This window comes from Ictidomys tridecemlineatus, chromosome 1, assembly GCF_052094955.1.
Source record: "Ictidomys tridecemlineatus isolate mIctTri1 chromosome 1, mIctTri1.hap1, whole genome shotgun sequence".
NCBI classification, from domain to species: Eukaryota; Metazoa; Chordata; class Mammalia; order Rodentia; family Sciuridae; genus Ictidomys; species Ictidomys tridecemlineatus.
This window is the reverse complement of record NC_135477.1, coordinates 130,891,915-131,036,093: the sequence shown is the minus strand read 5'-3', so window position 1 is coordinate 131,036,093 and position 144,179 is coordinate 130,891,915.

Below are 144,179 nucleotides of genomic sequence, written 5' to 3'. Positions count from 1 at the left end.
CAATATATATTTTTCTCTTATTTCTTTTCTTATATTTATGACTGAGTTTCATCCAAATTTATCCACATAGCAGTACCCCATTCATTTTCATTTCTGTGTATGATTATACCACATTTGATTCATTTGTTCCAGGGCAAATATACTTTTATTAAAAAAATTCTGGTATATATCTTCTGATCCACACATGAACTCCTTTATTAAGTATTTATATTATAGTGATATTTTTAAAACATAGATTATGTTATATACTCAACTTTGAGAGATTCTGTCAGTTTTCCAAACTACGTGTACTAATTTATACCATCCAAAGGAGTGTAAGAATATTTTACTTGCCTGAAATTTTTACTGACATTTTGGTTAGTATGTGAAAATTTTAGTTATCATAGTGGGGGTAAAGTTATATTTGACTTGAATACTGTTATCATTCCTGGTAGTTATCAAGATTGAGTGTGCTTTCATATGTTTATTGGCCATTGTGTTATGTTTTTGTAAAGTGTGCATTTAAATATTCTCCTGTTTATGTTGGGTTGTCTAATTATTTTTTCGTATTGATCTGTAAGAGATTTTATGTAGTTTAGAAAAATTATTTTGAGCTGCGTGTTTTGTAAGTATCTTCTCGCATGATGCAATCTGATTGTCTCAAAGGTGGCTCATTATGAGCAGTTCTCTCTGATTGTAATGTGGTTTAGTTTGTCAGTCATGATTGCTGTGTTTTTATGTTTCATGTGCACTGTTTAAGCAATCTTTTGGTATCTCCAAATGAAGAAGACATTTGAGTATGTTGTCTTCTAGGTACATTCATATTTGTTTTTATATTTATACCTAATTCTCCTACAGTTTGATTTTGCATATAGTATGAGGAATGACTAATGTTTATTTCTACTTGGATATCCAAGCAACCCAAGTTTTTATTTTTCAAAATTTCCTTGTTCTACTGCTTTGTAGTACCACCTTTATCATAAATCAAGTGCTCATAAATGTGTTAGGTTATCAAAATCTATTCTGTTCCCTTAGAAAATTTGATCATCCTTATAGAAATTCCAAAATAGTCTTATGTAATAAGACTTTACAGTAAGACTTGCTATTGAGTAACATACATATCTCTAATATTACTCTCCTTTAAAAACATCTTCATAGTGCTCAGCTCTTTGTATTTGTACACAAAGCTCTTTGTAATTCTGTATAGATTGCTTGCTAGTTTCCACAGAAAATATGCTAAAATTTTGAATGGAATTGTATTACATATGTAGATTAATTGTCAGAGATTTTACCATATTAAGTCAATCATTCCATTAACACAGTGGTCTGTCAAGTAGAGCCCAAAAATGTCACTTTGGCTAATTTTCTGGGTGATCACTCTCCTTTACACTGTGTACTAGAACTTGTCTCATCAGAGGCATTTGTCCTCATAGTTGGGACGGCAAATATTGAATGCTGAAAAGGAGCATCGTCTGCCTCCTCTGTGCAATATAATTTCATTCTTAAGCAAACTTTACAAGGGCAAACATTGACTTACAAAATCTGTCATTTCAATGGGTTAAAGGCTGGAGAATTTCAGACTTTCAAGAGCACAGTAATTTCCCCTGTATTAATTTCAAATGTTAGAGTTATTTGTATAGTTCAAAATGGTTAGCTATAAAAAGCAAATGACACGATTAGGTAATCTGTTGTTTGAATATGTAAGTTTTTGCTCAAGAATTATGGACTCTTTAAAAAAAAACTATTGTAAGCAGTATTATGGCATTGTGCCTCCTATCAATTTTGTCATGCATTAAGTGATAAACTAAACAAAGCCACTTGAACAAAGCACCTTTGAGTCAAGTGCAGCATTTTCCTTAGTTCCTGACCTTGAAATGTTATTTCATTCATACAACAAATTATTTAGTGAGTACTGATACCAATCCTAGCAATATGTCACATAATGAAAGCACGGTTGCTCTTGTATATATGACATAAATTTTCTACGCTTTAAAACCATCACAAATTATTGTTGTGTATAAGTTGGTTTCTGCTTTTATTTTTAGAAAGACTTACCCATTGCCACTGGAGTATACTACAATTGTACACAATGCTTCTCTTTTCTATTCCTAGAAGCTACATAATAAATGCCAGAATGAATTCATTGTATTTGCCCTTGGACTTGCCCACATCGTATAATCTCCATGTTGGTGCATAAGAACATACTTCAAATAATTCTGCAAACCAGATTTGAGTGTGACTATGAACTCTTATTGTAATACTACTGTACTAATGAAGCAAATCTTCATTATTGCTTTTATTTACTACCAAATATGTTCATATGTACAGAAAGAAACAAGACAACTTGAGAAAGCCATGTCACCATTTATTTAGCTTCTGATCCTGATTCCATCTAGCAACCCAGATTCATTTTCAGAAGGATACATCCCTATATCTTCAACATAAGCTAGATAAGATTGATTTCTCTTATTTTAAATAATCCAACCAATCCTATGTTCCAAATATAATGAATTAAAATATTTCTCTATGATTTGAATTATAGTACCTACAAAAGAACTGCATTTTCTTCTTCTATATTTCTCTATCCCTAGTAAAATTCTAAGGTCCTTGCAGATAGGGATTAAGTCTTACTGATTTGGGGGATTCCAAGCACCTGCCACAGGGTTCAGAAATGTTTGTTTAATTAATAAAAAAGCATACAAATGCATAGATGAGTCATTCAATTTATAACTTTTTCTGGAATTTTCTTAACTTTCCACAACTTCTTGTCTTTAATATTTGAACAAATAATATACATTATTATTTTTCTTCATCAAATAACATCTTGTATCTTTTGCTTTATTTATATTGCCTTACCTTTTTGCACTAGAATCACAAAATATAAATCAAAACATATTTCAATCTTTCACAGTGATTCAAACAACATTATACACTGAGGAATTATGCAACATTTATCAAATAATTCTTAGATTACAATATAATAATAATAACAGAACTAAATTCTTATTCATTTTGTAAACATTGATAATGGATTCCAGAATGTTGCAACATTAGTCCAAAGAAATAGAGCTAGTTCATAGAGCTGAGCCAAGATTGATAATCATTCCAATTCAAGATTGAGAATCAAGAGCTAGTGCTGTAGCTCAGTGGCAGAGCACTTGCCTCACATATGTGAGGTAATGGGTTCCATTCTTAGCACCACATAAAAATAAACAAATAAACTAAAAGTGTGTTGTCCGTCTCCAACTACAAAAAGAAAAATACTGATAATCAGCTGAAAGAAATTCAAATACATACTTCTTTATCATGTCATTTTAAATTTTATTAGTTATGCTTCACACCTTAATGTGTGAATCATGTAAATTATCCTTAACATTTAACAAATGGCTTGATAGGAGACATGAAGTTAAGGTGCTCATATTCAGGGAGAAGGAGTGAGCTGGTGAATATCCAATAATTATTTTCTTAACTAAAAAGAAACTAGAAGACAGAAGGAAAGTAGAGTTTATGAAAGCAGGAAACCAGAAAGTAAAAATATGTAGAAAAGTAACAAATTAAAATCAAGGAAAAAATTCTCCCTTAAATGAATTAAAAACTCTAGGTAGGTGCTTATAAGTAGTCCACGAGATTGGTAGCTGTTTCACCAATTACTGAGTCTAGTTCTTGATAGAAGGAATTTAAAAGGCCCTGAGTTTCTGCTTACAATAAATTGAAATGAATTGCCAATAAATTCTTCACTATTCATAAATTAGCATAGTCCTGCAGGTTCAAAACAAGAAAAGATTAGGTTAGGCATGAGAGAAATCAAATTGCAGGCATGAACAGTTTTCAATAATTGAAATTACAACTCAAAAAGTATAACAATCCTTTGGGCTACTGATGTTTGCTGCCAAATTATCTGTCATTTTCATAGAACTGATTTCTTTTACCAATTGGAAGAGCTTCTATATTTAAAAAAATAGTATAAGGTAGATGTGTGGGCAAAGTTTAATTTTTTAAACTGCATTGGAAAGTGATAACCACTTAAAGAATAAGCTGTCCAATGTGTCATATGATCTTACTGATATTTCAAAATGTACCTTTGGAAAACCATAGCCAAGTGTTAAGAATAAACCTGTTCAAAGGATTCTGACAATGAAATTTCCTTTGAAGAGTCTTACGTTTTCCTTTGCTCTCAGTTCTCAGAATATGTCTGCTATTTATGGCTATAAAATCTGTGGGTTATTATCAATGTTTGCCGTTTGATCCTTTCTCTAGTTACCATATGGTCAGCAAATCATATCACTTGCTACTTCAAACTGGATGCACTCAGAATATGATATAAAAAAAGAAGTTTTCTCTCACTTCTCACTCCATTGCCCATTTCTTTTAGTATCTGCTGTGCTAATGTGATCAGTGAATGTGTTTCTTCCACATTTCTTATTCAACCTCCTTACAATTGCACAACCTTGCTCATCATATTTCCCTAGGGCTCAACTCTGGATTTCAAACAGAGTGAGTGAAAATTAAAAATACTATGAATTATCCAATCAAGGTGATAAACTCAGTGCATATTTTTTCCTATTCCCCCAGCACAGATTCCTTTGGGATATAAGAAAAGAGAAGATATAAAAGAAGACACAAAAAGTCTGTAGCATTAATAGAAAAAAAAATGCTATCAGAGAAACAGAAAATTTGAGGATTACAGACTGGAAGATAGAAAATTGATCAAACACTTTCAGTTCTTGAACCATGACTGACTAAGCTAATGCATGATTTCTTGTCATAAAAACCACATAAAAATGATAGTTAAAATATTTCTGAAACATTTTATATGATGATAGTTCAACTCAATAAAAGAAAATTACCTTGTGCTAGAATAAAAAAAGAAAGTGTTAGCAAGGAAGAGTTGGTGTTCTTTCACCAGATCACCAAATCAATGTACAGTTAAATTAAGAAAATGTGAAACCATTTACATATAGTGATTAAAATTTTCTACTAATGTGGTTGATATAAATGCTGTTGACATTTTATGGAATATTCCACTTGACATTATTTCTCCTTCCATTTGGTAGCATTTCTGTTCATTTACACATGCATAAGAATTATGCTTTGGGTTGGGGTGTTCCTTGTTGTTAGGGTGCTTGCCTAGCATGTGCAAAACTCTAGGTTTAATGCTTAGCATCAAAAAGTGTACACTTTATAAATTTTCTAACGCCATAAATGTAGAGTTCAAAAACAGACAAGTCTAGCTTATAAGAGAAATTAATTCCCCAAATAGATCACATAATATATATTTCTTTGTCTCTTAATCTTTTCACACAATGATTATATTTCTTGCCACATATCTCCCTTCAGAACTGCACTATTATTTTAACATTTATTTAATAAATATATAGAAGATTATGGATCAACATATTTTCTTTTGATTTAAAATACATGTTGAATTTTATTTGCTATGCTTTCATTATGTAAATTAGAGTTAATATTCTGAAAATTATTCAGTGAAATTTTTGTATGTTTACTTTTCAGTTATCTCTTGTGACTTTCTGAACCAGTTAATTCTTGGAAGGTATAGATAAAACCAGAAATTCTACATAATTTTGATTTCTTTTTGTAAGTAAACATTTTATCCATGTAAAACATACATGCAAAAGAGTACATAAATCACAAATGTTCAGTAAGTAAATTTTTACACAAGGAACTCAATCATGAAAGCCACCTTCCTACAAAAAAAGAGAATATTACCAGCACCCTACCCAATCACCAGAAAGTTAACTATAAAGTGAAAACTCTAATTCAGTCATATCTACAGTTACATTTAATTTGAACAGCTGAGAACAGAAAAGAAAAGGAAGCTTCTGGGTGCCATTTATTTTGATAAGCATGCATTTATTTAATGATTGTCCAGAAAAAATTATTCTCAAAGCTCTCTATAAAGTAGGAGAATTACAATAGCCACATGTAAAGAGATGCCAAACTCATGTGATAAAACATTTTGAAATACAAATAGGCATGTAGTCTAATGATGTTAAAAATTATTTTAGTTGATATACTATTCTTCAAAAAAATACATGAGTGGACTAGATGGGGCATCCAAATTCAAGATGGTACAAGAAACATATATCTGACTCTCATTTCTTCTGAAATTATCTTAAACACACAATAAAAGTTATGAAAAGCCACCATTTCAAAGTCTCCTTTGTCTTTACACTGAGATAATTGTACCAGCTAGTCTCTAATGACCTTCTTTGCTTCCATATTGAATTTTATTCCTTTCTTAAACACCATATGTCTTATATATAAAATAACTAGGAATTATCCATCTTCTGTTAGTAGGCAGAAGTGATGACAACAGAACAGGGTAAGCAAATGTTGTGTCGAATCATTAAACGTACATGGCCAATATATATATATATATATATATATATATATATATATATATAAATAACCTTAAAGACTCCACCAAAAAATGTTAGAACTAACAAATCAATCAAAGTTTCAGGGTTAAAAAATAAACCTGCAAAACTCAGTATCATTTGTTTACACTTGTAACAAATTAGCCCCCCAAAAATGAAGAAAATAATCCTATTTATAATAGCAGGAAAAGAAAAAGATCTATTTAATAATAAATTTAAATTTTTAAAAAAGCCTGATACACTGAAGACTACAAAACACTGATGAAAAAATCAACAAAAGCACAAAAATAAACAAAAGTTAACCTGTGTTCATAAACTGGAAGAATTAATATCACCAACAGGCTCAGACTAACCAAAGCAATATACAGGTTCGATGTAATCCCTAACACAAATTCAAAGGCATTTTTTTTACAAAAATAGTAAAAAATAACTGTCAAATCCATGTGGAATCACGAAAAAGCCCAAATAGCAATACCAATTTTGAAAAAAAATTTGAAAACTGAAGTCATCATATTACGTGTTTTCAAAATATACTATAGAGCCCTATGCATGTTTATATATGAGGTATCCTTCAACAACTCCTATTAATGTAGGAATGTTCAGAGGTGAAATGGTTACATTATTCAAGCTATTACCTGATCAGTGATAAGTATTACTATATCGGTGGTAACTATATGCAGTTGTGGCATGGGTGGAGGAAGTAGGTACCTAGGGGCATGATTTTAGTTTATATGTTGTTCATAGCTCCTTAGCTCTCTCTCTCTCTTATGCACCTTCTTTCATCCCCCCACCCTCTAGTTCCTGACTTCCATGCAGAGAATAGCCTCTCTCTGCAATGTCTTTCTGCCTTGACGGTCTGCCATCAACTTAGGTTCAGAGACTTCTGAAACCAATAATGTTTTCCTTCTCTAAGTTATTCTTGGCAACTACTTTGGTCATAGTGACAAAAAGCTGATTACCACACCATACTAAAAAACAACATGGTGCTGGCATTAAAACAAAAGCATGGTGGGATGGGGTTATGGCTCAGTGGTAGAGCACTTGCCTAGCATGCATGGGGCACTGGGTTCAGTCCCCTTCACCACACAAAAATAAACAAATAAAGTAAAGGTATTGCATCCAACTTAAAAAAAAAAAAAACAGAAGCATGGACCAATGGAAGAGAATCTAGAACCTAGAAATAAACCTATGCGTTTTCAGTTAACTGATTTTCAACATAGGTGGCAAGAATACAGCAGGGAAACGATGATTTCAATCAGTGCTACTGGGAAAACTGGACATCCCCATGAAGAAAAGTGAAATTAGCCTTTAATTCCTGTCATATACAAAAATAACCTTGAAATGAACTTAAGACTTAAATTTAAGACCTGAAACTGTTAAGGTCTGTAGACAAGTCAAAATAACACGTGGTATTTTGCCAGAGAAATGTTAGAGTTCGTAAACAAGTTTGGATGGTGCCTGGCAAAATGCCAGAGGGAGTGGTTTGAGAAGTAACAAAAGTGAGCCATTAAGTGTGGAGAATCCTTATTGGTTGACTGATGTATCTAGTTTATGCTAATTAAGATAAGCTGTGCAAAATGTATAAATAGCTCTGTTGTTCTACAATAAACGGCTTCCATTCCTGCTGTATCAACGTACACAAGTTATTCGTCACCCCCTGGCTATTCTGCTGCAGCCAGACTGCGGCATGAAACTATGAAGCTACTAAAAGAAAATATTGGACAAAAAGTCTATGACATAAATCTGGGAGGTGATTTTTCTTTATCTAAACCCAAAAGCATGAGTAACAAGTAAAAATAGATAAATAGGACTGTTCTGTTTCCAACTAAAAAGCTTATGCACAGCAAAGAAATAATTAACAGAGTGAAATGACAACCTACAAAATCAGAGAAAATATTTGCAAACTGTTTGTCTGACAGGGGTTAATATCCAGAATATATAAATAACTCAAACAACTCATTAGCAAGAAAACAAATAACCCAGTCAAAAATTGAGAAAAAATCTGAATAAACATTTATGAAAAGAAGACACATAAATGACCAACATATTTATTTATAAAAGCACCCAGTCTCACCAGCCATCAGGGAAATGCAAATTTAAATCACAATGAGACATCATCTCACATCTGCTAGAATGACTATGATCAAAAAGACAACAGGTAACAAGTGTTGGTGAGGATTCTGGGGAAAGGGAACCCTTGCACACTGCACACTGTGGGAGGGAATTTAAATCAGTAAACCCTCAATTAAAAACAATATGGATGTTCCTCAAAAAGTTAAAAACAGAACAACCATATGATCCAGCAATTCTACTATTCATGTATGTCCAAAGGAAATGAAATCAGTATGTCAAAAGGTACTGCACTCCAACATTCATTGGAGGATTATTCACAAAAGTGAAAAAATTAAATTAATCTAAGTCCATCAACAGATGAATTGATAAAGATAACGTGAATATCTATACAAAATAGCATAATATCTACCCTTTAAAAAGAAGGAAACACTGTCATTTGGGATATATAGATGAACTTATTGAATATTACACTAAGTGAAATAAGCTAGGAACAGGAGGATGAATGCTGCAAAATTCGACTTACATGTGGAATCTAAAAATATTGAACTCATAGGAAATGAGTATAATGTCAGTTATAGAGGCTGAGAGATGGAGAGGAGTTGGGAGGTGATGGTCAAAGGGTAGAACATTTTAGTTAAATATGATAAATAAATCAACTAAGCTTTAATATAATGGGAATAGGTAAATAAAGAAATAGAGCTTTAGAAGATCAAATATTCTGAGATCATAAAGATAAATGGCAGAGCCAAGGATGAAATCTGAGGCTGCTCTCCTCTGCAGGTCACATTGTTAGTTGCTTTGACAATACTATCTCTTGTTTTCCCCTTTAACAGTCCACTTCCAGTGATGACTGAGGAGGGATAAAGTGAGAATAACTTACATATACTAGAAAAGGATATGAAATGTCACTTGAGTGATGATAATTACTTTTAATCTAAAGGTACTATATTCCCTAAACATTCATTTTACTCACACAAAAATGAAGATTTATTCAGAATGAGAAGTCACAACACACCATGCATCTCAAAAAGTTGACAACACAGAAATCACAAAGCCCAGAAAAAATAATAAAGTGTTTTATAAATTATTACTTTTTGATGACCTTTTAAAAATTGTTCTCCCTTATATATAACATCAGGATTCACTTTGACATAATTATAAAAGCATGAAATATAATTTGTTCTAATTCAGTCTCAAATCATTCCCCTCTCCCTCCCCTTTTTCATCCTCCAATTTCCTTCCCTCTACTCTACTGATCTTTATGTTATTTACTTATAGTTATTTTTTTTTAAATCAGTGTCTTGTGAGTATCCATGATGGTGAGATTCACTGTGGCATATTGGGGTATATAGGAAAGTTAGGTCAGATTCATTCCACTCTTTCCCTATCCCATCCCCCCACTTCCCTTCCTTCCCCTTCATAGATAATCTTTCTTCTATTTTTTTCTATCCCTTCCCTTATTAGCTTTCTCATGTCAGATAGAAAATTGTTATTACTTGTCACCAGCTTCCACTTATCTATGATATATTTGTTAAGAATTTTTGAGAGAAGTTTTAGGTTTATAGCAAAATAAGAGGAAAGGTACAAGGATATCCCATTTAACCTCTTCTCCCACACATAGACAGCCTCCCCCATCATTAATACCCCACACTAGAGTGAATTATTTGTTATAATGGATGAACCTATGTTCACACATTATTAACACCTGGAGTCCCTAGTTTAAATGAGGGTCTACCTTGGCATTGTACATTACATGAGTTTGGACAAATGAAGATTATCTATTCACCATAAGAGTAACATATATAATATTTTAAGTGCTTCAGAAATCCTCTGTGTTCCAACTGCTCATCACCCTTTCTCCCAACTCTTGACAACCAGGGATCTTACTACTATCTTCATAGTTTGGCCTTTCTAAAATTTCACATATTTGAATCATATAATACCTTCCGAAGGTTTACTTTTTTCATTTAGCAATATGAATTTTCATTTCCTCTATGATTTTTCATGGCTTGATAGCTCATTTGTTTTCAACCTAAATAATATTTCATGGTCTTAATATATCAAAGTTGATTTATCCTCTCACTCAAGGACATTTTGGTCATTCCCAATTTTTGAGAATTAGGAATAAAGGTGTTTTAAATACCTGTGCGCAGGTTTTTGTGCAGATAAGTTTTTTCAAGCAGTCTGAGTAAATACCAAAGGTCACATAGTAAGAGTGTGTCTAGTGTTATAAGAGACTCTACACTGTCTTCAAAGTGACTAGACCATATGGCACTTGTATCAGCAAGGAATAAGAGTTTCTGGTGCTTTACATCATTACCAGCATTTGGTGGTGTCAGTGTTATGAATTCAGGTCATTTTAGTAGGCATGTAGTGGTACCTCATTTTGGGGGGAGTTGCACCAGAGTGCCCAAGTAAAACTGTACTTCAATATTTATTCAAAACAAAGATATTTCTGATAAGACAAAACATCAGAACTAATGTGACATATGACGTATAGTACCACTTTAGTGCAGAATCTTTACCTAAATGTAATTTATTTGAATGATTATAGGAATATAAAATGGTATGACCAGTTTGGACAATAGTATAGATATTTTTCTGGAGAATTGAAAACATAAAAAGACTTGTATGCAAATTATCATAGAGGTTATATTTGTAATAATTGAAACTGGAAGAAATATAAATTTCCATCAATATGTGAATCAATAAATAATTTGTGGGATATTCATATATGTTGCTCAGCAATTAAAATGGATAAACTATTAATACTGACTATGATTTGGCTGAATTTCAAAATAATTATGCTCAAAGAAGACTAACAGGGTTCACCTCCCTTCCCAAATACCATATGCTGTGTGATTTCATTTATATAAATTCTAGGGGATGCAATTTAATGAATAGTGAGAGAAAAATATCAGTGGTTGCCTGGAGTTGAGAGTAGGAGTTAGAGACAAACTTTTTCTTTAGATGACAAAACATATGAGCAGCCTTTTAGGGATGAAGAATGTGTTTCTACCTTGATTGTGGTGGTTGTGTTACAAATCTAGGTATATGTCACAATGTTTCAAACTGTACTCTTTCAATATGTGCACCTTCCTCTAAATTAGATAAAATAATAATGCTAATGATAAATCTTCAAAATCATTTTTTATAAAGCTCTCCCAAAGTGGTATTATTTAAAGACATTTGTATTTCTGGAACAAAATATGAGTATCTGGAATAAATGCCCTTCCCCCTCCTTTTAAAATTATTCTAAACTGATGAAATGTACATATCACAAGAAATAAATATTGCTTTGTTTAAAGTATAATAACACTTTAATATGTCAACAATTATTTTAATCTTTTTTTTTATTTATAGGCCAGTCCTAAGCTAGACTCTGGCCTATTATCAACATGATTCATAGGCCAGATGGACTGAACAAGAATCCATGTTCTGTAGATATTTAACCCATTCTGATGACTATCTAGGGAAGAAATGAGCCTTTAGGTCCCATCATCCAATAGGCTCTGAACTCTCACATGCCTGCCTTTACAACAAACTAATTGGCCTTCCCAGCACCTCACTAATTGAGTAACCTCGCCATCCCCCTTTTCTCTCTGACCTAATGTTGAGCACAGCTAAAGAGGAAGCTCCATAAAACTTCACTGGTCTGGTTTGCATTCAGTGAAGGTACAAAGAGATTATATCTTTCTTTAAAGTTTTATTCTCTTTGCTAAAACACTAGGAATGCCTAATGCTGTATCTGGTAAACGTATCATGCATCTGTTCTTGATTTCTTACATTATAACTTGTTTCCCTCCTGCACAGGTAGATATGTAACAAATTCATAAGTAATTTTATTCTATATAATTTTTCTTTTCAAGGACATATATACTTCTGTGGCCTCTACTGTCACTGCTGTGCAATTGAATTAAAGTGTAATGTCCCAACAGTCTGGAATTGAACTTGTATTTTTTATTTTCCCAGGTTTTCCCTTAGATGTCTTAGAGCTGTTCAAGTGTAAAATTTCAGACATACTTTTTCATCTAAGTTATCATTCTTTACTATTTCAGTTCATAAAACATAACTGACAATTACCTTCATATAGTACCTCAGCAGTAAGCCTTGTGTTAGGCCCAAAGAAGAGCCTCAATAAATATCTATTGATTCTGTGAACTCCTCCCCTGTCTTCAGAGCCTTGGAATGGTTGAAAGCACCACTTTCAATGTTAGTAAAATGCTATTCAGGGTTACTTAAGAATGAAAGTCAAGATTTCCCATGTCCAAATGGAATGATTAGGAGAAAGCCTGTTATCAGTGAATGGAGATCTGAGAATCGTGTCTGTCCAGACATTTCACAGAACTCTGGGTACAGTTACACAATGTTATAATCCCAAGTAAAGTCCACTCAGTACAAGTGAATATTAAGAAGGGCACCTCCTCATTGTCAAATCCCTGCAGGGATCAAAGAGGAAATGAACACTCCACAGAGCTTGAGAGCAAAGCTGAGAGTTGGAGAGAAGTTGTCAGCTGCAGCAATGGGGAAAGGACTGAAGAGGGGAGGAAAACTTTCCCAAATACCAAAGGTGCTGGATTCCAGTTGAGAACTCTACTAATCTGGCAGGCTACATAAATTTTGTTACTCCAGATGATTTTTTAAAGGCTATTTATAAAGCTGGCTTTAATATACCTTAATAGGAATTCATTAAGGAAATGGCTTGTTACCATTCATGTGTTTAATGATTATGGCATATTTCCTTAACTAGACAAGCAATAGATTGCTTTAAATATCCAACTCTGCAAGGCTATTTCTGTACTTTGCTGCATAAAATAAGCTTACTTAATAGAAATGTTTCTACTTGCTAGGAAGAGATAATAAGGAAACACCCATAGCTTATAAAATAATAGGTCAAACATTAAACATCAATTATTTTTCATTAATATCATGATTTTTTCAGTTACATATTTTATTATGGTTACTCAAGTGATATATGTGCAAGGGTTCATAGGAGATTATTATTTTTTTAACAGTAGCAGGGATTGTATCTGGGACCAGCAAGGAGGTCGGGGTGGAGGTCTCTATCTCTGACTATATCCCCATCCCTTTTTTAAATTTTATTTTGAGACACAGTCTCTAAATTCGGTAGGCCTCTCATTTGGAATCCTACTTCTGCTTTTGAGTCATCTGGGATTACAGGCATGTGACACTGTCTAATTTATAAGAGATTACATGAATTATATACCCAGGAAAGTTCTGGATATTTTTCAAGGCTAATATATATTTTATGTTGTTCTTACCTCCTTCTTGCCTTTATTTGCTTGACTATCTTGGTTTAATTATGCCATATTGCACTTTGGAAAGGGGATTTTGTGATGGATTTATTCCTAGTGATGCCTTCAATGAGCCTGCCATGAGCAGTAGACATATATCCTTTAACATCCCTGATAAGTTACCTGGAACTATCTTTTATAGTCCATATTTACTTACTTATTTGACAAAAAGCAAAGACTTAGAGAGTATTTTGAAGTGAGAGAAACCAAGTCTGGAGTCAAAGGTATTGATTATAATTCTTCTTCTGGTAAGCTTGAGAGATCATTGAAAATTATTAAGCCTATGGTTCTCCACCCGTAATGCAAAAACTCTTTCAACTGTCTCACAAAGTTTCTGTAAGGTACATTAATTTCCACAAATATTTATTCTTCTATCCCTGCCATTAGGTCTACCATACCTGCATAGGATATATATAATGTCAATCAAGAGATGTACTACAGCATCATGTTAGGCGACTATTTTCTCTAGGCTTAAGGTATATTATCTAGAGATCTTAATTCTTTTTGTCTAGTACAGGACATTCAGATTTACAAATATAAAGTTTCCATGTAGGAAAAAGGAAGGTTGAAAGTTAAAATATGGAAAAATACCAGACTAAGGTAAACAAAACAAAAACTGACATGAAAATCAGGAGAGGTTATTTTAAATTTTTAATTTTAGTAATGTTTAAAATTATATATATTTAAGGTATACAATGTGATGTTTCCTTATACATAGTGAAATGACCACGAGAGCCAAACTGATTAATATATTAATCACCTTATGCTTTTGCTCTTTGGTGTGTGTTATGAGAACCTAAAATCTATTCTTTTGTCAAAATTTATTATACAAGATGATATTATTAACTGTACTCCTCAATCTGAACATTAAGTCTCTAGACCTATTTGTTCCACCTAATGCACATTTGTACCCTTTGATTTGGTTCTCTCTCTAGTTCCTCTTTGCCCTTGATAACCACTGTTCTAGTCTTTATTTCACTTACTTGACTTTCAAAATATTCTGCATATAATTGAGATCATATTTAATATCATAAGTGTATATTTTTCTGTGTCTTATTTTATTTAGCAGAAAGTCCTCCAGGTTTATCCATATTGTTGCAAATTATATGATTTCCGTCTTTCCCAAAGCCAAATAGTATTTTTTTAGTCTTTCACTTCTTATTGGTGCATAATAACTATGCAGGATAGTGAATTTCATTGTGGCATGTTAATACATGCACATAACATAATTTGATCAACTTAATCATCAGATTTATTTTGTATATCTAGACTGCATTTTCTTTACTCATTCATGACTTTAAGGTGTTTTAATATCTTGGCAATTGTGAATAATGCTGGTCATAAAGCAAATATAAATAGAAATTAAATATTACCAAAAATTGCTAAAGGTACAATTCAACAGAAGATCTGATAATGTGCAATTCAGCAATACATACAAAACAAAGCATTGACACAACTGTAGAGGAAGTGGATAAATCCAGCATTTGATATTTGCTGGGAAATTCTAAACACATTTCTCATGGTAATTGATAAATGAAGCAAACAAAATTATCAGGAAGTATATAAATTTGAAAAAGTTTTCCTGAGTAGATAGAACTGTGAACTCAATAATTGGAAAATAAAGATTATTTTCAAGTATGTAGCGATCATATGGACTGATGTGATTCTACAACATGTACAATCAGAAAAATGATAACTTATATCCCATCTATCTATGACATATCTGAGGGCATAAATACATTGTACTGTCATGTATAACTAATTAAAACAAGTTAAACAATTATTAAAAATCAAATATATATGTAATAACTTGATCCGAAGACGTTAGAAAGCTTACTCTCAAAAACAGTTTACAAAGTTAATGTTAGTGACTACCACACACTAGTAGTAGTCTTATTGATGAACTTTCTTCTGTGTCTTTACTGGTCTTTCTAGTCATTGGTCTACAAGATCTTATATAGAGAGAGTACAGCTATATGTAATTTCAATAAAAACTATTATAGAAGCAAAAGAAAAGGTTGATAACAAAAATGATACCTATCCTCCACATATTTTGAAAGATAAAAGCGCCAAAGAAGTCCTATGTCAAAGAAAAATCATGAAAGAAATCTAAAGGATAAGTGAAAAAAATCAATATTACATATATAAGCACCTATTATGTGTCAAGCAATGTTATAGGACAAGCAGTATTACAGATGAACAAAATTTAGTTCCTGCTCTCATAAAATTTTACATTTTTGATATTAGAGAGTGATAGGTATTAAGGAGAAAAATAGAGCATAGAAGGTAGAGGGAGGATTCTGTGGGAGAGAGAAGAAAGAAAAGGGTTGGGTTATTAATAGAGTGGTTAGAGAAAGATCACTGAGAAGGGTTCACCTAGAGCAAAGATTTCAAGGAGATGAAGGAGCAAGACATGCTGAAGTGTGAGGGAACAACAGTGTTTGATACACCTGTGTGTACATACACACGGGCACATGTTTTATTGATTAAATTAAGTTTTCCTAAAAGTAGGATAAAACTGCAATGAAGAAAATTAATTTCTACAACATGTCATCTCTATTTAATTTGAAAATATCTGAGTTATTAATAGTGAACTGCTTTTATTTTAGTGTTCTATAGATTGTATAGATTATTAAATTGGAAACTTTTATGCATTTTGTATGATGCCATTATATCATTTCACTATTTCTAAAATAGAATGTGCCTTTGACTTTATATTTCTACTAATATTGACTAGGAATATAAAGCAGCAATGGTCTGGCCGGCTGCCAAGGTAAAATCATATTTAGGAAAGGAATTCAACGGTGCACTTGACATTAAAGGATGTAAGACTTTTTTTATTAGTACTGTTATCATCTTCCTAATGTACATTATAAGGAAAGTGAGCTATCTCTTTAGCATATCATAAATGTTGAGTCTATGCAATTTCTCATGTTTCAAGTAATTCTGTCCATGAAAAAAATTTACAGGTACAATGATATGATTCATCTAAAGGAGATACTTTGTTCCTGAATCTACTAAATTTTTAGTACGTAAGATAGAGTTTCAATCTTTAATAATACCTACTTAAATACTGCAGTGAAATTCAACTTTTTAAATGAAATGTAAACAATCATGGTAGCTTAAGATAAAATCATATGGAAAATTTGTCCATGTGTATGTTAAAAGCAACTTTGTAGTCTAGAAGATTTGTCAATGTGGGATTATTACTATTTGGAAAAAGACTTAGATTTTGGCACCAGAAATTTGGATCTAGAAGGTACCAGCATTCACAATTACCTTAGACAAGCTGGTTATTTAAACTTCTCATAGAGTTGGTGCTCTCCTCTATAAAATTGGCTTTAACAATAACTACTATCATAAATAATTATAAGAATTAAATATGAAAATATATCTTAAAATACTTAACACATTACATTGTTAGAATTAAATAATTATTAGTGTAATTATGTTGTTGTTGTTGATGATGATAGACTGGGTGTTAAGAAGTAAAAATAGAAAAGATATCCATATTATTCAGGAGTCACCAGAGAAACAAAATCAAAAGGTTTGTGTATATATATTGACTCACACCGTTATGGAGGCTGAGTCCCGACCAAGGGAATAGATGATACAGTTCCAGTTCCAGTCATAAGGCCTGAGATGCAAGAGAGACAATGGTATGAGTCCAATGTTAATCATTACTAGCAATTAGAGAAATGCAAATCAAAACCACTCTAATATTTCACCTCACTCCAGTCAGAATGTCAGCTATTATTTATACAAACAACAATAAGTGTTGGCAAGGATGTGGGGGAAAAGTCACACTCATACACTGCTGGTGGGACTGCAAATTGGTACAGCCAATATGAAAAGCACTATGGAGATTTCTTGGAAAATGGGGAATGGAACCACCATTTGACCCAGCTATCCCTTTCCTCAGTCTGTACCCAAAGGACTTAAAAACAGCATACTACAGGAACACAGCCACATCAAAGTTTATAGCAGCACAATTCACAATAGCTAAACTGTGGAACCAACCTAGATGCCCTTCAATAGATGAATAGATTAAAAAAATGTGGCATATATACACAATGAAATATTACTCAGTAATAAAAGTTAATAAAATCATGGCATTTGCAGGTAAACAGATGGAATTAGAGAAGATCATGCTAAGTGAAGTTAGTCTATCCCAGAGAACCAAATGCCAAATATTTTCTTTGATGTAAGAAGGCTGATTCATAGTGGGATACGGAGTGGAAGCATGGGAAGAATAGAGGACTTCAGATAGGGCAGAGGGGTTGGAGGGGAAGGGAGTGGGCATGGAGTTATTAATGATGGTGGAATGTGATGATCATTATTATTCAAAGTACAGGTATAAAGACACAAATTGGTGTGAATATACTATGTGTATAACCAGAGAAATGAAAAATTGTGCTCTATATGTGTAATAAGAATTATAATGCATTCCGCTGTCATACATAAATTAAAAATGAAAATACTGATTATCTCAGCTTGAAGAGAGTCTGACAGGGAGAGAACAAATTCTCCCTTTACTCAGCTTTTTTTATTTTATTCATCCTATCAGATTGAATTGGGGGGGGCAGTATGCATTGCTGTCTACCTGATCCATATGTTGATCCCATCTAGAAGTACACTCAGACATACCCATAATAATCTTCAACCAAATATCTGGACACCTCAGTGGTCATTACACCTGACCTCAGGTTGGAAGTGGGGATTAGAGATGAAGGATAGTGTCTTAATTCGGTATCTATTGCTCTAATGAAATACCAAAGAACTGGGTTAATTTTTTATAGAATAGATGTTTAGTTAGCTCACAGTTTTGAAGTCTGGGAAGTTCAGTACCAAAATATCAGTTCAGGTGAGATTCTTCTTGTATTATAACACAATATGGTGAGAGAAATTGAGCTATTGGGCTCAAATTCCTCTTCCTATTCTTATAAATTATACTGCCATCATGGGAACTCCCATTCTCCTGATCCCACCTGATAATCCTAATTAACTCACAAAAGTTCCACCTCCAAATGTCATGAACATATAAATTTGGGCCTTAGGCTTCCAACACATGTCTTCCACTGTGTGGGATCCAACTCTCAAATCATAGCGAGTAACATGATTTTATTTTATTTGCCTCAGCTTATGGTTCTCTTTGCTTTTGAGTGTCCTCTGTTTTGGCAAGCTTCCAAGAAATCATAATGGAAAATACTGATACACTTAAACGCATTAAAAACTAAAATATACACCTTCCAAAATAGCATAGCTTTTACTTGAAAGGGAAATGACAATGTAAATAAAAATATTCTATCATAATTCAGGAAATAATTAAAGAACTTTTTTAAAAAAACAAAGAATCATTTTTAAAAATGAACAAAGAACCATGAGTCATTCACACATAAAGAAAAACATAGGACAATCCAATGAATAGCCCAGTTGTTAAGAAAAAGAGAGTAACTTATTGGCTAAAAGAATATTGACTAGTTACTTGTATTGCCCACATTTTACGCTAACATTACTTGTAAAAATTGAAATAATTTTATATTAATTTTGTAAAGTAGTACTCAGCACATAACTGATATATAGTAACTGTGAACTAAGTAGTAGTTATTACTGTATACAAATGTTAAATGCCCCAAATAAATATAATTAATATTTTTTCAATTAATACCTTGGAAAAATAAAAATATACATAATATATAAAATATAATATGTTGGAAGTTGTACTCCATGTTATTATACTATGTCAAAATACATTCTACTCTCATGTATAATAAAAAGAACAAGTGAAAAAAAGACAAAGAAAAATATACTAATATGCACATTTGATGACAATATTTTGAATTAGGAATTTTATTCACTGTTGGTTATAGAGCAAATTCTTGTAAACTTTGTGGTCAGCACCTTGACAATAATAAAAAGTTTTAAAACACCCATGCATTATTTATACTTATGCATGTGCAAGAAAATGAACCAGACCGACTGGGATGATGGGAATTGAATTGAAGGAATAATGGAGGCACCATTTCTTGAATATGGATTTGAATTTTTCTGACTCTTAGGACCATGGTAACAATTCACAAACCTTTCAATCCATCAACTCAACCAGATGCATATATGTTGTTTGGGAGTAGTGGATAAAAATGAAATACATAGAGTAACAAGTGAATCTAACTCTGTTACAGACAAATGATACACATACAATGAAGAAGGTAGGGAAGAAAAGAGCTAACCTACTTTGGAAAAATATCACTTTGACAGAAACGCTACCACTTAGACAAAACCATAAAATTTCTTTTGATTAAAAAATGCTGCACATAAATACTGTATGCTAGTCCTTAAATTTGTTTCTTGAATAGTCATGGAATAGTAATTAAATTAAAATCAATTTTATGTGTATTATAGGATTAAGAAAACAAATACATTGTGGAAATGAGGCAGGTTTCTCACTGTCAGAGAAAGAAATATAAAATAAGAAAAATAAATTCTGTGCCATTATACTACAGTTGGAGCTTCTGCTGTGAACTCATAGTGCTTAACATATACATACACAGGTAGATATGTGATTATAGATTGTGTGTGTGTGTGTGTGTGTGTGTGTGTGTGTTGTATGTGTGTATACTCATGTATAAATTTTTATTGACTTTTTCTGGTGCAAGAACCTGAAAGGAATAACCCAGTAGCAACAGGTAGGTACATCCTGCACACAGGTATTGGGTATATTATTGTACACACCTATTATAGTCAGGGTATTGTGGACTCCAAAATTCATAAGTTGAAACTTATCCAGAAAATAATATTAAAAGGTTGAGACTCTGAGAAATAATTAGAATATGAGACTAGGGCCCTCATGGAATGAATTTGTGCTCTTACAAAAGAGACTTGAAGACGCTTGTTCACCACTTCCAGCAGGTGAGGACATAGCAAAAAGGTACCATTAATAGAAGTGGACTCCCTTCCAAGACACCACTGATGCCTTTATCTTGGACTTTCCAGTCTTTAGAACTGTGAGAACTAAATTTCTATTATTTACAATCAACTCAGTCTGTGGTATTTTGTTAAAGTAGTATGAATGAACTAAGAAACACCATTCTCCAGTAAAAGGAGACAGGCTTTGTGTTCAGGACTGGGGTAGAGAAAGTATAAAAATGAAACAAAAATATCTAGGGCCAGACAGTGAAGGAATATTCAAAACATGACAGGCATATGTCGTAAGGTGATAGAAGCCAGTTTGAAGATTTGCCCAATGACCAAATAAGACAAAATAATTGTAGTGATGAATTATATCTCATCATGATTTAATACTTTATATACATAAATCATGTAATATATATAAACAAATGGGGAAGAAAGGACAAATCTTCCTTACAATGAAATTTTAATAAATATATGTAAAAATAATGAAGAAAAGAGAAAAACATCATTAAGGATACACAACATTAATTTAAACTTTGAGTGTTAATGTTTGGCAAAAGATAACGTAAAATGCAAATACTGGGAAGACCTATGTGGAGAGTATACAGGAATTCTATGTATTATTTTTGTAAATCTGAAGTTATTTCTGAATATGCAACGAAAAAGGGTTTTGTTTTTTTGTTTTTAAATAAGAAAATAAGATAGCGAAGGGTCGAGCTGAGATTTGAAGACTGAGTAGGAGTTAGTTTTAGATATAGGTTTGGGACAATTGTTCACAAAAGTGAAAAAGAGTAGTGTTAAAACAGTTTCACATGAAATGTAAGAGGACAGTAGAAGACAGAGGATTAGAAAACATCTACTTAAAAATGAATGCAAGAAGCAGCATGAAAGAGAAGCCTAGAGAATATAGACCAAGGAAAAAAAAACAGAAAAAAAAAAAAAAGACCTAGGAGACAAATAGAGGTGGTGGTGGAAACCAGAGAGCTTCCTGGGGAAAGTTATTTGCTTGCCCAGTGTTAAGTGAAGGAGGATGGAGGAATCCAGCAGGGCGTAGAGCGAGGACAAAGAGAATGCATGCTTCAGATATACTGTGAATTGCAAGAACAAGAAAGAAATTTTACCAGCATAGAGACAGAAAGTACTTCTAAAAATATCCATTTAAGCTACAGAATTTGCATCACTACAATGGAAGCTAAGATACTGGATAATTATCTACAGACTGAGAGTGAAGGATTGTGTTTTAAAAACACTATATCCAGCTAAGATATAGTTCATCTGTCAAGTAAGACAGAAACATTTTGGGCATGAAAAGATTCAGCACATCTACCATAGAAATTATTTGTCTGAGAGAATGTTCAAGAAAACATACTAACCACTAGAAATTAAATTAAAACACAGACCTCTTAATTGGTAAACTGATACAAAATATGTGAAGTAGTGGAGTTTTTAAAAAATTATTTTTAAATAAATCATAAAGTCAAGGGGATTGCGTAAAAATGTCAATTATGGGTGAATTTGAAAATAAGCAAATAGTATAGAACAAAAAATTCTTTATATTTCAAAAATGCACACAATTTGAATAAGGATGGGAGGAATGGGACATAAATCTTTCAGTGTGAAGGAAAGGGGCTGTCAGGGAGGAACAAACATTATTTTGCAATCATTGTTATTTTTATATATGTAGTTATTATTTTATAAGATAAAAATAATTTTAAGTTTGAATACAAAAACATTATTTAGTCATCACTGTTATTTCATATATATAGTTATATATTATTTTTATAAGATGAAAATAATTTTAAGTTTGAATACCAGAGATGGAGAAACAAAGACTATTTCTTTTTTTTTTCTTGTAATGGCAAAAAGAGAAAAAGGAAAAAAAAAAAGTGAGAGACTTATTTTACATTACTTAGTTCATTTTAGAATAAAACTAAAAATATTGCCATAGATGACTCTTCCCTCAAATAGCAAAGAAAGAATTTTGAAGAGCAGGGTGATTTTTTGAAACATTAAAACATTTATCCTGCTTGGCCTGTCTTTGATTCCCTAGATATAGAAATATTCCTACATTCCTTTCCCCCATGTGCTTTGCCATTTCAAGAAACTATTATTTCAAATTCCAAGGAAAGAAACAATATTTCCTATATTTCAAAAAAAAATCAAAATTTATAATTTTGTGAATCTCAATTACAAGATGAATTAGGATTGATCTCTTCCTGTTGGAAAATTGGAGACTTGTTTCTACTGGATAATGTTGCTTTGATTTTCTCCCAGGACGACTTCCCTGGAGGTGGACCATCCCTTGTGGACTCCATAGGAACAGTGTTTGTAGCTTATTAACAGTTACCAGGCTGTGGAGAACCTATTCAGAGGTGGGAACCTGAAAGAAGTTTGAGATCTTTGTGATTCTGTTTATGATTCTGTTTATAATGGAGTTCTTCATTACAATGGCAAAATGCACATTGGAATACACAATGTATTTACCAAATATAAACAAATAAGAGCAATGTAAAATAAGATTCAGAGGCATGAATACATCTAAAACTAGTTATAGTAAGCCTTACTCCCCCTTATATTCAACTGCTAACTGTAGTACTCATGTAAATTTGCCTAATTTCTGCCAAGAGAAAAATTTGACTTCTCCCATGGAATTTGAATATCCAAGTTTCTTTATAATCTCAGTATGCTGTTCTCATTTCACTCTTCAGAGCAGCTATTTCCACTTTCAGAGCTAGAAGGAACTTTGGCAATGAGTTATTTCAACCAACCTTTATTCTTCAGCCGGTATTAGCTGCTTTGCTCCAAATTCAGCTCTAACAAAAACCCTAATTGGGCATTTGAGCCTATTATTCCTCATCCCAGGAAATCTCTCAAAAAAATTTAAGGGCTATGCAAAAGGAGGTATTATAACATGCTTCACTTATGCTTCCACATTTTATACAATGCTTGGCAAAGAGAAAGAGGTCAACAAATGTTAATTGAATGATTGAGCAAATGAATAAATGAAGCAGTCAAATAATAGACCTGCAATCTCAGTAGTTTCTCATAGCTCTTCTCTGCTCTTTATTTCAAAGTTTAGAAATGAAAAAGAAACAAGACTCTATTTTTAAAACAAAGTCCTTAGTTATTTTTTTTCCACTGTAAAGAGAGGAGGAAAAAAACCACATTTTTTTAACAGTGAGTCTATGTAATCCAATCAACATTCTAAGTTTCTTTATCCATTAATATTGTATCCATGCACCTACTAGCCTCTGAAATATGACATAAAATAAATGTATTTGTGCATGGGGGGAGGTCAGTCTTTTCCACTCTGAACAGTAGGAAACACAATTTATAAACAATAAGCTTTAAAAAATGTTATAAAATTGAGTTAATTAAAATGTTTATGGTTGAGTCTCTTATTTTACAAATAAATATATACTAGCATTGTATAAGTTTTCTTTTGCTACCACAACAAATTACTATAGACTCAGTCATTTAAAACAGCACAAATTTATTGCCATACAGCTCTGCAGATGAGAAGCCTAGCACAGGTCTCTGAACTTGGAGCAGCAAGTTGTTGCTTTGTACCCCTGGCTTATCCAGATTCGCCTCACCTGCTCAAGATTCCTCACTTTAATCACATCTGCGAAGCCCCTTTGTCATGTCATTTAGTGTGTTCATAGGCTCTTGGATGTCAATATTTTTGGGGGGCTTTACTCTGCCTACAGAAATATTTATTAAAAATTTTTAAAGAAATATTGATAGAGAGGAGGCACAAAGATTCCAGATCTCATACCCAGGAAACTTTGGGAGCTGATTTCAGGATATAGTCTTTGCCTCTTTATACTATGCCCTGAGCACTTCTATTTATGATTGTGCTATCTTGAATCTTCTGTCCTATGCTGAATCTCGTGAGATTCAACTCTATCCTCCCATGTGTGGCTCTGCCTTCCAATGCTGTATCTACACATCCTAGTCCATAAATGCAGGATATGGGGAAAAATAATAGTGGTGTCCATTTTATTGTTCCCAGATTTATTTTTAACTCTTGCTTTTTTTCTTTTACAATATACAATTATACATAGACCCGAAGATATAATGGATGAGAAAGAATTTTAGATAACATAAATCATTGAAGCAATGAAATATTATTCTTATGCCTAACTCAATAGAAAATTAAATCTACACTTCAGATGGGATGTAAAGAGGCAATTTTGTAGTATATCCTGAAGGGCGTTTTCTCAATGATTGTACAGGACATAGTTTCTCTAATTGCCACTGAAACAAGTCATAAGGAAATCACTACATACCTCATAGAAAAATTATTGAAATGTTCCTTTGTACACATTAGATTTTATATGTGTACAAAGGAACATTTCAATAATTTTTCATCAGCATCAAATGCTTCATGGATATCTTATCATCCAATTAGCAAATGCTTTTTAATATTTTGAAAGGATGTGAATGCAGAATCTGCTATATTTCTTCTCTTGCCAGAGTACTTTGGCTGCTGTCTTGCCTTGAGTTAGGAATACCCCAAATCAGGGGTTTCAGGCTAGGAGAAAATGCACAATAATGTGCAGTAGAAAACAAGGTACAATTTTTTAACATCATTGTAGAAATTAACAAATCCATACTTCTGATAGTTATTATGTTAGAGATCTATTACAGATCAAATTTCCTTGTGTGACATTGATGGGGGCTTCTCATTTGTTGTTTCCAATCAGACAGCAGTAGGAATGCAAGAAAAAGGGCAACTATTTATAAAACAATTTTCTCACCATCCTGGAACCAGTAGTACTCTTGGTTGACACTTTCAGTCGATTTTTCTTTTTATGCTTTTGGTTGAGCTCAGAACTTCAACTGCAGCCTTGAAGGCTAATGTTAAACCTAAATGTAACACCATAGAATTGATAGCAGAAACAGGAAAAAAAAAGAGAGAGAGAGAAGCCAATTTATTAGATTGTTTCATATTTACCTACTTTACTTCCTAAAATACTACCTTATATTTCTGGACAGAAATCATGTCTGTTTATTTTGTTTTACCATATTATCTGTGTGTGTGTGTCTCTCACTGTATTTTTCCTTCAGGAATGATAGAGTGATGCTATATTGAAGAGAAATTGCCCCGTGTACCCAATTAATTATTTCAGTAAAATTTCTTCATGAACAGCATCACTCATTCTGACTGCTTATGAAGCCATTAAGTTCTGGCTCTGAGTCACTTTTGGACGTTGTACAGGAGTGTCATATCAATCTTCTCTTTTCATTGGCCTTGAAACAGTCCTCAGAGAACCACATAAACTCCGCTGTAGTTTTCAAAGATTTACTTGGACCTTATTAACGAAGAGCATAGACTTGAGTAACATTACTTGGTATTGAAAAAAAAAAAAACACATTTATTTTAAAGAGCAAGATTCAAAGCTGAGGTGCCTCAGAATGAGTATCAGCAAGTTACTAATTGAACAAAAAAACTTCAGGGATTCCCTCTCACCTCCTTTTTTACTGGGTCAAAATATTGAAATCTGCAGAGGGGATATTCGGGAGAGTAGAGATCTGAGGATTTGAGCTGGTTCATTATGTTTGGCAGTGATTGGTGAAAAAGGAGAAGCTCCATGTCATCAGCCCAGTGTTGCCCCTTTCACCTGAATACACATTTCTTAGGGATTTCTTTTTTTGTTATTAACCCAGTCAGGAAACAATGTTGCTTGGTTTCCTCTTGTAAAAATCCCTACTTGTATTCTGTAGCTCTGACATAAGTGAGCCTTCTTTTCACAACAGAATGAACACAGGAGAAGCCTAACTGGAGGAGACCTACACTCTGCCATTTCCATAGACACTTCCTGGTATACATAGGACCCACAAATAGCACTCAAAAGGCCATCTGAAGGACTTGGGATGTCCTGGGATGAAGTTAGTATCGTCCTATAACACATTGCTAACCTTCAGAGCCTGCCAGGAAAATAAAATAAACTCCACATTATGTTATAAAAGTTAACAGACACTTAGTGTGTATTAATTCTCAGAAGAGCAAATTGCTTACTCAGAAGTTTAAGTACTAAATTTCTCTCAGCTTCCAGAAGTTGGCTAGAATGTCAACAAATAATCTTGCCAAGTGTTTAGCTTTCAAGACATGACCAGGAAATATAATCCTGAAAGAGCTGTTTTCCAAACTGTCCTAGCATTTAAGAATAGCAGGATTGTACACAAAAGGTAAACATGTTCAAATAGTATAGTGAATTCAGTAATAGGAAATGGCACAGAAATAGAAAATGGTGTGAGAATGTAATGAGGGATAAGTAGCACTTAATTAAATGTAAAATTCAGTAGCAATGAAATATGCTGTTTCTATTTTTTTTAAATATGTTTTTAGTTGTAGATGGACAAAATATCTTTATTATATTTTTATGTGGTGCACAGGATGGAACCCATTACTTTCCATATGCAAGGCAAGTACTTTTTTTTTTTTTTAAAGAGAGAATGAGAGAGAAGGGGACAGAGAGAGAGAGAGAATTTTAACATTTATTTATTTTTTCTTAGTTCTTGGCGGACACAACATCTTCGTTTTTTTTGTACGTGGTGCTGAGGATCGAAAGCAGACAAACTTGGAGTGGAGGCCACACATTCTGTTACAAGCACATGGAAATATAGATAAAATACATTTTACAAGAAGAAGAAATGGAGACTCCAAACCATTAGTACTCACGAGTGTGCAATCATGCAGGTTTAAGCATCAAATAGAGAGATATAGCCATAAACTTTCCCAGGACCTTCAAAGGAAGAAGTGTCAATCTACAGCAAACTCTCCTGGTGTGCCATGGCTCTTAACTGTCTCCTTGCCACTGTTCGCTGTGCTTCACATGACCTGGCCTCTAGCTACTTTGAACAGCTCAATAGCTGTTGCCCCAAACAAGTCACATATCCTCTTTCTTTAAGATCTTTGCTTTTGCTCTTCTTTCTGCCAGCAAGACACCTCCAGCAATATTTTCAATTTGTTTCATTTCATCCAGCTTCTGCTTAAATATCACCTCCTCAAAGATGGTCTCATCACCATAAATGATCCTCCCTGTCCTATACACTTTGCATGATTTATATTTTCTTCAAATTACTTTTAAACTGACATTTTATAACTATCTTTTCTCATTTTTTTGTGTGTGCCTTGTAAGTTTCCCCCATGAGAGTGTAAGCTCCGTGAGGTCACAGACTGTCTGTCTTGCTCACAGCCATGTTCAGCACCTTAAACAATCTCACATAAAATAAATGCTCAACAAACACTGATTTAATTTTTGAATTGCTTATTGTTGTATGACTGTTACTCAATGTTTGAACTCTTCCATTATGAAAAAAAAATAGAAAGCATCTTAGTAAAATTAGTTTTGCCTAGAACTGGGGTTATGGCTCAGACGTAGAGCACTCGCCTAGCACATGGGAGGCCCTGGGTTTGATCCTCAGTACCACATAAAAATAAATAAAATAAAGGTATTGTGTCCAACTACAACTAAAAAAATAAGTATAAAAAATTAGTTTTGCCTATTTTATTTTTTACTGTAAAATTACTTCCTATAATCATTTATTGCACATATTCGTCTGTAGTACGGTAAAATATTATTATAATCTTAATTCACCTATCTCAGCATTCTATGGTAGAAAAAAGGAGAAAACATATTGGAAAGGGCAGATAATAATAATTTTTCTAGGAAATATTGAGCAACATTCACTTTTCCAACTGTCAAGTTATAATTCAATATGGTAAACCTGGAAGATATATCAAATATTATCTCTTTTAATATTTAGTTTAAAAGGAAACTTTTATAGAAAAAGAATAAATTTTAGTTATCAGTCAACTAGAAAATGATTTTTTAACTTAATGTTTGGTTTAAGGAGCCAACTGGACATAACTTATTGGAAGTAATTATTTAGTCAAAGGACAAATATAATCTCACTATTTGGAGTTTTAATTGGTGGAAATAAGGGGAAGACCAGAAAATAACAGTAGTGAATGTGAATGGTGACTCTCTGGCTTATTCTCAGACACTGATACTTGAGCAGCTCCTTCTCTTATGAATCTAGAAGCCAGAAACCAGAAGGCTGGAGGGGCATTGCTGAGTGGGGTGGGTGTGAAAAGAACCAATCAAAATGATGCCATCTTCCAAGGCAAAACACCCATCAGGAACTACAGAAAAAAGGGAAGTTATTTCCTACAACTGTTAGTGTAGGTTGGGGGTTCTGAAGGAGAAAAGTGGGCATAGAGTTTTCAGAATTTTAACAAATCCTCCTTCCTCTGAGGAAGGAACATGATTAATTTCTTGCTTCCTCTATTAAGTAATAGTGTCATAATTACAAAGAGATGCCTGCATGGAAGCATATCTTTGCTTATGAGTTTTGAAGTCCAGTTACTCTGTTTCTTGCAGAGAAGGTAAAAATGGACTGCAGGGAGGATTCTTGGAGTTGGAAATAGTGGTATTTGTCACAAATTACCACATACAAGTGCTAGTTCTATTCTCAAACAATAGCCTACTTTAGGAACATAACCAAAAAATTATTGTAGCTTTCCTTTAGAAAGCTTGAGAGTTACCCTAGAATACTAATACTGTTTTCAAAGTAGCCAGATTGCAACCTTATTATATCTCATTAATCTTAAAGGTATCTCTTTAAACACATGCTCCATGATTTTCCCAAAAGAATTTATGTTAAAAGAAAGTCATATTTGTGCATAGCTCAATTATTTTTCTATTTAATTGAAAAATAAAAATTTTATACATTTATCATGTACCACATTGTTTTGAAATATATGAATATATAAATATATTAATTTTTAGTTTAGTTGATCTTTTCTATTGTTTCTTCTAGCCCTTACTTCATTTAATTCTAATTTGATCTTTATTATTTTCTTCATTCAGCTAACTTAGTTTATCCTATTAAAAAGAGACTGCAGTGAGGATTCTTGGAGTTGGAAATAGTGGTATTTGTCACAAATTATATATATATATATATATATATATATATATATATATATATATATATAGAGAGAGAGAGAGAGAGAGAGAGAGAGAGAGAGGGAGAGAGAGAGAGAGAGAGAGAGAAGGAAATCTAATAGATATTTATTTAAAATCTTTGTGTAGCTCAGTTCTTGAATTTATCCATACCCTTACTTGTAGAATAAATACCAACATTTTTGAACATACACATTATTAGCAATAGTCATTCTTCCTAATTAGTCTTGGATGTTGAATTTTTCTTCTCAAGTCATTCTGACTCAGAAAAAAAGTCTAAATATTTTGCTAAAAATATTCTGATATTTTTCAGTGTATTTATGCAGAATTCAAAATTTCAGGTGAAGCAATACATCTATTTTTGTTCATCATTTTTGATTAACAAAATAAGAAATGTGTGTTCAATCAGTCAGAATCAACTAAATTCAAGTCCTTGGGAGTATGAGTGTTTCCATTATTTCACTGAAACATTCATAATTAACTGACCAATTTAATATGAGGGGATTTGGTTAATTCCCCACAAGGGCTGAACAGATACTCTTACACTGTAGTTAACTCTAGAGTTCTGCTACTGAAGCACAGAAGAACATTGACAATGTCACTTGACTACCTAGCATTTTTAATCATGCAAGGTTGAAAATCAAATGAAAAGGATATTTTTATTGAAAAATATTTTTATCTTTTCTCAATTTTCTATAAATGAATGTCTTAAAATACAAACAAGCAAAAAGTCTCCATCCATATTTGAAGAGGAAATTACTTGGAATAATCTAAACAACTTATTTAATTCTCACAAAAACATTACAAAGGGGGTTAATTATTATTTTCATTTTATAAGTAAAAGAATTGGTGCATTGAGTTTTCGTGGCTTCCCTGGGATCACGTGGGTAATAGATGGTAGAAGCACAATTCAAACCCAGATTTACTTAGGTTGCAGTGCCCAGCAGTTAGTTAGCCACTATACCAGGAAGGCAGTTCAACACAAGAGCTCTGGAGTCTCACTTCTTGAATCAAAATTCAGTTTCACGACTTGTGTAGTCTTTAACAATTCTTTTGTTTTTCTAGTTCTGGAGATCATTCAAATGCAAAATCAAGAATACGATAATAGGAAACATCTCATTGTATGAAAAACATCCAAAGTGCTCAATAAATCATCTATCCTTTGGGCACAGAAATAGACATTATTATAAGAAGGAGGATTTCTTGGATCCCTCTTAGGATATGCTGTTTTATATCATAAAGGAAAATATGAATGGAAATCTCCATTGAGAATTTAGTCAACATAAATTATAATCAATAATACAACATATTTATGGTGAGTTTAATATTTTTCAACTAACTTTGAGGACCCGAGGATATAAAATAAAAGACAATGCATCTTTGTTTAATAAAACCTGGTTGAAATAGAGGCAAAGAGGAAATAGAAAATTCTAAATAAATGAAATAAAAGCTACTAATAAGTAAATGAAATAAAACTTATTAATAAAAGAATTCACAAGTTCCTAAAAGAGCCTCAGAGTGGCACTTAGAAGATCACACAGGACTTTTAAGGTATTTTTGTAATCCACTTTTCTTTGTAATTTCATAGCTACTACCTTAGTGTCAGTTCTTATTAGGGCATACCTGTTGTCTGATGTATCTGAGAAGGAATCCTAAGGAGAGAGAATAGAGAAGTAACAAAAAACCTAACTAAGGGTTATATAATAAAGAATGGTCAGTAGCAGCTTGAAGAGTTTCTATTTTGTCCTCTAAATGACAAGAATTCAGTGGGATATTTTAAGCATGAGATGGACACAGTTCACATGTACCCTTAGGAAGTCCTGCCAAGAATGGAGATGGGATTTAAAATTCATTGTATCAGTTAAATTAAGTTTGGCTGCACTTAACAGAAATCACAAAATAGCAGTGGCTAAGTGGTAGGCAGATGAGAGATAGCATGGTGTCTCCACCCTCAAGTCATCAGGGACCTAACATCTTTCTTGTCCCTTGGGTGCGTGGCCAAAATCCTCAAATTCACCTCCAGATGACTGCTGAGGTTGTACTGACCACTCCCAACATGGAAAAAAAAAAAACTGTTATGCACTGCTCTACTTAATAGTACAGGGTCTCAGTTACTATAAAAAGGAGAGGAAGAAATATTAGGTAGTTCACCAGTTGTATGCATGGGTAACTCCCCTAAATGTTGATCAAGAAGAGTTCTAATGAGAACTATCACTAATGTAATAGGCGTGAAAGTGCAAAGAAGAGTAAATTCTAGAGATACAAAAAAAAAAAAAAATGTTAGTAGAGCCTTAATTTTTTCACCCAACAGTAATGATTTGGTAAATATTTTAGTCAGCTTTTCTGTTGGCAAGACCAAAAGACCTGACAAGAACAATTACAGGAGAAAAAGTTTATTTGGGGGCTCACAGTTTCAGATGTCTCAGTCCGTAATGTTGATCTCCACTGCTCTAGGCTGAAGAGAAGGCAGAACATCATGGTGGAAGGGTATGGTGGAGGAAAGCAGCTGGCACTATGAGGCAAAGAGAAGACAGCTCTCCATGACAAAATATAAACCCCAAAGGTGCAGCTCCTCCAGCCATGCCTACAGTTACAACCTATCAGGGGACTAATATACTGATTAGGTTAATGTTCTTATAACCCAATCGCTTTACCTCTAAACTTCCTTGCATTGTCTCACACATGAGTTTTGGGGGACACCACACATCTAAACCATAACATTAAGTATAAATTTTGGGTTTTTTCTCTTTTTTAAATTATTAGTTGTTCAAACATTACATAGTTCTTGACATATCATATTTCATACATTTGATTCAAGCAGATTATGAACTCCCATTTTTACCCTGTATACATATTGCAGATTCACATCTGTTCCACATCCACTTTTTTACATATTGCCATACTAGTGTCTCTTGTATTCTGTTGCCCTTCCTATCCTCTACTGTCCCCCCTCCCCTCTCCTCCCCTCTCCTCCCATCTTCTCTCTCTACCCATCTACTGTAATTCATTTCTCTTGTTTTTTTTCCTCTTTCCCCTCACTTCCTCTTATATGTAATTTTGTATAACAATGTGGGTCTCCTTCCTTTACCATGCAATTTTCCTTCTCTCTCTCTTTCCCTCCCCCCTCTCGACCCTGTTTAATGGTGATCTTCTTCTCATGCTCTTCTTCCCTATTCTGTTCTTAGTTGCTCTCCTTATATCAAAGATGACATTTGGCATTTGTTTTTTAGGGATTGGCTAGCTTCACTTAGCATAATCTGCTCTAATGCCATCCATTTCCCTGCAAATTCCATGATTTTGTCATTTTTAGTACTGCATAATACTCCGTTGTGTATAAATGCCACATTTTTTAATCCATTCATCTGTTGAAGGGCATCTAGGTTGGTTCCACAGTCTAGCTATTGTGAATTGTGCTGCTATGAACATTGATGTAGCAGTATCCCTATAGTACACTCTTTTAAGGTCTTCAGGGAATAGTCCGAGAAGGGCAATAGCTGGGTCAAATGGTGGTTTCATTTCCCGCTTTCCCAGGAATCTCCATACTGCTTTCCAAATTGGCTGCACCAGTTTGCAGTCCCACCAGCAATGTACAAGGACCTGAACAGACACTTCTCAGAGGAGGACATACAATCAATCAACAAGTACATGAAAAAATGCTCACCATCTCTAACAGTCAGAGAAATGCAAATCAAAACCACCCTAAGATACCATCTCACTCCAGTGAGATTGGCAGCCATTATGAAGTCAAACAACAACAAGTGCTGGTGAGGATGTGGGGAAAAGGATACAAATGAATTTTGTTTTTGTTAAGGCAGAATATCAAAAGTGTGAAAGAGAAGGAAAAATTTTTCTATTGTGCACAATGAATTTCAGATGTCTATAGGAGCATTTTAATATATAATTTATATCTCTTAAATTTTTTAGCCTAATGGAAAAGAATAAAATGGATGACAGCATGTACACATACGTAGAATAAGGGAGATGTATAGATGCATTAGCAGAGTAAGTGTGGTTCAGAGTGCACACCTTACAAGCAGGCACGTTGCGTGCATGGGAGACCCTGCCTTTTGGTTTTATTTCCCCCATCAGGTTTCTCCCAGCTGAAGTCAAGTTTCTGTCTCTCCAGAAAAAACATCATGTAATCTCTTACCCCTCCCCGTCCTCTCCAAAGGGTGCCAAGCCAAAGGGCGCCAAAGTCAAAAGTTTTCTTGACCAATCCCAGCGGGACACAGTGTCCGCTTGCCAGTTCCTGAGTCACCCTGTCAATCAACACCGGCCACGCTGCCAAAGCAACCCTTCTTAAACTGAAGCTTGCAGGCTCACGCTGCTGCTCACTTCCTCTCGGGCAGCCCCCCAATAAAATCTCTTGGTTGAATTTCCATCTCAGGGGAGTCACTCGCCTTTCAAGGGAGCATAGTATTAAAAAATCAGCATAAGACAACTGTTTTCTTTGTATTGAATATAACAAAACTGAAAAGGTGTGAATAATATCATAAAGGAGGGGTGAAAGACTTAAAGATAATTGCCATTGCTATATGTATGTCCCACTTAGGGAGGAATTTGCACTTCTTGTATATAAACTCTGTGCCACTTTCATTGGTAATTTGCATAAATTTTCATAAAAGGTCAATAATAACTGAAACTGTCAGTAGATGCCATCAAAGAACTTTACTTGATTCACTTTATTCTGCACACTGATGTTATGAGATAGATATCATTATCTTTAACTTCCAGCTGAGAATAGTGAAGTATAGAACAATTAAGAAAACTGACTTGGTTTATATATTTGCAGGGAGAAATAACAGCAATTCAAACCTACATAGTCTGCCTTTAGAGCCTGCAGTTCCAACCAATGCAGTACACATTGGTACCACAGTTATGACAGGTATTTTATCATGAGGCAAATTTTACAGATGAGAAAACTGTAGTTTATAGATGTTTATACATTACTAATTATGATTCCACCTGCAAAGCAAATTGCCAGATAGAACACTTCAGATATTTTTATTGTATTTAGGAGACAGAATTGGCCCTGAAACAGCATGACAAATGAACAATTTGAGTTTGGATCTGAATTCTTTATAACAAATAGCCAAATAATATCCATTTAATTTTGTTTAGGTTTGAAGATTTTAGGTCAATATGTATGTGAACCAAGCATTTTCAACTTGCATTTATATTTTCCAATTCAATGTGATGGCGTACATAGGAACACGATCTAATGTCTGAAATGATACTTTCCCCAAACAGAAAGAATGTTTTGAAAGATTTTGTGAGGTCAAACTGTGACCCTTTCCCAGAGAGCTTCATGACCTACTTGCATAGAATAACAGCTTTTATTGCTTATGTCCTGTGTTTTAACACTGCCTACTGGAAATATCAAGTTTTCCTGTGTGATCCAACACCAATAATGTTTACTGAACAATTAAATGTATGAACCTATTGGACTTCAAATGAGAACAGGAGATCAGAGAAAATAGCTACTGTAAAAGAAAAAGCCGGAAACACAGGGATTGAGCCTTCACCTGGTAAACAGTCCTCATTTTTACCTTGTCAGGTCAAAGTAAAAGAAAATCTAAAAAAAATCAGACAAAAATGTCATTCTGAATCCTGTTTTTCCATTGTATCATGTAATGTTTTGTGGTGCCTCTACTTAGAATCACCAATATGCTACAGAGACAAATGGGAACACAATAATTTTTACAAGTAAAATAAAAATGCAGATTCATGTATATAGAATTGGTTATATATTTCAATATTGATTTAAAAGATGCTTGTGCAGTTCCCGTTTAAGATCATTTCTTCTCCAGTGGGTCTGTCTTCATCTCTAAAAAATGTTAATAAACTGTATTTGGTATTTTCAAATTGTAAAATACCACAAACTTGTTATACTAAGTGTAATACGAAAATGACTTATTAACAAAGCTCTAATCACCTGAACACCTATTTTTCTCTTTGTCATTGTGAAGTTAGTATCTTAGAATAAATAATATCATTCATGTATTTACAAACAATATAATTATTTATACACATTTTCAGAGGCTTTGTGTCTGCATGTATTTTTAGAATTATTTCTGTATACTTATATAGACATAAAATTATACCATAAATATTATGTTACAACCTTTAAAAATCATTGACTATTTTCCATGATATTCAGTTAATTCTATTTTAATTGATATTACATGGCTGGTTACAAAAAAGCCTTGTTAACAATCTCTCTTTTATCTGGTGTGAATGCATTCTTTTCTATACGTGCACAAGAATGGTAGTGCAAATCTTTATAATTTTGCCATTTCCTTTTAGTTCCCTTTAATTCAATTATTTTATATCTCCATTGGTTATTTAAAATTTGCCAACTGGAAAACATTTTATAATCTTTGCTAATTGTTCTATTGGATTAGTTTTCTGTTTTGCTTCAATTTGTAAGAATCTTTTGATGATAATAGACACCAAATATTTCTCTGTTAATACATGCTTGTGTGATATCTGTATAAACATACACACAAATCTATGATTATCTATTGCATTCTGTTATGGTTTAGATATGTGGTATTCCATAAAAGCTCATGTGTGAGACAATGAAAGATGGTTTAGAGTTGAAGTGACTGAGTTATGGAAACCTTAACCCAATTAATGAATTGATCCCCTGATAGGGATTAACTAGGTAGTAAATGAAAGCCGATAAGGTGTGGCTGGAGGAGGTGAGTCTTTGGTGGCAAGCCTTTGGGGTTTATATTTTCTCATGGTGCGGTGGGCTTTGGTGGGCTTATCTCTGTCTCCTTCCTGGTCACATGTGCCCAGTTGCTTTCTTCACCAACATAATTCTACCATGATGTTCTACATTATCTCAGCCCCCAGGAATGGAGTTAGCCATCTCTGAACTGAGACCTCTGAAACTGTGAGCCTCCCAAATAAACTTTCCCTCCTCTTAAATTGTTCTTGGCAGGTCTTTTGGTCACAGTAGCAAAAAAAAAGCTGACTAAAATACTTTCTTTTGGGGGTATTTTGGCTATAAAACTTTCTGAAACTATATATTTCTCTCAATTATTACTTTGGCTTTTGATTTCCCATTCCTAATTGAACTTGCCTCTCCACACAACAATCTGGTGCCATAAACTTTCTTTATAAATTGTTATAGTTTTATTTTTTTCATTGATACCTTTAGTTTCAGAATTTTTACATTTGTATTTTTTCCTTTATTTGATCTTTTTAATTCTATTTTTGATGAAATAAAAAAAAATCCAATGTCATTTTCATTCACATGGATACCACAACTTACTAACTAAATTGCAATAATACTTGTGACTTGTTAATTCACATGAAATAATGGACCAAGGAAGAGAAAGAAGTCATGAAGATTAAATGCAGCAGTTCTCCTGGGTTGGATTCTGAAACAGAAAAAGAATGTTACTGTGAAAACTAATGAAGAATAGTCTGGAGTTTAGTTAAAGGGTAATGAACCATATCAATCTCTTATCTTTTGACAGATGTACCATAATTACATAATCTGTGAAAATTAGAGGAAAGTAGGATAAAACATATACAAGAACTTTCTATACTGTCTTCATAACTTTTTTCTAAGTCTAAAATTATTCCAAAATAAAAGTCTATTAAAACAAAATTTGCATGGCTATCTCTTACAGCATTTTCTTACAACAGTCTCTGTTTGATCTCATTTATTCCTAGTCCATATCAAATTGACATTTTTATATTGGCTTTAAAATACATTCTTCTATGTATTAATAAAACAATGCTGACAAGAAAACAAGCTATTTTCCCTCTATGCCCTTTGACTATTAAAAACCAACTATTTTTTCATATGAACTTAAAACTATTTATCCAATCCTGTTTACCCCAAAATATTCTATAGGAGTTTGATTATAGATTGCATATATTTCTCTCCTAAAATCATGAAAGAATAGTATTTTTGTGATGTTATATCTTCTTATGGGAGAACATGACTATATATGTCACTGTTTTATTTTTTTTAATTTTATCATTTTCTTCCAAAAGGTTTGATGGTTTACATTTCATACTTTAAGAACATTTAATAATGTTTTCCTAATTCTGTTATATTTTAAATTATACTTATGAAATAATAATTCTCATTACTAAGTCTAGCAGAACATTAATATTAAAAATATTAACTTTTTTTTACATTTCCCTGAATGTAGTCACATTATTAAAATATATTATAAAAACTAGAAGGGGACTGTTAGTCACTTAGTTTTTCTAGATATACATCACAATGAAAAGAATATTTGGGCTCTTCTTTTCCTACATTCATACTTATATTTTTTTTTTGTCATACTGCATTTATTTGAACTTGCAATTCACTGTTAAAATGTAGGGTGTGTCTTTATTTTTTTAATTTAAATATTATGGTATTTTATTTGTTGAAGTGTATATTGGTTTTTAATTTTAAAAATGATGAATATTACTTAAAATTTTATGAAACTTTTCGGTTTATTAATTATAAATAACTCTTGCATGCTTTTGAATTCCTCAAAGTATCTGGGTGTTCTAATAATTTCTCAATTTGTTAAGAAAGTTCATTATTATGACATATATCCTGATACTTTTTCTTCAATTCAATAACAGATTATTCTTATTCTTGCATGTTACTAAAATCTATTTACTTATATTTCTAATGTGTTTCAAATACAATATTTGGCCTATAACTTTTTTACTATATTGTTACAGATTGGTTTTAAATTATTCTAAACTTATAAAAAATAATTGGATAATTTTCTATTATCATCTAGGGCCTAGATTAGTTTTAATGGCACTGGAATTATCTATTCCTCATGGTTTAAACTTGAAATCAGTTAAACCATAAGATATTCATGCCTTTTCCTATAGTAAATTTTACTGACCTTTCAACAACATCTCAGATAATTGAGTCAAATCAAGCAAGGAGTAATTTTAGTAACCACTGGACTTTAAGGAATATGTAGGCTTGATCAAGAAAAGACCAGGACTAAGACTTCTTAAATGTTCTTCTTTGCAAAGATGTTTCGGATTTTTGCACACCCTTGGGCAGGCACATGGGCTGAAGTTCTAAAGATGTCCGAGATTATTATCTGCCTGGGCAGAATGAGATGAGATTAAGGCAGACTGAAATAGCAAAAATAACTATGATGTTTCACAGACTAAGACTTATCTACTTGCTTTCAGTATTAACACTATTTAAATTAGATAACTCAAGAAAATCACAGAGCTCAACTCCATCCTGTCTGCTTAGCCAGGAATTTTGCCATTGTTGATCAAACATGCCTACTACCAGACAAATGTGTGCACGAAGGCATGCATATACATACCTTGTCACTAATTCCATGTTAGAATAAAGTTCTAGTATTAGACTCTGAATATTCATCAGTCTAATGTCCCATAATCCTTAAAATGGATGTTCAGATTACATTTCATAATTATTTTTTAAATAAGAAAAATGGGCATATATACACACATATATATGTTATATATATATATACATAGATATTATGTGAATATAGATATTATATATAATCTTCATATCATTTATTTCCTGCTGTTCACATCGATTGTCATAAGATCTGTATGCATGGACCAAAATAAATAAAGGATGAGGTGACAGAGGTCTTGACTGTGCACATAACTAATTTGCTGAAGTCTTTATCAATTGACAAGGTTTGACTGGGACAGCAAATCAACCCAGGAAAATTGATTATTCAGTCACAGTGATGAGGCTTTCTATAAAGCATCAACCCCTAACAAATAAACTACCGGAAAATGAAAGTAATGTCACTCCTCATCTCAGAGCTCTACCTTTCCTGGAAATTAGGACTATATTTTGAAACCATGTCATTTATGAAACCTTAATGAAATTTGTGGAATTTGAGACAGTGGATATTATGATCCCTCATAGACAGCAGAAGCCAAGTTTTCCAAACCTAAGTCCTCTGACATAAATATTAATACTATTTTTTTCTTAAGAAACATGAAAAATTTTTAAGTCTTTTATATTTATTAACCTACTTGGCCTTCATGGGATCCCTATGAAGCATTTACATACATATATATTACTATTAAAACTATTCTTCTTATTATCATTTTATTCACATTTTATAGGTGAGGAATTTATAAACTGATTATTTAACAAGTAATTTAAATGAGGAGTCTGGAGTGTGCCTTTCATCACTGTATTATACCACCTAACATAGACAATAGGAACTAAAATATTTATCAACATTTAAAAGTTTCTGAAAACTTCCTTTGCATTAACTTTTAATGAGTGTAATAAAATCAAATCATTTAATAAGGATAATAACAAAAAAGTAGCAGCAATCAAAACTCACATCAGAAATACTTATTCATTTCAAAGGAAAAGGAGAAAAGGAAAAGACTTATGTGCCTAGACTTCAGGATAATCTGTTGTAGCGTGATTTTTCAGGCCACATTAAGCAAGATGTGAATTATGAAATTGTCTCCATTGGTACAGACATTCTAAGCTGTGTTTACTGGCACCCCAGATACATCACATTAACATACCTGTGCTTTGCATCACAAATTATATCACTTGGTACATTATCAATTTTCTGGTGTTGACTTTGAAATAAGAATTTTGAAAATTCATAGAGTAAAGAATGAAACTTCAATGGTTATAAAGAAAAAGAAAAGTTATTTGTCCTTCGTTCATTTTCTCATTCATTGAATTAATGGGTATTGAATACCAACTCTTTCTGGTCTTACTCTAGGTGTGGTCAGTAAATTGAATCAAATGTATGATATGTCAAGATCATTGTATTGTCATGAGCAACTAATAAAAATAAATACATAATGAGAATAAGGGCCCTGTTGTCATGCAGTTCATATTCTAGTGAGAGGGACAGATAGCAAAGGAGTAAATAGGAAATATAGTATCACATAGTGATTAAAAAATAAAGCAGGAAAAAGAGAAAGTGAAGGAATAACTGTAGGGAAGGCTCTGAGGAAATTAAAAATCCCAAATGATGAGGGGTAAGATCCATAAAGATCTGGGCAGAAGCACAAGTGTAAATGATAGCTCTGGACTCGTGAATATATCCAGAAGAACTTGGAGGCAGCTCAGCTGGAGGCAATGAGAAAGCAAAGCAGTGGAGGGTGATGAGGTCAGAGAGATGGGCAGGGATCAGATGGGTAGGGGCTTGTGAGATGTGGTATAGCTATGTCAAATCCTAAGTATAGTGCAGGACCACAGCGCACTTATTTTTGAATATGGCTGCAGGGCAAAGAATAAAACTTCAGGGGCAGTGAGAGTGGGGAGAGCAGCAAGGAGTCCCTGGGGCATCCAAGCTGAAGATGATCTGTGCACCAGGTTGTTAGTAGTGGGGCTGGAAAGAAGTGATTCGGAATGTAAAGTAGAGAAAACAGAATTTGCTGATGGGTTGAATATGTAGTGGGAAGGAAGACAAAATCCAAAGAGGATCCATCTGCTTCTTTCAGCCTAAAATCAGAATTCCAATTATTTCCCAATTGAGAATGTAAGTAATTTGTATGCATCATATTGTTTCCATCTCCCATAAGGTCTTTATTTCCAAACATGTATTCAATAAGATTTCCATTGATTTCTTTCTCTTTCTACTAATTAAAGTCAATATGTTCTGCTTCTATAGAAGAAACTTCTGGACAATTGAATTTGATTATTAATTTTTCACTAGTCCATCTGGCTTCTCTTCCTTACTTCAAACTAATTTTAAAACATTTGCTAAATTGAACAATCTAAACAACCTTAATGCATTTCACTGATTTTTTCTTTCCTGTATGAATTTCTTAATCAAATTTTAAAAAGAATATTGGACTTGACTTGTTGAAACTCAACATTTTGAATTATTCTGGCTTATAGATCTTCATCCTCAAAATAATGCTCAAGTGGAGAAAAATGCATTGTTTCTAATTATTCAGAATATTGCAATCCTCAAAAGGAAAAACTAGGAAATGTGATTGTCTGAAGTCCTGATCTTGACAGTAAATTTATGATTCACCTGTAAAGGAAAGGTTATAATATATAGAATATGAGACAGATGAATGGAAAGCATGTTGCACTAACAACAAGAGGCTGTTCCCAGACTTATTTCTATTTATTCTATGCCAGAGACTTGGAGCTTGACATTTTCAATCAAAGAGCTCAGTTGGACTAAATAGAGAGCGACTACAAATCATTTTGGTTTAAACATGGGGCTTTTAGAATAATTTCAGCAAACATCTCAAAATTGATGTTAATGTAATCATGTTTTCAGAATGTGACCAACAGTCTACAAATTAAAGGGTTTTTTCCTGCTCAAATCAATTGGGAAACTGACAGGTTCCTATTATTCAAATAAGGAATTCACTTTTAAGTTTCCTGAAACTTTTTCTCTCTACAGGTGAATGCACTACATTTGATTTTTGTTAGAAAGTAATATAGATTTCTCTAAGTGGCCCAACCCTATAGCAACATAGGCTGCTATAACTTCACATGATGCCTCAATATTATTTTCAGCTGGTGGAAAATGCATTCCAACACCAGAGGAAGACTATTTGCCTTAGACCCCCACTGTTTGGTCTGGAGTTTGGCCAATCTAACCCTCAGCAGCAGTGTCTCAAGCTCCCTGACCTCATAGTAAGCCTCAAGTCTTGTGAGTGTTTGTTTTACCTGCCATATTTTGTAATGTCAGCCTGCTTTGGTAACAAAATTTTATATTTATTAGGTAAGAGTAAGAATTCCAAGCATGAATTTTGCCCCCCAAAAAGTGTCTTAATGAACACTTTCTTGATGAAAGGAGAAAACTAGAGTTCTATGGGTTTGGATTATTCAGAGACTATGTACAATTGGGATGGAATTAGAAGGAATAAGCAAAGGAAAATGTAAAGAAAAGTGGGGGGAAAAAGGAAGAAAAATAAGCACAAAAGGACAGTTTTGAGTGGAGGAAAAGCATCTTTGGACTGGGTGTGAACATGTGTGTGGCATGTGTGTTCAGGGAAAGCAACACTAATCTCACACCAACATTTTCTTAGTATTCTATATTCCTGGTGTGCATTTCAATGGAAATAATTGATAATGTTTTATTTTATTAAAACTATTGTGTGAGTGGGTGTGTGGGTGTGTGCACACGTGCACCATGTTGCTGTCTTTCAATTCAGTTATAAAGGTGCATGGCATCACCTGTTTATTTGGTCCATTTATATCATCATCATCTTCATTTAATTATTTTAAATTAAATTAAATATCATTTTTCTTATTATCTAACCTTAGGAAAAACTCTCAATAAAAAATTGACCTTATGTATTCGAGAGGGGAAAAGTTTGTTGATTTAAAAAATAATTCAATACACAATTTTAAAAAATTTGGATGAGAAGTAAGAATCCTCAACTTGTAATATAATTTCTCATAATTAAAATGTTCTTCAAGGATATTTTTGATCATTTCCTCCTCTCTGAGCTCAGTGTAAGCAATGTCCTGAGGTTTTATGGCATTAACTTACTTTGTAATGGGTAAGTTAAATTTTCTCTCCAAGCCCTGAGCTCTACACATAAACCTAGAACTGCACCCTTACTCCTACCTAAAATCAATGTTGTGGGTTTCTGCAATATTCTTCTACAAGACAATCCTAGAGCATCATCCTTCTATTTAAAAAATTAAACTCTTAATGAGTTTCCTTCCTCTATCACCATTAATGTAGATTATATTCCTCACAATCGGATGTGGTCATTTTTCATAAACATCTTGTAATTTCTCTATGCCTGATTGCTTTTACTCCCTAGGGCAACCATAGACATGTGCCATTTAGATCTTTTTATGAAAATGTGTTACAGGGAGTAGAGCTAACTGATAGCCCATTGCAGCCAGCAGCCCGGTGAATGCTGACACCATATGTTCCCTGGGCTACTCCCAGCTAGTGACTGAGCACAGTGAAGTTATAAGTAGTGGCTCACTCCTGCTTTATGTGATGTATCTTCTCAAATATGCAACTTTGGTTTGGAGAGCCCCATCAGTCTGCCTAAGACTTTCCCAAAGCTGTGGCTATAGTCTGAAACAACTCCTACCCATTTCTTCCTTCCCTCTTTCTCTTTATATTCTGAGGCTTGCTTCCTGTCTACTCCTGGGTAAGCATGGAACCAATTTAAATAAGATAATCATTCCTTCATATTTTATATTCTCTTGTATATTATATACTGGTATGATTACCTAAAAAGTATCTTTAATCTAGTAGTAGGGGAAATTGACATTTCAGGAGTTAGTAACAAATAAATCTTTTGAATATCCAATTTCTTTGCATATGTCAATGTCCTTCTGGAAGTCTAGGTCTTCTACCTGGAGGTGGATAATATAGAATGACAACCTTTTTTGGCACCAATATTCATATAAGAATTTTTATTCTTTATCTCCATATCTTCTCATCTCTTCCTTCCCTACTGCAGCCTATTACTCTTTCTTTGTCTACACACACACACACACACACAAACACACACACACATATATATACATAATAGGTGATTATCATATATATCCATATATATGATTCTGTGATTGAATATGTACATGAACATATAAATAGTCTAGTCATAAAGGAAGTTATTAACACTAAATGAAATATTTAGCACATTTAGAAAAATCTGTCTTCGAGACATTCTCAAATTATTGCCAAATGTTCACTTGGATATTATCTAAACTTAGACATTAGTTCATAAATCCAAGATAACTGCTAAGTCATATGAACAGTAGATCATCTTCACAGCAGTGATTGTAAGAATATAACAGTAATGAGATGTGAGTCAAGTTGGGAAATTGTTATGGATCAAAATCAGCAAAGGAGGCTGGTAACCCACACGAGAGGGTTTGTTCGCCATCAGGTCTGTCTCTGACCTCTACATGTAACTATTTGCAAGGAAATTTGAAGGACTTCTTTATAGTGCTGCTGAAATCTGAGGCAAAAACTGTCTGAACTATTCTAAGGAATACTTAAAGAAACCTCCTAAGTCCTGCTGTCCCAGCACACTTTCTTGGGCCACTCACATGATCAAAATCACTGTGCAGGCTGGGCACAGTGGTGCACGCCTATAATCCCAGCAGATGGGGAGGTTGAGACAGGAGGATCATGAATTCAAAGCCAACCTCAGCAAAAACAAGGTGAGAAACAACTCAGTGAGACCTTGTCTCTAAACAAAATACAAATAGGGCTGGGGATGTGGCTCAGTGGTTGAGTGCCCCTGAGTTCAATACCCACTAAAAATTTTTAAAAATCACTCTGCATTTTAGAACACTGGTCTCTGGGTGGGGCTGTGACTTCCAGCTTGAGTTGTAGCACCTCTTCATTAATGTGGGAGCTGCCATGTAGCGCCATGTTGGTGTCAGTGGTAACTACCATTCGTTTAACTTTTCACTCAAAAAGTATCCACCAGTTTCCTTGCTAAGTAGGAGCTGAGTAAACATTTTTGTTTGAGCTTCAAATAACTCTTTGAAATATCTATTATTATTCCCATTTTATTGGTAGTAAAACTATGGTTCAAAAATGCTGAATGACTGCCAGTTATCACAGAGCTAAAAAGAGATAGGGGAGCCAATAAAAACACAGGTTGACCAAATTCAAAGTTCTTTCTTTCAGAGCATTCCAGAATGTTGTCAATCCAAATAATTATTCATTATTATCATAATGTGATGGTCTTGTAGATGAAATATGTAAACATCAAACTTCAGAAGTGAAAAATATCCAGATATAGTAAGGCACAAATGCCTGAGTTACATCTTCCCACTTGAGATCTGAAGCATAATTAATTTAACAATCCTTCCTATACTACTAATGTGCCTCCATTATTATTCCCAAACACCAACGCTCAACACACCCATACATTTCAATGAGTACATGCTTTAAAGTTTGCAAAATTTTTAAAGGCAACTTTATTCAAAGACCTTGTAGCTCATTCCAATATGTAGGGAAACTTTTAGGAAAGCATATGGAAATTTTACTGAACTGCTTTAACATTCCCTGCCTTCCACAAAGTAAAGAAAAATAGTACTTTGCTTTTAAAAAGCATGATGACAGATTAATGCTTTACAGATGACAGGAAGGTAAATACTATTTCAAAACTGTTTTAAGGCTAAGAAGAGAGACTATTATTTAGAAACTCAAAAGTCTAGTACAAAGGTAATGTGCATATTTGCAAAGTAAAACTGAAAGCTTTATTTTCCAAGAATGGCATTTTAACTTAAGAGAACATCAAGATGTCACAAGTACAGCCCTTAGTTTTGGATAATTAAGAATGTAGAAATCAACAGCAAAGTGACTGTTAGTGATAAATAAATGATTTCATTGGCATCAAAGTTAAAATACTATGAACTTGTACTATCTATTGAGATAGTCACACGCGCTGTTTTGTTTCCCAGTGACGGTAATTGCTTACTTAATAAAACTTATTGAATTGTTATTTACTGAGTGCTTATCACATGTCAAGCATTGTACTGACTCAGCCCTTTGGGTAAAGCAGTGAACATGAGAGAATAATCGCTGCCATCTTGTAGCTGAAGTTCTAGCAATAAGGCAGAAAAAGAGTTTCTATCAATATTGTAGATGAGGATAAGTGCCATTGAGTATGGAGGACAGAGTGCTGGGGTGAGCACCACCTCATACAGGATAGACAAAGTGAAACCTTTCTGGTAAATTGAAATTAGAATAGAGGCCTGATGTTGATGAAGAAGTAAGACATGCAGATGTCAGGGAGGAGTGTTCCAAGCAGCAAGAACAATAAATACAAAAGTCCTGAGTTTTTACTGAGCTGAACATGAAAAGAGGCAAGGGTGACTGGACCCCAATAACCAAGGAAGCAGTGGCAGCCTGAAATTAGAAAAATGGTGGGGCCAGACTATCAGAGCCTTGCTGCCCATTTGAGGTGCTTTGGCTTTTGAGTTTGATAGGAAACCAATAGAGGACGTTGGGAAAGTGTTGATAGAATCTGACTTATGTGAAAAAAATCTGTTTACTACTGTGCAGAGAATCTATTATGAGGGAGCAGAGAGATGAAAGGGGCAGGTCATTGCAGTAATTGAGCCATATGCCCTAGGGTAGGCTAAGAGTCAAGGGGCAGGGGAAGGCCAATAAGATTTGCTGATGGATCCAGCATTAGAAATTAGTAACATTAATAAAGGGAATCAATGGTGACTCTGGGAATGTTGGCCTGAGAAACTTGTTGAAGGGAGGAGTTTCTATTTACTGCCATGAGAAGATCATGTTGAAGGTAATGAAGTCACTATTCAAGGAAGGCATTTAAGTCCATCACACACTGGGTGGAGATATCAAGCATAGAAGAAGATATAGAGTCTAGAGTTGAGGAGAGGAGTCCCATCTTGAAATAAGCATCTGAAAGCAATCAGAAAAACATATTTAAAAGCATAATAAGGTCATAATACAAACATAATATAACCCTCTCATTTTTGAATTGGTAATGTTTAGATATCAGAAATTTTCTTTATTATTTCATATAAAGTGATAGTTTCCTTTGTGATAAGGCAATGCCTTAACTGTTGTAGTTTCCCACAACGCTTGAGAATATATTGACAGAAAATTTAATACATAAAATTAATAAATTTCTGGATATGAAAAACATCAAAATAATGAGCCTATATCTTTTATTGTGGTATACTTACATTTTGGTGCACTTAATAAAATGAAAACTTAAAAATATGAGCTCACTTGCATTCTAGGGACTTCATATTTATTTTACTCCACAGATTTGACTTTAAAACAGAAAAATTTGGTTTTGTTGTTGAATTGTAACTGCTGCTGTTTCCAGAAATGAACTGCTATTGCAGATTCCACTTTAGTAATGCTTCATTGACCATTGACACTATGTTATTTGACATGCGTTGTTTCTAATTTTTATAATATTTATAAAAGTTGTATTATCTACACTTTACCACTTTAAATTGCAGAATTCAGATTAAAATCCATAGGTGTTGACTTAAGAAACCAGTTTTATTTTCATTCAACATCACTCTCATCTGAGTAGTTCCTATAAAATATATATTAACAGATGTGTGAGATTGAGATATAATAGAAAAACACTCATTTTTAGGAAAATACATAGAAAGAGAAAATATTTCAACTACATAGATAATATAGAACACTGTCTTGATTGTTGCCAGCATGAAAAAAGGATCGAGGTAAATAATTATCCCTTTTTTCTTTTGTTTGCACAGATATACCTCAAATTTATCATAGCTAGATTCAGAAAGCCATGTTTAGCCTCTTCTCTTATGGCTGTAATCCTAGACATTGATTTAGCAATTGCCAAGCACCTACTCTGGGCCACCTCCATGCTGGTAGCTGAAGTCAGAAAGATAAATAATGCATGATTCTTGCATAAAGACAAATGAATACCCCGGCACAGTGGTACACACCTGTAATCCCAGTTCTTCAGGAGGCTGAGGCAGGAGGATCATGAATTCAAAGCCAGCCTCAGAAAAAGTGAGGCGCTAAGCTAAGCAATTCCGTGAGACTCTGTCTCTAAATAAAATACAAAATAGGGCTGGGGATGTAGCTCAGTGGTAGAGTGCACCTGAGTTCAATCCCTGATACACTACTCCAAAAACAAAACAAAACAAAAGTGAATAAACAAAAATTAAAATATACTAAAATACATGCCTGTGTAGGAGGTATAAACAGTTACTTTGTAACATAGGAACAGCAAGTAACAGGCTTCCTTGAGAATGCGATGCCTTAGGTGAATTTTGAAGGATAAAAGTGTAATCAGTCAGGTACAAGGTTGACACAAAAGGATTCATAAGCTGCTGACTTTGGCAGGAGCACAGAGATGAGGGAAGGATGTAGGGGAGGATGGCAATAAGCATTTAAGGATGAGAATGGGCAGCTAAGTAAGTGACAGATCATAAAATTCTGTGTAATTTATGCTAAGGAATTTGGACTTCAGCCTTGAAGAATTTTTAACTTGGGGATGGCATAATAAGATTCATTGTGGCAAAGTCAACTGGCTGTAGTGTGTAGAATTTATTGAAGAAAGGACAAGGCCATTCATCCATTGAAAGAAATATTACAGTTTTTTGCAATGAACCAGGTGGGCAAAGACTCTGGTCTTCATGGAGAAAAAAGAAGAGACAAGTATAGCTTAGATAGTTTTGAATTGATCAGTGGTAGTCTAGAAGGATGCAAGAGTAAGGATAAGCCCTAGTTCTTAGGCTTTGGGAAAACCTGGCACCATTCTCTGCATTGGAAAATAATGAAGTGAGCTGGTTGAGAAAGGAATAGTTGTATAATTTTGAACCGTGTTTGTGACATGTCAATATTTAGAAACACATGAGGTTTGTTTGCATAAAACCAGTAGCAATTGTCTATATAAGTCTGAATCTCGGAAGAGAGTTCTGAGTTAATGATATAAACTTGGGTGTCACAGGTATAAAGAGTCACAACTGAGACCATGAGGACAGATGAGGTCATCTCATAAGTATGATCCAAGATGTCCTTCTCTAAGAAGAAAAAGGAGCAAAGAACTGGGGACGGGGGGAGTAAAGAAAAGTAGTATAGGCAAAGAAATTGAAGAATGGAGTTTTGGAAAATAACGATATTTATCATGAGGAGTTTCAGAAGGACACGTTGGAAGGCTCAAAGAAAAATGGAAAACTATAGTATGAGAAAAATCTAGAGGGCAAATGACTTCCAAAAGATTAAAAGGTAGGTTAGCGCTATATCATTCAAGACAAATTAGTAAGTCCTTCAATCTCAGCCCACATGAGACCATCCCATAGACAATACTATGTCAGATTAACTCAATAATGAATTATAAATGCAATAAAATCTACAGGTAGATTTTATTGCATTTATAAATCTACAGGTATCAAGTAGAGTAGGCATAGGCCACAAAGATGATTGTGACTGAATTCAGTAACCCTCTGAAACAATTGGTAAAATGTGAATTTAAGATTTCAATCCTGTTTATATGTCACAGAGCAGAAGCTTCTACATCAGCTCTGGTAGTTTCTATTCCTCGAAGAACATTTTTTTTTTTTATCCTGACATTGTTCATCACTATTAGGTTGATAACATCTCAAATGTGCATTTTTTCACTTAGAAATGTCTTAAAATTTAGAGGACATTCTTATATCAGACATGAGCTGATAGAGGAATTTATACTTAAGTAAACATAAACCTTTAAGGGCAACTTAACTTCTGCTTTATCTAGTGTTTTCAGAGACCTTTCCACATGCTTTCTTTTTCAGAGCTGGGGTCAGCAAGTATCTCAGAGTGTCCAAAATTTAGCACTAAATATTAGAGCAAACCAGAAACATCAGTCACTCTAGAAAAGTGTTATACTCTAGCAGAAAACACTGTGCCTAAAGAATCTGTACTGGCTACTCAATTAAAGGAGCAGGAAATTAACACCCACAAAAGTAAATTTAAGTTTCAAAAAAAAAAAGTTAAAAACAAATGAATAGAAAAACAAGATTTCAAAATAAAATAATGTGAATCAATCACACAGCCAAGTTGAAAGGTGAGTGACTCACCGGAGATGAAGATTCAACCAAGAGATTTTATTGGGGTGCTGTCTGAAGGAGGAGAAATGGAGAGGAAGGGAGCAGCAGCAGTGGGAGCCTGCAAGTTTCAGCTTAAGAAAGGTTGTTTTGGCGACATGGAGGGTGCTGATTGACAGGGTGACTCAGACACTGTGTCCCGCAGGAATTGGTTGAGAAAACTTTTGACTATAGCGCCCTTTGGCTTGGTGCCCTTTGGAGAGGATGGAGAGGGGTAAGGGATTGCCTGATGTTCTTCTCAAGAGACAGAAACTTAACATCAGCAGGAGAAACCAGATGGGGGAAAGAAAACCAAAAAGGCAAGGTCTTCCACACACCCAACACAAGTTACTACAATTATGCCAAATATTTGTGCAAGTAGAACTAAGGGAAGTAGAGTTGTATGTGTGTGTGCACAAGCCTGCGCTCACAGGCATCCTGACATGTATTTAACAGATGGTCAGATAAAAAAGCAGTGACATAATCCATTGAATGTTCACATTAATCTTTCTTTTTTATAATTTTTTTAAAGAGAGAGAGAGAGAATTTTTTAATATTTATTTTTCAGTTTCCAGTGGATACAACATCTTTATTTTATTTTTATGTGATGCTGAGGATCGAACCTAGCACCCTGAGCATGCCAGGCGAGCATATTACTGCTTGAGCCACATCCCCAGCCCCACGTTAATCTTTTCTTTGTAATACCTACCATGTTTTAGTTATTCTTCCTTTAGCTATTGGCATGTCTTATATGATGGCTTTAATTCTCATGTGAAGTGGTCACTAAATCTTTATAATTCCTTTCAAATGTGTTTTGTATTATTGTTTATTGGTTTTTCCTGTAGTCAACTCATATTATAGATATCAGAAACAAAAGATGATGGTCCTTTTCTTGGATCACCCAGAATGTGATTACAGGTGCTGTAGATGGGGCTGCAGGTAATTAAAGATATATAAAAACAGCTCTCTTTTCTCTGAGGCTACACAGATAACAGTAAAGACTACATTATATCCATTAAAATGGATAACAAGTCAGGTATAAATAGATCTTTTCCAAGCATTCATAGCCCCTTAAGACCTGCCTATAGGACTCACACTAATATTGTGAGCAGTAAATATTTTTATAAAAAGATATTTAGAATTTTAAATAAATTGAAAATATCCTCCCAGTCATTACACAACAACTGCTACATCTCCAATTCCTTTTAACCCTATAGAGAAACCTATTATTATATGGCCAAATTACTGGCTTCCCTTTTTAAATGTTAGTACTCCCAATAAATATATTACAAAGTACAGGTATGTTTTTTAGTTCTTAAACTTTTAGTTAAATAGGAATGAAATTATTTTCAAAAATGTCCTCTCTAAATGCTCTTCTCTGGATCCTGACCATGGACTGATTCACTGTCTTCTAAATTTAAGAGCCTAAATAATGTGCTCACAAATTGCTTTTTCTTCAGCAGCTTGAATCACTGCCCAAACTTAATTTATCCCCTTCAAGTACAAATTTCTAGAATCATCATCCAAAATGTAGTCTCCTGTTAATTCAACTAATTAGACAAAATGCATACCAAGCTGTAAAACAAAAAACATTAGAGGTGAAACTGTTTCTATTTTCAGTATCCCCAAATAAACTAAAATGTCATTATTTTCATTTCTAACTTCCCTGTGTTAAATCTGAGGTAATTTAATTCCATGTGGTCAGATTTTAATTTATCTTTTTGCCCTATGGTCTTTATTCTTCAATTACATGCTTGCTCATGTGTAGTTGCAGAGAAGTGGCTAAATGATCTAACTATTACATTTGGAATAATCATTCCAAGCATAATTTCCAAGTATTAATTTATTGACCATTTACTTAACACTTATTTTAGGCACTGGAGTTAAACTAGTAAATAGAAATAAAATCTTCACTCTCATTTGACTTAGATTTTCATTCATTCAGATGTTGAGGGGTAAACAGTAAAAATCAAACAATTAAATAAATAGTACAGGTAACAGATAAGTGATCTGAAGGAAATAAATTTGAATCTGTGATAAAGACAAGGTTAAAACCACTAAGGTGATTGGTTAGGAGAGCTGACAAATCCTAATAGCTGGAAATCCTAATAGGAATCACCAATGCATCATGTGATATGATTATAGAATTCCAGGTAAAGCAAAAAGAAATCCATTCCTAATCTTTGAACATTGATGTGTTTTAGAGATAAAAATAGGAGAAGGAGTAGGGGGAGGAAAACAAGGAAGAGAAGGAGGAGAGGAGGAATAAGAAACAAGAACTAATAAGTGAGGGTGAGAGGATAAGAGATGAGGAAAAATAGAGGTGGAGATACTTAGGAACCCAATTATGTTGGCACTTAGAGGTTATGGAAGATACAAGTAACAATAAATATTGGCAAAGATATAGGAAAAAGAGTATGCTCATGTATTGTTGGTAAGACTGCAAATAAGTACAACCATACTAGAAAGCAGTATGGATATTCCTCAAAAAACTAGAACTGGAACCACCATTTGACCCAATAATCCCACTCCTCTAAATATATCCAAAGGAGTTAAGATCAGCATACTACAATCATGCAACCACATCAATATTTATAGCAGCTCAATTCATAATGGCTAAGCTATGGAACCCACTTAGGTGCCTGAGGGGAGGCATCTGTGAATTACTTGAGGGGTCTTCACTTAGAACCACTGACCCAGGGAGATTTAGATTTGGCATTTTGAACTATTTTGTGGCTCCTCCCACTGAATAGATTGCTCAGTGCACATGACCTCTATCTCTTCTCTGCTAGGAAGGCCACTCTCATAGCTCTGGAGTTGGGCCTAACCCATTGGAAACTGGACAGCCCACCTCCTACCTTATTTGGCAAAGAACATTCCATGGAAAACCTTTGATGTTCTCCCATATAAATAAAGCAAGCACGGGCTCCATTCTCTCTTTTTAGTGTGGAAGCTTGATCCCTGAGATCAGCTAGCTGGCCCACCCCCACTTTTTAAAATTACTTCCTGTGTCTTGTATTTTTTTTTCCCCCCGCTACTTTCTCTTTCTTAGCTTTTATTCCACAGCCAGCCCACTCCACCAAGTGGAATCTTCACTTCCCATGCCCATGCATGACGTGGGCAGGAATTGTCGCCTAAACAAAAACAGAACCCTCACTGTGTGGAATTATAAAGGTAACTAGTCGGTATTTGGCCCTGCCTTGCAGGAAAGTACACTTATGGTTTTGTGAGGTCCTTGCTTAGTTTCTGGATGGCCATCTTAAGTGACAACCACCATTTTAAGAAAAAATTTTGCTTTCCCACCCAAGGCCAACCCAACCCTTCACTGCCCACATTAGGACCCTCCCAGCTCTAATCTCTGAACCTACCCCATAAAAGTCCCTAACCCCAAGCCTGTTTTGCCTCTCTCCATATATGGAGAAATGTACCTTTATTTGTCAACTGTGACAAATAAACTCTCATGTGGATCTCTGCCTGGTCTCCATCTTTCATTTCTTCCTCACTTATCTCTCAGTTCCTTGCTTTCCTTTCAGGTTTAGAATATTGTGGATTGAAATACTGAGGATTAGAATATTTTGGACTAGTATATTATGAATTGCTATATTGAGAGTAAGAGGAGAGGCAAAAGACTTCTTTTCTCATAGGACGTTAAGCATGGGGAACTCTTCGTCTTCTGAGAAAGAAATATATTTTGCAGTTCTGAAGACAATAATCAAACAAAAAGGAAAAGATATAAAAAGAGCCCAGCTTACGCAGTTCTTAGAAATGATTAGGGAAATCTGTCAGGAATCACTTGATTTGCATACTCCGGAGAGGCTTGGTAGAGAATTACTCGCAGAATACATTTCAGTGGACCTGCCCAAAAGTACAATTGAAAATGTAGAAAAAATTTGAACTGCTTTAGAGATGTGTTTATATTCAAACCAAGATATTGGTTGATGTTTTCCCGGGAGACTTATGGGCCTTATAGATGCAGTCAAAAACATTAGATCTAACAAAGAGACTTGCTTAGCTCCTAGGACCTCTTTTTCTACAGGTAACCAAAGACAAGGAAAAAGATCAAGGGCAAAACAAAATCACACCCCTTTTGAAACTTGTGAAAGGCAAAGAGAAAGCCTCAGGTCACAATCTAAGCCTTCTTCATTTTTAACAAGCCAAAGTCAGGGAAGCAATCTGCAGGTGCAGTCTGAACATTATTCATTGTTGGAGGCACGAGGCTCCTGCTAGGCAGGGAAACAGCCCAGATCAAATTTCTTTGGGAAGAGAGATGCAGGGAGATGGGGTAAAGGTCATGCTGGGGAATTCCAGGAGAAGTCCCAGGCAAAGGAGGAGTTTGATTTAGATTCAGGAAGAGTCAAGACAAAAATCTATCCAACATGCCCCCCACCCTGCAAATCTTTCTCCACTGCAAATAGTCTCAGAACCACATTATAGGAGGGAGAAGATATCTCAGGATTTAAATTATTTCCGATATTCAAGAAGATAAATGAGCAAAACCAACATTCATGAGGCCATGCTGCCAATTTCTTTTAAAATATTAAAAGAATTAAAATTTGCTTGCTCCACATATGGCCCAAATTCACCTTTTGTTCAAAGCTTGATAGAATACACATGTAATGAAGCTTTGCCACCTCATGACACACACTAGCAAGAATGTGTCTCTTGGGAGGTGATTACTTATTGTAGAGATCTAATTGGACGGATCTCTGCTCCAAGCAAGCAGAAACCAATAGAAGACATGGAATTGATATTATGGTAGATATGTTGACTGGGACAGGACAATTTTCTGCTTTGGAACATCAGTTAAACTATAATTTGCAAGCTTATAATCAGATTAATACATGTGCCAGAAAGGCGTATAGAGATTTGCCTAATAAAGGAGATTTCAGTAAAATTTGATGGGGACCAGAAGAGAGCTTTTCAGATTTTGTGGTATGTGTGTACCAGGCTGCAAGCCGAGTGCTAGGAGATTCAGAAGCCTCCGAGGTATTAGTTAAACAGCTAGCTTTTAAGAAAGTTTGCCAAGAAATAATTAGACCACATCTAAAGAAAGGGATCGTGTCCGATTTTATCTGCCTTTGTACCAATGTTGGTCAAATATATTTACAAGGTCTAACTATCACTGTCGTGTTAAAGCAGGCTCTGCAAACTCCATCAAAGGAAAGCTATTACCAAAGGCAATGTTTTAATTGTGGGAAAGTTGGGAACATGGTGTGGGACTGCAGATTACCACAAAGACAAAGGAAAGTACCGGGTTTTCAGCCACACCATTGGTGGAGCCAACCATGAGGCTCTGGGAAACCGTGCCCTATATATCGGAAATGGCCTGCATCTGCATATGCAGCTGGGAATCTAGAGGCAGGGCCAGCCTGAGCCCCACCAAACAGTAGGGTTGTTACAATCCGCTTCGGAGGAGGGGCCTATGGCTCCAGGTCTTGTGTAGTTAAGTCTAGCCCAGCCTCCTTACGTGCAGGCCCAACCTTACAATTGATATGGGACATTTTCAGTTCGGGATCCAGGAGCTTGGAGCTCTGTCCAGCCTCTGAATTCATACTAACTCCAGAGATGGGCCTAAAATTAATTTCTACGTGGACTTGAGGGCCACTGCCGCCAGATATGAAAGGTTTAATATTGGGAAGAAGCAATCTAACTCAAAAAGGAATTCAGGTATTACCAGGTGTTCCTGATGCAAATTTTGATGGGGAAATTAAAATTACAGGTCAAACAAATTACAGAATTCAGCTTTCTCCAAAGCATGCAATTGCACATATAATTTTTTTTCTTTCTTTCTTTTTTTTTAACCTTGCTGCTTCACAGGGAAAAATTTAGCAGAAGGACCCAGTTCCAAGTCTCCAGACAAAGCCTATTGAGCTCAATTGATTAAGAAAGAACAGCCTCTATTGAATTTTAAAATTAACAGTAAAAATTTTAAAGGCATACTAGAAACAGAAGCAGACAAATCAATCATTTCTAGCAGATTTTGGCATGGAAATTGGCGTTTTCGTACTGCACGTGCCAGCCTAGAAGAGACTGGTCAGATCTCCCAGCCTGCTTAGAGTGCCTGATACCTCTGATGGGAAGATAAGGATGGCAATGCAGGACTCTTTAAAAATCTTAAGTCTTGCCAGTAAATTAATGGCGGTGAAATATTTTAAGTAGCCTAGGAGTATTACTAATAACTCCTGATTCCATGGTGTTACCTTAATGCTTAATTAAGTGTCTGTTTCTACTAAAGGATTAAGAGAAAATCAACAAGAAGGGTATTTACCTATGGTTCAGTCTTCTCAATGAAGACAACTTAAATTAGTTAATTCACCCAATCAAAATTTTTAATAGGGGCAGAAAACAGCAGAAAAAATCAGAAAACAGCAGAAAAAAATCAACTGGCTTACTGAACAACCAGTGTGGGTAAGGTAAATCAGTGTCCCTTTTCAGTGGAGAAGCTCCAAATAGCCAATATTCTAGTCCAAGAAAAGATTCAGGCTAGTCATATGGAGCATACTCTTAGTCTTTGGAATACTCCAATTTTTGTGGTTAAAAAAAAAATCCAGAAAATGTAGATTATTAAAAGATCTTAGAGCAACTAATCATACCATGGAACCAATGGGAGCCTTACAGCCTGAGCTTCCTTCTCTTACATTCATTCCTTTTGATTATCATTTAATGGCAATAGATTTAAAAGATTCTTTTTTTTTTTACTATATATACCATTGAATCCAGATGATTTTAAGAGATTTGCTTTTAGCATCCCAGATATAAATTTCAAAGAGCCAATTAAAAGATTTTGCTGGAAATTTTTGCCCCAAGGAATGTATTGCAGCCCAACGCTTTGTCAGAATTTTGTAGCACAGGCTATAACTCCTATATGGGAACAATTCACTGATACATATATAATCCATTACATGGATGATATTCTTTAGGCTCATGCTAGTGCAGACATGCTTTTGAGAATTTTTGTTCAATTAGAAACTTCACTTACTGCCAAGGGTTTATGCATAGTACCTGAAAAGGTACAAAAGACTTCTCCTTTTCAATATTTAGATAATGTACTTGAAGGATGCAAAATCTGTCCACAAAATTTATAAATAAAAGTTGATGGTTTACATACTCTTAAAGACTGTCAAAATTTACTAGGTGAGGGGCTGGGGATGTGGCTCAGGCAGTAGCGTGCCCGTCTGGCATGCGTGTGGCCCAGGTTCGATCCTCAGCACCACATACCAACAAAGATGTTGTGTCTGCCGAGAACTAGAAAATAAATATTAAAAATTCTCTCTCTCTCTCTCTCTCTCTCTCTCTCTCTCTCTCTCTCTCTCTCTCTCTCCTCTCTCACTCTCTCTTTAAACAACAAAAAAAAATTTACTAGGTGATATTAATTGGCTGTGACCAAGTTTGAAACTAACCACTGCAGATTTGAGTCCTTTATTTCAGATTCCACAAGGGGATCCTTCTCCAACTTCTCCTCATCAATTTATGACAGAAGCAAGGACTGCCTTAACAAAGATTGAATCTGCTATTAATACTGCAAAGCTTACTAGAATGAATCCACAGGAGCCTATATATTTGCTAATATTTCCCACTCTTTGTACTCCTATAGGAACAATATGGCAATCATTGGGAATTATTGAATGGCTCCACCTAGCTCATTCTCCTCAAAAGTCATCAACTCTATTTTGTGACTTTATTGATCAGTTAGTTATTAAAGGAAGAACATGAGTTTTACAGATGGTTGGGTCAAAGCCTAATATTATTGTTACCCCCTTTTCTATTCAATAGCATGATTGACTTTGGCAATCTTCCAATACTTGGCAAATAGCCTTTGCTAATTTCTCAGATCAAATAGAAAGCCATTACCCTTGTGATAAAATTATTCAGTTTGTTCTTGTAACTACATTTATTTTTCCCAAAGTTGTACAAGCTCAACCAATAGTTGGAGCACTCACAGAATTTACTGATGGATCAAGTTCAAGAAAAGCAGGTTTCTATAACCATGCTCATATGGAGATAATATAGACATGATATACTTCTACACAAAAAGCAGAACTTCAGGCTCTCATTTGTGCTTTAATTTGTTTTGCAAATGAGCCAATCAATATTTATTCTGATAGTTTATATGCAGTTGGAGTTATGAAAAATATTGAAACATTGACTATTGGGAACACATCACAATAATTATTTGATTTGTTTCAAAATACTTTAGAAAAGACAATTAAAATATGTCACCATCCATCTTTCATAGGCCATTTAAGAGCACATTCTAATCTTCCAGGTCCTTTAGAATCAGGTAATGATGAGATTGATAAACTAGTTGCTGTTTCTTAACAAATGTATTTGATTATGCACAAGCCTCACATTCCTTCCACCCTCAGAATGCTCCTGTTTACATAAAAATTTTAATTTTACTAGGGAACAACCTTGTAAAATTGTTTGTCAGTGCCCACAATGTGCTATACCTATTCCATCTTCACCAACTGAGGTGAATCCCCATGGTTTATGACCAAATCAATTTTATGACAAATGGATATAACCCCCATCCTTCAATTTGGCAAGCAGTGTTATGTTTATGTTATTGTTGATATTTACTCTAGATTTATTTTTGCCACTGCCCATCTAAAAGAAAACACTTAACATGTCGTTTCTCATGGCGTAGCTGATTTTGCAGCATTAGAATATCCTGGGGTAGAGTTCATGCTTGTGTCTTCCCGGAAGGTGCTTTTTGTCTTATGTGGTTACCTGAATGTGCCATCAAATATGGAGGACATAGAACAAGGTTTCAAACAACTGAAGATTGATCCAGAGATGTCAGCTCTGACCCCCAGCAGGAAGAGGAAGCTACAAAGAAGGAAGAGGATGAAGAAGGCCCAGAGAGACCAAGTGTTGAAACTACTGTTATGGAAACAATTGAAGAATCTAATGCTACAAGCTGAACAGATGGTTCAACAACAAAGAGGGAACTCTCCAGCCACAATGTTTGTAGTCATGTTAGCTCTGTTGAGCTGTTAGGTAAGAAGGATCCAGAGAGAAACCTATTGGACATATTTTCCTTATCCACCTTTAGTACACCCAGTGATGTGGACTGGAGAATCCATCCCAGTATTTACTATGATGGATAGTTTTACAGATACTCATATCACTACCATCTATGTGACTGGATTTAATTATACTGGTTATAGTGGACAACTACCTATATGTTGGTCCCATGATAAGCATGCTGGCTGTCTAAGGGTATCTTTTGAGGAAAAGACAGCATATGGGGTCCTAGACCAGGCAATCATACTGGCCCCTTGGGACTCAGAGCCATGTGTTTGAACACTTACTAAAATGTGACTTTCTCATAACCAGCCATTCATTTCCATAGCTCGTCCACCAATACCTTACTGTCCTAATTGTTCTGCAATAAAATTTGGCACTTTCCCAGATGTCTTGCCAGTACAACATAAAGTTTCTAGAAATAGTGGATATATTTTAGACTGGTCTCCAAGAATTGACTAAAGACAATTACATAAGATTGTCATGATCCCTGGAGTTTTCGTTGGTAATATCCTAACTTTCAGTGAAGGCAGTATCCAAAAAAGATGTTTGGCACTTCATTGCAACCTCAGATTTCCTACATTATACAGATAGCCCTATGCCTGAATTTGTGGGCAGTAATTGTAAAGAAGGTTCCTGTTATGGCCTATGGGCCTGTTTTCATATCTCCTCATGCTTTAATTACTGGAAGTGAGAGAGTTAAGAGAAAGGATGATAATTATCTTGTAGCCTATGAAAAATAAAATTTAAGTAATTGCACCACTAGGTATCACAAAGGGAGAGGAACATTAATTCTTTACCAACTCTCCTTTGTCTTACTATCAATCAACGTTTCAGAAACATAGTATGCTGATGCTGGTATTCAGGTTTTACAACAGATGCATACTCAGTTAACCAGACCTAAGTGAGCTCTTGCTCACATAATTATTGGAGTGGCTGCTTTAATTTCATTCATTGCTTCTACAGTTACAGCCTCTGTGGCTATATCTCAAAACATTCAACATGCAAATTTTCTTAATACTTTGGTTCAAAATACTTCCCAAGCTCTCCATAATTAGATAAATATTGATGAAAAGATTAAAACTAAATTGAATGCCTTAGAAGCTATTGTCAAACATTGGTTAATGAGCTTTCCCTCTCAAATTTAAGGAAAGGCTTAAATGTGATGCTGACTATAAATATGTCTGTATTACTGCAGCCAAATATAGTACTTCCCAGTGGCATTGAGAACAGGTTAAAAATCATCCAATGGGTATTTGGCATAACAATAATAATAGTCTGGATCTTATGGGGTAACATCACCAACTCCTGGATATTCAAAAAAGCAAAATTGATCTTATGGATCCAACTTCTCTAGCTGATCAAATACTTCAAGAATTAAGTGACTTTAAACATGCTGAAACATTCTGCATGGTATATTATTAGAATGGTATGTATGCTACTTTGTATTGTGATAATAGGTTGTCACACCCTCATATCAAAAATTTGGGAATTTGAAATAACAGCACACCATTTACTTTTGCAAAATAAAAAGGGGAAATATGCAGGAAACCATGCATGAATTACTTGAGGGTCTTCACTTAGTAACCAGCCAGGGAGATTTAGGTTTGGCATTGTGAACTATTTTGTGGCTCCTCTCATTCAATAGATTGCTCAGTGCACATGACCTCTATCTCTTCTCTGCTAGGAAGGCCACTCTCATAGCTCTGGAGTTGGGCCTAACCCATTGGAAACTGGACAGGCCACCTTCTGCCTTGTTTGGCAAAGAACATTCATGGAAAACCTTTCCCCATATAAATAAAGCAAGCATAGGCTCCATTCTCTTTCTAGTGTGGAAGCTTGATCCCTAAGATCAGCTAGCCAGTCTGCTCCTGCTTTTTAAAATTACTTTCTGTGTTCTGTGGGTTTTTTTTGTTTTTGTTTTTGTTTTCCACTTCTTTCTCTTTCTTAGCTTTTATTCCATAGCCAGCCCACACCACCAAGTGGAACCTTCACTTCCACCGTCAGCATGGGATGTGGGCGGGAGATGCCCTTCAACAAATGAGTGGATAAAGAAAAATAGTATATATGCTCAATGGAATATAAGTCAGCTGCAAAGATGAATGACTTTATAACATTTTCCAGTGAATGAATGAATTTGGAGACTATCATAAAATAAGCCAATCCTGAGAAACCAAAGGATGAATATTTTCTTTGATATGTGGAAGCTAACACCAACAATAGAATAGAAATTTAGTGGATTAGACAAAGGGGGATGAAGGGAAGGGATGGGAAGAGGGATGAAAAAGATAGTAGAATGAATCAGACATAAATTTTCTATGTTCATATATGAATACAAAACAGTGAATCTCACCGTTGTGTACGTGCAAAAGACTGGGATTCTAATTATATCAAAGTAGATTCTACTGTCATGTATAACTAAAAAGAACCAATTTAAGGAAAAAGAAAGAGAGAGGAGCTATACAAAGGCATTGATCAGGCAGAGAAGGACGTAAGGAGAAAAGCAACAAGAACTAATTCAAACTTACATGATCTTTCTCAGTTGCTGCTAGGAAAATAAACTGCAGAGGAGAAAAAGAGTCCATAAGGAGATACTTCAGAAAGTATTTTAATAGTCCAACAAAAATAAAACTGCTAGAACTGGGATGTGTTTAATGAAAACTGAGACAATTATTCAGACTCAATTTTTTAAAATCTCTTTTTGAAGTCTAAGTCTATAAGATTTGCTCATCTGTCTGGTATGGGGGATGATTATAAAAGAAGGAATCAGGAATTGCTCTTTATGTTCTGCTGAGCAACTGGGTAAGACTTGGCTTATCAACACAGCAGGAAATTTAGAGAGAGGAGATAATTGGTATTTCTTCCTGGGCTATCTCCTTGTGGGTTGCTGAGGAGACATCTAAGTATATGTGTCCCAGTAATCAGTTTGGTTACATGACTTCTCATTTCTGTCAGGAAGTCTGGAATGGTATTCTTTTATAAAATGAAGAGCTAAGAGAAGAAAATTTTCCAAGTTGGAAGGTATAAACAACCTCATGGAATTCAGCTTAAAGGTAAAGAAGAAGCAAGAACACAAAACAAGAAGTTCGGAGTACAGAAGCATTGATTGACCTGACAAAGATATTACCAGTGGGTGGTGAGGTTGTAATTCTGCCTGGAGAAGACTGAGACAAGAGTGGAGATCACCAAGGAGATGATGGTGACTGGTGAGTTTAGTGTGCAGTTTTTGATGCTGACTCATTTTCAAGGGCTTGCTGACAATTTCTGCATTTTGTTTTGTGAAGGGCTTGTTCAAATCCTTTGCCCACATTGGGGGTTGGCTTCTTTTAATTGGGTTGTAAGAGTTCTTTATATATGCTACATACATTCTTTGGTGACATACAGGTTTTGTAAATATTTGTTTTCAGTCTGAAACTCACTTTTTTATTTGTTAATGGTGTCCTTTGAAGAAAAAGAAATGTATTAATTTTAGTGAATTCAAAATTCATCATTTTTTCTTTTTTATAATTATCACTTTTTTTGTTAGAACTGTCTAAGAAAACTTACCACCCTTAGCACATGAAAATATTGTCCTGTTTTCTTCTAAAAGTTTTATGACCCTAATTTCACTGTATATAACTTCTGTCCATCTCTGCTCATTCTGTCTCTTAATCTATGAGCTTGTTTATCTACTTTGACTGTATACCTATTCTTTATCACTAATATCTGTATTGTGTGGCACTGAGATTTCAAACTTTCTGTCACACAGAAAATATATTGTTGGAGTTACATTTCATCCACTCAGAGGGGACTATCATTGTTAATTGATCAATTTAACCTTTTACATGTATTTTACTGTGATATTAGTATTCTTTATATAAACTTATTTTGTGTGCTTTTGTATTTATTTTCTTTCTTTCTAATTTATATTAAATATATTGGATTATTATCTATTTTGATACTTTTATGTACTATATTCCTTTATATATCCTATTTTCACATAAAATTTATATTCACATTTTTTATTCACATCAATTTCTTCAAATTATACATATCATTATATCTTCTCCATAATCAGAAAAAGCCTTCACTCAGTCTTGTCATGTATTTATGGTTTCCAAGTCTTGTATTTATAATGACACAATTACAGCTCTAGATGATCAGGAATATAAGTAGTTCTTCTTCTTCTTCATCTTTTTTTCTTCTTCTTTGCCTTAGTTTTACTTATTTTCTTAATAACTTGCCTTTTTTAATTTTTTATTTTTTTGTAGAATGATAAAATTCACCAAGACATTTTATCACTTCTGATTTCTTGCAATATTTCTAGGATCTGTTTCTTTTCTAGCATGTAAACTTATTCCATAAGGGAGTTCATTGTGGGATTTATATACCTATAAACATCTTTATTTACATTTGAGTAAAAATATCTTTACTGCTATATAGCAATCCATGGTGTGAATAGAGTTCAGTATTTCCAATTTTTGCCAATCATAAATAATGCTGAATGAATATTTATGAATATTCATTTCTCTTGACTAATACCTCTTAGTATATATGGGCATGGAAAACCATTGGTTGACATGCAGAAATAAAATTACTGTCAAAAGCACATCAATGTTTTTAATTTTAGCTTTATTGGTGTATGCTTAGCAAATAAAAATCATGTATATTCAAGATGTACAATGTGATTTTTGATATACTATGATATGATATCACAATCAAGCTAGTTAGCATATTCACCCACTAATGGCAGTGACATTTTTCTCGTGAGTATACCTCTAGAAAAATTTTAATTACATTATACATTGTTACCAGCTATAGTCACCATACTGTACATCAGGTTTCCAGATCTTATTCATTCAAGTAAGTTTGTACCTGTTAGCTAACACACAAAAGTTCTTGACTGAATCCTAATCAGACAGAGCTTTTTTTGTTTTTCTCTTCCTTTGTGAACAATGCTGCAATGAGCATGGGAATGCAAATGTTATCTTTGAGGCAAATGTATCATTTCCTTTGGGTACATACACAGAAGAGGGATTACACCATCATATATAATTTTTGTTTTTGAATTTTTTGAGGCACCCCTATACTCTTTCCAAAAGTTTACATTCCCACCAGCAATGCACCAGTGTCCCATTTTCTCTACACCCTCACCAAAACTTGTTACTTTGGTATAGCCAATCTAATAGATAGGAGATAATATCTCATTGTGGTTTTAATCTGCATTTCCCTGATGATTAATTATGTTTAGCATCTTTTCATATATTTATAAACTATTTCTAGGTCTTTGGGAAAATGTCTGTTCAAGGCTTTTGCATACTTTAAAATCAGATTATTGTGAGTTTGGGAACTTGCTTTTGATTAATTATTAGTAAATTGTCTGATTTTCTCACTTAAGTTTAATACTAACTTCTTACAAAATACATGGTTTGCAAGTATTTTCTCCTAATCCATAGTTTGACTTTTTATTTTGTTGATTATTTCATTTACTCGGCAGAAGGTTTTTAATCTACACAAGTAGTATCATTTGTTTACTTTTGCTTCTGTTACCTTAACTTTTGGTGTCAACAGATTTTTAAGAATCATTGTGAAGGCCAATGCCAAGCAGCCTTTCCCTATGTTTTCTCCTAGAAATTTGTGTTAGTTAGGTTTCTTCCACTGTGATCAAACTAATCAACAAGAACAACTTAGAGAAGGAAAAGTTTATTTTGGCTCATGGTTTGGGGATTCAGTCCATGGTTGGCTGACTCCATTACTCTGGGCTCAAGTGAGGCAGAACTTCATGGTAGAAGGATGTGACCAAACAGTGGTGCTCTGCTCATGGTATCCAGGAAGGGGGGGGGATCGGTGGGGAAGAAGGGGAGGGGAAGGGGCCCCAGGGAAGATTTTCCAAGTCTTGATTCCAGGGAACTACCTTCTCCATCCATGCCCCACCTGCCTATATTTACCACCAAGTTAGTCCATTCAAACTAAGATGAGTGATTACAGCTCTCACAATCTGATCATTTCACCTCTAAACATTTCTGCATTGGCACAGGAGATTTTGGGGGACATATCATACATATCCAAACCATAACAGGATTTTATACTTCCTTGTTTTACATTTAAGTTTTTAATCAATTTTCGGTTTATTTTTGTTTATAGTATAAGGTAAAGTTCCATTCTTAATCTTTTGTGTGTTGATGATATTGGCTTTTATAACATCATTTATTGAAAAGACTACCTTTGTAGGGAAGAATACCCATTGTGAATTCTTAGTGATTTTACCAAACAACAATTGACCTCATAAGTCTTTGCTTACTTTTAGGTTCTCTACTCTGTTCCCTTGGTCCCTGTGTCTGTTTCATTTCCAGATTATGTTAATGTTATACTACAATAGATAATATAGAAGAATCCATCTCCTTGTAGTTTCATGTCCCAAATTTTGACCTTTTTAGTCCTTGTTATTGCTGGGGATTTTTGATGCCTGTAAATGGATAATTTTGCATTTTATTCAGGTGTTTAAAACATTTAGCTTCAAGGTGCTCCAGAATATCATCAAGCAAAGTTATACTTATTTGAATTATTGAGAAAGTGTTGAAAATAGCAAGCTAATTAATTTGCTTGTAAACATGTCCTTGAACTTATCTACATGCTATATTCTTATATAAATGTTTCTTATGTTTGTTGTTTTCTTAACATTTTGGTTTTCCTTTTCAATGACTAGCAAATAATTTTAATTTTTCTGTCTTTAATTGCAACCTCCTACATCTACTTACCTGTTAGTTTGTTACAGATTTAAGGACTCAGAGAATGAGGTAGATTTTTTTACTCAATTATTAAAGGCAACCACATTTTATACCATTATTAACTGAAGAATCTTTAAATTGTCAAATAAGACAAAATTATTTCATATTCATTTATCAAATCATAGATTAGACAAGATACTTTTATACTATATAATTCCTTTCTCAAATATGTGACCGGCTATCATTACTGTGCATTCTTTCTCCTGGTCATCACTTAACTGATGCCTTCAAAGATCTGAAAGAGAAAGGTAAAATGAAAACACAGAATAGTTGGAGTCTTGGATGAGTCTTGGATATAGATGAGTCTTGGATCTCAAACAGGAACTTTGAAGAGGAGTTAACAGAATACAACACTGGCTAGTCAATACATCACAATCATATTTAAATTTCAAAATGGAAGTTTGGGAGAATATAACCAAAATTATTTTTAATACCAACAATATTATTACATTTATGTTCTAGATGCATTAAATTAATGATGGTAAGCAAATTGTACTGTTTTATATAAATTGTTAACCTAGTGAAAATTTATCTCACATTATTTGCACCAACTTCCCATCTTGGGGTAGCCAAGTATTATTTGTAGCATCTGCTTCATCTACAATCAAAGTCTTCTGCTTTCTGGGCTAGAGAAGACCAGTTGCTTAGTATATCTTCTGCCTCCTCCTCCTCTCTATAAGAATTCTTTTTTTATACATGTGCCTACTTTTAAAACTTATATTTCCTGGCTTCCTTAATAAAGACAGGCAGCCAATGGTATGAAAGCAGATAATGAATTGTAAGCAGAGATTTAGAGAAAAGGTCTTTAAAGTGGCTCACTAACCTTGGAAAAGGTTCTTTTACCTTTACTCCTTTTTTCAAACCTCAAAGAAGAAACCTCTGTCATCATTTTCCTGGAAGTTACTTGGGAGAAGAAGAGCAGACAGAGAAATTAAGTAACCATTCCATAATAATGTCCTCTGAGGATGCAAAAACAATAGCATGCAATTTGATTCTGATAACTTTATATCACATTTCTCTACATTAATTATAAACTTATCTGTACATTTGCATAAATAATTCACAAGATGAAATTTAGTTTCTAAGACATAAAAAATGTAAGTTATTGTTTTAAAGCTAGGAGAAATTTTGTGATTAAATATGGAATACTAAAGCATAATAGTCTCTGTAATATAAAAGCACAATAGGTTCATTGTCTTCTTCTTTGAGGAGTGTGTGTATGTGTGTGTATGTATGTGTGTGTTTCTTTAAAATTATTTTTGACTTGCATATGTCCCTGTGAACACTTGCCTTGCAAAAATGTAATGCATGACCTACTTGCAAACAAAAGCAAAGGAAGCACTTTGATTTCCTAATTTGCAATATTGTCAACATTTATATCTCATGATATATCATCACTCAGGTAATGTAAAGAAAATGGAACCATTAATATTTAAGCTTGTGCAGCAATCAATATTAATGAAAATATTTTTCATTTGCCTTTAAATTTGTTAGCTTATTCTTTCAAAGAAATTAGAATATTTTATACTCCTCCAAAGCAAAATTATGAACTGTATAAATATCTTATAATTCTTCATTGTCAGAACAGAGAATTTCATTAATTTTATCCCATTATTGAAAATTAAAACTAATTTGGATAAGATGAATACTGTAATTTACATTTTCTAAGCCTGTATAATAAGAACTTTGAAATACAAATTTGATTTCACAAATTATTAAAAAGTATAGAAAAAACATTTTATACCCTTATTTTTTTCAGATAAAAATCTGAAGAAGTTAGATAATTCCCTAATATGAATAAATGGAAAATCTAAAAATACAAATTATATTTCCTAGCATTTGTATAATGGTTTTATCATAATATCTCTCTATGATTTTACCCTGATAATTAAATTAGTGAGAGCATTTGTATATTTGACTCTTCAAATGTTAAAACAATTAACTTAAACATTATCAAATTATCTTTACATGAAATTGGAGCAATGTCAAAAGATTATGAGTAAAACAGACTTGTGTCAATATAGCATATGGATATATTCTATTCTTGAAGATGTATCATATAAACCCAAACATCAAAAAGTGAGTTTTTGTCATATATATGGTAAAATTAGAAAAAAAATTTAAAATGTAAGCCCTTATTAAAAAATCTCTGTATAAAATACTTTATATTTAAACATTGACCAAACCAAGAGTTGTCAAAAATGTGGAGCAAATGAAACCCTCATCTATTCTTGCTGGACTTGTAAAGTGCTACAATCACTTGAAAAGGATTCGGTAGTTTTTACAAAGTCATATGTATACTTACCACAGGAATTGGTCACTCCATTTCCAGAGAAGTAAAAAATATATTCATACAAATACATATTCATGAATTTCTTGCCAATTTTATTTTTGGAAGCTAAGATCTGAAAACTACTGAATATCTATCAGCAGGTGAATGGATAAGAAAATTATGGCATAGCCATACAAAGGAGGCATGCTTAAAGAATAATGAATGGTCAGTTCTTGTAACAACATGGATAAATCTCAAAATGATAATGCTCCATAAAAGAAAGGGGGAATATATATATAACTATAACAAAATACCTGAAACAGTTAAATTATAAAAAGAAAAATAAGCTGTGCTTAGCAGCACATTCTTATAATTTCAGTGGCTTGGGAAGCTGAGGCAGAAGGATTTTAAGTTAAAGCCAGTTTCATCAACCTAGCATGCCCTGAGCAACTTAGTGATACCTTGCCTCAAAATAAAATAAAAATTAAAAACAACAGCCTGGGAATATGGTTCTTCAGTACCCTCCCCCCAAAAATAATGTAAAAGGAAAAGTTTTATTTAGCACATAATTTGTATGCTCAAGGTAATTAGTCCAAAATCAGGTGTCTGCACTGCTTTGGGCCTTTGGTGGGGGTGACAGATGGCAATGGTGTTATGATTTGAATGCGAGGTATCTCCCAAAAGCTGATGTGTGAGACAATGCAAGAAGGTTCGGAGGAGAAATGATTGGGTTGTAAGAATTTTAACCTAATTAATGATTTAATCCCCAGATAGGGATTAACTGAGTGGTTACTGAAGTGGTAGGGTGTGGCTGGAGGAGGTGGGATTTGGGGTGTGGCTTTGGGCATATATTTGTATCTGACAAGTGGAGTCTGTTTCTGCTTCCTGAAGATGTGAGCTGCTTCCCTCTGTCACACTCTTCTGGCAGGATGTCCTGCCTCACCTAGAGCTCTAAGGAATGGAGCCTGTCTTCTTCCACAGACTAAGACCTCTGAAACCGTGAGCCCTCAGATAAACTTTTCTTCCTCTACAATTGTGCTATTGTGTCGTTTAGTCACAGCAGCAAAAAAGCTGACTAAAACAAATGGTGAAGAGTGTGTCAGAACAAATCACTCGCATCATGAGCCAAAAAGCAGAAAGGGATGGGATAGACTGGAGTCTCACAATCCCGTGGGGTCACATCCCCACAGACCTGAGGACCTACCATAAAGCCTCATCTCCTATAGGCCATAGCCCCTCCAATAGCATGACTCTGGGAATTCAGCTCCTACTCATGGCTGTTTGAGAACAGTCAACATCCAAACCGTGGCAGCTTTCATTTTACAGAAAATTTAATAAAATGCAAATTAATCTTCAATGACAGGAAGCAGATAGAAGGAGATGGGTATCACAGAAGAGGGGGAAGAAAACAAAATTTTAAAAGACAAGGGAAAACATCTGAGGATGAAAACTATGTTTATTATTGAAGACAGTGGTGGTATCTACACAGGTTTATACATGTATCAAAAATTTTACACTTTAAATGTGAGCAGTTTCTTGTATATTGTCAATGATACCCCAGTAATACATCAAAGTAAATAAATTCACTTGAACTAAAAGCAAACATAAAAATAAACATTTATTTAAATGTTTATTTAACATTAAAATAAACAAAAACATTTCGTGGTTTAAGGTTTTTCTTTAAAAAAATGAAAACATAAAATACAATCATAAAAGTGAAAGCTGAGAATTTTGACTCTATTGTTTTTAAACTATACAACAGAAGTCAGAATAAACTAAGCTATAATTTGGATAAAAGACTTCTATAATGAATTAAAAAATGAATTAAAACCCAATTTGAAAATAGGAAATGGACATGAATAACAAACTCATAAAACAAGAATCAAAAATAGTTAATAAAATATCTAAAAATATGCTTATTTTTACTTGTAACCATGGCAATAGAAATTAAAATAACCATGAGTTACTATTTTTACTTAAAATACTGGTGATAATTTTAAAATTCATATTCAAGAAAACATTGACAAAGATGTGGAACAACATGGAATGTATATATTGCTGGTGATTATATTAAATTTATTTAACTATTTTGAAGTTTCTAAAATGTCTTTTTAATATAAAGATAACATTCTTAACAACCTAGCAAATCCACTACCAGGTATGTACCCTAGGAAAATTCTAGCACATGTGCATCAGAGCCATGCATGATTGCTGTTCTCTACAGTATTGTTTGAAATACTGAAAACTATAAACAATCCAATTATCCATCAAATTAACCTTTCTCATACTATATTGCTACATATTAGTATAATTTGTCAGTTCTCAACCGGGGGTGATTTTTCCCAGCAAGGATCATTTGGTGATATCTGGGGACATTTTGGTTGACACACCTGGAAGTGGAGGATGTTCCATTGCTATGTTTACCAGTAAAGTAAGGGTGAGCCTCTTTTCAAGCATCTTTTAGTGGTACATACAGGTCAGCAAAGATACTAAACATACCACGGTGCACAAGGCTGTGGGGACAAGTGCATGGAGTACTGCGTACATGGCATATGTTAAGGGTATCTGATTAGCAAACCACACCCCCTGCTAGGCATGTGAGCAGCAAACTGCTTACCCTGTAGGCACAGTCCTGTTGGTCACTGCAGGAACAGTTGGCTAGCAATTGTATTGGTGGCTGCCTGCAATCTGCTTAGCTACTGCCTGAGTATATATACATGATAACTGTGCAATAAAATCAGGCCTGCTTCCTGCTTGGTCTCTGGAGATCTTTGATTAGCAACTCTGCAGCCACACTCTTCTATCCTATTCCATGGACCTTCTCACTGGTCGAGAGAGCCCATGCACAAGACATTCCTAACAATAAAGAATTTTCTGACACAAAATGTCAATAATGCCAAAGCTGACTAGTTTAAATGAATTAACTATACTTATGTGTATAATTATATCATTAAAGCATATTATTAAGTACAAAAGACTAATGGTAAAGTTACTTTGTTGTAACTCTTTAAAATACTTATGGAATCAAACACATAGACATTGGAAGTGGCTTACTTTGAGAGAGTAAAAGTGAGAGAGTAAAAAAATGTTAGTGGCCTTTAAAAAAAGTTATGTATATGCAGCAAAAATGACAAAATATCTACTTTTGTTAGTATGAATAGTAAGTCCTTAAAACATTATAAAACTATCTGTATCTTTACTGATTTTTAAATCTTTTTGATACCATTTCTACTGTTAAAAAAAAACAGACATTTATTGAATTCACAGGTTAATTTTAAAAAACAAAACATCTCTTAAAAAGCATCAAAGAAAGGAAATCGATTAAAAGCACAATAAAAGAATCAGAAGAAAATTTTAAAAATCTTTTAATACTTAAAAAATAGAATCATTCAATGGACCCAACATAATCTTTTTAGAAAGATATAAAGTTTTGCTAAATTAAATCAAAAGCAAAAGGAGCAAAGATAAAGTGATGGTATCTGTAAAACAGGAAGAGAACACCAGCATGGTAAAAGGTGACTTTCAAAATTAAAACACCTACCACAAAATGAAAGAGCAAAGAATATGCACAATTAACAGAAAAGAAAATAGCATGCTATAATTTTAGCATTAGGATAGAGTATCTGGTAACATATAGCATGCATTTAATAAATAATTGGAAAATATTCACAAAGCAATACTACATAGTCATTACAATGATGTTATAATAGTTAGATACAGGTTTTCTAAAAATTACAGGGAAAGCACTTACATTATTAATTTCTTTTCCTTTTTTTTTAGTACTTAACCACTGAACCACATCCCCAGTACTCATTCTCTCTCTCTCTCTCTCTCTCTCTCTCTCTCTCTCTCTCTCTCTCTCTCTCTCTCCCTGTTGTTCTGTTGTTGTTTTGTTTTGTTGTTGTTTTTGAAACAGGGTCCCATTATGTTACTTCATGCCTCTCTAAATTGCTGAGGCTGGCTTTGAACTTGAGAACCTTCTGCTTCAGACTGGGATTACAGGCGAGCATTACCACACCTGAATCATTAAAATTTTTATAATAAATATTGCCCTATCTTAAGTCGATTCATAATTATTTTAAAATTTTAAAAGCATCCTGGTTCAGTGGCGCACGCCTGTAACCCCAGCGGCTCAGGAGAATGAGACAAGAAGATGGAGAGTTCAAAGGCAGCCTCAGCAACAGCAAGGCACTAGACAACTCAGTGAGACTCTGTCTCTAAATAAAATACAAAACAGTGCTGGGGATGTGGTTCAGTGGTTGAGTGCCCCGGAGTTTAATCCCCCTGAGTTCAATCCCCATACCCCTCCCCCACAAAAAAAGTTAAAAAGCTAAAGTATATAAGTGCCAACTGTATCTATCTATCTGTGATAGGACCGTGATTGCTTTTTCTACCACCTCTTCCTTTTAAGTTTTTGTACTGTGCACACTATATTTTTAAAAATGTAAAGCTGAAATTTTAGCCCTGCCAAGGCAATGTTAAGTTTTACTATAATTAATATTATCTTTATCCTGAACTGTATAAAATTATTAAATTAATTATAACACATTATTGGGGAGGGGATCTTACTTATATGGTTCAAACTCAGTAAGTATAATTCAGATGTTCCTTTGTGAAATGATGAGCATTCTGATATCCCTAAATTAGCAACAAAACATATGACATGTTCACTACAAAGCATAAAATTGTAAGTAATAGAAAATCCATCTTCCAAGGCATATAATCATTTGCATTGAGCAGCAGAAAATGAGCTCTGGTTCTCTAGGGACCAGACCTTGTGATTGAAACTAAGATTTCCACCCATGACTCAAGCAGCAAAGATGACTTTAATCACAGCTGGAGCTCCCTGATATAATGACCAGTGATGCTGCAGAAGCTATTTTGAGGCAATAGCAAACTGCTATCCTAAGACCACAAAAGCTCTACCTTTTTCATACTGAAGTAGCACAATCCTGAAAAATAAAGAACTGGACAATAGACAAAAAATCATGCTACCTTCAACAGATCCAGTGTGAATCACTAGAAAAGATGCTTTACATTTATCACTCATTTTTCTGGAAAAGGGTCCAGCACTAAAAACTATTGTCAAAAGAAAGAATTTGTCAATTTACTGGAACTATCACAATCAGTTGCTTGGTGTGAATGTTTGCTTTGGTTCAAAATCAGGCACCCATTTGCTCTTCGGAAATTAATCTGCCCTCAATTTTTGGCCAAGCCTCATGTTCATTCTCTTATCATCAAACCATATATGTGTCCTTCACTGTACCACTTACTTTTGGCAGTCTAATAACATATGTGTCCGTCCCTCAACACCAAGTTTATCTCCATTTGTCTCCTCCTAGTTTTTCTTTTCCTCTACACCTCTTATTGCCACCCTCTTCTTTCTTTACGACTCCTATCTCTAGACCTACAAATATTTTCTGGGCATTTACAGTATTCCATACATTTTCCTAAGTGCTCCCATCAATTTCATTCTCTGATTTAACACTCCCAGCAATCTTGTGAAGTAAGTAATACTTTTTTCCTCCCTTTTAAGTGAAGATGTGGAGGAACTTGTCCAGCGTCACACAGGTGGCAGATATACTTGAGTTTAACTGGGATTCCTCAAATGGAGGAGAAGCCTGCTTGCTGTGTCATTTCTGTTGTTCTGGTTGGTTTTGCTTTTGCTTTTTTCTTGTTTTTGCTCCCTGATTCCAGGATTTATGTGCTCAATATACTAATGAGTACACTTGATAATTTTTTTTAAAAAAGTTAAGGTTTTTGGATGTGTTTGATCCCCCTCTGTAACTGTATGCTTGGGCCTCAATCCTGAAGATCCTCAAGTTGGTCTTCTGTTTAAAACTTCATTGGTTACATCATCTCTCATTCCCATTATCATAGACACAGTAACAGTCCTCACAACCACACAGGAATTTAGGCCCATACTTGGCTTAATCAAATCAGCAAGGCTTCAACATGTAACATCAACTGTTCATGCCCTAGAAAGGATAGATTCTAATGACCCTTCCAAACTTGCAGGAATTACTCACTTTAATTTAGAGTTCACATTCAAATGCCTAATTAGCCTGACTCTTTGCTTTGGTTCAAAACTGGCCACCCATTTATTTGCTCTTCAGAAATTATTCTGCCCTCAATTTTTGGCCAGGTCTCCTATTAATTCTTTTATCATCAAACCATGTATATGTCCTTCACTATCCTTCACACACACACACACACACACACACACACACACACACACACACACAAAACATACACATTCATTTTGTGTGTACAAATTGCAGCAGGAGACCTAGTCCTTTAGCATAATTTCCATCTTTTGTATTTAATCAGATTTCTCTTTCTGGAGGATGTGAATTCTCTTAATCCCTGGTACTGCTAAATATCTCAAGAATGTCTCCCCACGAGAGTCATTTTCACTCATCTCTCTCTCTTAATCTGTGTTTTTCTTCATTATTTGAAAGTTATAAATTATATTATACTTAGCTAAGTATTAAAGGAGGGAAAGGAAGACACAGAAGAGACACTTCCTATTCTTGGGTCACTTTTATTCCCCCAAACTTGGCACTGTAGTAGTGTATGTGTTTTTCACTTTTGCCCTCCTAGTGAGTATGCATTTGTAGCATGTCTGGTTTAAACTTGTATTTGGCTAAAAATTAATGAGGTTGAACACTTTTCATGTGTTCCTTGACATTTAAATTTGAAAACAGTCTTTTATAAAATGTCTTATCAGAAACTTTACCCATTTAGATTTTTGACATCAACAGAGAGTAACTTTTACATATTCTGTATATGATACATATATTCTAGGTATAACTGTTAATTTACACCTTTTCCTACCATATGCTTTGCATTTTTGTTCCCTTAAGGAATATCTCTTGACACCATTAAGTTTATTAAGAATGAAGTTTTTAATTGTAAATTAGTCCAGGTTATTCTTTCTACCTATATATTTTTTGTGTCCCATTTAAAAAAATAGATCCCAAAGTTTTCCTACATTTTCTTTCCCAAAATGTTATTTTTCCTTTTGTATTTAAATACATAATCTACCTGAAATTGATTGATGTGTATGATATAAAGAAATGCCTATGTTCATTTTATTCCATATATTTATTGAATTGACTCAACAAAATTCATTTAAAATCTTTTCTTTCCCCACAGCTCTAGAGCGTCATTTACATAACAATCTAAGAGGCCATATGTGTTTTTCTATTTTTCCATTGCTTCTTTAGTATTCTTGTCAAAGATATGTAATCTCAGTCTCTTTTTGAGAAATTATCAGACAAAAAAATTAGGAGATAGCCTACAAAATAACTTCCTAGTACTCTTCAGAAGTGTTGAGGTCATGAAAAATAAGGAAAGACTCAGAATCTACACAGGTTTAATCAGGGAGACTGAGGAGACTTGACAATCAGAAACAATGTCAGATCTTGAGGCAGAGAAAGGCAGTCATTGGAAAAGACTGGTGAAGTCTGGATTGGGTTTATAACTTAGTTACACTGTTATACTGATGCTAATTTCTTGGTTTGGATTATTGTGTTGTGGATTTTGCAAGATGTTAACATTAGCTATGCTGGAAGAAGAATACACAGGGATCTTTGTTCTGCTATTTAACATTTCACTTACTTTAAAATAAAAAGAAACAATAAAAGTTCAGATGAGTTGGGGATGTAACTCAGTGGAAGAGCATGTGCCTAGTATGCTGCAAGCCCTAATCCTCACCACTGCCAAAAAAAAAAAAAAAATTAAACAAAGTTAATGTGTACCATCCTTTACCTTTCAAAAATTCCTTAGAATCATGCCCAACTTTTGTTTTTATTATTTTTCTGAATATTAATTTTTTATAAGTTGGTTTTCGTTCTTACTGTTGATGTTTTTCTGAAACAGTTCTGGTATATCTTTTTTTTTTTCTTGTAATAAAAGCAGTAGTTCCACCTTCCCCATTTTTATCCAGAGCTTCTATCATATGGTCAAAGCTTAGAAATGCCGCCCACCCCACCCCCCTGCCCCCCCACACTCATTTTGCAGAGAAAGGAATGTGTACAAATTGCAGCAGGAGATGTAGTCCTGTAGCATAACTTCTATCCTTTGTACTTAACCAGATTTCTATTTCTGAAAGATATAAATTCTGATAATTTCTGGTATTGGTAAATATCTCAAGAATGTCTCTACATGTGAGTCATTTTTCATTCATCTCTCTCTTAATCTGAAGGTTTGTGCTTTTCTTCACTATTTGAAAGTTGCAAATTATATTTTAACCTTCATACATTATGCATTCTACTTTCTATGAATCAAATTTATTTTATTTTGACAATTGCTATTCTGTTTATGTTGCCTTCTTTTATTCCTGTTTCTTTTTCATTATATTCTATTTTTTTAAAAAAATAAATAAAGTTCATCCTAGGGTTATTTATTTTTCAAATAATCTATTTACCCTTCAGAAATATTTCTTGTTATGGACTTTTATTTCTCATTTCTTCTTCTTCTCTTCTCTGGTGATTCTTGTTCATATTACTAATGGATCATAGTATACTACTCTAGAAAACAGATATGTGTTTCCTCACCTGCTGTAGTGTAGGTAGAGTTGGGTCCCAGGTGGGCTTCTCCACTGGAAGGTCACCTTAGGGTGTCCATGCCAGGAGCACCGTGTCAGACAGAGCACTTTGTGAATTACAGAGTGAGGAAGGCTTTCTCTGGGTGCATCATTATCCATTAAAGAAGAATCTTCAGGTGCCTCATGTAAGGGTAAAAGTCACTCGTTGGAGAGTCTAGTGATAGGGTATGGGAATGGAGTGATGGGGCAGGAGGAAGGAGGCCTGTAGACCTACTGATTTAACTATCATTCAGAGGCCGTCTGCTAATGTCCACTTTTTGTGCCTTTTCTAACTCCTGGACCCATATTCATAATTGGGATTCTACATAAAAGAGCTGCTGTCACTGCTGCCATGGCTCCACCTTCCACTGCTTGGCTTTACCTACTTTAAGTAAAAGCCTACTTTAAGTCACTTTTTTCTTCCACAAAAATATTAAAAATCATTTTAATAATTCATTCCTTTCACTCTTCTAGCTATTATAGGTTTATATTTATTTTTTTGTATTTACATAGTCTCTTTGAGGGTCTCACAGAAAAGTGAAGAGGAGTGTTTGTGTGGCCACTGATATCTCAAAAATGAAGCTTTCCCATATGCATTTTAAATCGAATCTCAAATTTTTATATACATATATTATGTGCAAAGTACTATAGGTTGAAGCAATAAATAATGTAAAAATATGATTATAGCTCATCATGAAAGCACAGAATATCCAGATCTCTAATGAAAGAATGTGAAAATAGAAAATATTAAGAAAATAAATCACATAAATGAAACATGAATCATAAAAAGTAAAATACAGAGGTGAAAAGGCAGGTTTTCACTTTTTTTGATAACCAGGGATTCAACTGAGGGGCACTTAATCAGTGAGCCACATCCCCAGCCCTTTCTTATATTTTATTTAGGGATGGTCTCACTGAGTTTCTTAGTTCACTTTTATTTTTTTAAGATGCATTATTCATATTCTCTAGAACATGTTGAGTTGGCTGTCATAAACTGATCACAAGGCAAATATAATTACTTGTTACATCATCCACCAACAGAGTTCACTACAAACAGGACTCATGGGTCCTGAGTGAGCAGGGCCAGGGAATATCTTTGCATTCATGTTCTCATTTGCCACTTAGCTTGTTGAAGGAAATAAATGAGTGGCAGTTCTGCCAGCTTTGGAATATTTGTGCACCATTTCTCTTGGTTTTGCCAATATCCCAAACCCAGGTCTTTGTATTGACCTTGGGATCCAGTGATCCATCATAACATACATCAGTACTATAGATTAAGTACCTTTAGAATAATGAGTACCTGCAACTTAATTATTGGGAAGTTCAGATAAAAGAAGTTCTTCATTTATATATGGTTAATTGGATAAGATGTGAACAAGTAGAAGTTTTCCAAAATTCTATCTAGGAATAGATCTGACATCTAATCACACATGTAAGAAATGGAACTTAGAATAACATAGTTTAGAATTAGGTCACTAATAATTAATAAGAATTTGTGCTTCAGCAGTTTTCACTGAAATCATGAAAAGAAAATTTAGTCCCAGAATCAGCATCAGTTATTGATGTAAATGCTTTGACCAGAGCACTACTGAGACTTAAAATGATCCTTTTTTTTATTGGTTGTTTTGAACATTACAAAGCTCTTGACATATCATATTTCATACATTAGATTCAAGTGGGTTATGAACTCCCATTTTTACCCCAAATACAGATTGCAGAATCACATCGTTTACACATCCACAATTTTACATAATTCCCTATTAGTAACTGTTGTATTCTGCTACCTTTCCTATCCTCTACTATCCCCCCTCCCCTCCCCTCCCATCTTCTCTCTCTACCCCATCTACTGTAATTCATTTCCTGGGATAATAAACAAGGAGGGAAATGAATTACAGGAAATGAATTAAAATGATCCTTTAAATTTTCTCTATGAACAATATCAACATTTAATGGCATTGTGAGTCTTGTTAATGTTTCCAGCCAATAACTGGCCTTCTGCAGTCTCTACCAAACTAAGATTCACAATGACCAATGGCACCACAGCAAATATAATTTCAGATTTTGAATTATTTCTGTGACATATAAATCACTGAGTAAATTTTGAATTTTTATTCTGCTTGGTTTTATATGTTTATTATCATAGCTCAGTTAAGGTCTGACAGTTTGCTAAAGTAAAAAAAAAAAGACAAAGCAACAAAAAAGAGAACTTGCAGTGCTAGCCTTTAAAAAGAAAAAAGTAAAATATTCCTATGTTGTAAAATTGTTCATTTCAAATCTTAAGAAAAAAACATCAGATGTTATCAAGTATTATCAATGTACTATTAAAATATATGAGATTATATAGTGAAAATTAACAAAATATTGATATTTTATGGAACTCAAATTTTGTAATGATATTTAATAATACTACATTTATGTTTTACAAGAAACCTATTAAGTAAGTGTAAATATATACATCATAAATCAAAGAAACGAAATTTAAGTAATAAGAATCATACCTGAGTTTCAAAACCATGGAGTATTTTACCCCTTAACCATCAAGAATATATTCCATTATATAAAAGTTTTGTTTATATTAAATATTAGATAACCTGGCATAAATATATCACAAAATAGTTTTTCAGCCCCATCCACACCTAAATGGTTGATCCAGTTTTATATGACTTTCTATATATGCTGTCAGGGTATAATAATTGGAAAATGACCTTTGTATTATATGTTAATATGGTTCATGCTACAAGTAGCTAGTTATCCTTAAATATACTCCTTTGTTAGTAATACCAACTCAAGCCTTTGTTTGTGGTTTTCATTCTTTGACCTGCAGATGTAACACTAAGAAACTCCCTTGCACACCTTGTGGTTATCTCTGGTTACCTTTTCTGGAACTATAATTTTCCTTATTCTATCAGGATACAGTTCTCAAAACTAAACAATTTATCCATGGCCCAGAAAACTGCTTTCATTGTGGTAAATGAAACATTTGTTCTTGTATTTTTTTTAAGACATGGACTTTGTAGTGGCTTGCATCTGGAATGTCTCCCAAAGGCTCATATGTTGAAGGTTTATTCCCTAAAACAGCAATGTTGTGAGGTGGGGACTTGGGGGAGTGATTGGACTGTGAAGATTATGACCTCATCAACTGAATGTCCTGTTGAGGAGTTCAGAGCTGAGTGGTATTATTGGAAGTGAGAGATATTGTAAGGAGTGTCTAGTTATAGGAAATAGATCACAGGAAGCATATCTGGAAGGGTATTTCTTGTCCTTGAATCCTTCTCTTTATCTCACTCTCTCTGCTTTCTGGCTGCCATGAGTGAGTAGCATTGTTCGACCATGTCTTTTCACTATGATGTCCTGCATCACCTCAAGCCCAAAGCAATGGCCTGATGATGGTGGACAGAAATCTCTGAGATCATGAGTCAAAATACATCTTTCTTCCTCTAAGTTGTTTTTGTCATATATTTGTTCCAGTGACAAAAATCTGATAATGAGTACTTCTTAAATAATTTGGACTTTGGAATTATGAACCTATAATAAAATCTATGTTGGGGATACAGAAATATTAAGAAAAGTCTTGACATTTGTAGGTTCTCCTGAAGTCTATCCATGTGAAGTAAACTTTCACCTCAGTAAGAAAAACTGTGTTTTTTTCTTCATATAGTTTTTTAAATTTGGTCTTTTTATATACACATGACAGTAGAGTGTACTTGACATATACAAAGATGGTTTTTCATATAACATTTTCAAGGAATTTGTCTTTGTTCACTGAAATCCCTCTACCTAAAGTATACAGAGGATACTGTACATAAATAATGTAAAATATCTATACTTGACTACTTGGTAAAAATCTCAATATTCAATAATCTTTATAAGGTTTTTATAAAAATCTCCTCAAGACAAATTATTTCAAGATAATCTGGAAAATATGATTACCATCTTTTCATCCAGATTGATTCCCCATACATACAAGAAATATTCACCCCCTTGTATGACATAGCAAGGTCTTCCTTTGAAATTTTCCAGTTTTATCTCTGAAAAATATCTTCAGCTAAAACAAAATGCTCAAGGTTTTTTGATACATATTTGTAAACATAAAACTTTTTTATGGTATGGTCTTTCTCTTCTTTGTGAGGCTTGAACCTACGATTATGGGTCAGATAAATTGCACTATTCTACTCAAGCAGACTTTCTCCAAATAGCATCAAAGAGTAAACTAGAAAGTTCCAGGAAATAATAATTATTATTATTTAGTACTCTTGGAGTCTGAGAAAGAAAGTTAACTTCAACTCTTCTGCAGTCAAAATAATTCTTGACCAGGCTTGGTGGCACATGCCTGTAATCCCAGTGGCTCAGCAGGCTGACGCAGGAGGATCGCAAATTGAAATTCAGCCTTAGCAATAACAAGGTGCTAAGCAAATCAGTGAGACCCTGTCTCTAAATAAAATACAAAATAGGGCTGGGGGCACTGGGGTTATGGCTCAGTGGTTGAGTGCCCCTGAGTTCAATCCCTGGTAATAATAATAATAATAATAATAAACAATAACAATTATTATCATCATTAATTATTATTCCTGAACAAAACCCTGTGATTGACTTTACCTGGGTCATGCTCATTTCTGGACTGAATGTATGGTGATGGATCTCTCAGTTGACATTTATAGGGAGGCTGCCAGCACCTTGCCAGTGGGTCCTTTTTCATGCCCAAAAGTATATAATCTATCAGAGAAAATACATCAGAAATAATTAGTGAAGAAGAAAAGACACAGAGTCAGAAAAATACTTTAAAAGGAGAGCACCTAATAGGACTAGCCCACATAGGAGTTGAAGCTGTATAATTAAAACAATGGCATCTGTGGTTTATTTTAAGGGATACATCAGGGATAAAGTTTCAGGGGTGGAGTCTTGTTACATGTCTTGCAGTCAGCAGATTGATTGGCATTTTGGCATGTCACACCCATCTCTGAGAGGTTGTGTGGTTGTTGCAGGTCATCCCATCTCCAGTGCTGTGTGGTACCTGGAGGAGAGCTTGGACATGTATCTGGGTGGTCTGGGCCAGAGGAAATTTCCACTGGAAGTTCTCAGACACCAGATTCTCCTATATACTAAGCTGCTATGCTGATGTAGTCCACACACAGCCCACAGATGGCTCTCGACAGACTTTGGTCTCACTATGACTCTGTGGCACAGGAAGCAAGACTCAGTGACTGTCCAGACAGGTGGAAGAGGAGAAAGAGAGAAATTGGGACTGAAAAAGCAAAAACACTTTTTTTACTCTATGCATACATATTTTAAGGGCCAATTAATATCATCCTCTATAAGAATCCATCATGGCCTATTCCCTTGAGCTACCTAAGAAACATGTTTACATAAACATTTATCACAGTGTGTCATCTTTTGTGGGTCCATCTGTCTTCCCTACTAAACTATAATTCCTTGATCAGAACCCATATCTTAGCCCCTTACATATGCTAAATGCAAATGTGTTAAGCACAGATAAGTCCTAAAATTGGTTCTTATTTTTGTAACATAAAAAAACATGAGTTCTTCTGTCTTCTATGCTTGCACCTGCTCAAAAAAGAAAATGTGTGAACAATTACTTTATCTCTGAAAAATCCTTTGCAGAAATATGATTCAAATATAATGATTTTGGCTTTAAGCAATAGATGATATGAAACATATTTCTTTATCTTTTGGAGAAAAGCTGCTGATGACACAGTCCATTACGCTGATCAATGTCCTTACTTAAAAAGTTATTTGAAAGCGTATTTAAGATCTGACAGTGAAAATTACTCTTCAAATTCTTGTTAATACAAAATATGTCTCTCCTTTATCTGGTATATTTCCTTCTGTTAGATAATGAAAATTCAGCAGTGTCTACTCCCATTTTGCCTAGACTACAAAAAACAAATAGATAAAATTGAAGCATAATTGCCTTTGCCTAATTTAGGATATTTTTTCTGGTGTAATTGCTTCCTAATCTAGGTCTCCAGTTTGTTGTTTATGAAAAGCAGCCAGGTTACTTGTTTAGAATATATGTCTGTAGTACACACTCCTTTAGATTTTGATATCACCAAGTGTTACCTTGCATATTTTGAACTTTGATTGATTCAAAAATTGATAGTAAATATACATATATGCATGTAAATATGCTTCATTTTAATTAAATATGCTTAAATATAATTTCTAGGAATCTATAGGAACTATGTACATTTCCAAACCAACAGAGAGAAAAAGAAGAAATAATGGGAAAAATCAAAATAGCAGGATAGAGGTAGGCTGCAGATGTCAGTTCCTCTATGGTTTGGAATCAAAGCAACAAGAAAACAGCTAATCAGCAAGGTGGGTGATAAAGAGAATGCACTGAGATACAGACTATCAGACACTTAGACTTGGAAATTCAGGTTATTGGAACAGAAAGAAGGAAAGAATTTGCTACCTCCAAATTAGCACCTGTTCCTCGGTCTGTGGGAAAGGTATCAAAGCAAACAAAAAGAGGGGCAAAGCTGACAATATTACTTCATAAAGCAGAAGATAAAATCAGATTGAGTTAAGCTGTGGCAGGAGTTGCAAGGAAATGCTCTCCTTTCTCAATTAGTTGTTGGTGAACTGTTGTGAGCAACCATTTGTAAAGATCATGCCTATCCTTGCGGCTCTAAAAAGGATTGAATTCCTACAATTTCACCCCATCTAGAGATACCAGCAAATATTACCTGAGGGAATGCCTTTGAACAAGACCATCTGAGTAACTTGTGGAGTGCGGTGGTTAAGAGCTGAAAGCTCTATTCCTTCCCTTCATCTGGCAATGGGAGTTAAGTGGAACAGAGCACCTGACACTGTCCCGGAATGTGGCACCTACGGAGCAGTGCCTCTGCTCTGTGCTGTCCCTCTGCCATGGTCTGCACATCAAAGACTACAAGATAGAGCAGAGGCCCACCACAACTCAGCATGGTTTTATGTCCTTCAGTGGGAGATATCAAGTGCACAGATTCATTTGGTGATGTTCAGAGACACCCTGGATTCAGCAGAAAATGACAGAGCTAATCAGTTTTGAAGTCCTAGACACATGCAGCAATTCTACAGAAGAGCACTCCCAGGCTGCCATCCCAGCCAAGGAGAAATCTGGCTTCGGGCAACAGATAATCCAGTGCTAAGGATGTTTCCTCTGATCCTCCAGAGAGATATTAGGTTCTCAGACATGTCAAGGAAACCCAGGAGTCACTTAGGATCATGAAAGAGGTGGTCATGATGAGGCTTAAATGGATAAGTGCCAGGACCTGAGTCTAGGGCAGTTTTGAAGCAGACAGATGAACTACTGAGGGAAAAAAAAACTTAAATATATACCTCCCCAACCCAGCACAGAAACCATGGCACAGTCACTCCCCGCCATGCCTAACACAGAGGAAAACCTGAGGACACTGGCTTCTACTACACCTACAAAACTTGACAGAATCCAAATCCTGGAGGCCAAGGAAGAAGTCTCTTCATATCAAATATCTTAGCAGGAAGTAATTTTAGACTCTTTAATGTTAGTTTTACATTTCACTGATATTATCTTTGGTCTTGATATATAGGTCTACCCATTATCTGATATTATATATTTTAATCCAGTTTTATTTATTTTTTAAAGTTTTAATTTTTAAATTGGATTTATTCTTTCTTATTTCTTTATTCTTATTTCTGCTCTCTATTCTTACACATTCTACTTCTGTCTCTCCCCAACACCCTTGTTTTTTTGTATTTGTTTTTGTTTTTATTTATTTATTTATTTATTCATTTATTTATCTTCTTTTCTTTTTCTTTCGATGACCTATACAGTTTATATAGGTCATTAATAGGTATTAATACATTAACACGAAAAATTTCAGCCTATCCTAGAGTATTACTCCCAATTCCCATTTTTGACTAACACAGTAGATGAGAATACTTTAGATTGGTTTTTGTGTTTTATTAATATATAATTTGCTTTCAAGTTGTTGAAGTTACCAGTGATTAGTACCTCCTCTCAAAGCAGTATGAGGGATTGATAATAACATTTTGCTCATGTTGAGTGGATACATTGACACTGGGATATACACCAGCTTGGGACACAAGGTAAAGAAAAAGGAGCTCAATAAAATGGCCTGTTGATAATGTTGTAAGGGATGTTCATACCAGAACAAATTTCAACACATTAATATAGAAAACATGAGAAAATAAGGTAATAAGACATCTCCCACTCCAGTGACTGAACTCATAGATAATGAGGTGGAGAAAACACTGGACAAAGTATTGAAAGAGTTGCTTAATTAAATGATCAATGAATTAAAAGAAGATCTAAGGAATGAACTAAAGGGGAACACATAAGATATGGAAGAGCATTTTAATAGAGAGACTCTGAAAGGAAATCAAACTGAAATATTAGAAATAAAAAATAAAACAATTAATTCCATTAAAAAAAATCAGTGAAGAACCCATCAACAAACTAGATCATGCCAAAAAAATAATCTGAGGACTCAAAGACAAGATGGAGCAATTAGAACCCTCAGGCATTAATAAAGAATTAAAAGCAAAAATGTATAAACAGAATACACAGATGTTCTCAGATAAAACTTAAAGGACAAACATAGGACACACAGGTGTTGAAGGAGAGGAAGCACAAATTAATTACATAGAAATTATTCATAAATCATAAAAGAAAAAATCCACAATGTTGGGATTGGTAAAACATGTATGTACTGGAGGCATTTAAGTTTCATAAATTCCTGTATAATAATATACTTCCTGTACCTCTCCATAATAATACTGAATGTAAATTGCCTTAATTTTCCAATAAAAAAAACCATGTTGGCAGATTGGATTATAAAACAAGATCCAACTTATGTTATTTCCTAGAAACACATCTCACAAAAACATTCACAGGCTGAAAGTGAATGAATGAAAATTATATTGCATGAAAATGGAGTCTAAAAGCAATCAGGAGTAGTTACTCTCAAAGATGATGTCAAGCTAAAATTAGAAGAGACAGAGAAGGTCATTACATGTTGATAAAGATAGTAGTATAACAAGAAGATATATGATTATTAATATTTATGCCCCAAATGCTGGTGCATTCAATTTCAAAAAACAAGTATTGGGGACTGATAAGCCCTCATACAAAAATATTGGGGAGTTCACTAAATCACTGTCACAAATATAAAAATCATCCAGACAGAAAATAAACAAAGACACATCAGATTTAAACTATAGTATTGATAATATAGACTTCAAAGACACCTATAAAGTATTTCATATATCTGATGAAAATTGAGTACACATTCTACTCAGCTGTATATGAAACTTCCTCCAAAATTTACCATATATGAGGCCATAAAGCAAAATTAGCAAGTAAAAGAAAATTGAAATAATCTTTTCCATCTTTATATATATATATATATATATATATATATATATGAATAAAATTAGAAATCAACATCAAGAAAACTACAGAAATTATATAAATATGTGGAAATTGAACAATACACTCTTGAATGATGGGCTTGTTCACTGAAGAAATTAAAGAGAAATTTAAAAATTTGTAGAATTAAACCAAAAGAGAAACCCAACACTCTAGTATCTGTGGGATACAGAAAAGATTGTTCTAAGAGGAAAGATTATAGCTATAAGTGCCCACATTAAAAAAGAGAGATCACAAATAAATAACCTAATGATGCATCTCAAAGTCTTAGAGAATCAAGAAAAAACTAATACCAAAACTAGAAGATGGAAAAACATAATAAATTTCAGATCTAAAATAATGAAATAGAAACTAAAAGATTAATACAAAGGATTAATGAGACAAAGAGTTGGGTCTTTGAAAAGATAAAAAAGACTGATAAACCCTTAGTATTACCAAGAAAGAAAGAGAAGACCCAAATTAATAGATATAAAAATGGAAATATTAAAATAGACACAATTGAAGTTCAGAGGATCACTAGTGTCTATTTTTAAAATTTATATTTCAATAAGTTGGAAAATCTAGAAGACATAGATGAATTGCTAAACACATATGACCTACAAATGCTGAAAAAAGAGGATATTGAAAACCTAAACACACCAATAACAATCAATAAAATTGAAGCAGTAGTAAAAAGCCTCCCAACAAAGAAAAGCCAAATAGCAAATGGATTCACAGTTGGAGTCTACCAGATGTGTAAACAACTAACACCCTACTTCTCAAATTATCCCATGAAATAAAAAGGGAAGGAATGCCTCCCAATCAAATTCTACAAAGCCAGGATCACCCTGATATGAAAACCTGATAAGGATACTTCAAGGAAAGAAAGCTACAAGTCAACATCACTGATGAACATAGGTATAAAAATCCTTGATGAAATATTAGCAAATTGACTTACCAACACATTAAAAATATTTTAACTCATGATTACGTTGGTATCATTCCAGGAATAAAAGAATGTTTCAACATATACAAATCAATAAATGCAATACACCACATAAACAGAACCAAGGACAAAAATCATAGGCTCATCTCAATAGATGCAGAAAAACATTTGGCAAAATTCAACAAACCATCATGATAAAAAATTTCAAAGTAATTAGTGAAAAAAAAGGAGCTAACCTCAGAATTATAAAAGCAATATATGAGAAACCCAAAGTTAGCCTCACACTGAATGTGAAAAATTATAAACATTTCCTTTAAAATCAGGAACAAGATAAGGATTTTCATACTCACCATTCCTATTCAATATAGTACTTGAAATTTTAACCATAAAAATTAGGCAAGAGAAAGCAGTAAAGGGAACACAAATAGAAAAAGAAGTCAAATTATCCCTGTTTGCAGAGGAGCTGATCCTATACTTAGAAGATCTTAAAGTTATACCAAATATTTGTAGAACTGTTTAAAAAATATAGCAAAGTAGAAGTATCCTAATTCAATACACAAAACCCTACAGCTTTCCTATATAGCAATAATAAATCTGCTAAGAAAAAAATAGGAGATCAATTTTATTAACCAGCTTCAGATCACACACTCACACACATATATACACACACACACAGAGGAATAAATCTAACCAAGGAGGTAAAAGACCTATATTATTAAAATTACAAAATATTTTTAAAGAAATTGAAGACACTTGAAGATGGAAATATTTCCCATGCTCATGGATGGATCAGTAGAATTAATATTGTTAAAGTGGCCACACTTCCAAAAGTGATCTACATATTCAATGTAATCCCCATCAAAATATCAATGATATTCTTTAAAGAACTAGAAAGAACAATCTTAAAATTCATAAGGAAGAACAAAAGATTCAGAATACTTAAAGTGATCCATAGGGGGGAAAATAGACTAAAACTGAAGTCATCACAATATCTGACTTCAAGTTATATTGCAGAGCCACAGTAACAAAAATAGCTTGGTACTGGCAAAAACAAATAAACAAACAAAAACCCAGACTTGTAGAAGAATAGAATAGAATAGAATAGAATAGAATAGAATAGAATAGAATAGAATAGAATAGAATAGAATAGAATAGATAGAATAGAATAGAATAGAATAGAATAGAATAGAATAGAATAGAATAGAATAGAATAGAATAGACACGAGACAAACACACAGAGTTACATTCATCTGATTCTTTACAAAGATGTCTATGGTAGAGAAAAGACAGCCTCTTTAACAAATAGTGCTGGCAAACTCATTATCCACATGTAGAAAAGTAAGCACAGATACCTATCTCTGTACAAAAGTCAACCCGAAATGGATAAAAGATCTTGGCATAAGACCAGAAATTTTACAAGAAAAAGACATAGGTAACACTCTTGAACTTATAGGCAACAACTTCCTGAATAGTTCTCTAATAGGTAAGGGAATAATTACAAGAATTGACATTTGGAAATATTAGGATAAAATTGCACACTTGATTCCTTAATTTAAGGAAATAATAAGAATTTCCTCAAAACAAAGCAAAGGAAACAATTTACACAGTGAATAGACAGTCTACAGAATGGAAAAAAAAATATTTGCCAACTATTCCTCTGCTGGAGGATTAGTATTCAGAATATATAAAGAATTCAAAAAAACTTCAAATAAAAAAATTCAATAAATGGACAAATGAACTAAATAGGTGTTTCTCAAAGGAAGTACAAATGGCCAACAATTATATGTAAACCTGTTCAATATCTTTAGCCATCTTGGAAATACAAATCAAATGTACACTGAGATTCCATCTTACTGCAGTCAGAATGGTAATCATCAAGAATACAAAAAACAATAAATACTGTGAGAATATGGAGGAAAGAAACTCATAAACTGCTGGTGAGAATGAGAATTAGTGCAACCTCTATTGAAATCAGAGTGGGTTTTCCTCAAAAAACTAAAAATAGAATTGCCAGATGATCCAACTACAGCATTCCTTTGATACTCTCCCAAATTTAACTCAACATGCTTTAGAGATATATGCATACTATGTTTATTGCAGCAATTCACAATACTAAAGATGAATTCATCAACAGATGAATGAATAAAGATTTGGTATATATACACAATGGAGTTTTATTCAGTCAAAAATAAGAATGAAATTAAGGCACTTTCCGAAAGAAGGATGGAACTGTACACCATCATATTGAAATAAAGTGATCCAGACTCAGAGATTTTTTTTTCATATGTGGAAACTAGAAGGAAAAAAATTTAAAAGGGCATTATGAAAGTAGAAGGGAAACCGATAGGGTATAATAAGAAGAGAAAAGGAAGGGAGGAGAAGCTATTACTATTACTATTCTGTGTAATTAATATTCACCAATAAAAAAGAAGAAATGACAACAAATGTTACTCAGCTGATCCAAAATAAGGCAAGAAAACAGAAAAAAAGAATGAATAATAGAAATTCACTGGGTGAAAAGGGAGAGCTCTGGGCCATTGAAAAGATTTCCTCTAGAATATTGTTTCCAACTGTACAGAAATGTAATTGATACCTCTGGTTATCAGTGATGAGTCCTGCTTCCTCAAATGTTGAAGTATAACATTAGAGAAGCAAGCTAAGGCATAGAGCAAGCTAAAGCAAGCATATAAAGGAGGGTGTATTTAAAAAGGGATATTACAGACTTCTCCCAGGAGGGAGAAGGGGGCCATAGCTGGTATCCTAGCATCCCCAGAAGTGATAGTGTTCTGCCTCTTTTACATATTCTAGACTTAATTTGTTCTCCTGCTTTCTTCCCCTTTATCTTTCTTCTTCCTGCATACGCCCAGGAGATGCTCTGGTAGGATGGCCAAAAGGTGAGAAGCAGATATACAGGGCCAAATGTAATGATCCAGGCTGGAAACAGCCCAGGACACATTAATTAACAACTTTTACAACTCCCTGTAGGGAAGGACAATTCCTGGGACAGATTATCTTAGCAACAGGTTGGAGCAGGGGCAGGTTATCTTGGTAAGAGTGCAGGGAGGCATTAATATTTCAATTCCTCAGGGGAAATCTCCAACTTTCCAAACCCAAGCTGGTTTTCATTCTCTCTTCCAACTGATCCGATCTACATTGACTGCCTGTCTTTAATTCTGGCTTCATAATTTGTAAACAAAAAACCACTGCATGAAAATGTTAAATGTTCTTGCCTTTTAAAATATTCAGTTGAGTATTAATCAGTTATGCATGTGAGGAAACTACTAGTAAAGAAAAAAAATAGAAGTGTGTCACATTAGATTGAGTAGAGAGAAGTGATGGGAGGGGAGGGGAGGGGAAGGGGGGAAGGGAAGGACAACAGAATAAAATAGACATTATTATTGCTGTATACATATACATGATTGTATGACCAATGTGATTCTGCAACCTGTACACTCAGAAAAAATGAGAAATTATACCCCATCTGATTCAAATGTATGATATGTCAAGATTATTGTACTGTCATGTGTAACTAATTAAAACAAATTTAAAAGAAGAATTATTCCAAAGGAGTGGAAATAATAATGCCTCCATTCCAAAGTAGAAAGGATAAATATTTTAGGAAATATTTATTAATGATCATGGGTGAAAAAATAAAAGTGATATAATAACCAAAAAATCCACTGTATAAGAGAAAGTGGTCAAGGAAACCTCCCCAAATATACAGTTTTAATTTATAAAACTTAACACCCAAATCATGACAAAAATTATTAACAAATTGAACAAAGAAAATTCTTTACTCTGAAAAAAAGAGTCTTATAAAATATTACCATAATATTTGTGTGGTTCAGGTTAAATGTGTAAGGCTGCTTTATCTAGATATTCATATATATGATGTTAGTAGTACGCAATTTATCTTTTAATACATAACCAAAAAGAATATAACACAAATTAAAGAAATTGCTTAATTAGAGTGTGGGAACAAGGAATAAGAAAAAGTGGAATGAGTTACACCTTACTACAAAATCTTCAGAGTTGGATTAATGACTTCTATGTTTAAAAGTACGATTATATCAACAAGAATGAGGAAATTTACAAATATTCTAAAAACAGAAAAAGTCTGTAAATTTATAGTCAATATTATAAAACACAAAGAATGGTAGAAGTAATATTCTGGATTTTAGGACCTAGAGATGAAAGCCATATATTATGTGGAACCCCAGTCAAAATCGTAGATCAAGAAAAAGTAATTTTAAAAGATCATATAATAATAAGGAAACTTTGAATATTAGACAATAGTATTACATATTGAATTTCCTCAATTTGATCATTTTGGTTATTTAAGATAATCACCTTTTCTTAGGAATTACATGCCAAAGTTATTGAGTAAGAAGTTATGATTTCTATAACTTATCGTCATCACCAAGGGAATACAACCTCGGCATTAAACTGAGTGTATTTTCGTTAGAAAATACACATATTAAAAATTCTGATGTTTTGGGGCTGAAGTTGTGGCTCAGCGGTAGAGCACTCGCCTCACATCTGCTAGGCGAGCGAGCGATTTACTGTTGAGCTACAACCCCAGCCCTAAAAAAATAAATATTTTTTAAAAATTCTGATGTTTTATTACAACCATGACTATAAAATTTTACATTTTCTTAAAGGTGCTATTTTAGCTAAGAATAGTGAATTTAATTAACATATCTTCTGAGTTGTATGCCAGGCTGCCTTTTAAGAGGGAAAAAAAATCATGTAGGCAATGTAATTATAAATCCTTAAGTACTATAATCAGAATATTTTCCATTTCAATTAATCTCTTTATTTTAATGCATTGCAAATGTGAATAAGAAAAATTAAAATATCCTTTATTGAACTAACAATACTGTATCACAATGGTTTCCAAACTTTAGTGTATATCAGAATCATCTGGGCAGCTAAACAACAAACAACAGGGCCCCAACTCCTGAGTTTCAGATACAGTAGGTCTGGGAGGGGGTCTGAGATTTGCATTCTAACAGATTCTCAGGTGATTCAGATGATATTGATCTATGGGCCAAAATTTAACAAGCAATGCCCTTTGGTGTTTGGTTTCCCTTATCCCCTGCTTTTTTCCAGAGTCAGTGAACTGTGAAAGTGATGTTAGATTGGAAGTTTATGAACCTGATGTTTCCCCCTCAGGCTATCATGTCCAGAGTTTCACCATCTAGATAAAAAGAAAAAGAGTCCCATGTTTTCTTCACTCATTTTTATGTGGCTATTTCTCTTTATGAATTTGCTTCCAAAAGTCCTTGAATATTCTTTTTCCTAGATTCTGATGAGTCACTTCCTAATATGAATCCATAGAAACTTCATTAGTATCTAATAAGCTTGTGAAAATGAATATTAAAGAGAAAATTCCATATCAAGAATTTTTTTGTTATTTCTCTATAGGTTCTTGATCAAAAAAAGTTGTATATATTTGCAAAAAAATTACACTTAGACACTCAATTAAATTTTAAGATAGCAGGCAATACATTATTTATGATATGAGAGTTCACCTGTCTGAAAAATGGGTCAAGTAACTTTTACTTTGGTTCTAACCAAAATTCAAAAATGTGTATTTTTCTCCTGGATACCATTATGAGCAATAATGAGCTCAAATACAAGAAGTTTTCTCTCCTTAATGATGAGCAGCTGACTTGCAAGGTGAGAGTCCTTTCTGCCCTTCCATTGAATGTGACAGTGTAGGTGGCCTGAATCTAGTGCCAATTTTTGTATTCTGACTTCCTCCTTCACCCCTTACTTAAGTCTATTTTTATAAATGAACCTAGGGGCATGGGTATCTTCCAAGTGGGATTAAAATCACTCTTGAGGGAAAAAAAAATGTGCAATTGAAATAAAACATATGGAGTGTTTTTGTGAACAATTTATACTCCCTCATAAACATGCTTTACTAAGAATATATTAACATCATAATATTTATAGATACCATCAAGAGAAGATGAATTGTGGGTCTCTACACTGGGGATAAATGGTAGCATAACCAATGATGAGAATGCAAACCAAACCATTAGCCATTTATTTCAAGTTTTGCTCCTTGGAATCTTCGGCATACAGCTTACTAATACTCCTTGATGATTAAAAGTAGCTTCAGGGGACTAAAGATGATTTGATGAGAGAGAATTCAGAACAGCAATTCTTCCCTTTTCATATTTCAGGTTCCTTCCTTATTGATAATGGGTTTGATAAACTCATGATAAAATGGTAACATGAAACACTGTCTGATTCTAATGCTTTTCATAAAAAAATGTAAAAATTATTAGGATAGAAAACATTTTGTTCAATGAGTAATACCATTATTCAAATTAGTGGTTAATTTTTTAATATTAATTTGAAAAACACCTTGCATGTTAAAATTAAAAATTCTCAAAAAATACATCAAATTATTTTGTGCACCAGGCACCCCAGAATATAAAAGAAAACATCATAATTATGTTAATAGTTTGAGAGCATAGTCATTGGTTCAGAATGTGTTCAATATCTGTATATCTGATTTGTCCTATAGCTCTCAATAATTTTCTTCTCTGACACTTGCTTACATTTTATTCACATTTTAGTTTTGATTTGATTCAGCTTCTCAGAGGAAAAAAAAAAAACATTCTTCTGGATCCTGGCATTATATATGAAGTTAACAGGTTTAGAATTTTTTTCCTTATTCATTTTACCCAAGGTCAGTTTATATTACAGACAGGTCAGACAGGTGGTGTGTGTGTGTGCATGTACCTGTGTGTGTATGTGTGTGTGTGTGTGTGTGTGTGTGTGTGTGTGTGTGTGTATGTGTCTTTACAGAGTGACCTTCCCCTGCAGTAGATCAAACCTCCACTGGGCCAGCATCTGCAGCCTTCTATGGCTCAAGAGGGATAACCAATTGCTCATGCTCAGCACTGGACCTGATTCTGAAGGAATTGGGGGCATATGACACATGTCACATTAATAGCCATTAAGACAAAATTGTTTAGTGTTTATGAGGCAGTCAGAGTATCTTATCTTTACCAAATAAAGCTGGATGTCTGTGGAACCAGGAAGAGAAGAAAATCTATAAGAATGAAGATCCTAATTATTACTTACTTCTAAAAATGTATTTTCTCTTTAGTCATCTTCATGGGTCATATTATTTAAAGAGGCATATGCAGATTTTCTGAATGGTTGCTCTACTGAGCTTGTGAACTTGCAATTCAGTATTAAGAAATTGTATCACACATCTCTGTTGTGCAGCAGATATACACAGAAATCCAAGCACAGGGTTAAGTTGGGCTGTACTCTATAGAAAAAATAATTAAGAGTGGAAGCAAAATTTTCAAAGAGATAGTCATCACACATACGTACACACTCACACAAAACTAATGGTGGTTCCTGCTTGTATCCCATTCTTTTAAAATGTTAGTCTTATGGATCTATATTTAGAAACATTTGCCATGATCTGCAGGAAACAAAGGAAACCTATCTCTCCTAGAACAATAGTTGAGGTCAATTTTACTCATTTTATTTTATTTTTTTTATTGTTGGTCGTTCAAAACATTACATAGTTCTTAATATATCATATTTCACAGTTTGATTCAAGTGGGTTATGAACTCCCAATTTTACCCCGTATACAGATTGCTGTATCACATCAGTTACCCTTCCATTGATTTACATATAGCCATTCTAGTGACTGATGTATTCTGCTGTCTATCCTATTCTCTACTATCCCCCCTCCCCTCCCCTCCCCTCCCCTCCCCTTCCCTTATCTCTCTCTACCCCCTCTACTGTAAATCATTTCTTCCACTTGTATTATCTTGTTTTACCCCTCCTTTCCTCTTATATGTAATTTTGTATAACCCTGAGGATCACCTTCCATTTCCATGCGATTTCCCTTCTCACTCCCTTTCCCTCCCACCTCTCATCTCTGTTTAATGTTAATCTTCTTCTCAAGCTCTTCGTCCCTACCCTGTCCTTGGTTACTCCCCTTATATTAAAGGAGTCATTTGGCATTTGTTTTTTAAAGATTGTCTAGCTTCACTTAGCATAATCTGCTCTAATGCCATCCATTTCCCTCCAAATTCTATGATTTTGTCATTTTTTAATGCAGAGTAATACTCCATTGTGTATAAATGCCACATTTTTTTTATCCATTCATCTATTGAAGGGCATCTAGGTTGGTTCCACAATCTTGCTATCGTGAATTGTGCTGCTATGAACATCCATGTAGCAGTGTCCCTGTAGCATGCTCTTTTTAGGTCTTTAGGGAATAGACCGAGAAGGGGAATAGCTGGGTCAAATGGTGGTTCCATTCCCAGCTTTCCAAGAAATCTCCATACTGCTTTCCAAATTGGCTGCACCAATTTGCAGTCCCACCAACAATGAACCAGTGTACCCTTTTCCCTGCATCCTCTCCAGCACTTGTTGTTGTTGGACTTCATGATGGCTGCCAATCTTACTGGAGTGAGATGGTATCTTAGGGTGGTTTTGATTTGCATTTCTCTGACTGCTAGCGAGGGTGAGCATTTTTTCATGTACTTATTGATTGATTGTATGTCCTCCTCTGAGAAGTGTCTGTTCAGGTCCTTGGCCCATTTATTGATTGGGTTATTTGTTATCTTATTGTCTAATTTTTTGAGTTCTTTGTATACTCTGGATATTAGGGCTCTATCTGAAGTGTGTGGAGTAAAGATTTGTTCCCAGGATGTAGGGTCCCTGTTTATCTCTCTTATTGTTTCTTTTGCTGAGAAAAAACTTTTCAGTTTGAGTAAGTCCCATTTGTTGATTCTAGTTGTTAACTCTTGTGCTATGGGTGTCCTATTGAGGAATTTGGAGCCCGACCCCACAGTATGTAGACCATAGCCAACTTTTTCTTCTATCAGACGCCATGTCTCTGATTTAATATCAAGCTCCTTGATCCATTTTGAGTTAACTTTTGTGCATGGTGAGAGAAAGGGATTCAGATTCATTTTGATGCAAATGGATTTCCAGTTTTCCCAGCACCATTTGTTGAAGATGCTATCCTTCCTCCATTTCATGCTTTTAGCCCCTTTATCAAATATAAGATAGTTGTAGTTTTGTGGATTGGTTACTGTGTCCTCTATTCTGTACCATTGGTCCACCCACCTGTTTTGGTACCAGTACCATGCTGTTTTTGTTACTATTGCTCTGTAGTATAGTTTGAAGTCTGGTATCACTATACCGCCTGATTCACACTTCCTGCTTAGCATTGTTTTTGCTATTCTGGGTCTTTTCTTATTCCATATGAATTTCATGATTGTTTTATCTATTTCTACAAGAAATGCTGGTGGGATTTTGATTGGCATTGCGTTGAACTTATAGAGGACTTTTGGTAATATCTCCATTTTGATGATGTTAGTTCTGCCTATCCATGAACAGGGTATATTTTTCCATCTTCTAAGGTCTTCTTCTATATCTTTCTTTAGGGTTCTGTAATTTTCATTATATAAATCTTTCACCTCTTTTGTTAGGTTGATTCCCAAGTATTTTATTTTTTGGGAGGATATTGTGAATGGAGTAGTTGTCCTCATTTCCGTTTCAGAGGATTTGTCGCTGATATACAGGAATGCATTTGATTTATGCGTGTTGATCTTATATCCTGCCACTTTGCTGAATTCATTTATTAGCTCTAATAGTTCCTTTGTAGACCCTTTTGGGTCTGCTAGGTATAGAATCATGTCACCTGCAAATAGTGATAATTTAAGTTCTTCTTTTCCTATTTTTATGCCTTTAATTTCTTTCATCTGTCTAATTGCTCTGGCCAGTGTTTCGAGGACTATGTTGAACAGAAGTGGTGAGAGAGGGCATCCCTGTCTTGTACCAGATCTTAGAGGGAATGCCTTCAATTTTTCTCCATTCAGAATGATGCTGGCCTGTGGCTTATTGTAGATTGCTTTTACAATGTTGAGGTATGATCCTGTTATCCCTAATTTTTCTAGAGTTTTAAACATAAAGGGATGCTGTACTTTGTCAAATGCTTTTTCTGCATCTATCGAATTTTACTCATATTTTATGAAGTAAGCAGTAGAGATACCATTTCCCACATCTACGGTTGTTCAAAAATATGAATTTCAAAGAACTATATGACTTGCTTCAAGAGAAGAAGCTAGTGGAAAAACAGGAAAGGAGATTTTTCTGACTCTAAGTCTTGTGACCATTTGTCACTGTATCTGCCAGAGCTTTGTCATTCTTTCCATCAAATCATCACACTTTTTCCAGCCATGTTGTCATTGTCAATTTCCTGTGCTCCAGGACTTTCTTCACTGCATCATGGTGATGTCACTAGTGGAGCCTCCATACAAGATGCTTTCTGCTGTTTTCTTTGAACTACCTTTCACTTGTCACCACTAATTACATAAAAATAAGAAGTATTGGATCGCTTTACTAACCTTTGTTGGCAAGCTCTCACTTATCCCTTCAAGAAGAGAAGTTCTTTACTTTATATATGCAATTTAGTTTTACCAAAACAAAAATACACTTAATTTATTGATTTTGGGGTTCTGAGTAAGTGATGCAGAATTGGATATATTTAATTGAATTATTTCTAATTATCTACTGTCACAGTTTGTCAGTCTTTCAACATTCCCATACAAGCATTTCTTGTTTTTCTCATTTTGTAAACCCTTTTTCTTGGTCATAACCCATTTTCCTTACCCTGTACATCCAGCTCAAAGGGTTGATGTGTCATTGGAGTGCTATCAAAAGTCCTGGGCACTTGGAATACTAGGAAATTGGGGTTTGGACCCTTGATCACCACCATCTGGAGCTGAGATTGTATAAGAGTTTGTTTTAAAGTAGATTTAAATAGGTAAATATCATTTATTTTACATATAAGTTTGGGGCACCCTTAATTCACATACTTGTTTTGAATATGGGGTGGCAAGGTTTGTTTTCACTACTGTAACAGTGTTTCACCTTTTGAATATAGCCCTCATTGCTCTGAGGCTTATTTTTAAAAGGACTTTTATTTTTTTTTTTTGTCTCTCTTCTCCCCTCCCCCTTTTCTCTTCCACTTGTTAATTGTCCTTGAACCCACCCACCACAGGAAGAAGATATCTGCAAATGGATCTAGCATACCACCAGGGTGCCCTGGGACCCCTTACCAGAGCACACCTGGAATGCAACCCTTGAAGAACTTCTTTAAAGGCCCTCTGTTTTCACTGATTGGCAGAATGACAGGCTCTGGGGCTGGAGTCCTGTGTTTCTCCTTTGCTAGCAAAGCAATAAACCTTTCTCCTTTTACTCAAGAACCCTGCCCTCATTATTAAATTGGCATGAATTGGCATCAGGCACAAAGATGGAGTTTTTGGTAACATAACAATGGGATCATTATTTTTATACAAATGATTTATTACCAGGGATAAGAGAACTTAAAAATTACTGGTCCATTTTTGTTCTGTATGAGAAGCCATTAAAGTCAGGTGATGACCTCATTTAAAATGTATACCAGAAAAAATGTTCTGAGTTTTTTTCGTGTGTGTGTTTTTTTTTTCAGTCACAGTTACACTGTTAGCAAGTGAGAGAGAAAGAGGGTGAAACAAAAAAATAAAATTTAATTTAAAAAAAAAGAGGAAATACAAAGCTCTTGGCAAAGTGGAACATCTCACTCAGCAGTTGGCACTGGGGACTAGATTTCCTGCTGGGTCACTTCAAAGTAGCCATGGAAATACAAGCAGCACCACAGGCACATGTCAGTCAAAAGTTGATTGATTGGATTTCACTCAGCCAATGAGTGCTGAGGTTCTCTAAAGCAGAAGGAAGGTGACAGTTGTGAATAAATATAGAATCATTTCAGGTAGGCAGGCTTTCTCAGAAGCCTCATCTTACACGGTGGATGGGCAGCACTGATGTCATTACTTTTTAATTACTTCCTCCAGTAGACAGGTGTCACCTCTTAGCCTGGAATAATTCTGAAGATTACAGATTGCATAGCGTCTCTCCTGACAAGTCTCATCTTGCAGAAGCATTCTTGTAGTTTAATGGATTTTTAATATTTCAACTATGTTTTCTTTATTTCACTTTAAACTAATTACTTATCATTTCCTCCCAATTATTACTTGCACTCTTAAACTCATTTCAATGCACTTGCCTGCTCCATTCTATTCTCTATAAAAGTTTTCCATTTTATGCTGCTGTCTGTTTGTTATGATGGCCCATATATTCTCTGATATCATTTTCATTATGAGATGAGAGACCTAAACAAGACTCAGAATTAATGCAATACATCAAAATTGTAATAAAATAGGCAAACATTTTCCACCTACAATATGAAGAAAATATGTAAACCTGCTTTCAGTTTTCATATTGAAATGGGGGAGGGCGGAAATCTAAGAAATTAGCAATGGACCAATATTATAATGATCAACACTGTATAATCTTTCTGGTGTTAATTTTTAAGATTCTAAAAATCCTAACTAAATTTTAAAACTATCATTTTTATTAGACTTAAAAGGGACATACATAACCACTGTCTTCTGAATATATAATCTTTATTTAAAGGATAACCATACAACCACAAAGGAAGAGATATCACTAAATAAATGATAGCAACACATCTGTAGATGGTAATACTTATAAATCATCTGGAACAGGCCACCATCTAGAATGTTCTGGAGGAGTTTTCAGACTCGTGTGAGGCAACCTGTCTGACAGAATCTTGAAGATAATACAATTAACAAAAGAAAAGAAGAAAGTAGTATCCTTGTTATATAAGTGTACCTAAACATCAGGGTATTATTGACTTAAATCTAGATACATAAAAATCATCCAAACCCTTACCCAGAGATATGACAGCTTCTCCAAATACATGCACGATGATCTCCATCTTTACTGCCCAAACAATGGCCACCTAGCAATACCAGGAGACGGGTTAATCCCTATAGATATTGAAGACACTGTAGACCCTATTACTAATCCAGATCAAAACTCTCCTCTTCCTAACTACCTAACCAGTCAATGCCTGTTTCACTCCTAAATATGACTGGAAAATTTGTAATTACCAGATATTTGAGGAAATTCCATACAAAATTATTTTAAATGTTAATAATTACACTCAGGAGGTTTTCAGAAAATGTTTTATCTTCAAAATAAATCAGAATTCTTTTCAAAAAGAAACACTGCAGGAAAGTAGGAAAAATTTGGAAATGTAAATCTTGGTAGCAAAATGTACACTATACCCACAGAGATCAATAGAAGTGTGAAATGGAAACTCAAGAAAAAAAATAATAAAGAAAAGAAATAAGACATATAAATGTATATTTTTCAATCTAGTGAGTGCTATTGTTTTTATTTAATTGCTCCAGAAAGGGTTAACAGACAAAACTGATTGGATGAAATTGGGAAAGATATGATTTCGAAGAATTGGAGAGTTGGGTTTCAAGGTACTTAAACCTCTCTTTCAATCTTTCTGCATCTTTAATAATTTTTGCTTGTCCTATTAATTAAATGAAAAGGTTAATATCTCCTAGTACATTTCTTAAATAATTTGATTCTTTTTGAAAATCTAGATCAATTAATTAGGTATATGCACACTTATAGTTTTATCTTCTTAAAAAATAAAATTTTTAATTATTATAGATCTTACCTGTGTTTCTCTGGCATTTTTGCCTTAAAGTTAACTCACCAAATAGTAATATAGATAAAACACTTTCTTTAGGTTATTATTTATAAGGCATTTTTTTAGAAAAATATAAAGTTTACAACTTTCTTACTTTCAAACTTTCTGTATCTTCATATTTTGTGAATATCTTTGTAAACAACCTATGGTTGGATTACTTTTCAATATATATTGACAAGATTTATCTTTTTTACACTTGCAACTTTATTAAGATATACCCAATGAGCATCATGTTATACATATTTTAAATGTATAGCCCATGAATTAATTCATATACACATACCAGTGAAACCAGAGCACATGTGACAGTGAACACTTCTAACACATTCTAAGTTTTACTGTGGGATCTCAGAAGATGTTGGAGAGGAGCCAGGTAGTGACTCCTGATCACCTTACAATGCAGAAAAAAAGACAAAATTTCAGAGAGTTTATACCTGGATTAGAGGAACGATTCAGGAGATTGTTCCTGGAGAACAATATACAAAAAGTTTTTTTACTTTGTATAAGGTTGAATAGTATGTGACCTGGCTCTGAAGTAATTGTAATAATAGGGTTCAGCAGCATCTCTCAAAGTGGACCTAATCCTGGAAGCCATGAGGCCACACACTGATGAAGGCCACAAACTGATCAATACCTGGATATTCTCAGAATCTAGGGCTCACAAGAGAAAGAAGCTCATGCAGTAGTCTATTGCTTAAAAGAAGAAGCAATAACTATCCCAATATATGGTTAGATATAAAAGCAATATGAAAAAGCAAGGGAACAAACCACACAAACAAACAGTGCATAACACAATGGACTCCACTGACTCCACAGTGGAGTGGTGTAAATGATAAACAGAAACTAAAAAATTCATAACCAAAACCTGCACTAAAAAAAAACATCCTCAATAAAATATTTTATGCAGAAGAAATAAAATAAATATAAGTATAGGGATAAATTACATTAGAAGAATAGCTAATTAAAGAAGAACAAAGTCTGAATTAAACATCAGAAATAAAACAAAATGGCAGGAAATAAAAGTCATCTCTTTGTAACAACATTTAATGTAAATGTCCCAAACTCTTCAATGAAAAGACATGGATTGAATAATGATTAATAAAAGAAGACCAAGCAATACGTTGTTTGTAAGAGACCCACCTTACAGGCAAAGACATCACACATTGAAGATTAAAGGATGGGAAAAGATATAACATGCAAATTGTACCTGTAAATAAGCAGGGGTAGACATTCTTGTATCAGACAAAGTGGACTTTGAGTCAAAATTAATCAGAAGTGACAAAGAAGATCACTTTATACTGATTAAGGGAATAATCCAACAAGATATAATGCTTGTAAATATTCATGCCCCAAGCAATGGTACATCTACATACAAAAAATAAACTCTTTTCAATATTAGGAATAAAATAGACTACAATTTACTAATACTGGGTGGATTCAACACACCTCTTTTACCACTACATAGATGACCCAGACATAAACTATGTAAATATTCCTCAGATATAAAAAATACTTTTAACTAAATGGACCTAACAGACATCTATAGAATATTTCATCTATCAATGACAGAATGTACCTTCTTCTCAGCAGTGCTTAGAACATTTTCTAAAACTAAGAACATATTGTAGACCACAAAGCAAATCTTAGCAAATACAAAAAATACAAATAATTCCTTACATTCTATCAGATCATAAATGAGTGAAATTATAAATGAATGACAAGATAAAAAATAGAAAATACTCTGTAACCTGGAAACTAAATAGTACATTTTCAAATGATGTATGGATAGCAAAAATGAATGGAAGTCATGGAAGAAATAAAAAATTTCTTACAAAACAAATGTGAATAGCGATGCAACATGTCAAAATCTCTGGCATAGCAGGGAGGCAATTCTAAGAGGAAAGTTTATAGTACTGAGTTTATACATTAAAATATTCAAAAGATACCAAATAAATAATCTGATATTACACCTCGAGACCCAAGAAAGAGAACAAATTAACACCAAAGTTAGTAGAAAGCAGGAAATAATTAAATCAGAGCAAAAAAAAAATGAAATACAGAATTAAAAAAAAAATTTAAAAAGAATCAATGAAACAAAGGGTTGTTTTTTTGAAAGGATAAACATGATTGATAAACCTGTAGCCAAATTAACAAAAATAAAGAGACAAAAGATTCAAATAAGTAAAATCAGAGATGTAAAAGGAAATATCACCTCAGACACCACTGAAATCCATAGGATCATAAGAAACTATTTTGAAAATTTGTACTCCAATAAGCTAGAAAATCTATAGATATTGACAAATTTCTAGAGAAATATGATGCCCAAAGTGAACCACGGGGATATAGAAAAGCAATTCAGTTCAGTATCAAGTAATAAAATTGAAGCAGCTGTCAAAAGTCTTATAACAAAGTCCACTATGAAATGGATTATCAGCTGAGTTCTAACAGGCCTTTAAAGAAGAATTAATATTAATCCTCCTTAAATTATATTATGAAATGGAGAAGTCAGAATCACTGCCAAATTCATTCAGAGATACCTGTATCACCCTGACCTGATACCAAAACCAGACAGAGACATATCAAGAAAAGAAAACCTCAGGCCAATATTCTTGATGAATGCAGATGCAAAAATTCTTGATAAAATATTGAAAATCCACATATAAAAGGATAATACACTATGATCAAGTGGGTTTCAGTCCGGGAATGCAAAGCTGGTTCAACATCTGTGAATCAATAAATGTAATTCACCACATAAATAGACTTAAGGACAAGAATCAAACGATCATTTTAATAGATGGCCAAAAAGCAATTGATAAATTGAAACATCCATTCATGTTTAAAACACTGGAGAAACTAGGAATAGAGGGAACTTACCTTAACATTGTAAAGGCTATGTATGATAAACCCAAGGCCAGCATCATATCAAATGGAGAAAAACTAAAAGCATTTCCACTACTAATAGGGCCTCACTTGAGAGAGAGGCCTTTTCTCACCATTCCTATTCAACAGTCCTCAAAATTCTAGCCAGAGCAATCAAGCAAGTAAAGGGATACAAAGAGGAAAAATGAAGAGCTCAAAATTATCTGTTTGCTGATGATATGATCCTATATATAGAAGACCCAAAGAACTCTACTGGAAGATTTCTAGAGCAGATAAACAAATTTAGTAAAGTAGTGGGAGATAAGATCAACATACATAAATCAATTGCTTTCTTATATTCCAATAAAGAAGTAGCTGATAAAGAAATTAGGAAAACTATTCCATTCACAATAATCTCAAAAAAATACAATAAAACACTTGAGAATAGTCTTACAAGGAATGTCAAGGACCTCTGTAATGAAAACTATAGAACAATGAAGAAAAAAAAAACTGAAGAAGACCCTAGAAGATGGAAAGACATCATCTCATGTTCTTATATAGACAAGGAATTAATATTATTAAAATTGTCATACGACCAAAAGCATTAACTGGTTCAATGCAACTCTCAGCATAATATCAACAACATTCTTCACAGAATTAGAGAAAACAATCCTAAAATTTATTTGGAAAAATAAGAGACCTATAACAGCCAAAGCAATCCTGAGCAAAAAGAGTGATGTTGGAGGCATCACAATACCAGATATCAAAATATACTACAGAGCTATCGTAACTAAAACAGCAAAAACAGAAATGAAGACCAATGAAATATAGAATAGAAGATACAGAGACAACCATATAAATACAATTATCTGATACTAGATGAAAATACCAAAACATTCATTGAAGAAAAGGTAGCCTTTCAAAAAAAATGGTGCTGGGAACACTGAAAATCTATATGTAGAAGAATGTAACTTGACCTCTATTTCTTACACTGAACAAAAAACAACTCAGTGAATTAAACACATAGGAATTAGACCAGAAACTCTGCACCTGCTAAAAGAAAATATAAGCCCAACACTCCAACATGTTGGCACAGGAACCAACTTCTTTAACAAGACTCCTAAAATGAAAGAAATAAAACCAAAAATCAATAAATGGGATGATGTCAGACTAAAAAGCTTCTGCACAACAAAGGAAACAATTAAGAGCATTAAAAAAATCTACAAAAATGGATGATCTTTGCCATCTCCTCAGATAAAGCATTAAAATCCAGAATATATAAAGAACTCAAAAAACTTAACACCAAACAACAACAAACAATTAATAAATGGGCAAAAAATACAAAAATGGACATTTATCAAAAGAAGAAATAAAATTGGCCAACAAGTATTTTTAAAAAAATGTCTAACATCTCTACCAATCAGGTACATGAATCAAAATTACATTGACATTTTACCTCACTTCAGTCAGAATGACCGTATTTAAGAATAAGAGTTAGCAAGGATGTGGGTGAAGAGGTATACTCATATAATGTTGGTGAGACTAAAAATTAGAGCAACTACTCTGAAAAGCGTTGTGGAGTTTCCTAAAAAAAACTAGGAATGAAACTACCAGATGATCCAACTATCCTTTCCTTAGTATATATCCAAAAGGTCTAAAATTAGCATACTACAGTGTCAGAGCCACATCAATGTTTACAGCAGCACACTTCACAATAGCCAAATTACTGAACCAACCTAAGTGCCCTTCAACAGATAAATGGATAAAGAAAATGTGTCCTATATACACATCAAATGGAATTATGGAATCTGCTGGTAAGTGGATGGAATTGGAGACTCTCATGTTAAGTGAAAACCAAAGGTCGAATGTTTTCTCTGATTTGCAGAAGTTAGTCCAAATTGAGTGGGAAACACACACACACACACAGAGAGAAAGAGAGAGAAAGGTAAAATGGAGGTGGTCAATCAAAATAGAAAGAAGATTGGTGGACTAGATGTGAAGGGAACTGATGGAGAACGAGAAGAAACAGTATAAGGGAAGAATCTGACCTAACTTTATTATGTACATATATGAATGTACTGCAGTGTATATCCACAAGACACTACCTATTAAAAAGAAATCAAAAAGTAAATAGAATGATCAGTAGAGTAGTGGGGAGGGAATAAGAGATGGGGGAAGGAAGGGAAAGGTGAAGTACTGAGGACAAAATTAGAGCAAATTATATTCCATGCTTTTATAAATATGTCAAGATAAATCCTATTCTATGTATAACAAAAATGAACCAATAAAAATGTTCCCTGTGCCCTTTTATGATCCATTCTTCCTTTGGATTGATCTTCAGGCAACCATTTACTGTTTTCTATCACAATAAATTAGCTTAAATTGCCTAGAATTTAATATAAAAGAAATAATATGCTATGTACTTTCTTTTGTCTGACTTCTTTAATTCAGCATAATTATTTTGATACTCATAAAATTTTTTACATGCAATTATGTTTTGAGGGACATCTGTCTGGAACAACAATGAGGAACAACAATGTGTTTATCGATTCTCCTGTTGAGACATATGAGTTATTCCTAACTGGGCTATCACTGAGTTCCTATGAATATTCTTGAGCAAGAAATTATGTTTGGCATATATTTTATTTCTCTTGGGAAAATATGACTAGAATGGTTAGGTCCTATATTTAGCCAAGCCTAGTTTCAACTGCAAGGTGAAAGAGTGTCTGTTCTTGCACATTGTTGTCAAAACCTTAAATGGTTATACTTTTAATTTTATATATGCAAATAAGTTTGTAATAATATCTTATTGTGGTATTAATTTATTTTTCTTAATTACTTGTCTTGAAAACATTGAATCCATTTTCATGAACTTAGATGTAATTCCTATAGTCTCTTGGTTAAGGACTTATATATTTTGTCCATTTTAAAAATTAGTTTAAAAATTTTAAATGGCTTCTTTATTATTGAATTTTGAAATGTTTTTATTCTAGATAGTCTTTTATTAGACACAGACTTGAAAAAATTTCCTTCTTATGCTCTGACTTATATTTCTATTGTCTTAGCATTCCTCAAAAAACATAGTTTTAAAATTTTGATACATCCACTTTATCACTTTTTCTTTTATGAATCTTTAAGAAATTTTTGGCAAATGCAACCCATTAGTTGGTACAATTCATATGCATTAATAAGAGAAAAGGAGCCTTTGCCAGAACCAGATCACAAGAATTTTCTACTGTTTTCCTCTAGATTTTCTGCTATTACCAATGATCTATTTTGAGAGAAATTTTTTTGGTGCAAAATATGGACTGATGTTCATTGTATATAGGTAGCCAATAGATCTGACATATGTGAAAAGGCTATCTTTTTTCTACTAATTTTTTTTAGAAAATAAATTATTCACCTATTAATTTGTGGGTCTATTTCTGAAGACTATATTCGGATCCATGAAAACTCCTTGTATCTTGACACATTGTGGAAATTACTACAATTTTTGTAATGACTTGAAATCAGGCAGAGGTAGTCCTCAAATTTTGTTCTTTTGAAAAATGTTTTGACTAATTGTAGGTCTTTTGAATTTCTAGATGAATTTTGGAATCAGCTTGTCAAATTCTACAAAATGCCTTGCTGAGCCTTTCTTTGTGACTGCACTAAACTTCTGAATACATGAAAAGAATTTGTATTTAGCAATGTTGAGCTTTCCAAACCCAGAATATGATATATCACTATTTTGTGGGTTTAATGTATAGGTGTTAAACTTATATTATCACATTTATCCCACAGTGATTCATATTTTGATGCTATTGTGAATGATATTATTTTGCATGCTAATGTCTGATAATAGTTAAAATATACAATGTAGTTGGTTTTGTATATTGATCTTGCATCCTGTAATCTTTACCACATTGTGTACTAGTTTTGGGAGCTTTATTGGGATAATTCTAGCAGTTTTTTTTACATGGCAATACTGTTGTCTGCTAGGTTCAAGACTATTATCAAAGAGTAAGATAAAAATGCTGGTGAGGATATGGAAAACATGGGAACCCTTGGACACTGTGGGTCAGAATGTAAATTACTTGGACTATGATGGAAAATTGTATGGAAATTTCTCAAACTTATAAATAAAACTACCATATGATCCAGCAATTTCACACCTGGTTATATGTCCAAAAGAAATGCAAAGAGTATGTCAAAGAGACATCTGCACTGCCAGGTATTTTGAAGCATTATTCTCAATAGCCAAAAGATAGAAAAAACCAAGAATCCATAAACTGATAATAAAGAAAACATGGTTCATCTAAACAATGGAATACTATTCAGCTACATAAAGAATGGTCTCCTATCATTGTGGTGGCATGGATGGAACTAGAAGTCATGATCATGATGTAAGTGAAATAAACCAGAGATAGACAAAGTAACCCATGATTTCACTCACGTGTGGAACGAAAACTATTGATTTCACAGGAGTTGAGGGGAATGGTGGTTACCAGAGGCTGTGGAAAATAGGGTTATGGAGGGATGGAGAAAGGTTGATCATAAGTACTAAGTTAGGGTGAGGTAGGTGCAAGAAGTCCTGGTGTTTTATTGCCTGGTACAGAAGTCACTCTACAGATAATGATAATGCACTGTATATTTCAGAAAGCTACAAGAAAGGATTAAGAGTTTAAAAGTTTTCACCATAAAGCAATATTTGAGGAGACTGATGAACTTAACTGGGTTTAAACATTATAAAAAGTGTATGTATATGGAAACATCATGTTACTCAAATAACATGCACAATTTTATGTTTTTATGTATCAGCTAAAATTAATTTAAAGAAAATGCATGCCTTTATGTAGAGCTGGCATGAAAAGCCTCAAGTCCAGTGGAGTTGTGTGATTAAGGGAAAGTATTGTCATTAACCCAGAACACTGGATGCATAAGGAAATATGGTAGGAAAAATATCAGGAAATATAGATTGGAACCAGTTTTCAGAAGGCCTCAAATGTCAGCCTAAAAATAATATATCATGCATCATTCTTTTTAAAAATGAATAAATGTCAGGCATTATAATACTTTAAGAAGTCCAGCTCTGATTTGTTGACATTTTTTCTCAGCTATTAGAGATGACTACCATGAGTTCAATTTTTTCCAAAATGAGTAAGTGGGCAGAGGAGTGGAAAGCTATTATTATTTATGGTGCTACCAACATGCATGGAAGCATTCTATTTGTTATTAAACAGCAAATTTATTCACACTGGTCTATCATAAGGGTCCATTGTGAAACAGTGGCACAGGTATGAGCATTGCTTGTCTATCCTGCCTCTTTTACTAATGTGAGTTTTTAGCCAGATAACAAATACCCCTTTTGACTATGCTGTCTTTATGTGAAGAAATTTCATGGGTCTGTGCATTTTTATTTTCAAAAGGCAGTTTTATCTGTCTTCTGTTCCCCTATCCTTATTATTGTATGTATAGGTGGATATATGAACTTATTAGCCCATTAAAACCTATTTGAACTTATATTAAGTCATGACACTAGAACCCATATTCTCCTTTGTACCAGTTTGGGATATGCCATATGTGTCTGTGTGCAAATTATACATTACTGTTTTTATCACTGTCAGAAGAATCTCACATTTTATACTCTGATCTGAGAAATCCTTATTCTTTTACTCTAAGGAGAGTCTCTCTCTCTCTCTCTCTCTCTCTCTCTCTCTCTCTCTCTCTCTCTCTCTCTCTCTCTCTCTGTCCTTTTAATGTTTCAAGGGTGTGTCAGAGGTATCTACTACTTACATTCTTCGAGTGACAGCCAGGTGGAAGAGGTGGCACATTCTCATTGTCTTGGGAGCTGAAATCCACCATCTCTCTGTGCTTATAGAGGTTGAATTGTTATAATGAAATAAAGATTGAGTTTGGGTTTTGTGTTGCTGTTAAAACGAGTTTAATTTTTGAAAGGCAAACAGCTCCTTTCTTTGTATTCACAAGCATCCTGTTATGGAATTACTCCCTTGCCTTTAGGCACCACTGCTGTGCATATTGGCCAGCACTTACCGGGATATGTGCCAAGTGCTATGAAGATTATTTGACTTGCAGTATCTGTATTACTTATTTATGCTATGTAGCAAGTTACTGCCAATTTAGCAACTTGAAGCAATGAGCATCTATCACAATTTCTGAGGGCCAAGAATCTGGGAGCCGTTTAGCTAGGTGATTTGACCTTGGTACTACTCTTAAAGTTAGAAGAATAAAGTGCTCAGAGTGACCATCATTTGAAGACACATCAATGCCATTTAGATTGCTTTCAGGATCTGATTTAATATTACAATAATCATTAGAGTACTCTTAATGCCTGTATACAGATAAGGAAACCAAGTTACAATGAGGAATTTAACACAAATCTAACACAATAATCTGTAGTTTTAACACTGTGAATAACATTCTTCCTGATTAGAAAAAAATGAGTTGGGGAGCACTTAAAATAAATACATCTTTTGTAAAGGAAACCAAACCTAAATTCCCTTGGACTGAGGAGGTAGCACAGTAGTAGAGCACATGCTTAGCATGCGCAAGGTCCTAGGATCATCCCCAGAACAACATGCACACAAAAAATCTAGCTTTACTTTGCATGGGACTTAGCTCTTTCATTTATCTGGAAGAATTATTTGGGTACTGTTGGATTTTTAGTATTCATATTTATTCATTTTATCTTGAATACATACATAAAGTGTTCTGGATAAGAACTAGATTTCTTATTAAATACTTCACAGTAAATAATAAATGGATCAGTCTCCCTTTACCCTAGTTCCCAATCCCAGGGTGACACAATGAGATACAAATCAACTGTCTTACCCAAGTAGCCATACCCTTCCTTAGGTAATGAAGGAAGAGAAAATATGATGTTTCTATGTTCATAAAGGGACAGAAGAACTGTCTCTTCACCTCCTTACACCTCCTGAAGCACTCTCCTTATTTATAGCTCATTGATATGTAAATAAGACCTCTAGATCTCAAATGGAGACTGCCTCAAAGTTCCTGGACTTCATTCTTGAAACAAAAACACCTAGAAAGATGGCAGCCGCAGTTAGCCTGGCACTTTTGGGGGATTAATGTGGGAACCTAGTCTGGACTATAGCTATTGGCCCCCTCACCAAGATAAGAGGAGTCATTTTATCCTCTTGAATGTAAGCAGTATGCTTCAACAGCTACAGTTCCCATTCTCCCAGTGTGAGAAGAGTCTGAGGGTTGGAACTTCTTACAAAAGTGCTGATCCACTAAGGTCCATCTCATTTCCCTCTTCTGAACATTTTTGTTTTTTCCCCCTATACTTTATCAATGAAGCTAGTTCTTCCTAGAAGGATTTTTCTTACCTATTAGCTTACATTTAGAATGCTAGTATGAGGTGTATCTGTGCCAGGTGCAGCTTCTATGATAAAAACACTTCACAATATGTATGCACAAGTTAGTCACATAAATATCTGTTTTATGAAGTTGATTGATAATGGTATCTCTAAAGCAGCTTTCAGACTTTTGTGCTTAATTCCATTTTGCAAACAATGGTGATAATAACAGCAGACATTTATATACCAATTACTATGTGCCAGGCCCTGTTCTGTTTTAGATAAATTAAGTAAATGTTCACAATCTCACAATAACTTTTGAGTTATGCTTTTTTTTAATCCCTAATGGGTTAGCTGAAGTACAAAAGTTTATGTAATTTTCCCAAGATAAAGCACCTGGGAAGTTGCAGAGACAAGATTATTCTGTGAGTTACACATGATTCATTAGTTCACAAACACTTCTAAATGTCAAGTACTGCTTAAAACACTATGAATATATCATTGAATAAAGTACGCAAAATCTCTACCTTTATGTAGCTTATTTCCTGGTTAATGCTGGAGTGAGGACAGATAAGGAACAAAAATTAAGAAAATAAATATATGTATAATATAACATTAGGTTGATAAGTACTGTGGGGAAAAAATAGAGTAGAAAAACAGACTGGGAGAACTGTATTTTAGAGTTGTCAGGGAAATCTCTAAGCTACTATTTTTGAAATGTGAGTTGCCACCCAAACTGTGGATAATATGATAAATTTAGTTCATCAAAAGCAAGATTTAAAAAAAAAAAAAACAGTATGGGAACACAGTGAAATCAACTCGAAAAGAAGATATCAGAGTTCATTACATAAAAATAGTTTTTCAAAATATGTTTCCTTCTTGTTTTTGTGTATACATGTTTGTTCGTGTAGCTCATCGTTAAGTCAACAGTATTTCTAAGTGCCATAACAAGAAAAGTGAGAAAGGCAGTTATACAAAGATAAATCATTCAAGGGCTGGAGCAAACCTTAAAACACTGTGGTGAAGCAGGAACAGCAAGTGAAAAATCCCTGGGTGGGAGATGACAGCACTGGCACCCTCAGGAACCAGCAGGATGTCCACAAAGCTGCTCAGGGATTGGGAGGAAGCAGGTGAAAATGAAATCAGAGAGGTGGGTTTACAAACCAGGGCTTTGACACCATCGCACCTCAGAGATTAGAAAACTATGGAAAAACCTTTGACTTTATTAAGAGTATCATGGGAAGTCCTTGAGAATATGAAAGCAGAGTGAACCCAATATGATTGACATTTTAGAAGGGTGACTTAGGATGCTGTGTGGGATATAGATTATGTGGAAATGATTGAAAATGGGGCACAATTTTATGCAGCTTAATCACTTAGAATAGAAATTTGATACAGAATCCTGATTCTTGGATCACAAAATGTTTATCTAGTTTTCAATTCTTCTAGCCAAATGCTTTTCCTGAAAGCAGCTCTACTTGTTCCCACACCGCTGTGCTGCTAATGATGACGGTGCTCTATTTCATCAACGGGAAAGGAAACCCAAAATAGTATAAAGTAGTACACCCTGAAGGTCAGGATCACAGCTGCAGTGGGAACATATTTTGAAATTTTACCCGTGTCGTTTTCCTTTGCCTTTATGAGCACATGACCACAACTAGTATGTTGGCCATCTAAATGGACCTTAGGATGTTAGAGAAACAAACCACAGTGAAAGACTAAGGTACCATTTGCTTTCCAATATTCAAAAATAGGATTTTATAAATAAACCTGTCTATTGTGAAAGAATTGTTGAAATCCTTGATTTCTTGCTTTGGTATTTCAAAAAAAGAATATATGGTAGGTTAAGTAAAGGCAAGGAGAGAAAGACTATTCTTTTGGTTGTGGTAAGATAAAAGAAAGGGAAAAAAATAACTGAGAATGAAAAGAAGAAAATGGACTAATGCCACGATTTCCCATCATGCAGATTTTGGTAAAGATGGGGACATGTAAGATAAGTGAGGGGATACGAGATCTCTTAGCCTTCAGTGAATAATCACACACACACACACACACACACACACACACACACACACACACACACATCACTAATTCTTTAATGCCCAGCAACAAAGCCCCTATCCATAGGGTACTGCTGTCCCCACCTGAGATACGATCGCATACACTAATAACAAACAGGTTAGGCAGAAGAAGGCCATGACTTCATTTGTACTTATGTGTCAATTAAGCAGCTGGGATTCTGGCTAAGTCCCTTATCAGAGCATTGCTGTCTTGGTGTCTAGGGTGAAGGTTTCAGAATAGGCTGCTTTGGCAAGATGGGGCCAGAGCCAGATCTTTAGAAGTACTTGTGTGCCTGATGGCAAATGAAATTGTGGATGAAGATGAATGGCTATTGGGCCTCGATGGAAACTGGAGAACCAGAATCAAAACTCAGGCAATCATTAATTCCCAGGGGAAACAAAACTGAAAAGGACGCTCCAGAGAAAACTAGCAAATGTGGAGGGTATCAAAAATAGGACTCAGTTTCTTGTCTACCTCTTTGATATCATCCTCTAAGAATACTGAAGGAGACTCTAGAAGAATCCAAGAATTTTTATGTAAAAGTCTCTGAACACATTTACCTAACATGCCTTTTTAAATTATTAAGGCAGACTCAGCTTACACCAGCTTATAAATTGGGAATTTTCCCATCAATACCTAGAATGTAGTGACCCAGAAAAAATGATCAAAAAGTTTACCAACAGTAAATAAAATACACTCTTCTCTGCACTTCCAAGATGGTTGAACAGTGTGAAAGCATGACACCGTTGCCCAACATTATTAGATGTTTACTGTATACCTGGCCTGACTTACTCCAAATTCTGTAACTTTAAACACCACAACACAGTGCCTATCGAACACCAACAACCAGAAGGGATATGTATGACAACCGATGGGGATACTTTAAATCAGGTAGATAAAGAGGTTCAGACATGGAGCTGGGAGCACAGGAGATTAAAAAGATATGTCTTTAGACACAAAAATGTGAAAAAGAATCAAATACATGTTCTAGAGTTGCTGAGGCAGGGGAAGTTTCATAAAATCTGTTGGAAATCCCCCATGGGACAGGTTCTGGGGGTGCTATGACAAAGAAGCCTGGATGTCTAGAGTGATGGGCCCCTCTGGGGAGGTACCACAGTGTTAGCAGATCTCAGTCCTCACAGAAGCACATGGTAGAAGGTTATGCTTCTTCCTTGACAATTCCCAGAAATGGCCTTCACGTGTCATTGCCTAAGACTGGGGTCTGTCAATCAGGTAAAAATGGAGCCACCCTGAACTACAAGACTATGTGTATATATATATTTTACCTTTTGAAGAGCATGAATGAGCAAGCCACATGTGATTTTAGAATTCCTACCCTCCTCACTCTTCCAAATAACTCTCAATCTGCTAATTAAAATTATTATTAGATGCATAAACAACTTTATTCTATAAGCAGGGATAAAAGACCTACTATGCAAATTCCAGGTTGATTTAACATTTAAGTAAATATTAAGTTGAAATATAATCAAATTCTATCTCTATTATGGCTTGGATCTGGCATGCCCCCCAAAGTTCATGTATTAGAAATATGGTCCCCAATACAACAAGATTCAGGGATTGAGCTTTTAGGCAATGATTGAGTTACCAGTCAATTACCCTACTTCATGGATTAATCCATTGATGGTTGAATGGACTACTGGGAGATGGGACCTAGCTGGAAGAAGTCAGTCAGGGGTGCATGCTCTGGAAGCATTTATATTCTCCCCAGATCCTTCCTTTCTTTCTAAAAGAGATGAAGCCTATCATGAGCTGAGCAGCTTTCCTCCACCTCATGCCCTTCAACCATGATATTTCTGCAATGGAGTTGGCCGACCATGGACTGAGTCCTCTGAAAACTGAGCAAAAATAAATCTTTTTCTCTCTAAGTCATTCTTGTCAGATACTTTAGTCACAATGACAAAAAGCTAACACAATCTTTATTCATTGTGATAGAAATACAGGGTAATAAGAGGCAACTGCAAATCCTTCAGAGAAAAGGAAGCTGATAAGAAAACAAATATCTCTACCTTATTTTTATTTCCCCAAAGCGATTTCTAATTTACTTTTAGTTGGGTCAAAGCCAAAGAAACTGTTGCAATCACATTCAAACAATCCTGCTGCACTAGACTTACTGTTTTTTTTTTTTTTAACAACGAATCTTATCATCTAAATGAATCTTTAATCCCAGAAAATGCATTCTTTACACCATCATTGTTCCCAGTAGTAATCCTTTAACATCCTATTCATTTTTCTATAATTTTTCTTAGTATAAAGTTTCTTGTCAAATTTTAAAAAATCACTTAAGATATAATCTCAATCCAAAGCATGTCACTGAAACAGAATGCCCAGTGTTTCTCCAGAAACATGAAAAGATATATCTGAACTAAGGGATCATGAAAGAAATGCTCATGGGATTCAATTAAATTCTTCCTACAATAAAGACTGAAATAATCCAAAATGATTTCCCCCAAAAAATATCTTTCCAGTTTAGCTGGAAAGCATTTACAGACCAGAAAGGAACATAGAATTTTCCTTTTGATGTTGTGACCTCCCATCTGTAACAAGTTTCATGTTGGGTAACATATTTTCTATGGGACTGGGCTTCTCTGTTGCCCTGCCAGCTTCTGCTTACCTGGGATTATATCTAGAAAAGCAAAAGGAATAAGATTGTCATTAAAATGTTTCTGCCACCAAGCTCTGACTTTCTCAATTTTTATTTTTATTTTCATTTTTTTTTTGTACTGGTGTTTGAACCCAAGGGCCCTACTTCTTTTTGTTTCTTATTTTGGGTCAGGGTCTTGCTAAATTTCTGAGGGTCTAAGTGGCCAAGGCTGGCTTCAAGCTTGAAAGCCTCTTGCTTCAGCCTCCCAAGTAGCTGAGATTACAGGTGTGAGGCACCATCTCAAGCTTAAATGGTATTTGTTTGGGGGGAGTACTGGGAATTGAACTTGAACTCAAGTACTGGGGCATTTGACCACTGAGCCACATTCCCATCCTTATTTTTTATTTTATTTAGAGACAGGGTCTCAATGAATTCCTTAGCACCTCACTGTTGCTGAGGCTGTCTTTAAACTCATGATCCTCCTGTCTCAGTCTCCCCGGCCAGAGGCATGCGTCACCATGCGAGGCCTTAAATAGGGATCTTTATAAACAAAACTTTCACACTGTCTCTGTGTTAAAGGATGAGCATGGGCTATACTATATTAATTGCATTTAAGTAGTTTCCTTTAATTAGCATATTTAAATAGCATGTTAACATAGAATTCATTTTATTTTTTGAAATGTCTTCTAATTCCTAATTTTCTACTTTTAGCATGTATTTCTGGTGTAATCATTAAAAGAACACATATGCAAACTTACAGGAAAAACAAGATTATATGTGTCTGAGAACCTTAAAACAGAGGTATCAAGTAAATTAATTCTTAAGGAATAACTTTATAATATCTATGTAGTTCACTCCATGACCCTTTGTTACCTGTATTGGGGAAATTTCTTAATGGACTCCAAAAGTTCAAAGAAGAGACTCAACATTCATGTTCATAAGGTGGTTTTCAAACTTTCAAATAACTAGCCTTTATTTTCCACTCAACCAATTCTAAATGATACACAAATGAGCTGACAATAGGCTAGGAAATCATGACTGACTGCATATATTTGAATTTGCTCTTTTAAAATTTATATGAATATTTTATTTTTTCCCAAGGTGCTACTTCCAGGCATTGACAATGTTACCTAGGAATTATTAATAGGCTGACTTAGTTTCTATGTAAACCGTATGTCAATGAATTGCTCTAATGTGAGTAGAGTGAGATGACCAGAACTGTTTCATATGTTCAACAGCAGCCAGCAGGTCATACATCGAGAGTGAGATTACAAAGATTCATTTCTAAGTACTTTTGTACATGCTGATTTTTAAAAAAATCCCAGAAACTCTCTATATACCATATTGCTTACCAAAAATTAGAATGCTGTTCTTCAAAAACTAGAAAAATAACTTACAGAAGCATCTAAGTTTTGAATTTTAAATAAAAATATTATTTTTCTGAAACTTGCTTTGCTTTCAGTATTTTGTGAGTACTCTGCCAGCTAATATAGTTCTAAAGAAAAGTCATGAGAAAAAATTTTATTACACCCCCTATCTAAAATGTCAATGTATTGACATAAAGTAAAATTTTTTAAAATTAATTTAATTTGCCTTAATATTCATTTAGTTGACACTTTTGAATTTTTAAAGTGATATAAATATTTTTTTTTAATATTAAGACTACTGCACAGGTTAAATAATCCAAAAATGTTTGCTTAATTTAAATATTATATTTTAAACTTCAAAGCAAAATTCAACCATATTTTGCCTTCTAAATATAACTAAAGCAATATTTTAGAAAATAGTGTTTATTATGTTATGAAATAATAAATATATAGAAGTTAATAATTTTAGAAAAGAAATATTACATTAAAATTACTTCATATACATATCCATAGAAAAATTTCTTTATAAGAATTTCCAGAACACTGATAGCACTTTTTAAAATACTTTAAAGTCTCTATTTGTGATGAGAGAAATTAAAAATTTACTCTTTTATTCAAAACATAAAGTTTCAAATTTTAACATTAGAAATTTTTGTATTATTTTGTATTTTTAAGGATCTTGCCTTAAGCTAAATGTAATTATAGCATAGTTAAAAATAGCTAGAAAACTTCATTATTTTTTCTCTATTTAAACAACTAGGCAGTCAACTTTTTTTCTTACACTCTCTCTTAAACCCTAGTTTATTTCTTTATTTTTATGTATAAATTTTATGGAGATTGATTGATTTATTGACTGATTGATTGATACTGGCAATTGAACCCAGGGGTGCTTAACCACTGAGCCATATCCCTGGCCCTGTTTTGTATTTTATTTAGAGACAGCATCTTGCTGAGTTACTTAGGGCCTTGCTGAGTTACTGAGGCTGGCTTTGACTTGAGATCCTCCTGTCTCAGCCTTCCAAACCACTGGGATTATAGGAATGCACCATTGCACCTGGCTGGAGACTTATTACAGTTATTAAAATAGTAAACTCATGTCCAATCATTGGTTGTAAAGCACTAGCAAAACATAAATAAAATGTCCATAGGAAAAATGGATTTTTTAAAGTCTTCCTGAATGTCTTGGCATTGACCATAGTGGTGAATCCAAATGTCAAACCTGCTGGTATAACTTGAATTTTACAATACAGTATAAAACCAGATACAGTGAAGTTCCTCCCTCCTGGAGTGGCTACCTCAGTTCCTCTGGAATAGAAGATGTTCTTGAGGATAGGAAGTAGCTCACTACATGGTTAGGACAGAAAGTCATTTAAAGCACAACCTGGATCCTCACGGTTTCAGGATGAAGTGGAAACATGATTTTTTAGAGGAAAATGAGAAAACAGCTGATGAATTCCCCAAATCTGCAGCTACATTTATTCCATTTTTTTAAAAATCCCATGCTGGGAAAGCATGGAATTCCTGAGATAATTCATGGTATTCGCCTGACTTTCATAAAATCAAGCACAAGCATACATTCTAAAACTTTGAAAGGCCCCTTCAAAATATTCCAGCTTTATCTGTGAAATTAGAATCATATAATAATATTTACTTAATACAATGGAGATTAATTGACACAATAAGTGCCTGGCATGAAGACTCAATAACTGTTAACTGTATATTTTCATCTCTAACAAGGACTTGAGTATCTGAAAGAGACACTGCAGTAACTCAATGCCTAGCACAGTCCCTTGTGTTACCAGATATTTAATTAAGGCTTTTCCTCTCTTAAGAATATAGGAAAACAGTTGAGGGGAAAAAAAGGAAATCAACATGAGGCAGTATATTTTCACAATTAACTATTGTTAGGTCTTGACAAACATTCTTTGTTAACAAAAAATCATTAAAGAACTGTCTTCAGTTCTTTAATGGTCTTAATCTATTACCTCTACTACTCTACAATTATAAATTTATAAATAGTAATAATTTATCACATTAACCTAATATATTGCAAGTTTCTCAATTGTACATAAATATGCAAGTTTCTCAATTGTACATAAATATACGTATTCCGATTATGTCTTTACAAATTCTGGATCTGTTTCTGTGGGGCAAAAATGCTCCTGGGTACAATGGCATACCTATCTGAATTTGCCATTCTTGACCCTAAATTCCATAACAAATGATTACATGAGAAAACACATAACATGAGAAAGCAGTCCCTGGCTAGACTTGGTGTACTCCTATAATCCCAGCAACTCCGAAGGCTGAAGCAGGAGGATCTCAAGTTTAAGGCCAGCCTCAGAAACTTAGTGAAGCCCTAAGCAATTTAGCAAGACCCTGTATCAAAATAAAAATAAAATATAAAAAGGTCTGAGGTTCTACCCTGATGTACCTGTATTTACATGTAGAAAAATTGCTGATCTGTAATCTATAATTAGTTTTCACACTTGATCATTAAACCTTTTCATAAACTGTGCTTAAAAAAGAAAAGCAAATAGCCATATAACCCTTAGAATTCCTAGGATATCTGTTTCAAGCCCTGTAGTTTGCTCTGAAAAAAAGAATGCATTGATTCCTATGTATTCTCCAGGAAATTAATTTGTGACCATGTGAGTATAAGCATGTAAAGACAGAAAGAGAATAAAAGAAAGGAAAAATTATTTAAAAGAGAGCATTTTATAAATATAGTTGTTTTCTCAATCCCAAGTGAAAATGTAATTCATACTGTGCTCAATATACTTAACACTGGAATGTTTTTTCCCAATGACTAATTCTAACAACTCTTTTGTCCAGATTGTTTCCCATAATCTATGCTTTAATCCACCATGAAACACCATTTCCTGCTGTTAAACCATCATAGGGAGCATCATTAGCATCTGGATAAATATTAATATCCAGAAAAACTTTTGTCTCTATATACCTGTACACATCTCTCATCAAACCCAGTCACTGGCTTTCCATCATCCCAAATTTTCCTGGGTCCTCCTGCAACCCAGAATGTAGCCTCAAGTAATTCCACTTTATGCCAACCTCTCCTAATTATCTTAAGCTTACTCTAAATAGAGGGCTCCCCAGACATGATCTTTCTTTCATTTCTCTCAAGTGGAGGCTTCTTTCCCTCATACCTTACAGTTTTAAATGTGTGAAGTTAGGATGGTATGCTCTTCTCCATTTACCATGTATGGACCACTTTTCTTCCAAAACATCATTCATTTGAAGCTTACTGCACTACTATTTGCTGCCAGTTAATCTGCCAACACTCTGCTCATTCTCTTCATTCAGCAATGACTTTGGTACCTGCATCTTCTCTTTCCCCATCCTGTCTTTCTTTTTGGTGAGTTCAGTATTTACAAGGATGGCACCTTCAACATCTAATCTTTCTGTCCTTTAATTTTCTCTCAGTTAATGCCACTAACTCCCAGGCTCATCTCTTTATTTTATTGACAACTACATATTGACTTCAAACAGTATCATTTTCTATCTTTTATCCTTCTAGGTCCTTTATTTAACTCAAAGGCATCAACATTTTTTCTTATTCAAGACATTAATTGATCCTGACTTTTCTCCTTAGCCAGCCTAGATTTCAAATGGATCTTTGTAAATATTTTAACCTTATCTCCATGCCTCTTTCTCTCCACTCTCTTTCATTTGTTATCATCTCACTCATTGACCAACAGTCCATTTTTCTCCATTCTCACACCTTATTAATGATTAATGTGGATAAATCACACAAACTTGCTTACTTGTTTCACTGTTGATTTAGGACCACAAGTGATTACTGATACTATTAAGTAATCTTACCATATTCTATTTGCTCAAACTTGCAAAACCTATTTTAATCAACAGAGCTAATACTATTATGTCAATACTTCTAATCTCTTTCTGCTGGTCCTTTCTCAAGAATTTCTCCTCTAGCATTGCCTCATGGATTTCTAAGTTCCACTGTAGTTTTCTCCATGTACAACTCTAGTGTTCTTTCCTCAACCACTTTTGCTTCTTTTTCATAGAAAATTTTCTAAAAAGTTTGTAGTCACTTTCTCCAAAGTTTCTTCACTTTTTTTTCCCTCAATGCATTGCAATTAGATTTTTATCCCATTGATTCCTTGATAATCAAAGAATTCCTTGTTGATAAAATCTGTTCATCATTTTCTGCTTCCCTTTTACTTGAATAATAAGCAACAGTCAACGCAGAAGAAGATCACTTTCTTTACTTAAATCCTTTTGCACTCATCTGGGATTCTAAGAAACTACTTTCTCTTAGGTTTATTTTCCCCATGTATAATTTTCTCCTTCTTAGCCTTCTTTGTTGGTCTTTCTGCCTCAGACCAAATTATAGATATAGCATATGTAAAGGATAAGTCCTCCCTTACCTTTGTTTAGTTGTATTGATATCCTCGGGGTATCTTATCCCAGCCAATAAATTTAATCAAGAGAGAGAAAGAAATTGGTTTATTTATATCCACTAAAACCCAAGTCTTTACCTTTATCCTAAATTTCATATTTATACATCCAAGTGTCTAAAAGTATACTATGCCTAAGACAGATTCCTAATTTATCCCCTTCCCAATTGTCCCTATTCACATATATTCTGTCTAATAGTTGGCATCTTTATTCATCCAATTTCAAGGACTAAACTCTAGGGATCATTTTTTAATCATCTGGGATTCTAAGAAACTTCTGCATTTAATCCGTAAACAAATCCTATGGGGTCTACTTCCAAAACACTTTTTAACTTTCTCCACTTCTCCTCATGCTAAAAACTATCATCATAATCCATCCAGTACTGTATTTCTTCCTGGTCTCTATAATAGCTGCATGATTTTCTTTCCATTCTTTTCCCTATCCTTGACATAATCTAATCTCCACACCAAAAAGGGACATTTAATGTCTAAATCCTTACACTCTTTTAGTTAAAACTCTTTAAATACTTGCTTTCATATCTAAAGTAAAACTGAGACTCCATATCTTGGCCTGAATGGCTGTATGTTCTGGATTCTTCTCTGACCCCTATCTGATAGATGGGCTTAAGGGGGACTTCCCAGAACTCTTGTAGACAGATCTTTACCTCTAAAGAGAATATAAAACCCTTATATTTAAGAAAAAAAAAAAGCGCTGAGAAACCAGGAGAAAATCCAAAGGCACTGTATATTGGAGTTCCTCAACAACCTACCTTCTCACTATCAGAGAAGGTTAAAGTCAACAAGTCAACCCATTTGTTCAGAACTTTTGATCAACTTTTTAAATGCCATAAAAGACAGATATAAAAATCAGGAATTAATAAGGTTTATCACCTATCTTTGCAGTTAATTCAACTTAAAAGTTTAAGAGCTTTTTCCTTTCTCAAGCATACCCTCACTGATCTAAGTCAAAAGATTTGTCTTAGTCTTTGTTTTCTTTTGTAAAATAGATCCAGAAAAGAAGATGAAGGCAATTTTTTGGAGATAGAACTGTGTAATAAAAACATAAATTAATTAATAAACTTCTAAAGAACCAGATGAGCAGTCAGTAATCTCAATCAAAATTCAAGGAGTTTTTTTTTTTTAAACAAGAGGCAAGCTCATTCTAAAATTTATATGGAAATGAAAAGGGAAAAATGTAGCAAAGATAATCCTAAGAAGGAGAATTAAAATTGAAATATTAGCCAGGCCAAAGTCTATCCAGAGCAGGCACTTTATTCTGAGATCCTCTGAAACCTCATGACCGGTCCCTCTGTTGTGCTTTCAGTATAACAATTCCACTTGCAAAGTCTTTCCTTTTTCAATTTCCAGGAATGGTGTCACATAGCAGGAAGAAAGGTTTGCCACCGGGGACTGAATGGGTCTGATTATAGACTAGGGTTTATTACTCCAGGGAAGAGGTTGAACAAAATGTCAGATCTGATGCAGAAAATGTAACTCCAGTATCTGCCAGGAATTAATAAGGTTCATCACCTATCTTTGTAGTTAATTCAACTTGAAAGTTTAAGAGCTTTTTCCTTTCTCAAGAACACCCTCACGGATCTAAGTCAAAAGATTTGTCTTAGTCTCTGTTTTCTTTTGTAAAATAGATCCATTTTTTTTTCTTCAAGTAGTTTTATTTATAATATGTGTCCTTGTTAATAGATGGGCTGTTAGGAAGTAGGCCACCTACCTTTTTGATGTAAGCTTATTTGGGGGGTTTTCTCTTTTGTTCTAGAAACCTTTCAATTGTTCTGGCAGTTTTTATAATACAGGTAAAGGTTTACTTCCATTCTAATTTCTGTTTTCTAATTGTCTTTAATTTCAAGTTTATTTCCATTGACAAAGTAAGATTAAAAGTCTACTGTTACACTGATGGCTTTAAGTCCCCAATGTGGTCGAAAGAAATTTTTTATTCCATTCCAAAAAGCTTCAATAGTTCCATCTTTTTTTCTGTTTTACCCACAGGGTAGTAGACTGCAGTAGGATCTTGGTTTGTCTTTCCCAGTTGGTGACTGCAGAGGTTGGGGTCAGGGTCTACTTTATATATGGTCTGGCCATTGTCCCTTTCGATATCCAGGCTTTCAAGTTGTATATTCTACTTTCCTTCTGGAAAATTACGATTTAAGTAATGAAATAAAGTCTCCGGCAGGTCCTTGAACAACAGCAACAGAAAAAATTGTCACAGATAAAAGAAACATTTGGGGAAATGTTATATTATCTGAAATATTTCTATTCACTGCAAAAATATATCATCTATTATGAATTAACAAGTCATTCCATAAATTGAGGTCTCATGACATGTTTGATCATGTGACTCATTTTTACAGCACATGAATACAACTGATAAAGTTGAACCACAGAACATGGAAAGCTACAGATCCATTTTTGGACCTTGGAATACCCAATAAACTATTGCCACTCTGAAAATTCAGTCACTGTAGCATGACAAATGCAATGTGTATTTCCCTCTCTTTACTATCTCTGCCCTGATGCTGTCATGTGACTTAAGTTTGAATTTAAATTATGTACTTTAACAAAAGAAACTTAATGAAAAAAAGGTGCTTGAAACCATTATGTTTTTCAACTGAATCTAATTTGGTGTTTCCAAAAGTTTGTTCTTTGGAATATTATCACTTCAAGGAATAAATAGGTATTACAAGAAAATAAAAGGGGTAAAGAGAGATTGAGATCAAACAGGTTTATCAAAAAGTAGTGTGTTAACAATGAATAATTATTTGATTTTGTTTTTTCCTTTATCAGTTTCTCAAAGTAGACCCCATTATTTCAATGTGAAATATGTAGCTTTACATTCCAGAATGTAAGTCTTTAAAAAGTCATTTAAATGGAATGTGTAATGAAATTAACAGACAGGTCATTTGGCTATAAATCAGGAAATGATTGCAAAGAGGCAATGAATAATTGATAAAAAGGTTTGTGCAGTTTAAAAAATAAAAACACAAAGAATACAAAACCAGAGCTCTCAGGATTCTCTTCCAATTGTTAAATTCTGTGATGACTTCCAGCCTCTGGGGAATGAATCACTGTAGCTAACTTTCTGTCCTCTCAGAATGGCATTCATGGTCTGAGTATGCTAAATTCATGCATAAAGCATTGATCATGTGATCTTTCTTTTGAAAACCTGTAGGAATACTAAATTTACATTCATACCAGATAACATTCAGGACAAAAGGCATTTTTGATTTCAGGATTCAATTAAAGTAACTAAAGAAAATAGGAAAATCTGCAGATGGCCTAGAGCAAATGAAATTCTAAGCGGTCATAAGTCTGAGTAGGAAATTAAACACTGAAGAACAGCATAAAACAATGAAAACAAGAAACAAATGTTATTATTATGAGAGTCTCTCAAAAAAAAATTTTTCATAGAAAATTGTTCCCATTTCATTTAGGGCCATTCAGTTAAGGCTTCACTTCCAAGAGAAAAGAAACTGTGCCTAGGTGTCAACAGAAATGAACATAAAACTTTCATTGGAAAAAAGAAAGAACTGCAAACTAAACCCAGTTGAAGGGAACTACTCTTCAGCCTCCTGCTTCTCATTTTTGCATCTTTATACCTGCCCTGTCTCTTATCCCTGATATTTTCTTAGTGATACACCATGAGTTTGTTGTCATGAATTTGCCTCCAGGTTAAAGTACGAAAATAAAGAGTGGAAGGAAACCTTAGGATATGTGTTTATAACTCACCAAGGTAGAGTCCAGGTGTGTGATGAAAGCTTTAGCTAAAAGAAGACTTTAAGGAATTCAGGTCGGTGCTGATGCTTATAGAAGGCATCAGAACTCAAGGTTTTCAGAAATACTATCTTCATCACCTTAGGAAAAAGGCAGTATAAACACCATTACTAATTTTGGCCACATCACAAAGAATCCTGTTTGGATGAAAAAATAGTAATCCATCTGGTAATATGCATCCTCAGGTAAATGAAAAAAAAATTACCTGCCTCCTAAGACATAATTTTAATTTGGGTTAAAAATATTTACAGCCTATAGTGTGTTTAATTTTAAACTTTAGGTTTTCAGGTCTAAGATGATTTATTCATTTGATTTAACATCCAAGAACACCTGAGGACAATTAAAAGGTTTTGTGGGTGTTTCAGTTAGCTTTCTCATCACTGTGATCAGAATACCAGACAAGAATAATGTAGGAGAGGAAAAGATTATTTTGACTCATAGTTTCAGAGGTTCAGTCCACAGTCAATTGACTCCATAACTCTGGGCCCAACATGAGGCACAGTAAAAGGGTGTGGCAGAGGAAAGCGGCTCAGGACATAACAGTTGAACTCTGCTCACCAGAAACAAAATATAAACCCCAAAGTCACACCCCCACTGATCTACCACCTCCAGCTCCACCCCAACCGCCCACTTACAACTCAGTTAATCCACACCACAAATTGTGACAACTCCCACAATCCAAGGATTTCCCACATGAACATCCCTTTATTGTTTCACACATGAGCTTTAGACACACCTCATATCTAAACCATCACAGAAAGTTCCATAAGGTCAAAGCAGAAATTCACAATGTTAACATGGCAACATTTTATTTAAGGCTATTTCCAATAGGGAAGGGAGATCAGAATACAGCCTGAACTCAACTATACTAAGAACAGGAGAATTTGTAAATGCTGCAGCAAGCAGAAGAACACAGGTCATCTCTGTTTGCTGATTGCCTTTAGGAAAATTTTCTCCTAGCTTTGGGAAAGGAGGTAGTTTTACAACTTAGATGAAGACCCCCTTCCCACATATCCTGGAAGGTAGCAACTCTATCTTCATTGGTAATTACGATGATGATTGCAGAAGAAGAGCCCTTGGGTTTTTTGGAAAGATTATCTTGGGTGCTATAGCTAACAAATGCCTTATTTTTCGAAGAGGCAGAGGAATGTTTTACAATTACCAGTTTTCTAAGGTAAATGCGCTAAGGAAAGGGATATCAGGGATCTAAAGGCCAAAAGAAAATCATCTAAAGTTTAGTAAAACTGGGAGGAATATCAAGGTCATGTTGGTCAGGCCCCCATTTTGTTAAAGGAAAACCAAGTTTTCCATTGAACAACTTAGGAAAGTTATTCTGCAGAGCTCCTTCCAGCAGATTTCTATTGTGAAAGATTAGTTGAACCATGTACTGAATCTTGGTAGTAGAAAATATTTTCCTGGACCCGGGTGCAGTGGCACATGACTGTAATCCCAGGGGCTTGGGAGGCTGAGGCAGGAGGATCCCGATTTTAAAGCTACCCTCAGCAAAAGTGAATGCTAAGCAACTCAATGAGACCCTTTCTCTAAATAAGATACAAATAGGGCTATGGATATAGTTCAATGGTTGAGTGCTCCTGAGTTCAATCCCTTGTACCGATTAAAAAAAAAAATTGCTTGATGCAATTGTGATGCAAGCAATCAAGCATTCAATGAGATGAATTCCTATAGAAGGAAAGAACAAAGATTAGTAGTTGGAGTAGACTTTTAGTCCTATTTCTAAGACCAGACAGCAGCCAAGTAAGGACATGCCTAAATATTGAGCTGAAGCATATTTTGATGGGGAGTAAGGATGGCAATGGCAATCTGATGAGCCTTCCAATTTACTGTCTGAATGATTTGGGTGGCAACATAGAAACAAAGAGCTTTCAGTTAGAGGTTCCACAATCATGGTTATTTCCAGCAGCAGAGTTTGGAAGAGGCAGGAGTTAGAGAGAACTTCCCGATTGGCCACATATCATCCCTCCAGGTACAAAGTATACCCACACATGATCTGCTCTGATGGAAATCTCAAGTCTTCTAGCTCCAGCTCACAGGGCTTCTTCAGAATCCAGGTAGAAAAGACTATCAGTGAAAAAACCTAGAGTCCCAGGAAAGATCTGAGAAGTCAGGTTTTTATTTCTCAATGGTAGCAAGTTGAAGGGTGAATAAAAATTAACAGGGTTAGTCTGGATTTGTGATCAGATCCTAAAGAAAATGTTAAAATTTTTGAATTTGGTAAAGGTTGATATTTTGTGCAATATAACAAGATTAAGTGTAATTTGAAGGCAGGTAACAAAACTATGCAATTTATAGAGAGATGAAAACAAAGCTCAAAGACAATAATAAATAGGACCAAGATCCAATAACTCACAAAGTGCTGTAGTTTTCTACTGAAATATAAACTATCTATCTACAATCTCCTCTCTTTTAACCAAACATACTCAAGGTAAAATTATCCTCCATCATAAAATAAATGTTTTCTTATTAGATTTAGCTTGATGATTAATATTGGTCCAGCAAGATTGGTAAATGGCAGAGACCTTTGTGAGTTTGCTTTGCTGGAAGTTTTCTTAAGGAATCTCAAAGTGGACTTTTAAAAGGCCAGATCAATCACTCACAAGATTCATCCACAGTACAAATAGATTTGGGTCAATACTCCTCTTCTCCAGACCCTCCAAATAATACTACAATTCCTGGATCTATCAGGAAGCAACCCTCCTTACCATCTGTAAGTTTGGGACCTGCATAAGTCAGATGCCAAACCAGTTTTCCCAAGTAGGCTTTGAAAGCATTATCACCATGAAAAACAAAACAGCTTCTTGAAACTGTCCAGTGATATCTGATTTTATGCATCATTGTCAAATATAATGTTCCCAGTTGAAGCCTTGGTTATATAACTAGTGTTTTCAATTATGTCTTATTACCAAAAGGACAGATTCTTACTGAACCTGTGTAAATGACTATATTGTCAGGAAAATAAGAACAGTCAATAAAAGTTTTTGAATTCTGGAAGAATCAGGCAAGGAGGAAAAGATAAATGTTTCATTTCTGTTTACAAAAGTATGATTTATCAAGTTGTTATGATTTATCGATTGCTTAAGAAAAACAAGAAAGGAATTCCTTATATCCAGAAAATAGAACATTAAAATATCTGCAACATTCCAAACAAAACCTACAACTGTTCTTCATCATGTTGATCATAGGTTAGTTGTTGATCATGAGTTAGCTGTCTTATGAACCCATAAGCTTATTCCCCCAGTTGCAGGGGTTTAGTCTCAAAATTATTTAAATAATGGCATCAGAAACTTGTGCCTCAGAGCATCTGGCATCTTCCATTGCTCTATTTTGGCTGAAGATCAAGCATTCTGGACTGCAGCTTATTGCAAGTGCTTCAAGAGTCATAAACTAAAAACAATTTCTGAAGGAGAAAAACTTAAAATGGCCCCTGTTAAAGATATTATGATAGCCTAAATATATTTCAAATTATAATTGGGAAATTTTTAAAATATTTTTTTGTTTTACAAATGTTTTGTTGTTCCTAATTATTGGATTTCTAACTAATAATCCTATGCTGTTTTTTAATACCAGGCAAAGCAGCACCAGAATATATGGATAGTGAGGACATTAACAAATTTATAGGAACTTTATACAAGTTCTAAAATACTATAATAACATTTATCCATACAAATAAAACTTAGGAAAGTCAAGCATCTCTTTTTATTTGACAGTATTTCCTATGCAATTCAACATATCAAGTAAAGCTAATTTTTTTTTGCGCTTCTCTTTTCACAAAGTGAGAGATATTTTGTGATTTTCCAGACATCCTCAAAGTCATTTTGAGATTAAGATTTCATCTAAGATTTGATTTGCAGAAGATAAAAAGTATCAAACATTGTCAGGAGGTTTAAAAACTTGGTTAAAAAGGATTATGAGTCTCTAGTACATAGTACTTGACTATTTGATCAAAGAGACCAAAAGAAACCTTCAAAATCAAATAGAGGAGGCAAAATGACTGTAAAAACTTTTCAAAGATGTCTCTGGTACTCTCAGATAATCAATGATATGATAATGTCAACATAAAACACAGAAGATTATTCTGATGAATTCATAATCTGTGCCTTATAGGTGGAATACTCAAGTAGTAAAGAAAAACTTTTACAAGTTCTTATTAAGAGCAGATCAATAATCAAAGAAAAGCATGTCATTTTAACCCAGAGAAAATCAAGACTCTAGTTTTACATCAGTGTAGTATTAGTATTAAAGCTCATTTCTAAAAACTTTATAAATAAATCTATCAAATCTTACTCAAGTACACTTGATTATTGGGGAACATCACAGGCATGCTAAAGTATTAAACTTCTATAAAGAAATTTGGAATCACAAAACTGGAAGTTGTACAGTAAAGACAGGTATTTCTCTCCAAAAGCAAAGACTATGACAGTGAATGACTTCTTCCATTTATCATCAGGATTATAATGTTGTTTATTTTTATTCCCTAGGTAAAATTCCCTCCCTTTCTAACCAAAACTATATTCTGCCACAAAACTGTAACTTCTGAGTTAGACAAATATGATTCTTCAGTCAAGGGACTATCTCTCTCTCTCTCTCTCTCTCTCTCTCTCTCTCTCTCTCTCTCTTCTAGAAATCCAATCACCTCTTCACACTAATTCAGCTTACTACATGCCACTGTCTGTGGCACTGTCAATCACTCACGTTATCAGGAAGTTTTTCTTCTCTGGGTTTCCTCCGACACCCCCCCCACCCATCCCACTCTACCCCACCCACCGCACTCTACCTCCCTGTCTCCTGGGTGGGAAATCTCAGAGTTTCTGGGCCTTTCTTTCCGTTATCCTTTATATTTCATTTGTGTTCTCTCTCTAATTCTCACTCCAATATGTCCTTCTCTGTAGCAAAGCATTTAAGATAGTGGACTTTGGGGGCGAGACAATGAAAGTTTAAAGTCCAGTGCTATTGTTTATTGTCATATGATCTGGGGACATAATGATACTAAAAATTGTAAAAAGAACAAGTTTGTGGCCAGGTACTATTCTAAGTAATTTTAATTTATTGACTCATTTAATTATCCCAACGGGCTATAAGTATTATCATACTCCCATCTCATAGATGAGAAAACTGAGAAATGGAGAGATTAAATGACTCATCCAAGGTCACACAGATAAATATCCAGCCAGGATTCAAGCTCAGACATTCCAACTGAAGAGTTAATATTTTTTATCACATTATTTTTTTGTCTTTTGCTTCTCTAGGTTCAATTTTGTATCTGTCATGTAGTAAACAATAAGCATTAGCCTTCTTCTCAGCATAGCTTTGTGGTTTTTATGAAGATTTCTTCTTTCCTTGCTTAGACTCTTGCATTAGTCTTATTTCATGTTCCCAGGTTAACTTATCTTACATTGCTACCCAGAATATATATATAAAAAAAAGAGAGAAAAGAAAGGAAGAACAACATTGCTCACCTATATTAAAATTATTTTAATAATTTTATTTATTTGTCAAAAGATAGTTATATACAACATAATAATCCAGGGTCTTTATGGTTTAGATCTCAATTAATTCTCCTGACCCATATTTTGCCATTCCTCTTTCCTCATGCATTTCATGCTTACCTAATCCCAAGAAAGCTCATTAGTACAAATGGCTCTACAGATTTTTACATCTTAGTATAGGCTTAGCAGCAGTTCTTCCCTATGCTAGATTGATATTGAAGTGTCACTCAGGCCTAACTGGTTCCGGTAGATAAGCATGAGATAAAGAGGACCCCTGGATAAACTCCTATTGGTATGTGATGCCAGGTAAGAGATGGGGATATCGAGCCTTGGGAGAGGACAGTGAAGTGTCCTGACTCAGGCCTACATCTGATGGCTGCAGAGAAGCATGAAGCAGAAGTTGAAGGAGCTTTTTCATAAGAGACTAGGTTCCTGAGCCCTGGCGCTCTGCAATTCTATGATCAAACTGAATATGAACTTGAGAGCAGGCTCTCTCCTATCAAGGAAGCAAATGCAGGACAGCTGCAGGGACCAAGTGAAGGCAATATAGTGGTACACCCAGCATGGAGAGAACTGGAGCACTGGGGGAATGTTCCTCAGGAAGGTGGAAGGGTGCTACTAAGAGGAACACATAAAGCTGCTGGTTTCAATCACTTGTGAGCTACTCCAGATGTCCCAGGAACTCCTGAGGCTATTGAGTAGCTGAGATGTAAACCTCTACAGTTAGACTCTGAGGTTAGGATGAAGAGAGAGGGCACACAGCAGTAAGATATGAATATTAATACTTGTACCTATGATTGGGATCACTGAGACATTTAGGTCATATTTTGTTTTGTGATACACTCTACAACTGATCTGGCTATATCTGTAAATTTTAACATCCTGTTTAAGAATTCTTGAGCTCCTCAATTTGAACTTCAGGAGTTTCCAGGTTTTTCTTTGTACTTTTCAGAAGCAGAAAGAAGTATCCTAGGACCCAGCAGAAGATTGAGTTTAAATCCTGTGTGCTGGAGTGTGTCACAGAACTGAAAACTGATGACTAAAATCAATCTTGATTTAGGGAGGCTGTAATATTCCACTGTGAATGCTGAAAGATATCAACATCTGCAGTGGTCAAATTCCAGGTCTCAAAATTAGAACCTCATATAATGCGTTTTGCCTTTTCCAAGGCACTCGAGGATGATTCACACTCTGACTCCATCTTTTAAATGGCCCTGCAGTCACTGATCACCCAGTGGTGACTCACTCTGCCCCTGCTTATTCTTAAACACTGAATCATATAGCAGCTATCTTCACATATATCATGACCTCCCTGAGTGAAGTGTTTTGGTATTGATGCTGGAACACAAACCTGTGCAAATGTGTGAGGCTACCCAGGTCACCCAGGGGCCTTGCTTTTGGACTTAGTCTATCCCAAAGAGTCTCTAATAGGGAATATAAATGAACTCATATTTATTCCATAATTTTGTTTACTTGTAAAGAAGGTTTAAATTTAGAGGTTGTGAGCATTAGCAGTGTGTGGTGTATGAGAAGGCCTAATATGTAGATACTTGAAAATTCCAACTAATGTGTTCCCTTATCCTCAGCCTCAGGGCCTCTGGCCTATAGTTCCATTATTTGAGATCTCATTGAATTTGATTTTATTTAATCACTAATGAAGAAAGCAAATACTTCATTCTTTGTTATCTCCCTATTGTCTTACATATGACATTTAATCTGATATCAAATCATTCTAAAAACAAATAATTAGTAGAACATTCATTATTACCTCAATGCCCTAACAGCATTCTACTATTTTGTTTTCCTGAACTGTCACCAAAGATGTCACCATTAGTCTTAATTTGTCCCTGCTTTTTTTGGTTTTGTTTTGGAAGGATACCGGAGATTGAACCCAGGGGCAATCGACCACTGAGCCACATCCCCAGCCCTACTCTGTATTTTATTTAGAGACAGGATCTCACTGAGTTGCTTAGTGCTTCACTGTTGCTGAGGCTGGCTTTGAAGCCCTGATCCTCTTGTCTCAGCATCCCAAGCAGCTAGAATTATAGAGTGGGCCTCCCAAGCCTGGCCTGCCCCTGTGTTTTGATACCTCAAACTGCAGAGAATCTTGTCATCTTTCAGGAGACTAACTCAGAAGATCTGGCCTATGTTTCAATAAGAAGAGAAAAGGAAACTCTCAAAGATGGCATTGTTTAAAAAGACAAAGGACTGAAAATCATTTTAATAATTGATTTATTTGCCTTCAAAAACAAGTGAATTTTTAAATGTTAAAAAGAAACAGAAGTCATATAGGCAAATTAGAAAGTTCTTTCATCCTTGGGGCTGTGGTTGTGGTTCAGAGGAAGAGCGCTCACCTAGTATGAGTGAGGCACTGGGTTCTACCCTCAGAACCACATAAATAAAATAAAGGTATTATGTTCACCTACAATTAAAAAAAGAAGAAGAAGAAAGTTCTTTCATCCTAGCATTTGATTTCCATTTAACTTATAAAATAAACTTTCAATAAATAAGTCCTAGGGAGTACTCATTGAGGGAGAGATATCATTTATATTCACATATAAAGCAATTTTCCAAATTGTAAAATAGAGATAAAAATATATATTCCCAAATTTTGTTTCATAGAAACTTCATGCGAATACATTTAAAAAATCCAAGAGATTCCTTTGTGTTAGAAAAGAAATTTTATTTTTAGAAAAGAAGCAATCATTCTTTTTACATAAAAGCCTGTGTGGTGTCACTGATGGCTTAGCACATGCAAATAGCTTCTGTGTGGTGCAGGTGGGCTTTTTATAATAGGATCCAGTGCACACAATAGTAGTTATAAATAGCTAATTGTGGCCCCCAAGAAATTGAATGGGACCTAAAGCATTGTAGTCTAGTCCTCAATATATTGTAGACATTCAAGAGGGACAATATGGTCTATAAATATGCACAGGAAGGATATTTCTTTAATTATGTAAGTGGAAAACAAACAATATCTTATGTGTGAGTTTTTAGATTGCTGATATCATCTTAATGTGTAAGCAAAAAACTATGTAGTGCCTAAATCATGTAGTGTACCATTTTTCTATGAATTAATTGAAAGTGGAAAATGAAGGAGAAAAGATGACCGTGGATTCCAGAGTTTCCAGGAGCCTCTCTGCAGTGGCAGAGGTTGAAGGGCTGCTTTGGGTTCAGCTGAGCAGCGGAACTAGCGGGAGGTCATGGACATGAGTCCCAATGGGAGCTTAACAAAACACCTCTTCATCTTTCCCCATCCTGGCCAACAGTGGTCCGTCTAACTAAGAAGACCACCATAATGCAGGTCCAGGAGCAGATCAGGCAGCAATAAAAAGGCAGGGTCCAAACCTCAACTAACCCAGACTAAACCCTCCAGGCACAGGAACACTCAGTTGTGCTAATGAGTTCCAACACGAGGGCTTCTGCACTCACAATAAACTGCCACAAAAATGAGAAGTTGTAACTCATGAGGGCAGAGGTTGGGGGCTCTTTTATCCAGTGCTGAATTCCTAGGTCTTAAAATAATGTCTGGCACAGAATAAATGCTAAATACATATTTGATGAATGAATCTCTACTTCTTGCCTAATAACTAGGCTGGTCACTTTGAGGAATTCACATAATGTCTGCTCTGTAAATAGTGGGCTTGGCTGTACACACCAAATATCTGAGACACAATAATCACCAGCAATCTCAGACATTTAAACAAATTAGTCATATGTTCATTTCATTAATCATTCTACGTCGACCTAAGAATTCCTACAATTTATATTTTCACCTTTTTTGAACCTCAGGTACCCCATAAAATTGCCTAGAAAGATATTTGCACCCAAAAATGTTATATGCACTTTTTTTTGTAATTATAGGAAGAACGCTTAAATTAAGGCTTACCATCTCAACAAATTTTTGAGTATATACTACAGTGTTGGTAACTCTGTTAACAACATAGGCACAATGCACAATGTGGTACTGCATATCTCTAGAATTTAATCATTTTGAATAATCATTGAATAGCATAGAATAGCCAATTCCCATATGTCTGAACACCTGAGCCCTGACAACCACTGTTATACTCTCTGCTCCTGTGAGTTTAACTATTGTAGTATCTTATATAAGTGGAATCATATACTCTTTGCCCTTTGATGAGTAGCTTATTTTATTTAGCATATAAATAGGCAGGATTCCTTCTTCTTTGAGGCAATCTTAAATTTTTATAAAACCTGCTCATGTCTCCCTATATCTTGCCATGAGAATATGTTCATTGAGTTGTCAGAAGTTTATTCAGTAGACTTAAATGTTTTGTTTTAATTATGTTTAAAATTAAATATAATGATAAAATAAATGTCAAATTCTTATGATTAATGAATACATTCTGCTTGAACGACATATGGTGTGCAGGAAGCTTAAATAATAATAGCAGGCATCATCTACTTAGTGATAATATGTACTGGGTCCTGGCTTAAATCATTTCATGCATTTTAAAAGTTTAATCCTGAAGATGAATATTTGAAGAAAATATTATTCCCATTTTATAGGTAAAGAGATTGAGGTTTAAGGAAATCTCTTATTCAAGAGAGTTAAGTTTATACATAGCAGTATGTAACATGCACTTGCCATGTTCCCATTCTAATCACCCATCAGGCAGGGACCAGTGTTGCTCATTATAGCAAGTCTGAACCATTTGTTATGAGTCAACATGAGATCAGAAGCTTGGGCCAGAATGCAAGTCAAATAAATCAGAATTCATTTTCCCACTATTGTATTAGGGTTGTCAACTAGAACATGTCCGCTATCCTCACTATAATAATAGAATTTCTATTACAGCATTTGTCACTGCATTGATGTTTTCTTCATAAAGAAAGTTTTATTTTAAAAAACAGTTTGATGAATAGGACATATGCTTGTGTTCACGACACCACCACTATATTCAAAGTACTAAACATATCCATCATCTCCAAAAATTTCTTTCTGCCCACATGCTGCGTGTGTTTTGGGGGAGTTTTATATTTTGGAGGTAAGAACACAAGTGCAATTTTAGTATGTCAATTATTTCTCGAAGAAGCTAAAAATGATCGAAATGAAAATAAACAAATAAAATGTCAGCTGAACTCTAGTTTGTTATGTGACCGTTCATTTATATTCAGATATAAACTCCTCATATCAACATAGACATTTGGCAGTTTCTGTTGCAGCCAGGATCTGCAGGCCACCGTTTGTGTAGCCCAGTACCAGACCTGTGAGGTTAGAATAAATATATAATACCTTAATCTAAATATATCCCAAACTGGATTCAAAGACTATGAATATTTACATGAAATTTTATATATCTTTATCTCTTAGATGTCTTCTGTTTTAGTAAGTTTTTTTTTTTTCTTGCTGTGACCAAAGGACCTGAGAAGAACAATTAGAGGAGGAAAAGTTATTTGGGGGCTTGGGGGTTTCAACCATAGACAGCAAGTTTCATTCCTTGGGGCTCGAAGTAAAACAGAACATCAAGGCAGAAGAGTGTGGCAGAGGAAAGTGGCTTAGGACAAGGCCACCAAGAAGAGAGAGAGAGAGAGAGAGAGAGAGAGAGAGAGAGAGAGAGAGAGAGAGAGAGAGAGAGAGAGAGAACACTCTGCTCATCATAGACAAAATAAAAACCTCAAAGGAACAGACCCAGGGACCCATCTCCTGCTTACAATTATCACCCAGTTAATCCCTATCAGGGAATTGATGCACTGATGAGGTTAAGGTTCCCATAACTCAATCATTTCATCTCTTCTTGCATTGCCTCACACATGAACTTTTGGATGACAGCTCCTATCTAAACCATAATATTTTTTTCAGGCCATCAAAACTTAATTTATTATTTGCAATATACTAGAAGGTAGAAGAAACATGCAAATAAAACTAAAACTACTTGGCATTAAAAGTAAAGGCCAAATAAGTGATATAGAAAGGGAGCTTTGGGGTGATCTGCTAAGGCTTTATGGTGTAGGAAAAATTTAAGCAGGTCGTGTGATGATGAAGCACTTTATATGGTGAGAGAAGAATGCAGAGGCAAAAGAAACCAGCTCATCCCAAGAAAATGAAGCAAAGTAATTAAATGGGCTGAAGAATTTAGAGGAAAGAGACAGTAGATTAAGAAGGTAAACTTTCCCTCAGGGATGAGGCATAAATGCTTACCACACATATTGAGTTTCTTGAAGGAAAGCTTTTTTTTTTACTGAAAGCTGACTGTCTTAATAAGTAAGCAGCAACTTGATTAGGACATTGTTTTCCATTTTTAGTATGCCAGGGTGCAGGCTTGTTTTTGGTTTGGGGTGTTTTTTTTGGCATTATTATGACTTTGTATGAATTGTCATGAACATCTTATAGGTTTAGCTTTATTTCTGGTTTATGTATTAAGGTTGGGATGTTTTATGTATGAACAACTTCTGAAATGTCTTATCCTGGTAAATAATATGTCTATTCATAGCCTATAAAAGTTATCTGATGCTGGCCTAAATCAGAATGAATTTTTCTGGAATACTTTTAGTATGAAGTATCCTGGAATCTATGCCAGGGATAATCAATTTCCATTATATTCCTCAAGCTTTATGGGGTGAATTTAAATATAAGGAATGCCACCTAAAGTATATGTGTTTGTTACCAAAACAACAACAACAACAACAAAAAGCAACATTTAACTTGCTAAGGGAAAATATTTAGGATTAATATAGATTTTCTACTCTGATGAGCCCTTTTCTCATATTTTTTTACAATGTTTTTGTTTTTATTTATTTTTACAAAATTCTAAACATTATGAATCCATATGTTCAAATTAGTGAAAACAATGGTTAAATATGAGGTTTGTTCCTTTCTTTCCATTTCAAAGTTCAAATGCCTGTACTAGTCTAATATGTAAGGGACCTATTCAGGAAAAATCTAAGCTATCACTTATACCTGAATTTCCATGTAACTCATGAAATAAGGAAAACCTATAATTTTCATATTTAAATCTTTGTGATTCACAATCACTTTTTGAAAGATTTAATAACCTAGATCTAATAACAAAGATTATTCATGGTAAGGGGAAATCACTTGCCAGAAAATCCATTGTAACTCACTAAACTTTAGTAAGAAGTTAAGGTAACATCAAGATGGAACATAATTGAATTTTAGTTTAGAATAATAAACTGACATTTCCAAGTGAATTTGCACCAGCATTTATTTTCATATTAGTTGCTTTTCATTCACAATACACTTTTATATAACTGGGGTTAATGCTACACTAAGCCTGAAGAATTAGTCCAAAATAGTACAGATTCCAAATTAGGACAGGAAGTGACTGGGGAGTCTCCACCCCATATAATCACAGAAGTAGGGTAGGGAAACCTGGCCAGAGATACAGGTAACACACGATAAAGAATACACTGAAGGGACAAATTTGCATCACATTAAGAAAATGAAAGCCTTTCAAGAGAAAACATGATCAAAGGGGAGAAAGGAGAACTAGATTAAAATCCAGGAATCTGAACTCAGAAAAGGAGAGATGGATTTCTAGTTCTTACAAAGTTAAAGAATTTATAGAAGATAATTTAAAAAAAATTCAAAGACAAACAAACAAAAAGAAACAATGGGATTAGATGCAAGTCAGAACTGTCGAAATCAAAGAGGTGATTTTTCTTCCTGAACAGGTTCCTAATAGCCAAGATCTCTCATGATGACCCTCAATTGAAGCTATTGGTGTAATTAAAATTATGCCCCACGAGGGCTTCTGTTTGAGTACACATGCACATGATGTGAATTCTCCTTTAAAGAAAGGATATGCTGTCTAAATTTCTATTTTGAGGGGGTACCATTCCATTAGTGAACTGCAGACACAAAATAGGCATTCAGTCGTCTCCTCGGAAGGGAAGCTTTTTCTAAGGTAAAGTTCTGGGTAAAAGACTCCATAAGACTTCTCACACTGCCATTCTTTCTTTTTGCTGTCAGTTATGTTTTACTTTGCCTGCAGAGGAATTTTTTGTATAAGTAGCTGCTTTTCTGCAGGAAGAAATAACACATTTGACAGCATTCTCTCTACCCTATCATTAATTTATTTTATTCACTGCGGTTGCAAAGATTAAAACAAACTCCCCTGATACATTCATAGATTCTTATAGCCTTGTTTGTTTGAATTCAGCATTAATTAATGTACCATTAATCAAGTTTTCCCCCCTTCTAACACTGCATGATATTAAATCCTTATAAACTTTTGGTTTTTCTTAGTAACTTACCCTATTTGAAGATACTAAACATAAGTCAAATCTACCACTGATTTAACTCAAAATGTTCCAAGTCACAATTCACTTTCCCATTAATATATCAGAGATGTCAACTGGAAGGTGTCTGTTACCCTTATTATAGGAACAGAATTTCTATCAGAGTGTTTGTCACAAAACTTCATAGAAAATATTTTTGACATCCTCAAGTCTTATTCCTTGTGGGAGACATATTTCTATGTGTAGAAATAAAATAGACACTCTAGAAATCCTATGGTAGAGAAGCTGGACTAAGAATATGATCCTAATTTATTTGTTCTCAGTATGAGAAAGAAAAACAAGCACAAAAGAGCCTATAAAAGGCTTTCAGTTTGATGAAGATCTGGTATTTGGTGGGGAGGTTCCATAAATCACCAATCTTTAAATTCAGAACAGCCGTATAAGGCATTAATTCCTAGAGGTGTTTTGTGAAGGTCAATTCTGAGTGTAAATATTTATGCCTTTTTCCTAGGAAATCAGTCATGGAGTAAGACAAGTCACTTTACCTCTGCATTTTGTGAAAAAGCGGTGCTCAGCCTGGTGGTCCTGGCTGCTTTATTGGAAGAATATATGCATGCCCATGCCAGAGCTTGAGAGCAAGTTAATGGTGTGGGGGCCAATGCCAATGACACTCACTTCAGGGGACTTCTTTTTCATTTCCCTCAAAGTAGATAAAAAGAAAAAAGGCCTTACAAAAGATTCTGCCTATCCTGTCTCAAATAGGACACACTTTCTTTCTTTTTAAAATAGGCTTCCATTTTATAGAGCCACAGATCCATAACTGTCATAGCTAAAGTTTATCAAATACGTTAAGCATAGGATTAAATGCAATCATTGCTCCTCACCCGAGACTGGCAAAATACTCTCAGGTGTTCATAATTCATTCCATAATATAGCAATTAGGACATGCTTTATAAATGTGAAGAAATTGTCACCGAAAATGGTTTACCTGAGCCACCTGTACTAAGTGATGTTATACCAGAGATTGTTATAGTTACTAATCAAGTGTCTGTATTATTATATTTTATTATAAGCATAACTGACAAAATAATTCCTCTAAGGTAGTCATATTTGAGTCTAGTGATTAAAATCTTAACATAGTTTCCATTACTGAAAATAAATTATAGGAGACTCTATCAAAAAGTACAGTTCTTACACCAATAAGTTTCATATTGTGATTCTTACCATTGTAGAACTTTCAAGATTGATTTGTAAAATATCAAGTAAATACTTTGGTATTCATGTTTCAAGTTGATCCCTACCTACCAGAGTCCTGTAAGCAGCTGTCTTTATAAAAAAAGAAACAAACAAACAAAAAAAACCAGGCATTGTTTCCATGTAGATTCCTGGATGCTTTTGCATTCAGAGACTGGAAGTAATTAAATGAGAACCACAATTTGCAATAGCTACAAGAAGAAAGAAGATAGTGTGATGGGAATTTTGAGCAGTTGTGTCCTCATCTTCCCAAACTCAGTATAGTAGGACCCATTTGAGATGGACAGTGGGAAGAAGGGTTTGCTCAACCTGGACACTAGGTATAATTAGAGGATGTCTAGACTGGCCTGTTTGGATGAGGTAGAAATGGATTCCATGTAGCCAGAATTTCTATGCTGACAATGTACACAGATCATCATTTGAATGACCTCTGCGTACAGGTTTTTATGTGATTATTGGATGTCTGGGTAACTATTTTCTGCAAATTGTAGCCAGAAAAAATCTTGAAGGGGAAAAAATTTCTAAGCTTGGAATGTATAAAGATAACTTTGAAGGTGGGTACACAACACAACAATCCTTCCTAATCAGAGCACAGCCCTGGATACCTGACTCTGTGGATATGAGTATTCAAAGTTCAAGGTAACTATGGATCTGACCTATTATTTTGAACCCAAATGAAGAAAGAAGAAAAGGGGGCAACCTCTAACCTCTATTAAGAGACAATCCCATTTTGTTTTGAAAGTTAAAATGCAAAGACCATTGTTTCTTGCCAGGGTTTCTCTTACTTGCCCCCTCTAGACTCTAAGTTTTTCAGCAGCTGTTCGACATATCACTGTGCCACACACAAACTGCCCATGCCCTTGTCCTTGAAACCTGATGGATATTTGCAAACATTCATACATCTCATGATGAGGCACAAACTATGAGTAATGTTTATGACATTCAACTAAATAGTACTTAAGGAAATTTTTACATCGTTATTGAAACTATTAAATGAAAGACTGATTTATATTTTTCCAGAAGTGTTTATAGTAATTCCAAATTTCTAAATATTCCAGGGAACATTTTTTGGTTGCTAATTTGGTTGCTATAAGACAATAGTATCTATATATTGATTCTGTTATTTTATATGTTTTCTTTGTGACCTAGCAAATGATTAATATACCTTCTATGCTTGAAAAAATGTGTAACCTATAATAGTTGATTATAGGTCTTTATGCTCTATTAAGTTTACTGATAGTATTCAAATCTATAAATTTACTAGGTTGGCACATTGAAATTAACATTATTGGCAGTAATGTTAATTATGGATTTATTGACTTCTATTTCAAATTCTGTCATATTTTGCTTTGCATATGATTATGTTATGATAAAATGCAAGTTTTGAATTATTAAAAAAAAGAAACAATGGGATGGAACTTATGCCTTCAGTGATTTGAAATTCAAAGAGCTTGGGGGTGAAAAGTGTTCCTGTCCTTTCAGGAGTTTAAATGATGATCCCATTGGACGCTGCTGATATTGCTCCATGCAGGTATCATCTGTCAGCTGAGATGGTGGCCCCAAGTAGCACAGCTTCATCTTTTGTGGCCAGATAGTATCACAATTGGTGGTTGGTGGAGGAATAACCCCATGCATTGCCTGGGGTTCAAGTTGTTCAGGCATTAAGCCACACAAACTATCCCTTTTTACTTGGTCCTAAATGACAAATTGGGGAAAATACAAAGCAGAACTAAAGAAATTTATCTCAAATTACTGCAGGGAATTGAATTTATGGCATGACTGAAATAGTAACCACTTCTATTTAACAGGCTATGAAGAGTTATCAGATGGCCCTCTGATGTGTGTTCTTTACCATGACCTGTGTGTGGCAGGCTATGCTGGGACCTGAGGCATTCAAGTCCACAATTAGGTATTGCTTTCTTGTGAATTTTCCTGTTAACATTCTCTGTGAATCAGAGGAGTCAAGAGGTCAGTATCTGATCTAATAAATTTTTTGTGCACATATTTCACCTATTGCGGCAGGGCATCAAATGACTTTGGGGGAAAAATATAGGGAGGAATATTGGAATGCCAATTTTTAATAATAAAAATAATAATATGTGGACTCCATCTGACCTTCAGCTAGGTCTGTGTGGTACCTATTAATTTGTAGTTAAGCATATAATTTTGATTTTTCAAAGTGATTTTAACTCTTGTATATTAGGGAACGTTTTTATCCTTCTCAAGTAGTTCTCTGATAATACTTTATTACAAAGTAGTGATACACACTAATGTAAAGAGAACTAGAAATAAATCTTATATAAGGATAAACTACTCTTAATTGATTATCATAATTTTAATAGATAATAGCTTTTCATAATAATCAAAAATTCATGTGTGAAATCATAAAATATAATTATTTTAAGAGTTGCTTCTTACATTTTCCTTCAAATTTTTCAGAACTCTCACATTAGAGTTAAAAAGTGTCTCAAACTTCTGAAATTAAATGTGTTAGCATTTCAATGGGAAATACCCTTCTTGTTTCATAATTAATCTAAAATCAGACATTCATTTTTAATGCTTCCAAGTTCCCATAAGGCTACCTAAATTATGTAAATTACAAATGTAACCATCCTTACTCCAGTGGTCTTTTACAATAGTTTTGCTAAGTATTTTGCAAAATAGCACAACTGCTAACCTTTAAGACAGCCTAAAATTCCACACAAAGATTCTCTCATACTCAAGGGGGAGAAAGAGAAAAGGAAAAGATTATTTTAAAATATTTTAGTAAATAAAATGCAAAAGATATGATCACAAGCCAGATGCAGTGGCGCAGGCCTGTAATACCAGCAGCTCGGAGCCTGAGGCAGGAGGATCAAGAGTTCAAAGACAGCCTCAGAAAAAGTGGGGTGCTAAGCAACTCAGTGAGAACCTGTCTCTAAATAAAATACAAAATAGGGCTGGGGATGTGGCTCAGAGGTGGAGTGCCCCTAAGTTCAATCCCCATACAAAAAAGATAAAAACCCCAAAACTATATGATCACATTAAATAGCCATTATTCAAAAAAACTTTGATGCTATTTTGTTTCTTGTGGAAATATGAAAGAAACAGAAATGGGTAAGGGAATCAATTACATGATGGAAAATAAACTGAAGGTCTTATATGTAGAAAAAGTGAAAATCAAAAAGGAGTAGAAATGACTAAATAAAACTAGTTAGCATAAGTATTACCTCACTTGTCTTTCAGCAATTTTCAAGAATACAGTACATTGCTATTAACCATAGTCTTCCTGTTGTGCAATAGATTTCTTGAACTTCTTTCTCCTATCTAACCAAAATTTTGTATCATTTGACCAACATTTCTTCAACTCCACTCCACCTCCAGTCTCTGGTAACCACCATTCTACTCTCAACTCTTACAATATCAACTTCTTAAGATTTCACAAATGAATGAAATCAGGCAATATTTGTCTTTCTGTGACTAGTTTATATCATTCAACATGATATAGGTTCATCCATGCTGTTGCAAATTACAAGATTCCATTCTTTAATAAGGCTAAATAATATTCCAATGTTCAATTGAGTTTATACATTCATCTGATGATGATGGAAGTGTAACCATTCCATAATGTATAAATATTTCAAAATATCATCTTAGATATATTTATACATGGTAATTTAAATAACTAAGTAAAGTTTTTAAAAGACAGATTGACATACTCTCAGGAATTTTGAGTAAAACAAATGTATTCACCAATAATATAAATTTAATACTAATAAAAACAATAGAAAAATAAACAAAGGGGATGGATGAAAATAGTAGGCAATTCATATGAGAAAAGCAGTAATGAAACATTCTTATTGGGATCCTTGCAGTCTCCTTGATTTGCCTGTTTTCTAATTTAGATACCACCACGTACATGGACTTGGCTTATCTGCATATTTTGCAGAGAGAATGAAGAAAAAACTGGA